Genomic DNA, 144,179 nt, shown 5'->3' with positions numbered 1-144,179 from the left:
TGGTCAGCTCAGGGGAAGAGAAAAAAGAAAGAAAACAAAACCAATATTCAGAATAGGAATAGGGAAGAAGCACAGCCATGCACAAAGCTCTTCTGGAATCACCAGTGGCATACTCCATCCAGTTCTGAGTACACAGGGAGCTCAAGCTGGGACAGGAGTAGGGATGCACTTCAGGCAACCTAATTTACAAGAGGTTTCATCTCGAGCTACAGAGATAAAACCTGCAGATGAGATCATAATCCTTGCCGAGATTTTCTCTTTTCATCCAGAAACATTTACAGTATTGCAATACAAATATAAAATGTTAACATTTTGAAATAACAAACCCATGGATAGTTAATTTTTTAAAAATAAAATATTGTCTGATATTGCATGATAATTCTTATATCTTAGCTAAAATCTCACTTATGGAAGTTCCTGCTCCATTATGAGAACTTAATTACACAGAAAACATGACTGTAGTGAATGTTGTAGCAGAACATTCTCTTCAACTCCTGTTTTGCAGTTGCACATCAAGATATTAAGAATATTGAAAAGATTGAAAGCTTCACATGATGGCAGACGCTTGACCATTAAATGTGTTTTAAAGGCCCTTCCCAACATGTACATTTAAATAAAAATAATGCTATTGAGCAGCATAACCTTTTCTTGAGATGATTTCAAGAAAAAAGCTGGCCCTTAAAATGAATTAAACCAAGTTCATATATGGAATTAAAGAAATTACACTTCACACATAAAAAAAAAAAAAAAAAAAAAAAAAGATAAATGAAAACTTAAGTGCTTTTGAAACCATAAGAAGCTTTTGTGTAACTTCCAGAGTTCAGGTCACAGCTGACCCTATAGTTTTCAGAAATATTGGAGAGCTACTTCTGAGACATGAGGCAGATTTACAGTCAAAAGGAAGGCAGGAATGTTATTCTACAGTGCAATAAATTTTTTCTTACAAATTCCAAAGTGATGTCCTTTTATTGAGGGAAAAATGTCATATTCCAAAGCATAGAAAATATGGACTCTTAGCAGTCAAAACCTGAAAATTAGAAGGGTTAGGAGAACAGGCATTTATTTATGTTGAAGAATGTGGGAACTCAAAATGTCTCTCGGACATTTTTAGAGGTTCCAGGCCTTTGTCAGAAGCATTTTAGACCCTGGCAGACAGCTGAAAAACAGCTGTGATTTTGAGTTTGAGCCATGGAATGAATTACCAACTTTGGACGTGGAACAAGCAGTCACAAAGGGTTAGATAGTATAGTAAAAGTAATTACAAAGTAGAGGGGAAATTTTTTTAGTATTGTACAGGGGGTTTTAACACATGTACAGGGGGGTTTTCACTTTGTACATGGGGGTTAGAAGTTCTAAGATGGAGGAAAGTGGGCTGATCCTGTTCTTCCTCCTTCTTTCTCCTTACCTCCATGTTCTTGGTGATGTTGGCACTCACAGATTGGTTTAGAGTAGAAAAACACTTGGCAACGTAGGTAGTAGGTATTGGGGAATAATTGTAAACATGTTATACGTAATATATCTTATAAAAGATAGCAGCAGCCCTGGGTGGGGGGAGAGATGAAGAAGACAGCAGATAGAGAGGATGTCAGGGTGTGTGTGTGCCTCTACCCAGGCCGCTGATCAAATAGCTGCAGTCCAAGAACATAATCTGTTAGATAACTAGCAATAAACTGCCTTGAGACTGAATAGCTAAAGCCTGCGGAGTTTTTCTTTGGAAGCATGGGTTGGAGGAGGAATTTCACCACCATATGGGACCCCAGAGCAAGGCCAGGGTTCTCACAGAAGAAAACAGCAACAAGAATATATAACGGATCACCAAACATTAAATTACATTTTTTTATGGCACAAAATGCCATGTATTTTAGAAAAGAATTATAGTGATTCATTTAAAAAAATAATTAGCTAATAAAACTGAAAAAGAGCCAAGACATTTCAGCAGAAGTAATCTGCGAGAACTCAATGATACCGAATAGAAAACCAATTGAAAAGACAAAATATAAATAAACCGAGTTTCAACAAGTAAGACAAAGGAATACTTCAGGTGTTTTCTGATCATAAGAGGGAGCTAATGGCATTGTTGCTTTACTTTTATATATGTATTCTCTTTCATCTAAAATTTAGTTAGAATTCACTATATTTTGCAGAACTTGTACTGGAGGTTACAACCTCAATACTCCAGTGGTTCTTGAGGTCTATTACACACATTTGCTCTCATTCCAGAAGTATTCCTCTGCAAAAAACAAGACTCTCAAACATATTTCTCCCCTGTCTACAATTCTTTTTTTTTCAGAACTTGTATATCCTCTCCAGATACTTATGTTGGTACATTCTTTAAGGCAGGAAAGTAATTATGGCTCACTTCTATTAGATTTAATGAATATCTGGAAAACCATGCACAAAATTAGTTGTAGATCAGTATAGAAACATATCTGTATCGCTTAATTTTGTTGCTCAGAAATTATCAGTTCTTCCTTCCCAATGACAAATATGTTCAATCAGACAGGATTTGTGAAAAGAGATAAAAGGAATACAACCACATCAAGCAGAAAAACTCAAATATGATTAGCTAATAGAATCATCCCCCAATAACGCTGACCTTCACTATCCTGTTGTGCATGACTGGAAAAGTAGGCACACAGGGCCCCTTCTCACTACCTAGTTCCTACCCATTTCAAAATTTATTGCCCATATTCTGACAGGCCAGTTGAAGAGAACCTTCTATAATTGGCTTTTCCTTGAAGGCTGTATAATTTTGGGAATTTTACTACCATGCTGAAGGTCAAAAAAAAAGTTCTTTACAGGAACTTTTAGCCCAAATGGCCATTAAGGGTGGTTCACATATATATGTGATTGTGTCATCCACAATCTGCCATTTATGATCTGCCATGTGCTATGATCTCTCTGTTGGCTATTCCTCTGGCTGTTTGCTCTGTCTCAAACATTATATCAGATTATCTTTTTGGTTTTTTTTTCCCCTTCTAAGCATAAAAAAGTCAGTGACATCTAGTAGCTCATGCTGGGTCTCACTGGGATTTTTCTTTTTTTTTTTTTTTTCTCATATCTTAAACAAAGAATCCAGTTGAAGAACCTAGAGGCTTTTATTTTATGGCAAGAATAAACCCCAAATCCAACCAGAATTCAAAACCCTTACCTGTAATACAAACCAAACAAATCCCAACACCAATTTTAGAAATAGTTGGGGGTTTTGTGCTGAGTTTCTTTCTTGTTAATTTGAGAGTTTGGTCCCTGCAAGTTGTTTCTATTTAGTGAAGTCCATTTTTTTTCTTGGGATGGGAAAACTTTCCATATCTTTTAATTGAAGCCTATTTTTTCTATTAAAAAATGAGAAAACTTATTTTTTCCCAAAGTGGAAATTTTATATTATGCAAGGAAAGACATGCATCCAAACATTTAGCTTCCTCTGTCTTGAAACTATTTTCTCTCAGGGACAATCTGGCACACTGTATCTGTACAACAGAAGAGATTTGCAAAATGTGTCCCTTCAAAATCTTGGGCAGCCCTGAGATTGGTATACAGGCAAACAAGTGGCAAATCACATTTACCTGCAGGGAACCTCTTCATTAATAGAATTAATACATTCATCCTGTATTTTCATTACCATCACATCTGTTTGATCAGTACTTTGAGAACTTTAGTTTCTCAGACTCACAGCTCCCTCAGCAGCTCTTAATTCATGCTTTCTAGACCCTTCACCAGCTTTGTTGCCTTTCTCCAGACTCGCTCCAGCACCTCAATGTTCATTTTGAAGTGAGGGGTCCTGAATTTTTCACAGCACTTGAGGTGTGATGTCGCTGCTGCAGAGTACCGGGGCACGATCGGTGCCCTGCTCCTGCTGGCCACCCCATTCCTGATACAGGCCAGGATGCCTTTGGCCTTGCTGGCCAGCTGGGCACACTGCTGGATCACATTCAGTAGGCTGGCAAACAACACCTTCAGGTCCCTTTTCACTGGGCAGTTTTCCAGTCATTCCTGCCCCAGCCTGTAGTGCTGCAGGGGGTGGTTGTGACCCAAGTGCAGGACAGAAACCTTCACCTTACTGAGCCTCATGCTGTGCTGATCCTCAGCCCATCGATCCAGTCTGTCAAGATCTCAAGTATAACTCACTAAAGGCTAATATTCCCTGCCCCCTTTGTCCCAAAAATGCTAAGTACATGAAAAAGAGATATGCTAGAACATCTGCTTTAAGTGGGGAATTACCATCATAATTATAGATTGTCATATAAAGAGAAATTCAGGAGCAGAGATTTATTCAGGAAGACGTTTCTCTCTTCCTTTTTACTTTTTTCTCCCCACAAAGCTAAGCTTTTCCCCACAATGAAAAATAACAGAGACCAAAACTAAGAAAACAGAACTCACCCAGAAGCTATATCTATATTTCCCATTAATTTAATTCAAACTTCAAAATTTTGTAGCCTACAATAAAGTGGTACAGTTTAAACAAAATTAGATTGGTGTCTAAACACTGAATCATTTATGAGCATATTACATAAATATATTTACATTTTGTGCTACATTTTTTGCATTTGGCCTAAAATGCATCTCTGCAGTTTGAAACTTTATATTATCTTTTCTTGAAATCAAGGACTTTGGATAATTACAGTTACTTGTATATAAAGAAAATAAACTCTGCAATCTTTCTAACTTATTTCTAGATGTAATTACAACATTCGTGGTTGTTTTTCATTGCTTTGCTTTGAAATAAATAGCAAAATAGTGGCAAAAAATAACATTTAATATTTAATCTTTATGCCTATTTTTCCTTCTTTTGAGGAATTGCCTTCAGAAATATTTAATTACATAAATTTAAATGAATATTTTTGTTTCAGAACTACCTAAACACATAGAAAGGAGTAATAATTAAAGATGATAGACTCTATCCCCTTGTTACTTGTGACTGAGCTCACGTAAATTCAGGTTTTCGGAAAATTATGCCTAGTTTGCACAATACTGCAGATCTTCAAAGTTTACATTTATTTATTTATTTATAAAGGAATATCTTAATCACAAGGAAGTAAATGCAGTTGTATGCAGAACACCGTCTTCTTGAGTTTTCAGACAAGTCAACAGATAAACACACAAATACTAGTGCACTAGGAATTTTTTTGCAACTTGCCATAAATATCAGTTATTAAGTTTCGAGTGTTACATTAGAAAAAAGTAGATGAAAACATCTCATGGTAATCCATGATATCAACTGGATGTATGCTGACAAAGTAATTGACTGTTGATATGTAACATCATCAGGAACAATTTCATGGCCATTTTAATGAAAAGAAGAAAGTGGATAATGAAAGTTACACAGACAAAACACAGTCAAAGTTCAGATACACAGAGGGAAAGGTCATAACAAATAATTGTCCTTAGACCCTGTGGTGGACCTCTGAGCTGGTGAGACCTCTCAGAAGTTCTTGTGTCCAGATCACCTTTTATAGAGGGCTCCCTATAAGGAACAAGTTTTGAAAGCACAGATTTATTAGACTATGAATCCACATGGCAAATTTTAACTGAAAAAATCTAAGTGACTTGGGCAATCACAGTGTGGATAAAAGGGTTTATACCAAACTCACCCACTGCCTCATGTCTTTGCAAGAGTATCTTGCTTCCAGGCTTGGCTTGAGTCACTCAGTAACCTCTGTGCTGTGGCAAACTGCACAGCTTAGAAAGTGAGTTTTAAGAAGCTCTTCCTTCCTCATCAAAATTGACATCTCCCTTCTCTCAGCAGCCTAGTAATTGTGCTGTTCAAACTGCCTTTCCTCTAGCTCTTCCCAACATTCCTTGCAGTTTCTTTTCTGTATTTGACCAGGATCAGTAGTCACAGATGTCAAGGCTCAATCTTTAAAATTGCTGCACCTGACACAGTATTTAAGGAATGAACATAATTTAAATATGTATAAGGAGGAAAAAAACACATATTACCTCTCCTGATGGCCTCCGAAGTTGTACTATTTCTATTAAAATTGCATCAGAAATAGAAAACAAGATAACAAAAAATGATCAGATTCTGCCATTCCCCAATGTCCATATTTTCCATAAACACCAGAGGAATTTCATTAACACTGGAGGATGGCATGCTTTTCCATGTGTAATCCCACCTACGACTGATGTGGCAATCTCTTGAAATCATTCTGAACTCCTCCATACAACATTTTGAACAGTCTTGTCAGGTCAGAAGTCATGGGTGATACACTTAAAATCACTTTCCATCCCTCAAAAGATCTCCATGAACCCTTACATACCCCACTGACATCAAAGATAATTTTGGAACTTCCCTCAGGTCTCTCATGTGGCCTCCTTGCCTTAAAGCCAAGGCTTTGTGTGATGTGAATGAAACTACACTCAGTGCCTTGGGAATGCGATGCAAAGCCAGACAGCAATTTTCTGTCTGATTCATTCTGTCACATTCCTAGTAGCCTAAACAAATTTACATCATACCAAAGACAATAAAGAACAGTTGAAAATTAATATTTTAATATATAATAGAAACAGAATAAAACTTATATAAAATCAGCCATCATTATAGTTTTAAAATGGGCAGATTCTGAAATCCTGTACCTAGTGAATATAGGTTCAGGACAGTCAAGTGAGTCACTGCTTTTGCAGATGTTGTCTCCTATATCTTTCCTGATAACATTCCCAAGCACATGAACTCCAGATCTGATAGCGACTTAGGAGGAAACGAGGGATGGTTCACATTACAAAGTCTGCTACACAACAACTGCAGCGAAAAACTGACTCCTTGACTTCCTCGCTAATGGGCACTTAGAACACTTTGGAAAGACAGAAGAGTTAACATTTCCCCACATACAGACAATTGTTTTCTAATGTATTTCCTCTGCCTGGTCAGCTCTGAGCAGAGGCATCTGCATGGGGACACCTGACACCTTTTGCAGAGCTGGAGGCAGAGGAGAACGTGGCACAAACACATTAGTTATGGCAAGAGCCTTCCCATCCTCATTTTGACCTAGATTTAGCAGAGGACTGTGCTTTAACTTTAATTCAGTAAGATGTCCTATCACATTTAAATAGGGCAAATTTCATAACTAAAATAGTGATATCTTAGATGGTTCACTGTAGTGAACAACAGGGAACAACATTCCCTGCTATATTTTGATTACTGTCAAAGCTACTCACTAAAAATCCCAGTAGACTTTTCATCCCAAGAATGACTTTCCTACTTATCACAGACACATTTGGCTTCCTGCAGCTCTTAACCTTTCTAAAACTAAATCACTACACAATTAATTGATTTATCATTGTTGTCTAGGAAGAAACTAAATTGCTGGAAAGTGAAGATGTCAATAACATTATCTTGGGTCAGACAGTGGCTTGGCATGGGATGTGAGTGGGCACATAAATTAATTTATGTGCTTTCAGGTAGAACACTAAAGTATCTCATGGTGAAATTATAAAACTAACCAGTATATTTCTGCAAGGATAGGATACCACTGGATGTTGTGAGGTTTTAATTTAAATTAATTTCCACTTGTTCTTGCTTTATCTTCCTCCTATGCTGATTGTGATTTTCTCTTTTGGGAAAAGAATTCCTCAGAGAAAATGAAATAGAAAGTTTGTTTTTCATTATTTTGTCCATAAAGTGTTTTCATTTGTTGGCCAACCCTCCCTCCTTTAGCAAAGTCTTCCAAAGCTCTGGCTACAGCACAACCTGTCTGGTGGCCTACTGGACCAAAGTGCCCTGCCATATTGCCTGCAACTCCCTCTTTCAGCCATGAAGCTTCAACCTCCTGGTTAACTCCATAGCTGCCCCCTTCTTCTTCAGTATTTTCTCCATTTCTCCCTTCATCTTAAGTGCTGTAGTTCATCCCTAAGCACCTTGTACCTGGGTACAGGTGCCCAGGCACTGGCTGGGGAGGGCTGCCAAGGGTACCCTCCCATGAGGAACACAATCTGTTCCAACCCACCCACTTCCAGGACACAGTTGAACACCTCAGCCATAGGTAGGGTGCCTCTGAGAACGTGTGTTTAAGAAAGGGTAAATAATGCTGCAAGCAGTTGAGAGAAACAAGTGAGAAAAATGTGTGAGAAACAGTCCTGCAAATACCAAGGTGAGAGAAGAAGGAGGGAGAAAGGGTGCTCCAGGCACCGGAGCAGAGATTTCTCTGCAACCCCCAGAGAGGATCATGATGAAGTAGATATTTTCACTGGCGAGGATACCACACTGGAGCAGATGTACATGCCCTGAAGAAAAGTGCAGCCTGTGGAAAGATCCCTGTGGAAGCAGGGGAACAGCATGAGGAGGAAGGAGCAGAAAAGAGGATCTGTTATGGATTAACTATAACCCCCATTTCCCATCACCCTGCACCACTGTGGGGGAGGAAGTTTGGAGTAAGGAGTGAAGTTGATGCTGGCAGGGACAAGGGATGTAAGGAATATGTTTTAGTTTTTGTCTTCATTTCTCATTATCCTATTCTGTTCTCAATTGGAAATAAATTAATCTTTCCCAAGGCGAGTAAGTTTTACCAGTAACATTAATCAATAAGCAGTTTACCTGTTCTTTATGGCAGCCCATGAGTTTTCCACCCTCTATTCTACTTGTCTTGTTGAGTAGGTGAAGAGGGAGAGAGAAGCTAGGTGGGTATCTGGCAGCCACCCATAGTCAACCTACCACATTCTGCCCCTCACCCCACCCCGAAAAATAAGGAAAAAAGAAACAAAATAGGACCACCACCCTGTTTTTCACTCTGCTCGAGTATTGCATATTCATTCGGAGTACATCTTGTGTAAACAAAGCAAACAAAGATCCAAATTGCTGGAACACAGGCTGGTTTAATTTTGTAGAACTCTGCTAGCACTTTAAAATGATCATAATTCATAATTGTTATTTCAATATGATTACCCACAATCCTGTCTGACTTTCCATTTCTTACTAGTGGATTCCTTAGGGGCTCAGAGAAGCGCTAAAGCTGTTTATAATGGGAGCATTTGCAGAAGGGAAATGTAGCTGTGGCAGAGAGGGAAGGGCTAGGAAAGATCCTTATCAAGTTCATTGCTCTTTAACAAGGAGGCCTCCTGTGCCACCACAGTCTTACATTTCATCCATGCAGAGGTCAGCGCATACAGAGATGACCAAATTTTCCACATATCCCAGTTTAAATTTCTGCCATGTGTGTTTGCTCCCTGCTCTGCAAATAAACCACTCCTAACACATCCTTGAGTCCTCACACCTTGTTATTCACCTGTTTGCCTGCAGATTTCCTGGCTGTGGAGCAACATATGTTTTAAAATAGCTCTAGCAGGCAGTCATTCAACTCATGCACCTCATCTTGTCTCTGTAATTGCACCCAGAGGCATTTGCCACATTGCCCTGATCACAGAGCTGTGTGCTGCATGCTTGGCTCACATGGCTTTATGCTAATGACAGGGCTCACACGGAGGCTTTTGATGGTCAGTGTAATGCACAAAACAACCATCTGAACACATCCACTCAGTAAATAATGTGGCATTTACCTGACATTTATTCCAGAGGTTACCTGACAAGTTTATTTTCCTGCTTATGGAAGTAATTGGCACCCTCTGGTGGTATGTGGCTCCTACTGCTTGGCAGTTCTCCCCAGATGACAGAAGCAGCACCAAAAGTGTGGTACAGATTTCTGCAATGATGACAAAATCACTTAGAAGCCCTGGGAAAAAACACTGCTCAGTTCTGAACACAGACTCAACTACATTCGGATGCTTAGATTTCAACCCACCATGCTGTACAAAGTAAAAAAAAATTAAGAAGCCATTCCATTTTTCAGTCTCTACACATTTAAAAAACCAGACAACCCCAAACCAACCTGCACTTTTATATTTTCTTTGGTTTTAAGATGCTGAAAGTTTACAAAAACACCATAGACAATTAAAATGGAATCAAGCAGGAAGATACCAGGACTATGAAACTTGCAATTACTTTCCTACAGGAAATGTTATACTAGAATTAAATTCAACTTTTTGTTTAGTTCTGTTTGTTGGAGATTTTTTGGTTGTGGTTGTTCGTTTGGGTTTTCTTCATGTTTTACAATAGCAAAGTGTAATTTCACTGACAGAGCTAATCTAAATCAAATTTCAGATGGGCTTGACTGACAGGTAGGAACAGGGAAGCTGCTTTACTGGTACCTACCCAGTCGTGCAGAAGATTATGTAAGGCTTGCTCAAAGCACTTGTTCATAGAAAGGGCAGCACACAGAACTCTGCGCATCACGTGTCATGTTATGAAGGGCAAAAAGGCAAATATTATCAGACCTAGGGCTGTGTGTGCCCTCATTCTTTTATCTTTTTGTCAATGGAGCATTACTCCTGACAATATTGAGAATGTCACGGCCATTACTCTGACAGCATATGAACTAGTGAGAAAGAGATGACCAATTTTTCAAAATCATATCTTTTGCAGGCACACGTTCATATTTATAAAGTACAGGTGGGAGCTACAATTTATTCAACGCTGCCCCAACAGCTATTTTTGCTGCCAACTAATAATTGGAATGCTCAATGGAAAGAATTATCTTAATAATCTTTTCCTAATTTAAAACACAAGTATTTTCCATAGTGTCAACAGAGTCTTGTAACTGTTTTCATGGTAATTCTTCAGATCATGCCTTTTCTCTTAAGAAAGGGAACAATAAAGAGATCTAGTTGCAGGGGGATCAATCATGTTTTGGACCAAATTTGCTTATTTCAGAAGTTGGCTGGTAGAGAGGGGCAATACTCTTGAGTTTTTCTATCATTGTCCTTGATGATCACCATTATGAGGAGGAGATTACTGCCTCTCTCTACTTCATATATAGTGAAACTGAAATTAAGATCTGCAAGATAACTTGTTTTATTGGTTTGTATGGCCAAGCTTTGGTAGTGGCAGGCTTACAGGGGTGGCTTTTGTGATGATCTGCTAGAAGCTTCCTTCATGTCCAGCAGAGACAATCCCTGGCTGCTCCAAAGGTAGACCTGCTGCTGGTCAAGGCTGGGCCAATCAGAAATTATGGTGATGCCTCTGTTGATAACATATTTAAGAAAGAAAATAAAGTTACTGCACAGTTGTAATCGGAGCCAGAGAAGAGTAGGGTGAGACCACTGACCAAGGTCAGTGGAAAAGGAGAGGGAGGAGGAGCTCCTGGCACTGGAGCTAGAATTCCTGCGGTGCAGGCCATGACAAAGTAGCTGTGTCTCTGCAGCACATGGAAATCCATGGGGAAGCAGAGATCCATCTGCAGCCCATAGAAGTCCATGGAGAAGCAGAGATCCACCTGAAGCCCACGAAGAAGACCCACACCAGAGTAGGCGGATGCCTGAGAGGAGGCTGCGAACCCATGGGAGGTCCATGGAGAAAGGAGCCACTGTAGCACCCTGTCTTTGAAGGACTGCACCCCACAGAAGAGTACCCCATGCTGCAGCAGTTTGAGGGAAGGACTGTGGCACGGACTCACTTTGCAGCAGTTTCTGTAAATATGATGCTCGTGAGATGGACTCACATTGGGAAAGTCCACAGAGAATTGTCTCCATGGGAGGAACAGCCTGGGTGAAGGAGGGGAATGACTCCTTTCCTTGAGCAGCAGGAAAAAAAACATGTGATCACTGATCGTAATCCCCGTTCTCATCTCTCTCCAGCACTGGGAGAGGCGGTAGAGCTTGGGAAGGAGGGAGGAATGCAGGAATGATGTTTTTAAAGTTATATTTTACTTTTCATTGTCCTGTTCTGGTTTTCTTATCAATAAATTAAATTAATATCCCTAATTTGAGCCTGTTTTGCCCATGACAGTATTTCACAAGTAATCTCTCTCATTTTATGTTCTCTCTCCTGTCTAGTTGGAGGGGAGAGTGAGAGAGTGGCTTTGGTGGGTGCCTGGCATACAGCCAGGGTTAACGCACTACATTTGTGCAAGGTGACATAGGCTATCTACATGAAGCTTCTACTGCCAATTGATTGTCCTTCTAAAACAATCATCTTCTACTAAGCTCAGAGTCTATTTTAGTAATTACAATTTTCTAATTAATTTTAATAAATCTCATATCACAGAAAAATGTTATAGGTCAGAAAGTGCCTTTAAAAGTCACATGGAATAGATTCTTATTCCAAAAAAAGATAACTTCAAAGGTATTTAAAGTCTCTTGTTTATCAAGATTCTTCCTATTCAGCAATATATTACAACATATCTATTAAAGAAATGCAAAAATTCCTAGAGAAAATATTTTCCTTCCTCATCAATAAAACTTTTCCATTTGGACAGTATTTTGTGAGATTTATGTCAGAAAATAAGCTATAATTATAGAATTAATCGGAATGGGTTTGGTTTGAAAGGACCTTAAAGATCACACCCTGCTGTGGGCAGGGATGCCAATCACTAGATCAATTTACTCAGGACCTCATCCAACCTGGCCTTGAACACTTCCACTTCCTCTCTTCTTGAGAGGAAGAATCCAGGGATGTGGCATCCACAATTTCTCTGCACAAACCATTTCAGTCCCTCTGATTAAAAATTTCTTCCTAATATCCAGTCTAAATCTACACTTTTTTAAATACCATTGCCCCATTTTTATACCCCAATCTCTTAAACCCAGGGCTAAACCTGGGCAGATGCAAAGAAGGAATACTGACCAGATATCCTCAAAAGGTAAAAATCACACAAAATTTTACTGGCAAATTATGGAAAATCAAAGAACTTTGACAATTGATTTAGTACAACACCACACAGACTTAGCCCATTCAACAAAGAAACCTTTAAACAAAGTTGATGCTCTAATGTTATATAAAAAGAGAGTTAAAAGAAGAAAGAGAGAAAAACAGAAAGACAGGGAAGATAGAGAAAAACAGACATAACTACCAACTCCTGGGTTCCAGCGATATAATGGGTAGAAAACTCCAAGATGAAGCAGGGTGAAAGAACAACACGCTGCCTCATGGTCAGCTTTCTTAAAATCTTGATCCATCCTGGGCCTTCCAGCTACTCAGCCCCTTAGGGGCTGGGTCAGGCAACACTATGGGGCTGCTCCCACTGTGCTATGATTGACAAACTCTGAGGGGCTGGGGGGATATAGAGGTGTGCAGGGCACTAACTCACCAGAACAAGTCTGGACCCACACCCTACCACACATTCCAAGCTGTCTCTAAAACAGATTACCTTTTCCAGTCTCTGACACCCTTATCCTATCACTATCTGCCTGTATAAAAAGTTGCTCTCCCTCCTTTGTGTCAGATGCCTTAAGGTACTGCAAGGAAACAATGTGGTCTCCTCAAAGCCTTCGCTTCTCCAGGCTTAACAACCCTTGCTGTCTAAACTTGTATTCATAGCAGAGGTTCTCCATACCTCTGATCTTTTTCATGGCCTCCTCTGGAACCTCTCTAACAGATCCATATCTTTCATGTCTTTGGCATCCCAGAAACGGACAGAGTGCCCCAGGTAGGGTCTCATAACAGCTAAATAAAGGCGCAGAATCATCTTTTTTGACCTGCTGGCCTGCTGGACTGTGAACATGCAGTTGCCTCATGTCCAGTTTATCTGTACGAGCTCTCAAATCCTTCCCCGCAGGAATTCTGTCAATAAGACTGGCAAGTGTAGCACCTTGAACTTGCTGAATTTCATGAAAGTCTCATGGGCCCACTTAAGCTCACCATCCCTGATGGCACCCCATCCTTCTCTTGTGTCAAATGTTGTTGCCTGCACTGCTCACTCAGCTCCATGTTATTTGCAAACTTTCTGGGTGCACACTTGATTCCACCATCAGTGTCATCAAGTCCCATAGCTTGTGGCTGTTTAACACCATCAAGTGATCCTGAACCTGCTACTTGCTTATAGTGGTAGGGACTTCCCCCCCACCACACCCATGCAGAGGATCAAGGACTTGAGAGAAGTAGGAAGCCTGACACCAGTGAAGATTGAGGAAAAAACTCATCGAGTGCTTCAGCATTCCTATTAATCACTGCCAGTTTACCCTCCTTGTTTCTTAGGGGCGTACTGACCTGTGTACTTTTAGAATCCCGTCCTTTAAATTCTTTATGTCACTTGCCCAGTCCTGCTCTGGCTTTGCCTTGGCTTTCCTGACCAAATCCCTACATATTCAAAACATATACGTCTACTCTATCCATGCCAACTCTTTCTACTTCCACTATCTCTGCATTTCTTACTGCTCAGTTTGAGGAGCAGATCCTTGCCCAACCATGACAGATTCAGGCCTGTTTTGCTCCATTTCCTACACATCAGGACACAGAGCTCTTGTGCTCTAAGAAAAGTGGCCTTAAAAAGCTGGCAGTCTTTTGTCCTTAGGGACAGTTTCACAGAGGATCTCATTCACCAACTCCTTAAAGAGCTGAAAGATTGCTCTTGCAAAGTTCAGGGTTTTGACTTCACTCCTCATTATTGATCACTTTTGAGGGCTAGAGTTTTCTCCTCAGTTTTGTCTTCATTCTCTCTTCCAGTAGTGACACCAATAAGGGAACACTGACAAGGTTGCTCAGAACACTTCCTGACACTACTATATGGATCAGGTATACCTGAAAAAATGCTTTATGAATAATTTCTAATGGTGGAAAACAAAGTATTCTCTTTTTTACCTGATGATAGAATGTGAATGTCCTCATTTATCCTAAACCCTCTCTGCCACCAGGTAAGGTCTCAAAATTTTATTTACAAAGATTATGTTAGCCTTGATGGTGGTTAAAATTACAGAATTTAATGCAAAGATTTTAATCTTTTTGCCTTCCTCCTCAGGACAAAGGGGAAATGGAAAACAACCTATTTATTTAGCAGGGTAATAATTCATCTACTGATTGATCAGTTTAAGGATGATTATATTTCTAAAAATTCCCTAATTCTAATTAAAACTAAATATAAAAAATTAATTACTCTTCGTTTAAATATTTACAATATAATTTAATCTTTCACAGCATTAAATACTATGCAATATTAATTTTGTATTTACATCAATATATATTATTCTGGGAAGTTTTCTCGTGTTCTGCACTGCAGCTTACCACAGCAGTGGTTTGAAATTGCCTCAGAACATTAATTTTAAAGTCTTTTCATACAGTATGTGGTCTTTAGAGTCAATTAAGTTGAGAGGAAGAATTCTGGAACTGCCAGCTAAGACTTTTCAATGTTGGTAATATTCTTTGCTAATGTCTGTTACCTGTCTGTGGGTCTTTCCTCCTTCATTCTCTCTCATGAATATACATGTCTATTCTTTTTCATCAGGTAAGGAAAATGTAATGTTCTGTTTGTAAGTTTTGATTTTACTTTCTATTTCATAATATGCATACTATTTATACTGAATGCAGATCTCAGCTGTAGTTTCAACAGTCATTTAGAAATTATTCTTTTCCATCATGTCAGCAATTATCTACTGAATTTGATTTTGACTGTAGAGAAGACAAGGATCAAAGATAAAAATCCACACATACAAAAGAAGACATGAAATCTTTTTTTAGATGAAACTTGTAATTATTTTTTGCAGACCTATGAATAAAGTAAATTTTAATCCAGCTGATAGATCTAGAACAAAACAGAGTTAATGTAAATATTTGAACATAAGGCATTGTATACCATGCATGACTCTTGCTCAGTCTCTCTCCCCTGTGGGTTTTTGGACATGGGAATTCTTTGTTGTGTTTATGTTTTTGTAGGAATATTCTTCTAAGGAATAGGGAAGTAAGAGTCATTTTCTGGAAGATCCACCAGGTCAATCCAACTATTTTACCTTCCCCTCAAAACCTCTTGTAAAGTTCCATGGCAAGATATAATTAGCCGAGCCTTGTTCAATCTCTTTCCACCATATGTTACATATGAGAAAGAGCTTTCGGTTTTTGATCTCTTTGTTCCAGACATCTGATAATTTAAAGCAATAGCATTTTGTAGGATGGACACTAGAATGTATTTAAGACAAGAATCTGCAGCTTTGTGTTGGTCTAGCAGGGGCTGCATGGCTGTGATTAAAGTTAGCAATGAGATTAGGATTGACTCAATAGACACCTCTGGGTTTAGGTGTGTTTACTTCATACATTTTACTGTGCCTGAAACCAAACTAGTTTTAGGATCTGTCCATGCAAGGTTTCCTGTTCAAGTTTCTATTTGAAGCACTCATTGCCTCTTGACTCAATAAATAAAAATAATTAAAAAAAAAAAAAAAACCAAAACAAATAACCCCCCCAAAAACCCAATAAAAAACAAAACAAAAAAAACAGCAACAACAAAAAAACCCCACCAAAACAAACAAACAAACAAACAAAACAAACAAAACAACAACAACAAAAACAAAAAAAAACCCCACACCATAGGACTTGATGCCATTTTATAAATTGGGTAGGAGATTAATCTTGGCAAACTGAAGATTTGAAGTTCATTGCAAAGAAGAGGCATTGTAAGGCTGCTGAGGAAGCAGCAGCAGCTAACCATGTGTTTTTCTTCTCTTGTGCAACCTAACAACCTAAACACATTGCAGACTTGCTCCTTGCTTTTATAACACAAAAGTTCAGCATATTTTATGCAAGTTTATAACGCCATGGGATTTTTATAAAGATTGTAGACTGTTAGTCTTTTTACTGTACCAGGAAATCACATAATTTCAACATTTCATCTCAGTTGCATTACTGTGATTATGGTGTGCTTGATGCCAGCCAACTAGCAATTCCTTAGCAAGGCAGGTATTCCAACTGTGTCTGTATCTGCTTTATGTGTGAGCATGATGTGCTTGTTTGAATGTGATCTTTGTCTCCTAATGGACATGAGAAACCTGATTTTCATTTGTCAATTTATTTTCATGTGCATGACAGTTTTACAAAGGAGACAGAGGAAATTGGTGGCTCCCTTTCAACCTTTTACTTTTTTTGCAATGCAAACTGTCAGAATATGTTCCTTCACATCTTTTGTCTGTCTTAGCTTGTATCAATCCTACTCAATGAAGTTGAATTTCTGGTAAAGCATTATATTTTCGTTGTGCTATCTTTTTAAATAAATCAAAAACATATTTCTCTTACCACTAACCAATCATTATTGCAGTGATATTTGTACAGAAAACAAGAAAAGGATTTTAAAAATAAAATTGATTGCTTGGAGGTGAGAACTTTGAATGGAATGAGTGATTAGGGAACAACTATCACCAGCTATTTTCCAGTGCATAATTGATTTCCAGTGCATTTGTTGATATTACATCCAGACCAGAATATCAAAAGGAAAATTTGGTTTGGCACAAAACTCAGACTACCTCGAATTTCTCTGAAAGGAGTGTTTTGTCCTTACTTGTGTTTAAACAAGTTCCTTTCCTTTGCCATTAGGTGTCTCTGTAATCCTTTATTAAACACCAAATACCGCAGGACTTTTTCAGTATTCTTTCTAACCCTCTGTCTTATGCTTTTATTTGGGATATTTTAAAAACACAACTAACTGGGGAAAATCCTGCAGTGTTTCATCCCAACACAGAGAAATAAGGAATTTCTTAATGCTGCTTTGTCAGAATACAAATAAAATTAAAAGTATCAATAAAAAGTATTCCCTAGTACACCTCTTGCTCAAATTGAGAAAAACTGAGAGATAAGATCTTACAAAGAAAAAGTATCCATTATCTATTGAACCTCTATGTCCTCACAACTTCTGTACCATCATGTAATTATTGACTGATTTTCTAATCAAAATGTAACAAATTTTATTTTATCTGTATTACAGCTATCCATAATTATAATGATTTTTTAGAATTTAAACCACTCAGCTAAGTTTGTGCAAGATGCATCCATACCACCATGCTATTTGAAAAAAGGAGTTAGGAAAACAGAAAGAACTGTAAGATAGCATCTCTCAGCAACTCCTGTTACTTCACAATAAGAGATGAATCAAAGCTGCTCAATCAAAACAGAAATCTTAGAAAATAATCCTGACATAGAAACAATGAGAAACAAGAGTTTTTCATAATAATCTGTATTTTCTTGGCACAAGGACACCACATCTGCCAGATTAATCAAAGACACATGATTTGTCTAAATATTAGATACCTCTGAAGTAAAGACCAGCAGTCCACAGTGCTTTCAGAGGAATGAAAGACAGTTTGACAGAAATTCCAGCTGTTGGCTGGTGTAGACCCAATTAAGCTGTTAAAAATAATTCTAGAGTTTAGGTGGCTGGTCTAAGAGGAAATCTAGTCATATTCTGGTTTGCATTTTTTTTAGTATGCCTTTTTTTGGTAAAGCTAATATTGGTCTCGGGACTGGGCTAGAATCTGTGCCTGACTGTACAATATGAACAAAATTGATACATGCATCCTCATTGCAAATCCTTTCTCCTTTAAGGATTCTGGTACCATTAAAATCAAGTTTATTCTTACAAACCACCCAAACTTGCAAGCAGTTGCAAAATCCAATGTATAAGTTATAAAAAAAGAATTTATTTCATCCAAGACTCATCAAGAAGTGATAAATGTGTATTCCAAAAAGTGCTTTTTATGAAAGCCACTTTTCAGAGAAAAAACACATTTCCCTGTCAGCTGAGTAGATGCTTTATATTGTAGAAAAACAGTTTAGTGTACCATCTGTTGCTTTTAATAGCAAATGAGCAACATGAATTGTAGTTAATACTGTTGATGTAAAATATAAGAGGAATGTTATCCAAACTGCTTAGTGACAGATATAAACATGTTTTGAAATATGAATGAGCTCAATAAATTCAATATGCAACTTTTACAAGCCAGCTGTTCTCAACAGATAAGTCAGTAAAAGATTTTTAATGAACCCCATGCCAGGCAAATGCAAGATCATTACTCTGGCTCATGTGATGGTGGGAGAAGCATTTCTTATCTAAAGCACAGATAGAGTGACCATTTCATTTAACCCCCTCCACCTTAGGAGAACTAATTATATCTTGTACAGAGCAACGAGAGAAGTAGTATGAAAATATAATCATGCATATGTATATTTATCTCTATCTATCTATCTATCTATCTATCTATCTATCTATCATCTATCTATCTATCTATCTATCTATCTATCTATCGATCTATCTCTATGTCTGCATCTATCTCCTTAGAAGAGATCCTGTGACAAAGATTTTTTACAAAGGTGTCCAGAAAAATCCAAATAGCACTTCTTCATTTTTTTCTCTCCGTATGATGCTAAAATGCTGTGAGTTATAGTGCAGGTCTTGGCTCTGTAAATGCTTCTGTACTCGGACAAGGCACATGAATAACAGCCCAGCCAATGAACATAGCAGCTGCCTTTGAGAAGTTAAATACTGAATCACAAAGGAGTGAATCCTTATAACAGCTTGTTCATTTTAATACTGAACATTTTACACCCTCTATATAATATGCATTTTCAACTCTTTGTATTATCAAGATTATTATTTAGGGATTTTATCTATACTATTATCATTAAGAGTAGCCGTGTTTTGTTTCTCTTCTACTAGACAGTATCTCATTGCTTTTAATATCTGCAAAATGTTCTTTCAGATTCTGAATGGTTCAAGAAAAGAGTCAAAGGTGTTTCTTCACAGAGAGCAAGGGTCTGAAATCCTTTAAATATTATCTTTTAGTATTTGGCCTTTTGGTGAGGAAGTTTTTCTAGTTTTGTTAATTATCTAGAACACCATATAGATTCTTTTTATCTTCACTAATCTGAAATAATATTAAGAGAGCTTAATTAATGCCATTAATTTTTAAAAGAGTTTTGAGATCTCATTGAAAATATACAATTTACAAATCACCACAGGTTTTAATTCAGCGTTCCTGTGAATTACTCTCCCATGATGAATGATATTCTACTTAAATAGAGCTATACTAACTTCTGGCCCAATTACTTTTCTGTACCTTTGCCAAACATCTAGCACAGGTTAATTTAGCAGAAAATTACTATCAAAATTATCAGAAACAAGTGGCAAGATAATCTCATAGAATCTGGAATCTGTATAGTCTGATCTAGCTCCTTTGATTCCCTTTATAATATTTGCTTTTGTTGTTTATTTAAACTTGTTTGAAAGTATGGGTGTAAATTGAAAAATTAGGACAATGGTGCTAGTTGTAGATAGACACGTGGCACTTGAATTTACTCCTCTGGGAGTAGAGTCTTAGGTTTGTGAAAGCCCAGTGCACATACAAATTTATCTAATTTCATCTAATTTACACATACCCTGCATTTTGACTGCTGAATCTAAACCATAAATTTGCACATTTGAAGAGGTTTATATCAAAAGAACTGTTCTTGGAACATCAGGGGTTTTTTTTTGTTGTTGTTGTTTTTTTGTTTTGGTTTTTTTTGGTTTTTTTTTTTTGTTTGTTTTTTTTTTTTTGTGGCAAATGTGCTTTTTCCTGCTTTGCCTTACTTTCATAGAGCCTTCAACTTCCACATTATCGATCAAATTGACATTTCTTTGAAAGAATTCCAGGGAGCCCTGTAATGTTCTTGGCAGTTCCACCACTAATAAAATTGTTTCTTTACAGATGGCAAGGACTAACTTTATATCCTCAATAGGAGGTGTAAAGAGACAAGTCATAAAATGGTTTTCAATAACATAGTTCAATATTGCATGTTATAGCTCCATATCCATGGACAGGCCATCACAGAGACAATTGCTTTTAATAATTAACAACAGGGAGACACATTGATGCTTAAATGTCCCATCTTAAATCCTGTTATCCGCAATGACAGTGACCACACTCTATTATCTCTTTTTAGGATTTTATTACTGGAGATGATCACACTGTATCAAAAGGAAAATGAATAACTAAAGGAAACTGACCTGCTTAGAATTCTATTAACATTACTCCAATTCTGTGTTTAAATTCAGGTATATAGATTCCTTCCAGGAGCTGTTGCTTTATATGACAAAACTTTTGCTCAGGGTTTTTCAGATCCAAACCCATTTCTTTGCCTGATAACTGTGGAAAAGTTTAAATTTCATTATTACACAGATACAATTTACCGAGTGCAAGGGAGTGTTCATTTGTCCAATAAGGTTTTAAAAATCATACTGACAGAACTTTCCATAAATTCAAAGTTATCAGATATGCACAAGGTTTTCTTATCTTCTCTCCTGGCCACAGCGCTGTACCCAAACATGTATCTCACTAAAGCAGTAGTTGCAACAGAGGCAACAAAGAAATTCTGTAACAAACTAGCTTAAATATGTATGCAGACATATGCATATTAAATTCTACTGGGAAGAGATTCCTTACAGCAAATGAAATCATCCTTCAAATTTGAAAGAGGTTTTGGATTTACTGAACAATGCTATAAAGCAAAAAGATTTATTATTTTAATTATATAAGACAGTAGCAATTGTTTCTGATGCAAAACAAGTCCAGAAATCAGTGGTATTTGAATGAATAAATGGATTAGACTGTGGTCTGCTTGTTGGTTAATTTACATACCAGTCATACCCTTTTACACTTTGTATAGAGATATAGTTCTTTTTTCATTAAAGAACTCCACTGGTTAAGAGAAATTCACAAAATTTAGAAAGAATTTACTGATAAGTAAAAAAAACCAAACAAACAAACAAAAAAAAAAAAAGTTAAGAAAAAGTTAATGGCAAAAGCAAGTTCAGATAGGCTGACATGATAAAATTTAAATTAATAGATTCCACTGATAACATTACTTAGTTTGACTTAAAATAGGAAAATTTTGAAATTTTGTAGCTATTTTGTACATAACAATTATGATACTGCTCTCATATTCAGGAGTATTGAGCATACTGCATTTCCTTGATCTTATTTAATATCAACTCCAAGGAGTGCCAAGGATTGTCTTTTCATTGGTTTTGAGCTTTAAGTCAAACAGCTCTCTGCCTAGTTAGTTTCCCAAAATCTGAAGATTGTTACATATTCTGATGTGGATCACAGACAAAAAATTACCACAAACTACATTAGGGATCTATAAATCTGTACAGCCAGAGTCATGTAATTTCAGAAACATATGACACCTCAAAAATATTTCACAAGTATTGGTCCATTTCATAATATCTAGAAATATATTCTGTACATTCTGTAATAGTCTTTTGTGTATATATAGATACAGAAGAATATTACAGAATATACATATATATGTATATATACATATATATATGTATATATACATATATATAAAGGTATCAAAAGCAGATGTTTGTAGACCTTTGTAGTGAGGAAGACATGAGCCTTAGCCCTCATTTTGTCTGTCAATTATAAAGGTTGTTCTCAAAGCTAACAACCATTCTTTTCCATTATTTTTAAATTTCTTTGAAGTTTTAAATACAAATTACTTATTTCTAGGCTTAAGTTAATAATTATTAAGCTAAAAATTCTCTGAAGGTTCTGTTAACATTCAGTGTTGCTGTTCTTGACCGGTTAAATATCAAAACTATGAAAATGTATAGAGTAATGGCTCAGAGACTATGGAATGGACCAGCCATCTGGGAAAATAAACAAATCAAATAAGCAGGAAGAAAAAAAACAAAAACACAGCAAAGCAATCAAAACTCTACAAAATGGGAAATCTCTGTTCTTGTCCATGGAACTCAGATTAAGTAATTCAAGACTCAGTTTTGGTAAAGATTTTTCAGAAGTTTGGGGTTTTTCCCCAGATATCCTTTACAGTTTTCAAAATCTGAAACATTCATGCTGAACTGGCATGTTGTCTTATGACTACATGAAATCATGTTACTTCTAATTGAATTGGTCTCATGTGACTAGTGGTAATAGTCTAGAGGAAACAGATTTAATATGGTCAAAAAGTACAGAGGCAAACGTCCCTTTAAAAATTTACAGAACATTTTATTTAGAAGATTTATATGAGATCTAATTGTTTGACTTGACTATATTAGTAATGTTTTTCATTCCCTTTCATGTGGATGTAAGGAAATAGTTTAAGTGCATCACCTTCCACACACTTCTTCACACTTGACCTTGGACAGAATGCAAATTAAAATGCTCCTCAGTAGAATACAAGCCTAATGTGTGGAAAGGATTGTTTAATTTTGGTTCTCTTTCAGCAGAACACTCCCAGTGAATGTTCTTCTTTGCTGTGAGTACCAAAGAGCTGCTCCACTCCTCTGCATGCCTCTGAGCCCTGAGCCAAGCCCTGCCAAGGCTTCCTGCAGTTGTTGAATTTAAGTTGTTGGACAGAGATTTTTTCCTGATGCAGGACCTTAATCTGGTGTCTACAGTAGCTTTTCTTTTCTCTATTACATCACCACATATTAACTTGCAAAAAAGTCCTCTTCTTTCCTGGGGCAGAATCTTTGCAACAGCACTGGAATCTAGGTGTAGCCTTTAGTCAGGATCAATTACAAATATTTTTTACTACAGCAATGCTGTAGAAATGTATGTCCCTAAAGGCAACCATCACAGCACTGACAAGAAAATTATTTTTTTTATTAGAGCCAGAAAAGTCACACTGACATGTTAAGTAAACCGTGTATATTCTGAGGCCTATTGGCTTCACAGACAGCAGGAGGGATAATGCTTGCATTTATATCCCCCCAGCATTAAAGAGCATATGCTTACCCAGCTTGTCTGGTAGACACCAATGGAGTTTTGCCCTTGACAGCTCCTGTTTATACAGATGGTTTTAAAAATGTTATTGGAAGAGAAAACAGCCTGCACTGTAGGAAGCACCTTACATAGGAGCCAAGACTTAACAAGAAAAACTATTTTCATCATTCTCTCCTGTTCATCTAGAAAATTTGAGGAGAATTTAAAGATCGCCCTTAAAACTAAATTTAAACTTATTTTTGTCTGTTATATTTAGACATGTCAAGATTTTATTAACATGATATTTTGAAGATCCTGTTTAAGTAATTTATTAGAGATCTGGTTATTTGACTTGTCTATATTAGTCAGGTTTTGTGCTCTTCTTCAAGTGGATGGAAGGAAATAGTTTAGGTGAATCACCCTCCACATCTTCACCCTTGCCTTTGGATGGGATGAATCATTCTCTAGGGTCTCTAGAGCTTATACCTTCCTGAAGGCTGCAAGGGAACCAAGCAAAACCAAATATCGATAACTTGTATGTAGGACCAGTATTTCATTCCAGAATCACATTGAAGTTAGAGAAAAAATTCCCATCACTGTCAGCTTCTATAGGGCCTCCATCCTTTGTCATGTGAACTGACAGCTGTGGAACTACTGCCACCAATCCTACAAGAATAATGTGCCTCTGCAAAGTACGCATTTTTTTTAAGGTGCGGGTGGTGGAAGTTCTGGTAGCTGGTTTTCCTGATCCAGAATATGACTCATTCTCATGCACTCATAAAAACAGTTCTGTCCCAGCTGTCTGCATTCATATTTGGCTAATTTCAAACCCCTACCCTCAAAACAAGCACAGCAATACAGAAGACCTTTCACTAACTTTTACCTTGACTTCAGCAAGACTGTGTGTCCCAGAAAAGCTCCCCTTTCTGTGGGCTAAAAGCCTAAACTAAAAAAAAGTATATAGTATAACAATAAAATATATGCAAATAATTCATTACCCATCTTACAATTCCTTTAACATCAGAACATGCTCACCTCCTCTGCAGATTCATGGTATGTCTTGCCATTGCATTTGAGGTGATGATAATACAACACTGCTGTATGCTGACAATAGTTATTTAACAGCAACAATATGTAAGCCAACTATGACAAGATAAAGAGATATAGGGCTAATCAAAGACAGAAATTGAAAGAAAAAGCTTTCAGAAATTGATAAGACGTGCCATTATCTGGGATAATGGAGCTAAAAAGACAATATATTTCTCATCTTTATGAATTCTAATGATAAAATTAAATACTCAAAAAACACTTACAACAGATTTGTAAAGAAATGAAACTGCTATATTTGGAAAAGTTTTAAGAATTGTTTCTGTATCACTATCATAGAGATAAAGTAATGTAAACATACTATCACATTCATTAAATCATAGAAATCAGAAAAAAATTTCCAACCTTAAAATAGTCAAATTCAGAGCATAAACCTTGAAACAATATTCAAATAAAGTTTTCCTATCTCACTGGTCAGCAGTGTACAAGTTTGAGGAGAACACAGTTATCTAATGCTTAGTATATCTTCTTCTTCTACATTACACATAACTTCCAAACCAAATTTTACCTGTACATGTTTCACAGCAACACAAACACCTTTAAAGTGAAATGCAGTTTTGTGCAATCTATTCTATAAAGTCAATCTGCATGGAAAATCTATTTTAAACCACATTTCAGTCAACTTTAGATGCAATAATGCAGTAATGACTGTGTTTTGACAATACTGTGATGAAAGCTTTACTGAAATAAGTGGATATTTTTCTTTGTTTTATGTAGATTTTTAGGCACAGCTCCTGTAGTACTTGGAAGTAATTCATCTCATTAGGGAAGGCTGCATTAGCCCAAGGAAAATTATAGTGAAAGAGACAGAAGAGGTCCTGTTAAAGATAGAGGTTTGTTTATCAAGGGAGGGGCCAAAGCCCCATTTTGGTGAAAGGAGTAAAAGGTAACCAAACATCACTAGAGCCACACTGAGTTCAATTTATGCATGGACAACTGGCCAGTAGCTGCTTCGGTGAAGGTGTTGTATAGAATTGGAGTTGTGTCCCTACTGACAATGTATTGAGAAGTTATTGGGTACATCTGAGAGCCATTTAAATGCAAATATAGTGTGAGATTGTCAGTGACTAAAAACAATCTTCCAGGCAATGGCATTAATAATTAGAAACCATCTGGTACCATGAAAACTTACAATCCTTTCAGTATTTCTACAGGCCAAAAGGATGGAATTTATCTCCTACAAAAACAGAAACACCTATGCTATATGTTAGTGCTCTGACAATTAATATGCAAAACCAGATCATCTTTTTCCAGATGTTTTTCCTCTCAGTCAGTCCTAGAAAGTAAATAAATGAGAAGTCTGGAAGAGATAGTGCCATAAACTTCACAAAGGAAATTTAAAGAGAACATGCAGACAGAGATGAATACCTAAAAAGACGAAGGAGCTGTGTTGAAAACTTTGCCTCTTTTTTACCTGATAAGATTATGAAGACCATAGCGCAAGTTGATAATTCAGCTGTCAGATCTCTTTAAAAAATTATGTTCTGTATTTTTAGTATTTGGTATGCAGAAGTGGATTCAAAATAGATTAATTAATGTAAGCCCTTTCTCTTTTCTAGCCCTTAGAAATTTGAGGGTTGGAATTTTCATGCTATAAAGATCAAAATGAAAATGTTCTAGTCTGTCCATCAAAACCTAAACTGTCTTTCATTATCTTTGTTTTCAAGCTAATATACCCTAAAGAATGTATGGGCAGGTTATTGTCTATTAAAAATAATTCAATAACATCACACTTTCAGTCTTCATCTGAGACATAAAGTAAATACTGAAAAAGATAACTTTAAATTTAAATTAGCAATTGCAGTAATTGTCTTCATCAACATCATGTTCACATGACATTTACAATTGTCATCTTCACTCGGTAGCTTGCATGAGTTGAAAACAATAGAGAAATTAAGCTTCAAAATTAATTAGTGATAACCAGCTATTAAGGATATGGAAGAAAGCAAAAATAAGATATTTCATTTTGAGAATTTCAATACCTAGAGAAATAACAGGAGAGGCCCACTGTAAGCACAAAAAATAGCAGTTTTTATACACAATTAAACTGTTGAAACATCCCAGTGTGTGGCTATCAAAGTAAAGAGGTGGTGGTGTATCCACTGTAGTTCTGATCTGAATAATGCAAGTTTCAAGGCTGAACAGTCAACATCTGCAGACTATCTTAGAGTCTGTGTTTCTCAGACACAGCTGTGTTTCTCAGACAATAGGCTACAGAAACTGAAGCTGTTCCTAAACTTTATTCTTACATGTCTTATATTCTTACAAGGTCATATCTCTATTTGCTTTTCTTATAATTCATGGAATAATTTCTTTCAAAACTTCTCTCTGAAAACAGATCTGCCAGAAATACTGAAACTGAACCACCAAAATAGTGAGTAACAGCTGTATTGACTGCGTGTGAATAGTGTTTAAGTGTCTGCATGCCTGTGTCTGTGTGTAGCAGATTTTCACATCCCAGTTTAGGAGCATTATTTTTCCTTTGTGGAGGTGAGTATGGCAATTGAGACTTTCTTTCAAGTACTCAAGACACAGGATTTCCTTTGTACTACTTGTACTGTGAAATATATAAGCTCTGAGCAATGAAACTGATTTCCTAGGACAAATCAATTTGAGACTCTCAGCCGTGAATCAAAATAATTTTTCTATTTCTGGATTGAAATTTTCAGATTAAGAGGTCTTGATATGCTTCTTCTTCTAACATGCACTGCTCCTATACAAAATCAAAATTCTCTCTGGTATTTATAAAAAAATGTCACAACTCATTATAGATTTTTTTATACCTTTACTTCAACCATTACATGATGTATAAAAGCATCAAAACCATTTGCCAACAGTATTTCGTTCAATATCCCTGTATGTAATATCTGCTTAAGTAACTAATTTTTATATCAGAATCCATTTGTTCTCTTTTTGTACATGAGAGGAATTATTTTCCTATGTGCTTGTGACTTTCAGTAGTAAATAAACCTTAATCAATGAGGCAAGCCTACATAAATATTCACTTCCCTATAAGTTTCAGTTCATTTTCTGTGCCACCTTGTCCATCAGCATGGTTTTCTAATATTCAACCATTCCACCTCTCTTCTCAGCTAATGCATACACATTATTTTGAAAAGATAATCTAGCAATAAGGAATTCCAGATATATTTGAAACAGTGATAATTTTATAGATAACTACAGAGCTAACATAATTTCAAAAATCCTTAAGAGTGCAGGTCATACATGGTCTGTAGATAATACAAATTTCTAGCTATAACATATAAATTTTATGCAGAGCACTGTCTGAACCAGGATAATATGCAATTTACCACACCACAGTGACATACTTGAATGAATTCTTGCATTTAGTGTTTCTGTATTATTTAAAAAAACTCCAAACCAGAAGTAAAGGAACAAAGGGGATTTGTCTTAGTAGACAACTGAAAAGGAAGTTTAGTGACAACCCTGTAATTTGGTCACTTTGAATTTACACTCTGTAAAACACATGCAGATTCTTTTTCAAGCTGTAGATGTAACTCATCATCTATAAAGTCTTTATTTTGTAACATCACTCACAGAACTGATCCTCCAAATCCCCATTCATATTTTTCACATGACTTTTCTTGCCAAAGCTCTTGAGAGGTTTATAGTTTGTGCCCTTCACAGTTTGTTATCTTATTTTTACTGAATTAAAATATATTAACATAAATGACAGAAATAATTTATAGAGCTTAAAGGAAAACAATTCCAAAATATTTTGGCAGTATTATCATAGAATTTTTTCAAGAATATAAAGAAGCATATTATAATCATTCTCTCACAAGTTAGGAAAACAAATTAATTGCAGAGGGAAATTATAAATAGTTTTAATCAGTGTTATTGCTGAAGTCTAAGAACTAGCAAAAAGAAAATAATACAGTGAAGAGACTTTATAAAAGAATGAGCTTAACATTTATTAAAAAATTATCCAGTATAAGAGCAAATTTCAAAAAACAGTCCCCAAAGACAACCTCAGAACTGTACCTATAATTTACATATAGAGATTTACAATTTAATGTCATTATAATCTACAGTCATATCAATCTGACTTATATTCTATAACTTAGGAAAATGTAATGATAAATGTTTCAGTGCTCAAATAGAATTTTTGACCTATAAAACATTTTAAACTGCAAAAATGGGATCAAATAAGATCATAACAATCAAGGGAGATACGAACCATGACAAGAGTCACCTAGTAAGGCATTGAATTTATTATAAGAAAACAAATTATAGGATTAAATAATGATCCAAATTACAATACATACTTTGATCATAATGTTTCCCCAAAATTTGTGTAAACTAACAAGATTAATGCATTTAATTTTTAATGAGAAATGAAATTTGGATTAAATATAAAAGCAAGAATTCTTGAGGAGTTTCACTGTACCATTATATCTCCCAAACAGAGTTTTCAAGCAAGTCCATTTCCACTTAAGTTCTCTTTCAATCAACCAAGGAACTCTGCATTTATGGAATTACCTCAGAAACACCAACAATCTGTCCCATATTATTTATTTATTAGTTTTGACAAAAAGAAAAAAAAGTTAACTAAACATTACAAGTAACTCTTTCAAAGGTGCCACATAAAATAACAATTTTCACTCTGTGCATGTCATTATGCGAAGGAAATGAGGAACAAAAGAGTCTGTAAAAAAATATCTGGTTTTAACAGAATTTTCTACAAGTACAAGACAGCAATCACTTCAGAGTGTTGGCAAGAAATGGAAAATATGAACACTTTCACATAGGAGGAAAGGGAGAAGAATGTATCTAGGGTGTCTGAATGTAAGATGTCCCTGAACATCTGGCAAAAATATTTCAAACTCTTTCTTCTTCCCTTTGCAAATCACTTGCTTCAAAATTGTGAAAATTACAATTGGCAGTGTCTAAGTCCTCTCTACTTCTACAAGAAGTATTTCTGGAAGTCCAAAGGCTGTATCAATCACTTCACTGTTCAGCCTCTGGATTTTTGTTTGTCCTGATTGCAATGTTTTAAGGTTCTTGGTTTGTGTCATGAGGATGGAGGAGAAAGCAAATTATTTGCTCAAATATATACATGTATTTTTTAGTTGTCATATTTGTTTCTTTCATAACAGATATAGAGATAGAGGTAATTTTGTGACATAATCAGATCAATATTGAACAACTGAAGTAGCATGACAAGATTTCTGCTACAAAATTGTTATCTTTAGAGGCATCTCAGACACAGAGACAGTCCTGCAGAGGTCCAAGTCAGACATGTAACTAATAAAGACTATGAAGCCAAAAGCCCTGAAGCCATTGCTTTGCTTCTATTATCAGGAATTCAGGATTTCAGACATTTACATGACTTAATTAGAACTTTTAATTTGGAAAGTACACAGGTTCAAGAGTTAGGGGAGATTTAATTTTTTTTCTAAAAAAGTCAAAACAACCACTACTAAACAAGAACTTTGCAAATCCATTCTATTTGTTATTTTTTAAATGAATCCTTTAGTTGCCTTCAATTTTGTACCACACTGACATTCTTTATAGAAACTTGAAAATCATCACTCTTCATAGACTGATGATTTTTTTTTAATACTATCATTACATTTTTTGTGACAGAAAGTCTCAGTTGAGTTGATATTATTGTTTTTACTTATGAACATCAAGAATTCACATACTAGAGTTCTGGGAGTTTTAAATAATCCTGTTTCCCTTGGAAACGAAGAGATATTCAGAAATGTATCAGCTTTGTTTCTTGTAACAAAACAATTTATTTTGTGAACACAAATCCCTACTTCCCAGACCAAAAATTCTGAATGTGACCAGCAATACTTAGACTTGTAAGGGTTTTCTTTGCTGTTAAGATACACTGGGTGCTCCTCATGACAAGTGAGCCACACATACAGCCATAGTCATGGGTGAAGTATGAGTATGATTGTCTTCAGAATCTTCTAAGATCTCAGGAAAGGATGCCACTTGCTTATAGCAGATTTTGATAGGAGTTTATTCATTTTAGGTAGTAAAGGCCTGATCCAAACCCCGATGAAGTCAATGGAAAAAGTCTCCCATTGACTACAATGGGCTCTGGATCATGCCCTAAGTCCATTCTCTTCATTAATTCAGGATTAATAATAGGATGTATTTCCAGTAGCCTGGAGTGCCTAAGATCCCAGAAATTTCAGCTGAACATGTTCACTTTAGATTGTCATTCCATTTGGAATTTGAAATATGAAGTCACGATCTTTTTCAGTGAGAAGAAAATTTTACATGGAGGCATTTTCAGTTCGTGGTTGTAGTCAATCCCACCAGTTCAGTGAAAATCTTTGGGCATCCTAATCAGAAAATAGGAAGAGCAAATGGAGTCAAAGAAATTTATTTTTTTTAGTGCACACTTCAGAAATACAGTGTAGACTCTGGTTTGATAGATGCATGATGATGCTTTTGGAGAGATCAATGTAGAACCTGACTACAAAGAACAAATTAAAAGATTATAGCACAGTAAAATATATAAGATTTTTGCTGTACTTTTTAAAATTAACTGATAAGGAGAGACATGACATTTTTCATAATGTTTTGTAAGTTTGCACAACAAAGCACCATCAGTTCATAAATAATGAAAAGTGGCAAAAAGACATTACAAATAGCAATAATACCACTAAGTTTTCTGAACTTGCAGATCAGAAATTGTTAATTGTGAATGTTATACAAGTGAAAACTTTGACAGACAGAGTAAGTGGATAGAATAAGAATAATGTTGTTAAATCAGATATAAAATACATCTGGATTAAGATTCGTTTTATATAAAAATAAAAATCTGAAACAAATACAGTTTATTATATTAATGTTTAAAAATTGCATTTCTGATAAGGTAATGGATAGATCAGCCATTCCAAAAGATCTCTAGTGCTATTCACTACTCACATTTCATTAAATTGTCATTAGCATTATTTATTATTTTACCTTGATTATTCATACTGACAAGAATGGCTCAAAAGTTGAAGCATGCTTTTTAACCCAATTATTAATTGTTCTACTAAATAATATCATCCAAGTTGCCATGTACCTTATGATAAGGATATCTCTAAAGTTATATTCTACTTTAAAAATCTTTATTTTAAAATACTTTAAAAATCAATGGAAATATGCCATAATTTCAATAGTATTTACTATTAAAATATCAGCACATTTATTAACCTATAAATTCTTGCAAATATGCCACCATCCTCCCACTAAGCTAGTGAATCACATTAAAATTTTGTGCTTTGAGTTTCACTTCTTTTTTTCAGAGGCATTTCTGCAATACTGTTTGATCACTCACATTTAGTTTTAAGCAATATAAAAGCCTGATGACAATTCTTATACTCATTAATTTTAGGGATAAAGGAAGGAGATCTTAAATCTTCACATCAAAATATGGCAGTTTTCCAGAGGAATAGGTTTATTTTGCATATAAATAAATAAATACTTGCTCAGCCAAGGACTCACCCAAAATACAAAAAAATTCCTTTTAGGATCTATGGTATGAATCATCATGGACTCATGTATTTCTCTCCAAAATACCTGAATAGTATAATTAAATGATGTCATTTTTACCTCTTTCTTTGCCTTGATGAATTTAAAAAATAGTCATCTTATTACTTTGCTGCAAAATAATAATTAATTTTTTCAAATCCTGCCAGTTTCTGTCAAAGGAAAATTTTTTTGTATAACAAGGTAACTTTAATGATATCTGAAACTCACTTAATCATGACCAGCATCAAGGAACACCTGATTTGAGTCTAACATGTTCTCCTAACAAGTCCTTTTTCTCTTTCATCTAAAAATTGTGTCGAGATACACTACTTTGGCTTAGATATAGTATTTAGTAGCAGAGAAACTACCCCAATGGCAACTCTGTTAGACAAATCCAAGGACTGTTCTAAGTTTAACTTATCTTTTTTCAATCCCTTCATTCTTGTTGAAATTCATTTTATTCAACATTGTTTTATCCAAGTCATAGTCTGAAAGAGAAAAAGAAAGCATCCCACCACCTGGATCAACTGAAAAAAGGAGAAAATTAATGAAGTTTAAATGATGTTTTCTGGAGCTAATATAGACAAAATATTTTCCCATCTATTCATTTAAATAAAATGCATTAATTTACTTTCATGTGTTTCTTTAATATGTAAGTTATCACTTTCAGATGAAAGGTATGGCTACAATCAGCAAGATCAACAGACATCGAAGCTCTTTAAGCAAGGTTTAGCAACTGCTTCCTTGACACATATATAGCTTGGCTACTAAAATTATCCTGTGCCATTGGAATATAAATAATATCTTGATCTGTGGTTCCCATTTGATTTAACTAAACAAATATTACATTCCTCTCTTACAGAGACATTGGCAAGATTTCAAGCCCTGGAAGCTGTCCATTAGGAACAGTGCATAGAAAAGACTGCATGTTGATTTTCAGACAAAAGAAAAAATATAAGTCAAGATGAAAGGCTTTACTGAAGAGGTATTCACTGCAAAAGGTTGAATTGAGAAAAATTCTTTCTTTCCCTTACTACATTTAGAGCAAGGAACATAAAGTGTGCAGGAAAACACTCAAGAACCCTCAGAGGGAAAAGTTAATGAATGACATGATAGCATCCAACATATCCTTTAAGCTAGTATTAGAGTCAACAATTAGACAAAGTTATTCAGACATCAAATAGGTTGTTTTCAGCAGTCTTTACAATATACATGAGACAGAGATTTCAGATCAGTCTGTAATATTCCTTAGAGACCTAGATAAATCAATAAACAAGTCAATAATGAATTTCAAAGACAGTTTTGTCATTAGAAAACCTTGTAAGTTGCCAATAGTTTAATTCTTACATGGAGTGGGAATTGCCCCTCATGCATCTAATACCCTACACTCTGTAGTTTAGGTTTTAAAATAAAAAAAGTAGATTTAATTACACAATTAGAAATGTTTTACTGACATGGCACATCAATAGTTTGGATGGGATTTTACTTTCTCCCCTTCTATTCCCCTGCTGTTATTAAACCCAAGTAAAAATTTAAATTTTGCTTAATTTTAGATGCTCTAGAAAAGCATTCAGTTTCCATCTCACGTACACCAATATGCAGTGTGAATGCACCCAGAAAAGTGATAACTAGCATATTTTTGGCATTGCACATAAGGTCCAAATCAATACCTGTAGTGCAAAACCTTTACCTAGAGCAAAGTTAGGATTCTCAAATATTTGCCTGAATGGAGGGTAATATACCTTTGTTCTAGTATTAGCCAGGCAATGCTACTGGTACATACTCTGCCACCCAACAAGTTCATGGTCACCAGAACAAATCTGAAAGAAAATCAAGCCAGAGTCACACAGAATCATAGATTTTGTAAGAGACTTTCAGGATCATGTAATCTAGCCATCAGCCTTACACCACCATAATCACCCTTAAACCATATCCCTGAGTGAGAAACCTGGAGCACTTCCAGAGAGGGTGACTCCACAACCTCCCTGGACACCCTATTTCAATGGTTAATCATCATTCTCATTGATAAACATTTTTCTAACATCTAATTTGAACTCTCCCTGTACAACTTAAGGCCATTTCTTCATGTTCTTTTGATTAAAAAATGACAGAAGTCACTGACTCCCACCTCACCACAATCTCCTTTCAGCTAGTTTTAGAGACCAATGGGATCTCCCCTCAGCTTCCTCATTCCCTTTCTCTTTCCTTTCTTCTCTCCATCACTGAAACAGCTTCCTTCTTTGTATAGGAATAGACCAACATTCAAGAACATTTTAGAGGTGTTGCTTTGCCCACATCTCCTGCTTCAAGTCCTTATCTGAATCTTTACACCCTGGTATCACATTCCTTTTACCTGTATTGTTAGGGATAGCAACCAATGACACAAATTGGATCAAAAGGTCTTATCTTCAGTTGTCCCTGATGTTAGCACTGACCTGATAGATTTAAAAAGAATGAATGGATAAATATAATGAGGCTTCAGAAATTAATCCAACTATCAGAAGTAATAACCTTGTTTTCATAATGAACATTTTGTTAAATATAAAGGAGGTATATTTTTTCTGGAGAGAGTGATGAACAGGGATTCTTAATAACTAATATATTCTTTTCTTTTTTTTCTTTTTTAAATTAAAAGAGGAGAGAGAGAAAGTGTATGTTTGCTCTCATACCCCTTATTCATCATTTCATTTCCCAATTCATCCTCAAGCGAGCACATTTGGTAGCTTAAACCTCCACTGGAAGAAAAGAATATTATTCTTACTTTTTTCTCTTTTTATAAACCATCAAAACTAAAGCATATCCTGAAAAGTTTTAAAATAAAGCAGCTTCCCTTTACCTACACACAAAGGAACCCTTAATTAAAAGTTACAAAAGGACAGAAGAAAAAGCAATAACACAATATCAAAGAAAATGTGGACAAGAAGCAAACGTTCACCCTGAGATATTTAATATTTTAATTGGTTATCTGGAAGAAATAAGAAATTGCATGTTATGAGTCTGAATCTAACTTTATTAAATTCAGTGGCAAAAAGCCCAGTGAGTTCAATGGGGCCAAGATGAAGCTCTAATTGAATTAGAAACTGACTTCAGATAAAATATACTACCTTCTTCCCCTCATCTTCCCATTTTAGCAAAAAGAAATAAGAAAGATTTATTGAAATTCATCCCAGAGGCAGTCAATTGAGTTTGTTTTGAGCTGGATCAAAAGGAATAAGTATTCATGACGCGAGTATGTTTGACTATGAATTCATTTAAACAACAATACTGAACAGTGAACTTTCCAGTAGAACTGACTACCAAAGTGTTTAAAACCTGTCCTGCACTAAAACCTGAGGTGTTTAAAAGCTTGGAGACAAGCTAGATCTAGTTAAACACAAAAAATATGGAACTGTCCTCTGAAAAATAAGTGAAAATGCAAAATCAGTTGATAGGAAAAGACCCCTGTGTTTTTAATCCCCTCTGCCAGTTAGCATTTGCTGTAAGCTCAGATAAGGTGTAAGTTCACATAAGGAAGGGCCAACAAAGGAAAACTTCTCTCCCTTTTACTGTTTGCAAGATGACTTATCAGTGGTTACTGGTGAAGCAGCACCAATAATACACTAGAAAAAGAGCTCAGTTTCCCTTATCCAACACCCCTTCAGGCTCTTTTTCCTCCAAATGCTACTGGTTACTGCCACCCCTGTGACCTTGGACATCTGTCAGAGTGACTGTGCTGAGAGGAGGGGTGGCTGCTGTGTAAGGCATATGTTGTGAAGCATCTCTTCTTCTGTAGGGATTTGCTTCCAGCCCTCAGGAGGAGTACCCAAATTCTACTGGAACTGCAGAATTGAAACACGGAAAGACAGAACCAATATCAGAGACTGCCTTCAGCTGGAAGGTTTCAGATACTGTTACCTGAAGCTGTGAATTCAGCTTAATGGAAACTATTCTAAAACTAATTGCCTGTAAGCACAGCACTGTAGTTGTTCTTGCATAGTTCTCTGTTAAATTACTCATGTAAGAATTATTCCTTCTCTTTTTAAAGACAAACATTCATTAGATTAATAGGGAAAGTGAAAGGAGTAAAGAGGAGTCCCATTCCTTGGCCCACTGGTTAGATGCCATTTTCTTTCATGTGGCAGGCTAAGCTTGAAACTTTCCAGATCAGAGTTTTATGAAAATGAATGCAGATGAACAACTACCTGCTAATAAATTAGAAGAATGTCAGACAGCCTTAATCTGCCTCTCATGTTTTCAGGTTTTGTTTGTTTGGTTGGTTTTTTCTTGGTTTTTGTGGGGTTTTTTTGTTTGGTTGGGTTTTTTTGATGACAGGAAAAGACACCCTTTTACAGCAGTGGGACTTTATTTACAGTACTTTTGTTTCTGATGGGCTGAAGAGTTTAAAAACTTTTAAAGTTTTTCAGATGAGGCTGTTTCCTTCTCAACTCTCCCAGCAGTGGCACAGGCTTGAGTCTGTTGTGCTTAAGCCAGAAAAGGTTAAACTTTACAAGTTTTCAACCAAGATTCAGCTTTAAGACATTAAATACCTTTGACTAATATTCATGAAGAGAGATTTAAAGACACAGAAACCAATAGCAAAATGCAAATAAATTTAGGATGGAGTTTCCTTAGTCATGAGCTGGTTGAACAGATATTTCCTAAACATCGTGACATTTCAGCTGTATCTTTTTTTCCCCCAGAATAGAGCAGCTTCAGAAAGTAAACTGATAAGTCTTTAAATAAATTGAAAGACATTATGTAATGCCAAGTATAAAATATTCTGGAAACAGTTTAAAGCCTTCCTTTGTATTTCTCTGTCCAGCTTTGTGTAATATCAGTCCAAATACTTGAGGCATTAGCATGGGCACATTTGCAGTTTTCAGCAAGTTGATGACTGCTTATTGCTCTCTGGGGATATACAAGCTCCTGTAATAGAGTATCCATGTACCTGGGAGAGATGCATTCTAAGTGATGCCACATCAGAATATTGATAGCATATGTCAGCACAAGCACCACATTTTAGCAAATTAGTCAGTATTAAACTCCACAATATGCATGACTTGGAGTGGGGAGAGATTAATGACTTTTGTTCAAACTTGAGCTTTCTGCAGATTTTTTAATCTAGAATGAATTTCCTGCTGAAACCAACAAAGGTAAAATGATATTCTCATTTCATGTTTATTGGATTTATGAATTTTATGAAACTTCAATAACAATCTTGGAGAAGGCTTGCATAAGCATCATCCTTGCGTGTTATGATTGAAAGGCTATATCAGCACTGAATTCTCCCCAAACAATACATTACCCAAGCAGTAGATGCAGAGATAAGCATTACTATTATTATGAAAGAAAAAAAATCTGCTTTATGCCTTTGCTCTCCCTTTCTCCTTCACAATGTTTGCTATTATTGTAGAAATCAGCATATGAAAAAGAACAAAGGAAAGCTTTTTAGAGGTGATCTGTACTGCCTTCTCTCTAAAATGTTCTTTCCTAGGGTTCTGTGGATTGCATCCTTCAATGTGACATTATAAAACATCATTGTATTTTTCCCATTTTTCAAGCAATGCTCTATGATTACAGTACTGACTTGATGTCATAGCTATGTATATTTTTTCTAGGCTCAAGAGGCATTCCATATTCTAGTTCCTGTGATCTGTATATGATCTATATATGATCTACAAAATAAGTGAAGTAGTGGAAATTGTTGAAACTGTGTTTCTAACACCTTTAAACAGCTTTTAGGAATGTAGAGTCCTTAAATATCAGAAATAGATTAAGACAAATTAATTGTTAGCAGACAATGCCTGATCCAGGTCTAAAAACAATTTCCATAAACTCATTAGAGAATTTGCAAATTATTCCAAAGGAACAGAAGGGGCTCTGCTCCATATTATGCTGTACATTAACTTTAGGCACTAGTCTACTATTATTTATTTACTTACCACTGCTAGGGTTTTGCTTTCTTTTTTTTCCTTATCATTCTCCTTTGATTTCCACTTTCTCCTCAATAAGCTTTGAAATTGAAGACAAGGACTGTTTTCACATAGCAAAAATACAACCCATGAATTGAAATGTTGGGGTTTTTTCCCACCTAGCAGTAGAAGGCACCACGTGGCTCTAGTACTCAGATTGTTCTTCTCATTGAGAAAATGGATTAATAATCTGCTGATGAAAAGTTTTTCTTCTTTCTTCTGACACGGCTGGTATTCAGCACTGACAAAAGTCAGCTTCAAACTGGATAGCAGATCCTGAGAGGCTGGAGAGCTTTGAAATGTTAATAAATGTCAAGGGGTGAGGTAAGATAACAAAATTTAAATCTTCAGAACTTCATTCTCAAATTAAATGTCTGAGCCATGGCATAAAATAAGAAACATTTGATAGGTGTTTATCAGCAAAGAGGTTTCAAGAATGCTAAAGAAAATACAGACAGAGTGATAGAACATATTTTAAATTAAATTAGCTACCCTCTAACTTCTACTTTAATTTGGTAAAATGTAAAGACAAATAAAAGGCAATACAGCTACATAGTTAAAGGTTAATTGAAGCAATTTTTTCATCACCCACTAACTTCTGCTATTACTGTCATATCTGGAGGTGGGTTTTGTAGTCCTAACAAAAACAAGAGGTCTGTCACAAAAAGCCTTCTGAATTATCAGCTCATTTAGTGACACCAGCAGCAGAGGGTGCTGAGTTTCAGAGGCTGGATGACAAGATTCTGATTCAGGAGCTCTGAGAGAGAAATTTCCTATTTAATTAATTTCCAGTTTAATTAATTGGCTATTATGTCCTCGGTATGTCACAGCTTTAAATCATATGCCTTATAGTAAGGAAACCAGAGGGACTAAAATTTTGCAGTATTTCAAGGTGTATTTACTAGGTTCAGAATCACACACCATACTTCTGAATACTTTCACTACCATGATCTACTTCTGTTCCTTCTTAAATATTGCATCTTATACCTCCCATTTAAATGGATTGTTCATTACTATGCAGAGATTGTATAGAAAACAGCTTCTTGAAAATATGTTTGATTAATACTGAGACACAAGAAGCACTCGTTTTCTCAAAGCATTGAAAAAGTTTCTAAATGTTCTCTTACTTTTTACTCCATAAATTCCAAACAGATGTGTGTTTAAAACTTGATGCTGTATAAAGCTTATATCCCTCTTGAGATTTCCATAAAAATTTATGCCTGTTGAGATTTCTCTTTTGATCAAATCCAATTGAATAATAAAATCTTAGAACTCTAAAGCTGTCCAGAACTTCTAGAGTAATCTCCTATTTTAATTTTTATGCATCTGCAATCTAATAATTTTTAGCAGCACATTGTGATCCAGATAAACTCTAATGACATTTGATAGACTTTTTATAAATCTGTATGCTATATGCCAGCACAGGAAATATTTTTTCTTTTTGAGTCCCTGTAAACTCCTGAATTGCAAAAGAGATGCTACTCTGATAGTCACATAAAGGCTACAAAGTTTGTATCACAAAAGGGAGGAGTAAAACTAAGAATTCTAGCTGAATGAAAGGGAAAAAAATCCCAGATCTGAAAATTGTAGCATATTTAATAATAATGTCATAAAATCCTTGCTGCCTTCTGCTATGAACTCTAAGTTTTCTATGTTAACATCACTCTCTTCTTCAATCATCAAAGAAATGGTGATATTAACACATGGAGATGTCATGTTGACATTTTCAAAATGTAGGATTTAAATTATTTCTAGTGAAACAATATTTGCCTAGATTAGTGTAGACTTTTTACCAAGATACTAAAAGCTAACAAGATACTTTATATCACTGAAGTTATTCTCAAATGACAGCAAAGGTCTCTGGGCCTGGATCTTGGCCATGAAACTTAGATAACAGTTCAAGAAATTCTTCCTGCAGGCAGAGCTGTAATGTAGTGTTTCATTACTAAAGTGGTGCCAGATATGCTCAGAATATCAAACAAAATCACCCCATGGGTGTTTTCTGCACCAAAACTAGTCAGTAGAATGTGGGAGTGAAAATGTTGGAAAGAAGTTAAAAATGTCTTCCATTTGGCAAGGAAAACTCAAAATGCAGAGGCTTGTCTCTGAAAAAAAAGAAAAGCAGTAATTCTTTCTGACCAGCAAAATCAGTTGTGCTTAAAGTAAAGGATGTCAGCACCTTACAGATTTTTAAATGTTAGATTTTAATTTTAAAATTGTATAAAAATATAAAATCACTCATATTCCTGAGCTGAACTTTATCTTATGATAATATGAAATTTATTTAAAAAATGAAGTCTAGGATTGAGCTTGTGTAATAACCAAGGGTTCAAATGTAACTTCTGAAAATATTATTGTTGTTTTGATCATTGGGAAAATATGCTTTCTTTAGAATTCTAGTGTTCTCTTTCATTGTTTTACTTCTCTTTTCAAATTTACATGGATCACCTAAGTATAGAGCATTGAATTTTCTTTAAATTTCTGATTTTTAAAACAAAGGGAAAGAGTAGACAACTTGTGTTGAAAACTCCTCTAGCACTGACAAATGAGAATGAAACTCTCCTTCACCAGTACAAATAATATTTTTGGCTTCATTAAAGATGGAAATCACTTACAACAAACTGATTTTTCTTCACTAAAACTTTCACTGAACTCAGAAAAAAAGCAGGACCTAGAAGGAGGATGTGACTAAAGCATGAATCAGACACTGCAGTTTTACAAGTAAAATCTCAGATGAAAGTTGTTTTCATTTAGTGATGCAGTTGATCCAACTGAATGGTTCATTTAACCAGATACATTTATCTAGCATCTCTGCAAAAAAATGCACTTTTTTTCACAATAGCTGCAGCAAGAACCACAAGTATTTTCACATCCAACTAAACTAAAGTGATTTGTTTCTTTTAAAGCCACCATTTTTTAAAGTTGTTAAATCTGTCTGTTATGTACCTTTCTGGAGGACTGACTGAAGAATGAAAACTTAAAAGATCTAAATAACTAGATGTTACAAAGGCTGCATGTAGCAGCACAAGACTACCCTCATATGCCCAGTATGTCATTGTCTGCCTACATTTATGCAAGAAGTTTTTAAGTCCTTCCAGAGGTCTGAATAGAATTGGTACTCACAGTTGTAGCATCCTTCTCCTTGGGACGAGGAAGGTTTCAACTACAGTTTCCTTTAACTAAGAATGGAGATGAAATGCTGCTGCAGAGTGTTGGTCAGGACTGTTACTTTAGTAAAGAAATCTAAGCAGTCTTGTTCTTTCCATTTTTCATCATGGGCTTCTTAATTTGTCTCTCTTCTCCCAACTAGGATTCATTACTTGAAGGAGACAGCAGCTTCCCTTTTTTTCCCATATTGACCTTGTTTGGAGATTGTGGATCAGCACAATTCCTTTTCCTGGGAAAGAAAATGGATGGAAGCAGCAACTCCTGCTTCTTCTGGTAGGTGATGTTCTTACCTTGCTGTTCTTACCTTACCTCTGCCACACCATTGGCAGGTGTTTGCCAGGCTGTGCACTATTTTAATAATTATGTGAAGGAGGATAGGACAAGAATTTATGTTGTATGGAGATACATACTAATATAAATGCAGCACAGAAGAAAACTTAGAGGTGCTGGACATGGTTTGACAATGGTGTAAACTGGGAGAATTAGAATGGTGGATGAACACTGAGGTATGGATATCACAGGAGTGTTCATGCCAACACATGGAGGTAGACAGCCCAGACAACACTGATACACAGTCATTAAAACTCAGACCCAGTATGCCCAGTATTCCCTAATGAGCCCATCCTCCTGTCCATTCCAGTGCACCTCCACAGCTTTTCTTGTTTTACATACATTGAGAATGATTAGGATATGCTGAGATCTCAGGTTTTCATTTTGCCATTTATAGGCAAGGTATGATTAAGACATCTCTAAAATGACAGATGGGAAAGAGGTGGTGGATTCAAGGGTAACACAAAGGCAGGGAGCTGGTAGGAATTCAGTATTTTCAGTGAATTTTGAGGTAAGACAGGAACAGAGCAATACTCAAACTACTCACTGTGGACAGAAATGAAAGGCAGCAAGTGATAAAGATGTAAAGTGATCATCAAAGAGTAAAGAGAGATGATCCTAAGGTAATGATGATGAGCAGTGGAGATGTGAATGTAAGACTTCACATCAAGTGCTGAGCCACAAATAAGGAAATATTTTCAGATCAGATATAGACTTCTATCTTCAAAACAGTTTTGAATGGTGCAGCTTTTGGCCTTTGTATATGCCTTAGTACTTCAGCTCTGCTCCCTCATCTGAAATATCTTTGTAGTATCAGGGAGATTCACACATAAAGTAAAAGACACACACACAAAAAAATTTGTTTGTAGGACATTGTTCTGTGAAGTATCCTGTCTTTCAAGGTTGGACATGAACAGAATGCTTTTATTTGGTGGTTAAAGAAATTATCAGTCATAAAAATGTTTGCAAATATGGGAATAGGTATTAGCAAAAGTCCTTTATAATCTTCTTCTAATTATACTACCTTTCTGTGTTTCTTTTCTTTGTCTAATTTTTTTGAGGGGTGTGGGAGGGTGTGGGGGCTAACAATTTCTCTTTAACAAGAAACCTTCCTACTTTCTCTTATTGCCTCTCGCAGGCTACATTGTTTATAGGTTCAAGAAAATGTCTCCAGCATAAAAATTGAAGGATAAGATGGTAACATTTATCAGAGACTTTTTTTCCCCAACCTGTTTTTAGAATTGTGAAGATAGAAAAAGTTTAAATGAGGATGATTTACAATATTAACTTTCTGAGTTTTTTAAATGATGCTGCAGAGAGTCCTTGGTAAATTGCAAAGGCCATATTTCCCAGAGCAGAGAAAAAAGGTTGGGTGTGGCTGTTCAACTATCATGCAAAAATAAAAGTATATCCATCACACTACATTTATGGAGGGAAAAAAATAAAAAGACCACAAAACTATAAATAATATTTCAATGTACTATGATAAGAAAACCTCATTTTTAAAATATATGTAAGAAACAACCATACTGTCAACATAGTTGTAAATCACCCTCATTACACCAAACAAAAAAATTATCTAGTAAATATAATTCTTAGTTTTAGTTTACGGCAAACATGAGGTAAAATGCATGAAGCTAGGACTAGCAGTTCAGCTAATCAGTAATTTACTGTTTTATACAATATTAACACATACAGATGCCTAAATTTAACCCAAACTTCCTTTCCATAAAATTTAAAGCTTGTTTGAACTTCCTTCTGGTTTTAAACATGTGGATTCATAGTAATTAAAAATACTGATAGAAAAAGAAAACTGCTTTCTTATACTTTGAGTTTCATAGATCACATTAAGATATCCTACTATTGTGTGATAAGAAGCAAATATTATCTTTATTGTTTGTGGTATAGTGGACTTGGCTATTATTCACACTGACTATACAAAGAATTCAATTACTTGAAATTAAATATTTTAATTATAGTATTTTATCTGTGTTTGAATTATTTTTAAAAAATATTTTAATAGATACAATTTGACCTTGTTACTCCACTATACCTGTATTTTGTAATTACAATGTTTTTTGTTTAAGGGTATACCTAGATATTAAACACTATGTTTCTAAAGGAGTTTCCAGGATCAAGCATTTACATTCTCACTTTGCTTGACTTGTTCAGTTTACACAGCATTTTATGTTTCTCCCTCCTTTCTCTGTGACACAATTAGAGATTTTTAAAAGAAAACAAGGATGTGCATGCAGTATAATTATTAATATCCATGTCTTCTCCGGTTCAGTTCTTTCAGTTAGCACTTCATTGGAAAAATCTTAAAATTAGATTTGTTATGTACTTTCTAGGAGGGACTGGTCAAACTCCATGTTACAGTGGGATTTAGGCACTTAGTTATAATTATACAGTGACTTTAATAAACAAGTTCAGCATTTTTCTGTGTGAACAATATAATTCATTCAAAGCTAAATTTAAATTTAGATTTTTCCTTATTTTATCCACTATATCCAATACTAAATATCTATAAATATACATACAAGTGTCTGCATGTATATACATTTCATTTAGCAAATCTTGAATTCTTCCTTCATTTTATAATGGATGCATGGGTGCATCCATTTTAAGCATGGATGTGGCAAATATCTTAACATCTACTTAAAAAAAGGATGATGAGCTAGGACTTGGAAAGGTTAAGGAAAAAAAAGTCATAAATCACATGAACTTGTGAAGAGCTCCTGATCTGGAAATGAACTTTTAGTGCATACTGCAAACCCATGTAACTGAGGGGTGACTCAATGACTCTCAATGACTGCAGAAGATAAGAGGACTGCTTTTGCAGCTAATATGTGAGACAAACAAATTATTCAAGCTAAAAAAAATAGTTGCACAATACATTGTAAATATAAAAGTAGTCAAGTACCTGTAACCCTTCTTCTCAAGTCACTATTATGTCACAGTTGTAGAAATCAGATTTTCTGTATTTTTAATTATGCAAATTATATATTATATATTTAAATAGCTCATATAGATCACCTTATATTTTTATGTCAGTCTTTTAGTTTTTCTTTTTTCTCATGTTCGTATAGTTTAGGAACATAGATGGAATTATTTACACTTTTTCTAATAAATCTAGCAACATTTTTCTGCAGAAAAACCTAACTACCATGAATGACACAAGATGATTCAGAAGGAGCTGAGATTTGTTTTGGGAGAGAACTTGAAAGATACACTTCAAATAGATAATGAAACTGTGATTTTATGCATGGTTATTGAGTTCTTAAATGAGGAGGCTTTCAACTTTACATAATAGTGGCTCTTCAACCTATAGTAATTCCTTGAAAATTTAACCTCTCAAAATTTGATTTTGGTATTGGTTATTAATACTTACAGCTTGAATTACAAACATATTTTTACCTTGCATAAGGAAAAGGTCTATGTCTGTATTTCTAAAGTTGGAACCATAAGATTTGTATAGCAAATAAAAATCTGCTACTCTCCTGGACAGAAGTAAACTTCCTAACTATTGCCATGGAAATAAATTAGTTAAGAATACAGAATGGAATACACAGATTATCACAAACCTTTTAATTGAAATTAGGGGACCAACCCATTATTAATTAATTTAAATCTTAAAAAATTAAGATCTGTTGGGTAATTGAGGGATGAGAGGCAGTTGATTCTCTGCTATATCTGTGTTTCAAATTCCTAGAAACTACATTTTGAGCTTAATCTCCTGAATTACACAAAATTGGTAAATTAGGTAAAAGAAAACATTGCATTAAACTCAAGGTACGAAATTATTATACATTGTTTTATGTATTTTTATATAAAAGTTACAAGTAGCAAGCATATGACACAGAAATGGAACAGTAACAGCAATAACTGTGAATGCATGCTTTTTACAATGTATCTAATAAAGGGATTTTTGCCAACTCAAATATTCAGTAACATTCATGCAGATTAATTTCTCAATGTCAAATTCAGTCATATTGCTAGATGCTTATCCAACAAACGTTTCTATTGAAGTGATTATGAATGGCTAAATACCTGATTTCAATAAATTGTTCCTGAAATTGGGAATTTTACTTGCAACAAAAAGAAGAGAGAAAAACAAAAAGAGAAATGACTGATAAGCATAATAACCAAAGTCTTATTGCCTTCTAGTAATTTTACTCAACACTGCTGAATTATTTCATGATAAGAGAATAGCTGGTCAGAGTCCATAAAACCTCTAGCTGGTGTTTCCAAGGACGATAGTTTCATATTTCATTGTAGCATGTTCAAAATCACCCAGGAGCGCACTATTCTCAAGCAGTCTATATAATGAAAACAACGTACATATAACAAAAGTTCAATGTAAATCTTCTTCTATATATCACACAACATACAAGTAAATAACAGACATAAAACAGGTCAGCTTAAAGAAAACTATGACTTAAAAAAATTAAAATAAATAAAAGGACAGTCTCAGGAACTAATTTCTTCCTCAAGTTTTCAACAAATTTCCAAACACTAAGAAGCACTTTGTGGCCAGATTACAAAAGAAATATATTTTTGTGCAATGGGAATATCTTGACAAGGAAGTAAGATATGTCTATATTCCTTAGGTTTGCATAAAGGCAATTAAATTAAGTTGGATAATTGTCCACTCTCTTTCAGAGAGTTGAGATCGTTCATTATAGATTTTTCCATCCAGAGTTTGCATGTCTGCATGAATAGTTGTCTGAAATTAAAACTAAGTTAAAATATGTTCTTTCTGAGGAAAAAAAAAAAAAAAAAGCAGAAAAATATTTACTTAAACTATCTCCAGGCAATAATACCATTAATGGATTATTTAACTATAAAATTGCTTTATACATATATACACATAAAAACATATATACACATATCTATGCTTATATATACACATATATAAAACTGATAGACTAGCAGCTATCTATAAATCCAATACAAATATCTGAGATTATGTTTATTAATTGCTGATAAAAATTATGCAAAATGAAAAGTCTCGGTTAATACTCCAAAAAGTAAGTTTAATTTGAAAACATTAATCCTAGTGCTACAGAATACTAAATTTATCAATACTAACACACACTCTTTCCCCAAAAATTCACAAGATTGGATGAAAAAAATTAACTGAAAACACATAGTTCCACATCTTACTGATTTGAATTAAATTGCCAAGTTTTACATTCTATTTCACATGCTGAGGCTCTAACTTTTATTTCTGTAAATATAAATAAATAAATAAATAAATGAAATGCAAGAGCCATGCAAAGCACATGACTTCATAATGCAGTTGGAATGAAGATAGTTTTTGCTATGGGCTGACTGTAATTCTGTCAAGAATAAGAAATTGACAGATTTTGCTTAGTTTGCAATGCTAAAGTGATCATCTGGCTTTCAGTTTTTTAACATTCAAACCCGTTTCCATACAAGATGACATACAATTTGAGACCTAATACTCTTTTTAGCAATATAACAAATAAAATGGAAAGCAACAGATGGTTCAATTGCTGTATAGGTATGTTTACTTACCTCAGGTTTTTCTCTTAGACCCTAGTTGTGTTGTACTCAGACTCATGTTTGCTTAGAGACCCAATGAGGCAGAACCTGGAATGTTATGGCTATTTCATTCAAAATAATAGAAAATTTCTTTTTCATAGAAAGAAGAAATATATGCATATAGATACTTTATAAACAGTACACTTTGATAATCTGATTGATATTCATGAAGTAATTTACATAGACATGCAATTGGATTAAAATGACAAAATAACTTTTTTTTTTTAAGAGAAAGAAATGCCTTAATGTGCAAAGAAAATATGGAGGTCATGTAAGCAATAACAAGAAATGCATAAATAATGCATGCAAGAGAAAGCACAAATATATTAAAAAAGGGTTATGTGTTCTTTTTCAAATAAATTGTTCATAAATTTTTTGGTTTTCTTTTTCTTTTACTTGTAAACTTTTGATCATATTTACAGTGATTCAAAGTGCAATATACAGAAGAAATAGCTCTTTTATTAAAAATATTATGCTTGATTTTTTTTAATTGATAAGAAATATTAGCTTTGAATTCATTTTAATATATAAATATATATGTGTTCATTATGTTGTCATATTTGACAAATCAAAACACTGTGATCAATAATGGAAGAGATATAGTAAAGTTTTGGGAATAGTACCATGCATTATATAAAAGGTAATGTTCCATGAGGAAAGTGGTTTCCTAACCCCAGGACTCTGTTCCTCATTTTTGTGTCATGCATCAAAATGGATATATGTATCTTTTATTTATTGATGAATTTGTTTAGAGATGGTTAGACCAATAGTGGATGATATTCAAGGCCACCTCTGTTACAGCGAAACCACATGTATGCAGCTATTGCAAAAATCTAAATTCACACAATCTTCTTTGGTTTTTAAAAATTGCACCTGTTCCCTGTTGACCTATGTGTGTATGCATGTAGGTATATGTAAAGCAGTAAAAGAAAAAGAAAAAAAGAAATTAGAAAAGTAAAACAGAAATACAAGATCCCTCAGGAAAGAAGAGCAGAAACGAGAGAGACAGAAAAAGAGATAATGTAATGGCATGTGCTATCGGGAAACAGAAATTTAAAGAATAAATAAAGAAGAAATAAAATATGTCTTTACTGAACAAAGAGTGAATATGTTTGGGCAATCAAGTCTTTACACAATAGTCTTCATCAAAAATCTATTGATACTGACCGCTGAACAGCTTTATCATGTCTGGACAGCCTGTGACTTGTGGTTGGCACCTCTTCAATTTCATCTATCTCGCACGCATCAGCAGCATCTTGTGAGTAGCTATGCTTCATGACAAGGATATTTCTCCTGTTCATGGGCTGAACAAGTGGTTTTACAGGCTGGGGTTGTATTTCTGTCAAGACAGAAGCATCTCTTGTGCTGAGGTTACTACGGCTGCCCTTAATACTAGACACTTGTGATCCACAGTGATGGTCATGAATGCATTTTGAAGAGGATCTCCGCAGTTTATGATAATTTTCAAAGTCATCTGCAACGTCAGCAAGGTCAGCTGTAGTCCCTGTCCCTCTAAGGGTGCATAATTCATAATGAGGAGGCTCAAACACCTCCTGGAATACTGTTTGATCAAAGTCTGTTTTCCTTTGGACAAATTTTTTACGAGGCTGCTTGATCTGTACTATAATAGAGATAACAATGAGGATGATCACAATGCAAGAAGTCACCCCAATTATAGTCCCACTGGTATTGGTAAGTTGGTCCAATAGGTTTGCTTTTCTTTTTTCTGTGTGATAGGGAATAAAAAAAACAACAAACAAACAAACAAGCACAGCATTAATTGCAGTTCGAAAATAAAAATAGCTATGATGGGTTCACAGATTACTACAAGGCTGAGCCTAGTCTACTTCTAAGTTCACGTAATCAATCTCACCAACAAAAAGAAAAGAGGAAGATATCAGATATTTGTGAAAGACAAAGAAGCAACACACAAATAATTTGTGTGCCTATTCATTTGGAAATTTATTTATTCAGGGTATATTGCAAGTTTAATTAAAAAAAATAATTATTTTAATTTTTTATAAAAAACAATGACCATAACAAACAGATGGCTTCAGTGTCACCTCTGAACTTCATTTGGCTGCTAAAGCCCCTAAGACTTTTACAGATGTTCTCTTCATTATTTTCTCTCTCCCAGTAAATTTATGCAGCTAGGACATTAGGTCCTATGAAAGAACAAGATTTTACAGGATTTAAGATCTAGTATTTGTTAGCTGAGTGGGAATTTCAACAGCATTCAATGAAAAAGCTAAATCAGGAGAAAATAGAAAAGTTATTAACATTTAGATTTCAGAAAGGAAAAAACCATAAATTTGTGCAACATATTTCTGCTTTTTTTCCCCCCTATTAATTACCAAAACCTTTCTAAACAGACATAAAAATCCAAAAGCTGATCATACCTACTACTCTTTACTCAGGAGCCTCTAATAAATTAGTCAGCAAATTCTGTGTAGTGAATAAAGCAGAAAAATGCAATAAAATAATAAAATAAAAACAGTTTCTCCCACATCTTGTGCATCTTTGTCTGTGGTTTTCACAAGGCTGCAGGCACAATATGGTAACTGAGCCTTGTAGAAATTCAAGTTGAAAGTGTTTGCATCAGTCTCTCTCAGGCATAGCAAGACACCTGTGGTTCAGTTTCAACACCCAGTTTAGTGTAATTTTCCCTGGCTACCTAAAACATATAGAAGGAATTAAGAAAAAGCCTTTGAAATTGAAGTTATTGGCACCAAAATGGTAACATTCATCTCTTCAAAATATCCTAGTTACCAAAACTTAACTCTTCAGTAGATCATTGTCTAAGCTTGTAGATTCACTCTATTTCTCTATTTGACTGACACAGACTCTGGAGAAAAAGCAGAGTTAGAAAAAGAAACACTGCAGAAAACATTTTTGCTGGAATCAGCAAACCTCCTTTTTGCAGTCAGAAAAACACGGGAGGATAAATGCACAAAACCTGGTAAAAGATACTTGACAGAGGAAACATGAAAATCATTCCCGAAATTCAAGAGTGATTAAGGTTTTCTGTTTTCCTCTGTTGTGAAGAACAAGAGAATGAATAATCATTTCCCAATTGTCTGTTTAGTTTCCCTGAAGAATATTATGCTATGCCACAGTTTGGCTCTCTTCTTTTGAAGTATATGATTTCATTTTTGTTTTACCATATTGCACTGCTTGTCAGGATTTTACAGGCTTCAGTAGACTAATGGGCTGACTGCTAATCCACTTCATTCTGAATTTTTTTCTTGATTGGTTCCTAAATTTGACATATCCCATGCTTTTAGGAACAAATCTGCAGTAAGGGGGAGACGGGGGTATAAGACAGAAGTGAACTGTCTCCCTAGCCTGCAATGTAAGTTTGTCAAGCTCTTTTCCCTGAAGACTACACAGATACTGTTTTGGGGCTTGTTTGGTTGGTTTTTGTAACAGAGCCACAGAAATATTTAGAAAACATTGTCAGTACATGGGTAGGATACATCACTACCTACCTATGAAATAAATACTACCTCTGATTTCCAGATGTAACATTTATAAGCTTGTTCCTTGCACTTCAATTTCACTTGATTATAGGTAGATTTGGTTGCTTCCTTACAGTGTTAATTCTACCTTCCTTTATAAGACTACCTGGGCTAATATGGGCATATCATGCAGCTAAAAGACATCTGCTACTTATATTTACTCCATTACAAAGGTAACTATGGCAAAGGAACCAAAGTATTACACTTAATTATACTTTAAATTGTATGGAAAGCAGAGACCAAATGATAAGAAAGCCTTCCAGAAGTGCATAAACAGACAGCAGGATACAACCAATGCAACACCAGAGCAAAAAAAATTAAAACACTGAAAGTAAAATCCGCCGTCATTTTTTTACTTTCCTTCATTTTCTCTGTTCTTTAATGTCTTCTCTCCCTGAAAACTCTTCCTGAGTTTTCACCTATTTGGCACATACTTAGCAAGAAAATGAGTATTATATGCTGTATCTCATGCAGTGCAAATGACAACATATTTCAATTCTACATGTTACCTTTGCAGTGGTTTTCATCCCAGGGATACACACAGTTCTGGAGTCCATTGCAGACCAATGTATTATTTATACACATATTACTGTGGCAAAAGAATGTGTTGGCTTCACAAGGGGCTAAAAATGAGAGAAATTATAAATTATATTAAATTAGCAAATCATTCAGCTCTCCTCTACAAACACATCTAGGAGTGGACATGTATTCTATAACAGGACAAAGCTATGCAACGTGTGTTTCTTGTGTATATTAAATATTTGACATGCAGCATGGCGAGCACTCAAGTCACAGACTGTTTATTATTCTGTGGCAAGACGTTCTGAGTTTCATCTAAAATGACTGAACCTTCCCCTAGTATGACTCTCCTGGATGTAGTGGGTTGGATTCCAAACACTGTTGGGAATTACCAATGTGCTATCAACAGTTTAACCACAGATCCAAAACATATCACTTTATAGGCTGCTACAAAAATAATTAACTGTATCCCGGATTGATACAATGAATGACAGATAACGTTTTTTAAAGTTTTTGCTGAAACCTCAATTTTATAAGAAAATTTGCGTGACTCAAAGAAGATGTGTACTTGATGGTACATATCAACGGTGTCTGACCATTTATACACAGAGAAAGTAAAATTATTCTAAAATTCTTTTAGTCATAAAAAAGGCTACATAAAAAAAACATCCTTTTGATCATGAGTATGAAGTTAAAGAAGCACAATAGTCTTCAGTGTTCCTGAAGCTCATAACCTAGAAGAATCATGCAGATTAAAGCTGCAGGAAAATGTTTTTACTGATGGCCATGTACTATTACTGTGAAGAAACTGCATGAAAGCTTTTGGAAGGTACTGAAGATGCTGCTAAGCTGTGGTGTTTACAGAAGTATTGGGAGATCATTATGTGTTGGGGTTGTGAAGCTATTGATCCAAATGTGCATTATATAGTTGAGATAAATTACTCCTCATATCTCTTCTTTAAACAAAAAAGACTTCCATAACTTAGAAGAGCTACAAACTTTGTCAGTGTTAAATTGTCAAAAATGAACTTCTTATGTATAATTAGCTCAAGCAACCCAAAAGTGTTAATATATTTATTTTTAAGGGAGAAATAAATAATAAACTGAGACCCCTAGCTAATCAGAAAGCAGTTATGATGCTCATATTACTGTTACTTCGAGTTTGATTCTTCATGGAAATTGTTCTCCTCTGCAATTTTAGAAGCAGTTCCTATGACAACATAAATGTATAGCAGAAAGAATGGTTTAGTGGTTTGCAAATGAAGGACAAAACAAAGGATTTGTATTGTAGAACTTAATGACTCAATAGATCATGTCAGTAAATCTGCTTACCAATAAGTGTTTAAGTTAAGCTATCCATAACTGGCTTATTTGGAGCAGTTATGGTGTGTTAAGCAAAGAGTAAATGCCATCAAAATCAAAAAGCACACCCCAAATATGCAACCACTCATTCAGATATAAAGCTGTACATATACTGTATCTCTTAGCCAGAAGATATCAACCAGCCTGTCGACTGTTCAATTTTTGTTTTTAAATCTGGTATACCATCTCCTGAGGTGCAGGGAGCCTGGTCACATTTTAAGTTTGTTACAGAAAGGATTCTACTTTATGCTGGACAGACCAGAAGAGCACATGTGTCTATTAGAAAGGGAGAATGTTTCAGGACAGTCCTTATCTATCTGTTGCTGTCATCTGGGGACAATGAAGGCTGAGCCTGGAGGATGCTGTGCTGCATCATGATGTGACACATAACGTAGATAACACATCAGAGACATAATCATCCTTTCACACTCTAGCTGCAATCCCTGTTTCCAGGCAAGGTGAGGATCTTTTGGGATGTTTCCCACATGCAGAAACAGTTTCACTGCCTACTCTGAGCAAAAAGAAGTGAGAAACCTAAGATCTAAAGAGGCACCCATTCAAAATACAAAGTGTACCCAAAAAAAAAGACCCAAATATCAAACAGAGAAACTTCAAGGAGTGACACAGGAACAACAGGTAAATATTAAAACAAAAGCAAACAAACATTTGCAGGATTACAATAGGTTATATGATTAAAGCCACAAAGAAAAAGCAAGCAAACAAACAAACAAAACAAAACAAAAAAACCCTGTTCAAAACACCAAAAAACATTCAGAGTGGCATGATGGATCTTAGAAATGAAGTCAGAAGAACAGAGTGCTGTCTGAATTCAGAAGTATAGCGGCTATACGTAGAAAAGGAGAACTAAAGGAAGGGAGCAAGGAAGTGAAGTCTACAGGAAAAAACAAAGTCAATTGGTTATTTTGTTCTGCACTAAAAGAAATAGCGAGATTTTCTATAAAATAAAAAAAAAAATTAAGAAATGTTCAATAGATAAAAGAAAATAAAGCACAATAAAAAAGACCTTTTTTCAGGTTTAAGAAGAAGGAATAATTATGCAGAAAGGTGACAGGGACATCTGGAAACCAAAAGCAAGAGAAAGGAGGAAAAAAGAATGAAAATTTAAGTTTTCTTAAATTGTGCTATTGAATGGTGGAGGGAAAAAATGGTATGTGAATAAATGTCAAAACAAGATGAATAGTGAAGCAAAGCAATTTCAGAACCAGTACAGCAAACTTAGCATGAGATAAACCCAAATATAAGATTCAGAAAACTAATGACAAACCCCCTCTTGTTTATGTTTGTAAAATTAAAATTTCCAAGTTGTCTCTGTGGTCCCATGAACGTGGAGTGATTAAACTGGACAAGAAGTCGATATGTTTCCCCTACTCTAATTAAGGTATTTTTTTGAATGAATGAAAACATAAAGGGAAGTTGAAAACTTATCAGTCCTGTTCTACATCGGAGGAATTTGCTTTCTTTCCCAAAAAAAGGCACAGCAAAGGAGCACAGCATCTTGGGATGCTACATCAAGGACATTCTAGTAATATAAAAAAGATAAATGAACTGATGGCAAACCAGATTCTTTCACAGCAAGATGGATCTAGTCCTGATGCAGTCCTATAGCTGTTACAGAACCAAGATGACAGTGGAATCAAGCAATATGTGACAGCAAGCTTGTGGATGCTTTCACAAAAGGAAAGTGCTGCTATCATTAACTTCAGCTAGATAAAGCAGCACAAGCCTCTCCACACACCAGAAGCTGTACTCTATCACTCCATGGTCTTCCCCATCACTATAGAAATGCCCTTCATATGAGAGAAGAGCAGGAATGCAGAGAGCTCACCCAGGTGAGGAGCCAAGTGACTTTTCGGTCATGATTAGTGGAAAGCCCAGTGGAAAGGTACCAATATTGTACTTTGTATCTAGACTACTTGATGAGGAACAAGCAGACAATGAAACCTTCTTCAGGAAGTTGGAAGTAACCTCACAATCACAGGCCCTGGTCCTCCTGGGGATTTGATCCACATGATATCTGTGGAGGGCAACACAGCAGGGTACAAGAAAGCCAGGAAGTTTCCAGAGTGTGTTGATAACTTCCTGACACAGGTAATCACAGAGTTGGTGAAGGTAGTTCTACTGTTCCTCATACTTTTGCAAACATGAATCAGTTGGGAAGGTGAATGTCAGGAGCATGAGATGATGGAGTTTGGGATGCTGCAAAGAAGGAATAAACCAAAATGCACAATCATAATTCTGGGCCTCAGAAAAGCAAAAGTTCACTGTTGAGGGGTCTGGGTGGACAAATACCATGGGAGGTGGTCCTGGAAAGATACAAGTTCAAGGAGAGTTGGTTGATTCTGTAAGATCACCTCCTCCAAGCTCAGCAGTTGTCTATCTGGACTGGCCAAAAATCAAGATAGGGTATCAGTTATCCTGCATGGATGGACAATGAGCTCCTGACTACGCTGAAATATAGAAAGGATGTATATGAGTGGTGGCAGTAGGGACCCATGATCCCAGCAGAAATATGACTTCTCTAAGTAGAAGGGACTGAGGTTAGGGAATATTTAATCAACTGGACAGAGATGAACTCCTGGATCCTAATGCGATGGCCCCCTTAGGTGAATCACATCATTGTGAAGCCACTCTTGACTATCCATGAAAAGTCCTGCTGCTTCAGGCCTCAAGGGCTGCTGGGCAAACAGGACCTTCAAGCAGATCAACAAAAGGAAATGCAAAGTCCTGTGCCTTGGGAGGAATTTCATACACTGATATGTGCTGAGGACTGACTGACTAAAAAGCAAGCTTGCAGAAAATGATCTGGTATGCAATAAGGTCACTTTAAAAATCACCTCGAGCCAGCAATGTGCCCTTGTGGCCAAGAGGGCCACCACTGTCCTGGGCTGCATTAAAAGCAGAATTGTCAGCAGGCTGAGATGCATGATGCTTCCCCTGTATTTAGCACTGGAGAGTCCACATCTGCAGTGTTGTACAGGTTCTGGGCCCCTCAGCACACAAGGGACACAGATGTCTGCAGTGAGCCCAGTAAGAGGCCATGAAAGCTTTAAAGGCTTGAGATATTGGAGGTGAGAGGAGAGAATGACAAAGCTGGGATAGTTTTGAGCAGGCTCTTGTCAATGCATCCAAACAATCACTAGGAGGGAGTGAAGAATTTTATATAAAATAATAGTTTTTATAAAATCATATATACAATATTAAAAATACCAAACATTTTCATTCTGCATTATTTTTAATGATAATATTTTATTTTTATGGCTGTGAATGCTATGCGTAAGAACACCTTGTATCGTAATATACAAACAAATTGTATAGCTCTTGAATTCATTATAATGCAACATCTCCTGCTTTGCAACAGCTATTTACACTGAGCACAAGATGGTGCTCTTATCCTAGAAGATATATAAGGAAGAACATTAATAGGAATGGACATGATATACCAGAGTCTTTTTCAGACATAGGAAACCTATGTTTTAAAACTCCAACTATAATAATGACAATAACTCTGTTATCAAGAATGTAAATATATTCTGTTTCTAGTACAAACTAGGAGATTGTTATATTATTCATATTTCCAGAAGATTTCCACCACAGTATGCAAAACAGCTTCTGTTTGGTATTTGAAGGTTACTGCTTTCAAAATTCTTAGAAACTGAACCAATGTAGTTGCCTATGTTTTCTTATTATAAGAATGGTTTATAAATGCATGTGCCCATAATCTACACTTTTTAATTTATTATCAAAAAATTAATATTTTAATTCTGAATATCCCTAAGGCAGAGAAACATAAACTCTGTTAATAGTTCATCCATATGTCATCCTGATAAAAAAAGAAAATAAAAGCATATGTAATTGATATTTTACAAAAGTTATACTGGCTTCACTCAGACAATAAAATAAATAGTCACATGTAAGGGCATTCCAATTTATACTATAAAATTACAGAATTTGTAAAGCAGTATAGAAATAAAATATTCCATGTTATTAATAATTATTGTACCATTGTGATGCTATTTCATAAGTAATAAAATGCTTCTGTCTCTGTAATAAAATCTCTGTGCATTAAGCATCACTTTGTTGGGCATTGCAGGATACTCTGGATATTTATTGCAGTCATAGGCAGGCCAAAATACTTTTACAAGATGGAGCTAAAAGCAGATCTGTTATGGAACTGGTGTGCAGCCTGGCTGTTCCACTTCAGTGCAGTGCTTTCTCCAGTGTATTTCTCACTATTTCTCAGCACCATCCACAGTTAGTGTAACTCCTTTTCTTCCAGGGTGAGAACTGGCTGAGCAAGCCAGCTTGGGTGTCTATGAACTGTGTCATTGAACTGTGCGGATTTACCCTTTGAGACTGTTTCAAGGAAGGGATTTCAGGCCAGGATGGGATAATCTTAGAAAAATGTCCTACCCTACTTGTTATTTTTAGGCATATCTCTCTCCCTCATTTCTCCCCTTCCTCTCTTGTCATACCATTTTTGAAAGGTCTTCCTTCCTCCTAAGGGTGAATGGAAAAACTCTGAAATCTTAACAATGGTTAGATGTGAGAAACATTTTACACTGAAGTTGTTAGAAATTTCACACCTACTCCTCCTCTACTCAAGATAGCTCATTGCATCATGCTCTGCACACACGAATTCTTTGAGTACAGATCACTTGGATTTTCCCATTGCCCTTTAATTAAGAATAAGACTTTCTTTCCTCCACACGAGAAGGAAAATTTAAATTCTTCAGATGTTCCTTGAATCATCATTGGAAGGAAGAAGTTTTCTATCAGTCTCTTCAAGGAAAAATATTTATTGAGAGACAGTTTCACTTGCTTTATTAAAATTGTAAAATTATTAGGATTGTTATAGTACTGTGAGCTACAAGTATATGATTTGCCACTAATAAAAAAAAAAAAGGCTCATTAAAATACAGCTATTAGAAACTTGAAAATGAGATGACTTAATACTTATGCTCTTCAGACAGCTCCACAATCACCTTCAGACAGCTCTGTGCAAGATATATGTAACTTTTATGGATAGTTAATACCACATACAGATCAATAATCTAGTCTTTCAAAAACACCTATATGTGTTTTCATGGTTTTTTGTTCAGGGTTTTTTTTGATATACAGACTGACCAGACAATGGCAGGTCAGGAGCCTGTGCTCAGACCTCCAGCCTGTGTTCTGTTAATACACTCTGGGCACCAAAAACAATTATTTTGTTCAGGATCAGAGAGTCACTGGGGTGCTTAGCCAGTGAGGGTTTTTCACCAGAGATAGCTGCAAATAGCACAGAAGGGAAGAAAATCACAGCTGAGTGCTCACCAGTAAGGAGGCAATCCCAACGGTTTCTTTTTAAAATATTAGTGTGGAAGCAGAGAGCAAAACCAGCAAAGCTGCAATCTGTTTACATGCCTAAGTCCTTGCCAAGAGAAACTACCTCTTCACAGGTTGCACTAAGCAGCTTGCTGTTCCCTTTTTCAGTACTTCCCTTAGCTTTGCCACAAAGATACAGTCCCTAGGACCGCATGCCTGCCGTCCCTCTTCCCCATTAAGGAACTGCTCATGCTGGGTCATCCTGTAAACAAGGATTTGAGTGCCATTGCTTGATCAAACTGCACACTACTCTTCTAAGCATGGCCTTAGACTTCTGTCCAAATATGACTTTTGTTCATAAAAATAAAATAAGATAGAACTTGTTCTCCATTAGGAAAGTTGAGTGTGACAGGGCTCTAAAAACAGACTTCAAGCTCAAAGGGACAATAAGAGAAGGAATGAAGTTTTCCTGGTCTGGGGTTTCTGGTGCAGGGTTATGGGCACAGAAGGAAGCTGTGCTACCAAAGGGCAGTCAGATGTGAGAAAGTGAACATCTTGTTTGTGCTTACAGAGGGTTTTTCTCTTATGCCATATGCCCTGGTTCTACAAATCTGCTTTTAGTCTAAAGCGTAGGTGTGTCTGCTGAGGAGCAGCTCTTTGAAGAAGCTGTAGGTGTAGCATGTCTGTCATTAATCAGGCTGGAGATCACTCTTCAATCATAGAAAATGAAATGAACATTTAGTCAGTGGGTGAGAAAACAAAGACTCATTTTTCAAGTTTTCTTATCAGATGAACATACACCTTCTGATTATACCAGATTTTTGTTTACCTTTTACTGATTCTTATATTATTTTACTGATTCTTAATTTATTGGATATTTAAAATCTAGCATAACAGTTACTCCCATGCACAAAGATATGATCATGCTTAGAAGATATCTTAAAGATAAAAAGGTAAGAATATAAGGAGTAAAACCTCACAATGACAGTTGGAATAGTTAATAATGCTGACAATGAAATATCAGAGCATCACTATAAATTATCACCTATTAAGAATTAATCAGTTATTAAGTATTTGAGCTCAACTAGTATTTTGATGATGATGATCACTCCTGATTTTCTGGTGCAGGAAATTTAACAACCTCATGCATTGTATGCCTTTCCTTAAGACATATTTATAGCACTGCTGCTCTGAAAGCATCACTGTGAGAGGTTTGGAAACTTTTAAGACCACTTTTTAGATGCCAACCAAAAAATACATGCATACTTTAAATGGATTTGGAACACACTGATCGAAACATATGAAAATAATCATAGAAGAAATATCTTTAAGACTTCTCTGTTTTACACAAATGTCAAGTGCCCAGGAAATGGCTCTGTAACTGGAATAAACACTGAATAGACTTAGACTTAAAGAAAACAATGGCTTAGTAGCTTGTTTCCACAAGATAACACTTCCAGTACACAGAACCTTGTGTAAGGGAAAACTCACAGTCTCAACAGCCTAACTCCACACTAAGGAGAGGAGCTTGAGGAGCAACAGATCACAACACCTCCTGCCATGGTAGGAGGTGTGGTTCATTCCCACAGGAACAGAAAATACAGGAATTCTACTTTGTCACTCTTTCCCGCACACAGTACTGCAACATAAATGTAATCTTCTTTTTCCTTTCTCAGTTCTATATGAACAAAATAGCATTTTTTCCTCTCTTTGTCCCTGAATAGACACACAGGTGTTTGTTCCCTGATGTACATCTCCCTGAATGAGGTCTGACATTCCTTCTCTTCCATGCAGATGATCTAATTATTCCCACATGCTGCTGAAAGACGCTGCAGTTTACATGCCATGAGCTGTGTCTCAGAGTGTGTCTCACTGACATCTGTTCTAGCCAGCTCCTGACAGCCAGCACCAGTGTGTGGCATAGGGCAGCACTTAGGGACAACTGACAAGACACAGAAAATACCATCTGCATCACCTTTAAATCTTTAAAGTTAATTCCCAGCATTAAAATCACAGATGCAGTTTCTTCTACTATTTATGAGCAGGCTATGTAGACATATTTCAAAGTATTAAAGCCTAAATGCCTTTAATAAATTTTCAGCCTTTAGTGAGCAATGACTCTTCAGAGCAAATTCACAGAAAGCACATTATGTTTGTATTTTGAATTTCTCAGTCAGAATACTATTCAGTATAAACTATCATCTGCTTACAAGAAAGGAGTAGCTCATAAGATGTAGCGTGTCAGATAAATATATTAGGAATACTGTAAGAGAAAAAAAACACCACATTTTTCCTTATTATCCTTTAAAATATGGGAGTTTTGCAAACATAAGCTATTCAAACCTTAGTTTCAAGTTAGTCATCATAGTGCTTCACTCTTTATATGCTGTGAACCTCCAGTGTCTATGCAGTTGTTTCTAAGGTAACAGATCAAGATGCGTTGTGAAAAAAATGAATCAGATCTTGAATATTCAAGACATCTCCAGTTGCAGAAATGAGAAAAGGGCAGTATCATCTCAACCCAGGGTTCTCAGTGTCTTTTAGACCCCAGCCTGATTTGCAGGCAAGATAAATATAATCCACCCTAAGGCTGCAAGTGTGAGAGTACAGGGGTTCATGCAGTTTCAGGCATGCAAAATGTCAGAAATTTTTTAATCAGAGCCATAATTAAGGAATTATGGAGGCTGTTCTCAACAGAGACTCATTGCTTCATTGCAGGGTACACACACACAGAATATAGATGAAGAATGTATTTGGAGGGTTGAGCCTTCATTCCAACCACTGACAGCTGCAAAGAAATCTTTTTTTCTGTCAGACAGACGATGCACAAACCAAAAACACATTAAAAATTAACACAAACCAGCATGTGAAAATAAATGCTCCTTTCTAAAGAGGCCAAATAGGTATTATTCCTATCAAAGGAAACAAATTGATATGTTTCACAGGACTTTCAAAAGGTTGTCTGGGTCAATAGTTTTCAATTAATGGAACTATTGGGTTTTGTTGAGGGGTTTTTGTGATTTGTTTGATTATTTATTTTCTTAAACTAGCTAGAGCTACATTTTGTTTCTTTAACAGGTTATATTGCCTATTATTTTAATCCACATTTCATATAAAAATATAAACACAAGTAAGGCACATAAAGAGACTATTAATCAAAATATGAAAGGCTTTTAGAAAGTTTTTGTTGCTACAAAAAACCCTAAACTCTTTGCTAAACAATATCTGACACACATGTTCACTGCTATACACACACACTATCTGTGCTAAAATAATCATAAGGTATTCTTCAAATTCATATCATAATGAGATCTAAAAAATCAAATTCAGATAAAATCATTTGACTTAATAAAAACTTTCAGGGCTGTTTTATTTTCCATGTTGTGTAAGGAAAAACTTTCATGTAGCTTGGGGATCAGACAAAAGTCACAGTTATATGACTGGACAGGTCATGACCATTTGTACCTGTTTTGCTGGTTTTGAATCTTGTAGTCTGTCTACTGCATTACAAATTATTGCTCACTACAAATGCTTGGGATAAAAACTGTTTTGAATATTTACATAGCTTGTTTGGCAATATACTTCAGTGACTGCTCTGCATGAAGAAAATATTAACAGGTTTTATGACTTGTATCATTTAACAAACTGAAAGGCAGGTGCATTGATTAGGTCTTACGTTCTTGGAAAGATGTGAAGAGCATCTGGAATCGGCTGTTTCGACTGCCTTCATCTGCCCACATGCGGATTACACCCAAACCTGTCCTCAGCATCACATCGTTAGCAACTGTGCTGCAAAACTTTGCCTTCAAATCCTCCACCGAGCTGCTTCCGTCATAGACTGCTACAAAATTCCTTTTGCATTCATTGGAATTCTGCATCTCGTAGTCCAAAAATCGCAAATAGATCTATAAATCAACCAAACAACAAAGGCAACATGTACAGACATTTGAGAATGACTGAAAAAACATTAAGCAACTTTGCTCTGCATTGCAGAAGAAAGAGTACACAACAATTCCATCAAAATAATTTTTCTGGATCTGATGATCCATAGGGTACTTCCTTGGAAGGCCATTAATATGCAAACTGAGCACTGTTTCTAATTCTTGGTATTTTGTCCTGATTCCAAGTAGAATGTCTCAGAAGATCTAGATATTTCTTTGTTCTTACCCATAATAAAGTCCTAATTTGCAAATACATACTTTTCATTTCAGAAAAATTTGCAATGGTTCTTCAAGCTGGAGAACAGATAAGCTAGAAATTTCTTCTTTTACTGCTTGGCACAATATTGCTCTATTACATGACTGACATGTGAAATAATAAGGCAAATCATTGTTGCTCTCTCCCCAGAGTCAATGTGTCATCTTATATGTTTCTGCTACACTGATTCAGGAAGTGAGAATCTGAGAGCCAGGCAGAACTCCATCATTAATCTTTTTATGTTTCCTCAAGGATCTGGCCACCATCTCAGCTCTTCTAAACAAAGCATTATGGTATACATTTTCATAATTTAACTGGCTTGAAATCAAGCATATTTTGTGTAAACTCCTAGAAACCTATGTCTCTTGCATACAAGCTAAATTGTCTCATAATGTAATAGATATATTTCCCTTTGCAAGGAACTCTTTAAATCTACCTAAAAAGAAGCAGGGGTGAGGATAAAAGACTATTATTTGATATTAAAGTGTAGGGAAAGTGATATTGAAATATTACTTGATATTCAAGTTTAGGGAAAGCCACCAATTTAAAAAGCAATTGACTATAAAAGCAAAATCAAATATTCAATTCACAGAGAAGGCAAGTACTATTTTAAACAGTTTTAAAGTATTTTAAACATAATCAAACTGCCAAGATTTCTCCTGAGATTTCAGGAGAATGATATAGAAAGGTGAATTAGGGCAGAAATTGTATAAAAAGGCAGTAAGCATACAAAACATAGAGTTGTATTCATCTTCACTTGAAAAAAATTACTAAAAATAGAAATCTCACTGTATTAGACATAAAATATACTTATTTCAAAGAAATTTTATGGGCTTAAGGTATTTTTATATGCACAGAACAAATGTTTCTTAAGCTCCTCTTAAGCTTTTGCAAAAAGTACACAACCAGTGCATATCCTAGTAACAACAAGCCTCATAATTTCACCTCATTAATATATTAAAACTCTTATCATTTAAGAATTATGTGCTCTCAAGAAGTCTGCTACAGTTTAATGATAGCTCAGATTTTTTAATGGGCCTTTTCAGAGATTGTATTATTGCATATTTTCATTCCTTGTTATGCTTTGCATGTGTCCCTCTGAAAAGAATATTTGTGAAAAAATTTTACTAGCAAATGAAATTAGGTATAGCAAAGGCATGTTTTCTTTCTAACCCATTATTCTTATGGTGACTTTTACTCATATTCCATCATTTCCATTTTTCAGAAGAGTTGAGAGGAATATATTTCAATTAAAGTGCAGTTAAAGTGTACCTTACTTTCACCATGTATCCTGGAGTTTACATAGTATAAATTAAGGAACCTGCTTGTATTGGTGTCTACAAAATGGAACAACTATCAGAAATATACAAAGACATATTGGGATTGCAATATCTTATATCAAGGTATAATTTTTATAGTTTCTCCCTTCATTTACTGTTTGTTCAGTAAAATGGTGAAACGATACACACTGCTGTGCTGACAGAGAAAGATCTGATGTGGGGAGATCCCAGATGGGGGAGGGAGGTATGGGAAGAGGCAGAGCCATGATACAAACACCCAGCAACTGGTCACATTTGGGACACACACCAGAGAGCTGCTTCTGTGTCCCACACAACTGATCCTCTTTCTCAAGGAAGGATGCAACAGCCACTGTGCAACGCTGGCACCCAGCTTTCCTGGGAAATGCTGAGACAGCCCAGATTATATCTCTGCATAATTTAGGGAATTAAGTGTGTCCCTTGCTTTTCTTTTCTCAGATAACTGAAGAAGTCTGCTTCAGACAGGTGTCCCAGTGCCTGCCAGCCTTGTCACAGGCAATGCAATGAAATTTTCCTGCAGGTGATTATACCCAATATTGCATACATGTGAGTGTTTCCCAGGAAGAGAAATGTGTCAGATAGGTGGTTCACAGAGAACAGAGGGCTTGCAACATGCTTGTTAACATCATTATTTTTACTGTCTGTATATGTTTATCATATGTACACAATTTATATTTATTTGCCATATACATACGTATGCATACATATGCATATATATATATATATATATATATATATATATATATATGTGTGTGTGTGTGTGTGTGATAGACCACAAAGTTATACTGCAATGTACCACATCACATTTTTGTCTATTCTCCTTTTCAGGAAAGCTCATACTTACTCCAGAAAAAAAGATTACATTAATCAGATGGCAGAACAATCATAAAACTAGACCTACTGGTGAAAGGCCTTGCACACTTTTTCACATGTTCTCTATTTCTATCCTGCTGCCTTTTATATATGCATTTATATGTACAATTGCATGTGCATATATATAAGCATATGTATTTCTTTTAAAGGGCATCCCATTTCAGTACAGAGATGTATTTTTAATGAGTTTTCATTCTTACAAGAAATGTGTGCTAATCCTCACTGTGGTTACAAAATATCAGCTCTCCCAGCAATTTCCAGCATTCATCAATTATTCCTGACCTGTTCAGAAACGCTGTTCATTTAGGAGTACAGACAAAATCTTATTTCTATGGGCTTATCATTCGACATTCTTTAGTTTCTGGAGGCACACCAGCCTTATAAAATAGTAAAATATTTCTCAGAGTAGCAGTCATAAATACTGAAAGGGAATCAAGAGAATATTAACTCAGCATTTTGTTTTGAGTCTTCCAGTGAAGAGGCCAAAGTCTTCAGTTTTTCCCAAGACTACATTCTGCTGTCAGTCATACATGTTCATTCCTCTGTGTGAGAAATTCAGCCAACACCATAACATATATAAACCTGATAGGTAGTGGAACCACTAGGAAGAAATATTTGACTTAGAAATTTATGTCTATCCTGTGGAAGAAAGATGCCACTTTCTACAATGCCATGAAGTTTCATAAATTAGAGAGAATAAATTACTGATATTCTGAGGTGAGTTGGAGCTCCTTTCTCATAATTGTCTTTGGAGATGACTACTCCCAAAACTTTATATAAAATATTGAAGACTTGGTACAACACTCGCTGAAATCAATAGGTATATTTCAATCTATTTATTTGAATAAGACCTTTGGCTTAAGACTGCAGTGCATTTTTAAAAATGGGAAACTGATTACACAAACTGACAACCTGATATTGGATTAGATTTTATTTTAAAGAGCTGGAATAATTTAATCGCATCTGCACGTCTCTGCCAACTTGTATGGCTTCACTGCTATATATTTACCATCGTTCCTGTCACTGGCTGTAAGACCCACACTGGCAGAATAAAATGACTAATAATAAATTGAGTTCCCCAGGGAAAGAATAAAACTGATTATCTGACAAACTCTTATTCAATGCAAAATGTTCCCTATACATAGCTTTTTTAAATCAGTGGCAATATTCTCATTACTTTTGCTGGTATGTGGATGTCACTAAAACAAACGCATCAGAAAGTGAGAGAAAAATTATCAGTATTGCTGGGTATTTCATTTACAGAGATCGTAGCCATTACTTCTACCATCAGTGGATAAGAAACTTTGTTCCCCTGAAAGAAAACGAACTAAAGCAGAGGTCACATACTCAAACACCACCATCTACCTTCATTAAGCATTTTTTCATTGATGCCAATAGGAGCTTTTGGAATGTACATTTCCATAGATACTGACTCATTATATTATCATAATCGAGGCATTCTTGCTGAAGAGAACATCTTATTTGAAAGAAGAAGCATAACTGCCATATCTTCTTCTTTCACATTTTTTTGCAAAGTATTAATAAGACACTTTTGTCAAGTCATCAGCTCCACATTACTTAGGAAAGGGGGCTGTTCAAGTATTAGATTAACTAAGTTTTGAGATGTCACTGCAAATGCCAATGTCATTAGCAACAAAACAGATAAAGCCTCCCTGCAGCTGTGGCACATGTAATTTACACTCAGTCACATAATATAAATAATTCTCTTGTCACCTATAGGTTTTGTATGACACATAAATAATAATCAAAAAAGGAAATTATGGGAAAGGTTTACTATTTATTTTCATTTAAATTTGAAAACAAAAAATCTCTGACTGAACATACCAGGAAAAAAACCCCAAAATTATTATAAACTATGAATAATATATCACCCCAGTAAAATAGTCAGATTATAATCTCCTCATAGTGAATCACTGCTGATGAGTTCTGCTTTTTAATCAATCACTGAAGGTTACGGATGACAACATGATTGATCAGGCCAGTCAGGAAAAGCTTCAAACCATATCCCAACATATCAGACTTAATATATCTGCACAGACACTCAGTTGCCTTAAACCAAACCAAACCAAACCAAACAAAAAGCCATTGTTCAGCTGCCAAAAGTAATTTAGACATAAGATAAAAACTTCCTCTTCATCCAAGCATAATGTACAGGTTTTACATATTCTGCTTCTGGTTTCTGTCAATTCACTTGTAAGCACAGGACTGGGTTAAATTGTCCCATTGTTCAGTGATCAGTTGCAGCTCCTGCTTTATATTCTACATCTTTTTCAGCTCTGTGTGATTAACAAAGTACTTTCAAGATGATACCTCCAGTATTTAGGCCTGGGAAACACAATTTTTTTAAAGCAGATTGTGCAGCACTAATTGAACTCCTTCAAGGCAACCAGATACCAAGTACACCAGCCTAAAAAGCATATTACCAATGAGTCTGGAATTTGTCATCTGGAATGGTCTATCCTCTTACTTGGATGCTAGTATTTTGTTTTCAGTCAACATTACTTCAATGCTAAAGTGTTAACAATACATGATCTGTTTGGATTTTTGTTTGTTATTTAGGGAGATTATTCTACATTTTTGGTCCCTCTCTTACTAGTCTGAGACCATGTTGTGCAAACAGAGAGCTCCATACACCATATTTTCATCTGTTCTGGAGCATGGAGAATACTGTCTGTCAAAGATAATAATTTTATGTGGTACTTCTAAAATACTGTGATTCACAGCCAAGGCTCATGTATCAGAACACCATTTTTCTAGACAGGTGAAGCTCTTTGGATTTCCTTGCTTTGTCCTATTTGTTTCTCCAAACTTCTGTGACTATCCAATAGTTGACATTTACTCTGTCAAGTCATCCTTATTTTTTTCTAGTATAGTCCAAAAATGCTCACAAGTGAGCAACATTTACAACTCCTTGGTGCTATTCTGTTTTTAAACACTGGAAACTGGAGATCAAATCCTGATTCTGCTGTTCCCTTTGACAGAAATTTTATTGCTTTCTTTAATAGCTTTTAAAAATTACATTTCTTAATAGCTATTTGGTTTGAGGATTTTGATGTTCATTATATTTCTATATCTGAATGAAATAGATTCATGGTAACTTAAAAGTGGGGTTTTTGAAAGTGTTACTCTGGCATATGCATTGACATGCCTTCATAGCAGAGATTCTATATACATGATTCCAAACATGTCTTGCACCTTCATCTCAGAAAACTATTTCACATAAGGGATTTTAATAGTTTAATATAGGTAAATAATATTTTCTACTTGTTTAAACATAATTTATTCATCTTGTACTGACCATATATATATATGCTGGACTTTTAAAAATTCATAATATTATTTCACTTATCTGTATGTTAGTAAGCTTCAGAGCTTCTTCAGAGAAGGAAATCATCGGGAGCTTGCAAAAGTATCTCTGGCTGGTAAGTTATTCAGCCTTTAAATTTTATTTTTCTCCAACATTTCAAGAATCACCACTCAAAAGGTTCCTATTAAGTTTTAGTGCACTACTTAAAGCTTCTCTTCTACAACTGATTAAGAAGCCTCCAAAAATTAGTGTATCTTAGTCTGCCAGTGCCAACCGCTTATACTGTTTTTCTTAAAGATCTCATCTAAAAGCACGAATTTCCACTTCACATGGGAGAGCAGAAAATGTTTTGGTTTAGTCAGATCAGTTTAAATAGACTCACTCACAGCTCTGCAATTTTCTTCACCTCATGTTTTCACCTCCTGACTATCTAGGAAACGCACGTACAACAGCCCAGTCTCTCTCCAGACTGCACTCCCTATGAAGGCAGGCACCTGGCACCAGAGTCATCCCTGCATTTGATCAGGAGCGTGCCAGGCAGCAGTGCAAGTCCTCAGTAACCATACAAGTGTCTTGATCACACTGAGCCCCACTGCCCCACTCCCAGCCTCCTTCCTCACCACCCCAGACTGGTCCATTGCCAAACTGCTGGCCAGCTTGGGCTTGGGCCAGCCCCACTGCCTGGACAAGTCCAGCCACCAAGGCCAGGTCTGTCCCAGTCTCATTAGTCATATCCTGGCACTGTGGCCTCCGTCATCCCAGCCCCCTCCCATGTGCTGTGTATCCCCTTCCCACTGCTCCCCAGTGGTTCTGCTTGAAACAGATGCCACCACTCCCTGGCAGCTCAGGGTTAAGGATGATCCCATGATGTGTCAAATTTAGGTACTAATTAATTGACACTATATGTTTCTTTAATCTCTTATGTTATAACCTTTATCCAATATCCTGTTCAGGTTGAGCAAGAGAATTAGACATCACTTTGCATAACTACCTTGTAACTTCATTTTATTTCTCATGGTGCAAATAAAGAGGCTACTCCCACTATTCATTCGGTCTAAATATACTTATTGCTTATTCCTCCAGAACAGATTATTTCCACTGGACTACATTCAAATTAATTCCTCTTTTGATTCTGTTTTCTGAGGTGCCTGAGAACGTCTGATAATAAATGGTGTTTTTAACACCACTGCTTACTGATTTTTTCCCAACATAAGAATATCATATTTGTAAATATTTTATTACTCTTACTATCAAGTTCTGCTGTGTTATTTTTTCTACAGAGCCTCTCAAAGAACAAGCATGACAGAATGGTACTTTGCTGGGGAAGTTACCCACCAAAGAGAGCACAAACATGGTTTTGTCTTCCTGGGGGCTTTGTCAAACCATTCTGTCCCATCCAGCATAGAAAAATACTTGTTGAGATTATCTTCCAATATTTCACTGTTAACAGAAAGCAAGAAAACTATAATTCTATTCATTTTCTTACTTTCTATCCACTGCTTGCAACGAATGATGTCCCTGAAATTTTTCAAATCACTGTGCAACAAGCTTATACACGTCCTTCTTTGGGAAGGAAGTTCCCAAAGAAAGAAGTTCTTCTACACTGAAGAATTTTCAGATCAGGAAATTCCTCCAGAACTTTTTTGTTCTGGGTGAGTTGGCACTTTCAGTCAGCAGCTCTCTTCTTAATTTTCCATTCTTGCTCTGAATACTAATTGTGGCCACATGATGTGCAGAACCGCAGTGTTACTCCACTCAAAACTCACAGCTGTCTTACTCAGCAGGAACTGACTTTGAATGATTACAAGAACCACAGACTTTACAACTAGTCACTTTCACTATATAAGACTCTCACTCTGCATATAAGTTGTGTTCAGACTGCTTTCTTCACTTAGAGAATGTTTGGATTTGGCATGCATTTCAGATTTATTTTTCTCTGTGTGCGTGTCTGTGTCAGGGTGTGTGTGTATGTGATATAAGGTAAACAGTGATGGCTATCTTTTAAGTGTGTGCAACAAATTTTCTGCTCTCTGTCCCATTCCAGAACACTGAGCATAGAAGCATTAGACCCAGACTGTCAGTCTGAAGCTCAAGTTTAGAGTCCTTAAGTATACACTTCCTGGCTGATCTCATTGCTCATATATTGAGCTCAGACTTGGCTGGAATCTGGAATTGGAAACCAAGGGAAGGACTTGCATCTTGCTTCTGCAGACAGCTTAGACTGGATGAGCTTACGCCAAATGAAATTGCCAGCAACTCACATTCTGGCACAGTTTAATTAAGAAACTAAAGATTAAAAAATCCAACACAAATTCCCTCTGAGAAACTTGCCTTTTAGGCATAATTCCCAGTAACAAACTGTGCAGCCCAGGGTACAGGAACATGTGGGTTTAAAGATGTCTACTGAGTTCTCACTGTTCTTTGCAGGAGAGCTTGTTTTCATAGGTGCAAACTGACATAAATAAAAATGATGTCATTAAATAACTGCACTGAATATGTCATTAATTCAAGGTTAGATAGAGACAAAGGAATCTGACTATAAAAAATGGACAGTAGATTCTAGTTCAATTGAAGCGAATCCATAAACAATCTTATCATAAACCTTACTTCATACAAAGTTCTTAAAAATTTATCCACTTGTTCCTCCTTCCTTAATATCTGCATATTTTTCAACTTGTCCCAGTATGATGAAACCATGACTGTATGTGTATGTGTGTGTCTATGCATGTATATACTTGTCTGTGTGTACATAAATATATCTGTTTGAAAACCACACTCAAGATCAAATACTAAATTGGGCTTACCCCCCCAAAGATTGATCTAGGCATGAAAAATCTTTTTTTTTTTGCTTGTTGTGAAACCTTTCAACTCCACATTAAGAAACACTGATTTATATACTTTTATATTGCTCAGTCTCTCCACACAGGTAATTCTGTAAGATGGGAACAGCAGTATCCATCAAGAGATGACCCAGTTCAGCCCTCTACCTAAAGGTAGGATTATTAATGTTTTTCTCATTTTTCACAGGTTGTTATCTAACCTGCACTTTCAGACCACTAATAATGCCAGCTGAACCAATCAGCTCTCCCCGATGTTTGAATTTTTTTCCTTTGTATTTAGTCTGAAGCTTTCTTTTAGAGTATAGGACCCTGAGTAATCTTACAGACACAGGTACAACATTCCTTCTTCCTTCTAAGAGCCTGTTATTTTATTTTATTACTATCCTTCACAAAATCTTCTAGATGACATCAAATAACATTCAGTATTACTTCATTTTTCTAAAACTTTTTTGTTGCACTCCATTCCAGGTGCCCTTCAGCTAGGATATACTTTTTGGAATGCAGCACAACTAAATGCAGATATGGAAGTTTATGAAGAATTAATGAACTTTATATTTAGACCTCTACTAAGAGTGGTAGTTTAGCATTTTTCCGATACACAATGTATTTTCAGTTACATAAATACCTAATTTGGAGTTTTACATCAGAACTGAAGGATGGATAAATACTGCAGGTAGGTAAAATTATGATTTTTAGCAGGGCTTTGTATCATGTAGAACTTCAGAGTCAGGCCAAGTAAGAATATCACAATTACATTATATGATCAACCATAAACTTGAATTTAGACTATGAGGAAATGCTATTGTCTTAATTAACTGTGCTGATTCTAATAACAATTCTGTGTTTGTCTGTTTCATTTCTACTAATACCTAAATAGAATAGTTTAAATTTGAAGGAATGTATAAAGGCCAACTGGTCCAACTTCCTTGTTGTAAGCAAGGATGTTTTCAACTAAATCCAGTTGCTCAGAGCCCTCAGGACACAACCGGTTTTCTGGGCTGGATGTGTACATTTCTGGGGCATGTTCAGCCTCTTATCCACCAGAATCCCCAAAACCTTATCAGCTGGGCTGCTCTCCATCTGAAGTTCATATTGATACTGCGATTTGTGCTGAATGAATATAAACTGCCTATAACATATGGAATAATCATTCATCAGTCCAATAATTTCATTTCACTACTTAGTGTAACAAAATGGGAAGCTCATCTACTTAATTGAAAACCTCTATCAATATTAATTTTATCCAAAAGTAAAAAAAAAAAAAGTTATAAGATGAAAGTATATTCTGGAAATCATTTATCTGTAGTCTTTGTGAGCCAGCTCTTTTCCTATACTTTTCCAATAGAAAAATGCTGATACTAATGACTTTTTCTCTTCTGAAAACCTTTCCTGAGGAGAACCCTTCAACATTCATCCATGTGTCATTCTGATGATGAAACAATTACATATTCAGTGCAGTCTTCTCACTGAGGTTATACAAAAAAAAGCCTTGATCAGTTTAAAGACAGCAGAGAGTAGTGCATATATAAATTCTACTTTCTAAAACCTTTCCTGTCCAATAAAGACAACTAGAAAAAGTATACTGTGGGGTGTCTTTTATACAGTGAATGGAAGTAGGTGGGAGGCATAAAGTTGTTTCTATTGCAAAGAGGGGAGAAGTGGTAGTGTAGCCAGCAACAATTAATGCATATCATAACTGATAAGTTATGGATAAGGGAGAAAATTAAGGGGAATCCAAGAAAAGTATTTTTTAATTCATTGCAGCCCTCTCATGTTTCTTACAAAACCCTGGCTTGCTGACTGTGGAGGAAAAGAAATGAGAATACTCTTTTTGTCTCTGTCTCTAAACCAAAGGAATTAAAGGCTTCATATGGAGGAACATTAATTTATTTTATGTCCATTTTCACAGTTCCCAGATGAGAAAAAAAGATGACCTCAGGGAGCCAGCAGCGCTCCCTTAGTTGTCGCTATGTTAGGTATTTAAACATATTGAAAATTTAAATTATAAGATTAATTCCAACTTTAAAGCACACATAGATCCTTTAAAAATATGAACAAAATTAAAGATGAATTTAAGAAAATTACTTATGGCACAAAATATACATTAGTACTGCCCAAATAATCATTTATGAAGAAAGGTGGTTATTTTGGCTGAGATGACAAATTACCCTTCCACAGCAGAAGGAAAAAAAATAGTTTACAGTTCAAGCTGTAAAGTTATTAAACAAGATCTGACTGTACTAAGAAATGCACAATATATTAGAAAAGGCAATTTCTTAAATTAAATGGCAAATCAGCAATTTAATGAAGGACTGACCTTGGATCGGGGTGGTGCTCGGATGTACCATTTACAGTCTACTGCTTCAGTTTCAGAAGCTTTTCCTTCTTTAACAATTTGTACAGATTCCACAATTCCTTCAGGTCCTCCCATCTCAAACTCACAAACTGAATAACAAAACACCAGAAAAAATGAAACCTGAACAGCAAACAAAAATGTTTTCTACAGCAGAGTATAATGGCCTTCAAGTTAGAAAAAAACCCAAAACCAACATACCAACCTGGCAATGGCTTCAAAACACCAAGGTCCTTAAAATCTGGATCTTAAAAATAGAGAAAGACAAAATTAGTTTCATTCAATATCTGAGATGTTATGTTACTATGCTCAAATTTTATAATACACTTGAGTTATATAATTATACATATACTTATTGGAAATGGGAACTATTTCAAAACTATGGCAACACAATAATTATTAATGCAGAAATGATTGATACCATCATACCAAGATTTTTTTTCTGTTATTAAATCCTGCTTTTCTCTGTCTCTCTCTTTCAGAAGGGTATAAAAATATTTCTGCATACATTAGCAGGGGAGAACATCACATAGCTAACCACATGACATTTTAATACCTCAGCATAGTGAAAGAAGATATATTTACAGATCCATTCAGAATCTTTTTGCTTATTTTGCATTTTTAAGAATAACACTCAACTTAACTGAAGAAATCTGAACTTAAATCTGTGTTTATGAATACTATGCCATCCCAACTGACCAAAAGGAGACGCTTTCTTTGTCAGAAGCATCCTTTTGGTCTTACTGGAAAAAAATACCATAGGAATTACTATTAGCAGCCATTGTACAAACATCATAATAACTCTAGTACATTGCTATTTTCCATCTGATAAACATGATTGTATTTACTGTCTGAGAGGGCTTGTATCATGCCTTTATAATCAGGTATAATACAAAGATGAAATAAGTTTGGTCTTAGACCTGTGCCTCAATGGGAAATCATCCATATGCAAATAATAATTTAACAAAATTTGGCTCAGGTTGCAGATACTGCCCAAAACCGGAAATATGGGAGGCTAAAACAATTCAAGAAGTGATTTCTTAGAATAGACTGGTCTTGTCTGGGAAATTATTATCACTTGCACTGTTTTTCTACCTAAAATGAATGTTGTGCGCTGTTTTTCTCATTTATGCATAAAACTGATTTTGTTTCAGAACTGGGTCAGTGTAGAAAGAACTATAAATAAATATTTAAAAAATGAAGAAGAGAAGCTTTGGAAGAAGGACATGCATCAAATGCAAAAAACTATACTCACAAGCAAGCCACAAAAACTGCCCTTTCCCTCTAGCCTTATTCAATTAAGAACAGTAAGAGTCATAACCAAATAATATAACAAAGTAGTCTAATGCTGTATAAGCAAGATCAGCCATTTTAATCTAAACAGTCAAAATGTGACTTCAAAACCTGCAGTTGTAAGATCACTTTTTAAATTACCCCTCTACAACCAGGCTGCTGTTCTTACCAAATGTCTTTTACAGTTGTACAACATAAACCATGAGTAAATACTTATGAACTTACAGGACTGCAAATACAGCTGAGTAGGCAATTAGTATTAATTGTTACACATTTTTATAGGTCAGTAGATAGACATTATTACCAACAACATTAAAGGTAATGAAATATTTCACCTAATGTACTTGGGATGCTGATATCCAGCTCTGAAAGTGAGACACTTAAAGGAAATCTGCTTTTACTTATGTTTCAAATTACCATCCCAATGGTATCTCATGTAACTATTGCATTTCTTCCTTTTACTGGGTTTGCAGGGATTACTCTGATTTACTGAAAACACTCCACCACATTAGTAAAGTACATAGGAGAAAAGAAAGCAAAACTGTCCTGCCAGAAATTTCCCCATATGAGAGTTTCCATATAAAGCAATGTTAGTAGCAAGAATGCAGACTGAAGTACAATCTAAACCATACAATTTGACTCACAAAACAACTCCGAAATTATGTTCTCATTTAACAATACAGTAACACTGGAACAACACATACAGAAATGCACAATTCATTAATATGGTAGACCTGCTCAGTCTTAAAAAATAACTTTTTGCACATTCTCAACATTTCAAGACTGAAAGAGAAATAAAATGTACATCTAAGGTGATAACCCTTCACCAAATATTGCCATTATACCAATACTACTATAATAAAAACAAAATCTCTAAATAAGGTATTATCACGCATGCGTAAAATTCACCCATGTTTGAGCATATTTAACAAGAAAATATTTGTTTTTTAGATAGTGTCCCATCAAATGGATTAGATTTTAGGAGCTCTTCAGTATGTAATTCAATCAAATTTTTATTCTCAGTCCAGCTGGGTCAAAACATTAATGTTATATTAACTGACTAGCTAGATCTTACAATAGACAAGTCAAAATCATGTTCCTGTGTGGAAAACATCCAAGATTGGAAAATTTTCTGTGAAAAATAAGATAGATCACCCATAAGTAAAGGAAAAAAAAAAAAACAGAGGCAAAATAGGAAGCAATATGGAGCTGCTAGTGACAATCCAACAGAGGGTCATGAAATTTTTAAGGGACATATGAGGAAAGGCTGATTGAGTTGGCATGGGTCAGTCTGGATAGGGAAGGGTCAGAGTTGATCCCATCAATGTGTACAAAAACCAAATGGAGGAGTGCAAAGAGAGTGAGGTCAGGCTCTTTTCAGTGGTATCCAGTAACAGAACAAGATGCAATGAGCACACATTGAATCATGGGAAGTTCCATCTGAATATCAGGAAACACTTCTCCAGTATGAGGTAGCTCAGAACTAGCAAGGGAACCAAGAGCTTGTGGAGTCTCTATCCTTGGAGATATTCAATAGCTGTCTAGACACGATCCTAGGAAAACAGCTTTAGGTGACCCTGCTTGAAAGGGGGTTGAACAGAGGTACCTTCTGAGACCAGCCATTTTCTGATCCTCTGATTTTGTAATAACTAAACAATAGAATTGGATAATAGTGAAATAGCCAATCAAAAGTCTAGACCTGTTATCTGAGGTAACAGCAGAAGTTAGACAAATCTCTATCACAATGCAGACTTGGTTTTGTGGAATTTGCTCTGAGTTGCAGGAACATATATATCCACCCTGGAGAAATATGAAGTACTTAGGCCTGGTTTCAAAAACCTCGATTAGGTCTTCATATGAGACACTAAAGATTTTAGATGCTAGCTTTGGAATCTATTTTTTCCATAGAAACCGTATTACATTTCTTTATTTTTCATTTCACCGTTCCTATGTGATAGGTCTGGCTCTTCTAAGTGGCTGGCAAACATGGAATTTAAGTAGAAAAATAGGAGGCCAATGGAAAGGAGTTAGGGCAACTAATTGCTCAAAAATCTTATGAAATTAAGAAAATTGTAAAGTTAGAAGGCATTGTACAACAACTGTACTAAGTCTTCAAAAAGTATGTAAATTACCTTCTTTACAAGTACACTGCAGCATCTTATGGAATTGCCCAACTGAGGTATAACCTCACAGAAACTTTTACCCACACATGTGTGCACGTACGCATGAAATGCCTCACTCTGTGTCACTTACACAGAAAGTGAAATTGTTTAAAATTATATTGCTTGAATAATTTCTGTAAGACACGGGAAAAATATATAAAGTTCAAACTAATTACTAGTAACATGATGTTCTTCTGGTAAGTATTATTGCAAATCAATTTTAAAAGATCATATGTTGAATTAAAAATTCCACACTTATATAAAGGTCATTCAACTTCTCTTCAAAGAGAGATGGCACAAGACTTTTTTTAAAAGTAATGTTGTAATACAGAAAAAGTTGAGTATTTTTACTCTTGAAGGCAAGAGGCAAAATTTGCAAGTAACACCTCTCACATTTGATTCATCTTTCCTTAGCTTTTCATATAAAATTCATCTGGGCACTTTCTTACCCAGCTAACTTCAAACCTGCTGCTTTCACTGATAATAGATATAAAAGATAGATAAAAAAATAATAAATATCTCACTCTGGAAGTCAAAAGTAATAAGTCAAAATTTTAATATCACTTTTAAAAAATGGAATATTGAGTTTGTGTTCCTGATAATATCTGGACTACAGTATACTTAATTACATATTTTTTTTTTTAATATCTGAAGTGCAATACATACAGTAAAGAACACGAGCAATTGCTGTAGAGTTAAAAGTCAAGAGGAAAGAAATGTGTAATACAAAATTCTGGTGCTGAATAACTTTTGAAGTATTTTTCTCTTTTCTTCCATAAATGAGATGTGGATTAATTATTTGAACTATCTGAATAAGCCATACACTACAAAGGGTTGAAGTTTAAAACCTAAGGGGGTTTTTACTGTTTGTGAATACAAAAACCTCTTTTTAATGGATACATACAGAAAGTAGTCACAACAGGTTGAAGCCATATTTCCTAATCAGAAGTAGGCAAGCAGTCCACTTTTATTCACTTATCAGATATAGCTGTAAATATAACTTTTCACTTCTCTGTCTTTGACTAGAAATAGATATTAAAGTCCTATCCATCAATATTTAAGTAATTTTAATGCATGCACATGCTTGTCTGTCAGATAACTTATTTATCTGTAAATTTACTAAGTCAGGTTCTTTTACAATGATTTCTGGGAGCCTAAACCAGCTTTGCCCTTTTGAGGGGTGAGGGATAGGTCTCTATAAAAGAAGAGCTTGCACAGCTCAAAACAGAAAAGCATGATTATTCTAAGGTTATTTTATGTCATTGCCTCATAGTATATTATGATAGAGCAAAAGTATTGGAAGAAGATGTCGAAAAGATTTTAAAAGCATAAAAGTCTTCTCAAAGAATCCCTAATATAATTCTAAAATAGAAGAACATTTCAGTATATAAACATTTTTTGTGTGGTGTTCAAAGGAAACTTTGCTATTCTGCTGGGAGAGTAGAGAAAAAGTAATAAGAAAAACAATATGAAGTGAAATCTCTATGCAAAACCCGATAATTATTTCTTATTAGCCTAAAATAAAATTTGTTTTGATGGCTCTTGTCATATTTGTAGTCTTCTTGAAACTTCCATATGTGTCTATATTTGTAATAATGATATCAAAAGATGTTCAAAGAAACCTATAATTTGCTAGACCCTGTAGTAAGTTCTGTAATAATTATAGTTGGTTATATGTGCTGTATTTGCTCTTTATTTTCTATGTTTTCTTTTTAAGGACAATATTGTGATCAATTGCAGCTCTTTTGAAGATTACATATTTGTAGCCTAAAATAATGCTTCTCAAATTTTTCACTTCTTAACTTCATAGTCATGAAAGAACTCAAACCTGATAAGTACAAATGTAGCAGTGAATATGACTCCTGTTATTTCACCTTGAACACAAGCTATTACCCAAAAGTTTGATTTATACAATACCTTCTTTCTTCTTTAGTTTTTTTTTTTGTTTGTCACTTTATGACTCTCTGTTCATGCTTACAAAGTATCTGTTTAGTGTTATTAGTATATATAGTTATTTGTAAACTAATTATATTGCTATGATGAGCTCAGTAAAATGAGATATACTGCAACTGTTAGCAATAGTTGGACATTTGTATGCCACAATTAGGTCTTTCTTTATTTTGTCAAAATCTTTTTAGAAATTACAAAGACAACATCAGGAAAAAAAAGAACAAAAAATGAAAAACAAAATCCATGTCTTTGCATACCTTCTTGCTAAGACTGGTCAAACTGAGCAAATAAGAAGCACCTGAATAAATTCCACTGCAATAGATCACATGATAACAGAAGTTGCAGTTAAATTTCTATTTTCATGCACACAATGACAGGCTTTGAGATTTTAGCCTGCTTGTCTTTGTTGTCTATTCTGCAAACCCTTTAAAAACTAGGGCCTTTCTCCGATGTAAATTTTGTTATGGATGGGAGCCATGTCAGAAAGCAAAACGTTGCATGAGATTCTGGGTCTGATCCTCAAAGGCTGTTTCAACCCCTTGATATGTGCTCCTAAATCCCAGAGCTGAGAAGTGCTTTTGGAAAAGTGGCCGAGTGGCAAAGGAGAGCAAGAATGGGCAACAATGTGATACTCAAGCTGATGAGTGGAAAGAGGAAGTCCTGGAGCCTTGCTATGTGTGGGATCATTTTTATTATGTCAAATATTTACACTAGCAGCTGAGCACTCCAATTAGGAAATATATTCCCTTTATGCAGCACACTGGGTGGAAATGCAGGGAAAAAATGATCCCATGATGAATATTTCAAGGGCTACATATACCTTCACCTACTGGCTGCCTGAAAATATTGAAACAAGACTGAATGAGCTCAGGAGTCCACTTTATCTGAGTAACACAGCCTTGCTGTGACAGTGCAGCTGACTTGACCACCAGGACTGACTATCAGTCAAGGGCAGCACCTTGTCTGTGTCTCCCCAAGATAATATCCTGGAAGCTTCCTATAATTGACTAATCATCTCTGAACTGGACTATGAAGAAGGATGTGCAACGCTATGGTGCTTTTCCTGAATAATGTTAAATTCTAAGTATTCCTAGTCATGCAATTTCAGCAGGATGTTACTAAAGGCTCAGGATTTGTCTCATCCTTTTTTTTAATAGATGACTCCTAGCCCAGTCCAAGGAAATAACTCTTTAAGTTCATGTCAGAAGACCAGGAGGGGGAAATGAGACCAAAGATTTAGCCACAACTGAGTACCAGGCATTACTTCTGCAGATTGGACCTATTTACGCATTCCTATTTCTTGCTACCACTGAGTGGAGAATCTGCACATCCTTTTCAGGATATTTATCCTGTATCAGTCTGCTGGGCAGATTTTTCAGGACAGAAGGATCTTATGAGAATAACTTTGTGATTTAAAATAACCTTTGTTGTTTTCAAATGTTTTCTCCTAGTTTCACCTCTGAACATTTAACAGAATGAATGCATTCACTGTAGTGTTCTTTTGAATAGCTACATCGTATAGTTAACAGAATTACTACTTCTGCTGCTTAAAGTAGCACTGTATAACCTGTTGCTCACTGCACATTGTGGTACATTTTCAGTTAATAAAGAAATTCAACACAGCATTTACACCTACTAATATTCCCCTGCTGTAGCTGGCCATGACAGTGGTGGCATCCTTTTGAAGATAACTGCCTCTCACATGAGAAACCCAAATATCTCCTGTAGTTTCCACGTGTGAATAACCCACTTGCCACTTTAACAAGCAAATTCTTCCACTGTCTCCAAATTTTTTTCCTGTTACAGACTAGCAAAACACCAGGTGGTCTTTTGCTAAAGCAAAGAATTGTGTCAGAGAGGACCAAAGGGAGGTGAATTTTGTTTGTAAAAGCAATTGCTTGCTTAATTGTGTGGCCATATATCAAGAGGCTGAAGAGACAAAATACTACAGAAAATAAGAATCTTAGAGTAGAAACAAATTAAATAGCCACAGACAGAAAAACATTAGTTTACTGTCTAACTGCTAGGTTTTTGAAAGCTGTTGGGTGAATCATATTCTACTACTCTCCTGTGACAAACTCATTGTATGATTCAAAAAGTCAATGTCACAGGATGTTTTTAAAATGTATTCTGTATCCAGGGTAGAAATCTTTAAGATCAAAGGGGAAAAATCTAGGTTTTCATCCCCACTGGAACCTGAAGGCTCTCTTTCTAAAGGAAAAAAAATAGGAAAAAAAAAATAGCATATATCAAAGAAAAAGTGAAATTCAGTTTTTAAACCCAGTTGTCACCTCTAATTTTAATTATGTATACACACACCACAGACACTTTCAGTGAGCAAGCAGGGGAATTAAAAAAGCCACACAGCTCAGTGAGTTGCCGAGAAAGGCATATTAACACCAAGTCCCAAAAACAACTGTAGGAAAAATAAGTCTTCTGTCCTGTCCTTTCAGAATTCATAGCAGTATAAATTTCAGTGACACCAGATATTTCCTTTTTCTTCTGCTACTTTTAGTAGGTTTTCTGGCTAGAAACTCTCCATTCAGGGAACACTGAGCTGTTGACCTCAGCAGTTTACCCAAAAGTACAGAATAAGAAGATATGTTTTTAAGAACTTTAGCTGCAGAGTATATTGGGGAGTGTCTTTGGAGACATTCTAACACTTTTGCTTCTTCATCTTTTAAATACGTAGGGCAGCAGCTCTGTCTGAGGAAGTGTTTCAGAAAGAAAACAGCTCTGTTTTAAACTGTGAATTCCCTACGTAATTACCCACTTACATTACCCACAAACATCAGTTTTACATTTTATTATACAAGGTAACATTCAGATATTAAAAGGATATAAATAATACATCGGATGTAAGAAATAACAATTCCCCCTTTTTCAGTATTATGCAATTCAGCTTCCCCTGAGATTATGAGAGGAAAAAGTTAAGACAATTTTTGCTTAATCTAGACTTTAGAGCCAGGTTTTTTGCCTTACAGTTAATTTGCTTCCTGTTGGTTCCTGAGAGTGACATTCACTTTAACTTCATGAGAGTGACATTCAATTTTGCTCAAATTGATAATTTTTCTCCAATTTCATGCAATTAAAAGTGCCAGAGGAAGTACAAACCACACTTAATTCCTTATACTGACCTAGAGTAGATATAAACTGTTAGAAACAAGAGAGAGGTCAGCTGTGACTTCTATTATTTTGAAGAGAAAAGTCCTACTGTATGCTTTACTATGTAAACCAAACATAATTCATAGCAACTCTAGGCCCAAACTTTTCCATTGAAATTAATGACTAAAAATTTTTTCTCATAAACAACACTAGCATATGTTTTACTACATGCCTGTATGAAAAAATCAACATGAAAATAAATTCTAAACCAGGATAAACCATTGTCTTCAATCTTTTTTACTTTTTCTTTTAACAACATTCTTCTGGTGGATCTTCAGTCCTCTCTAAATAGCATTTATGCCACATGCTCTGTGTTCGCAAAATAACCTCAAAGTGGTTTGTCAAGAAAATCACAAGCAAGTGAGTCTGTGGGTAAGTGAAGATTTCAAACCAAGAATATGAGTAGTTACATTCACATCTATAAAACTCTTTTGCCTCTGACTTTTCCTTACCCCAGAAACTCCAGATTCTATCACAAAACAGTGATTATATTAAGTATAGATTAGTAAACTTTTAATCTATTATCATAACTTTAGATTTTAGGTTTAAAAATTATAGTTTACATGGAATTTAACTGATTTACATTTTTTGCCCCTCTGATCAATATTTACTGGTCTGAAGAAGTAATTTTCTTTTCACTGGATTTACTCACAATTTTAATACTGATTCTAAAATAAGCCAGTTTAGGCCCACAATCTGAGCTGAATTTAGCAATTGATTGAGTCCTACACTAGCTGACTGGTTCAGCCTAATACAGAGAATAAATAGTGATCTTCTGCATCACATTAATAAAAAAGACATTGTGATTCATTGAATCACAACTTAGAAAGGCAGTGTTCATAAGTCCTTATGTCTGCTTTATACAATACCCAATATTGCTCTGTAAGTGGCTGAAGAGACAGGGAAAAGAACAGCAAAGTGGGTACTGATTAGAGATTGTCTAGTTCTGCCATTGATGTGGTAATATTTAGGAGGAATGAGGTCTCAGGAGAGTTTTGACTTGCAGCAGAAGCCGGCCAAAGCATGATGGCCAGTCAGCTCCCAGGATTGTTATGTAGGGGTCAGCCGCTTACCCAGCAAGTAGACAATAATTAAATTTCATTTAACCAGATCAAGGTTTTGACTGCCAAGCTGCAGGATTTTTTCCTAGCTTGATTTAAAAGAGTCATTTAAAGTTCTAGAGATAAAAAGAAAAAAAAAGAAAGTCAAATATAAATTAAACCTTTCATTTAAAAATACTTGGTAAATAATTGGTCTATACTTGAACTATCACTAATACGCAATATTCTAGAATACAAATAACTGTTTTATTGCTAAAAATTATTTGTGTGGAGGATGCACATAAAATTACAGAGATCCAAACTACCAAATCTGATTTTTAAAAGCCTAGGCCAGTATAAACTATTTTGTACAATTTCAGTATGAGATTCATAGTTAGTAGCAGTTAATAACCAACTGTATAAACCACATAATGAAATCAACTTTTAAGAATAAAATATTTTTAGGAAGTATTTTCTGCATTCTCTTTTAATATTAATTTTCACATAGACTTGAGAAATGAGCTACAGCAAAAGAAAAGGAAAAAAACCCAAAAGACAACAAGAGGAGTATAATACAATCTTTTGTTAACCCACATACTGCAACCAGCAGATTTGATAACATTGTCTCTTGAGCTTCAACTATCAGATAACATCTGGCAAATGATGTATGTAAGTCCTGTTACACAACATCTTCTGGCTTCTCAGTGTCATCTAGGGGACTGATATGTGACTAGAATAACACATTTCACACTGCCTGCTTCTGTCATGCTAGTACAAAATTTTAACCATGGATGTGTCACAAAAAACTACTTTATTAATTTATGAATTCTTAAAAAACATTTTGCAATTCCCTTTTTATCATCTTATTCATGACTCAAGAAAACTTTCTTAACAGAAATTGCTGGATATTACATAGACTTTCGACATCCAAGTATTCAAATGAAGTTTGTGCATCTCTAATTTAATAGCTCCAGTAATGACCTCTGAAGCAATATTTTTGAAATGTTGATCAAAAGTACTTGCTTATTTATTTTCACAAGTTTACAATGAATTTATTACTTTCAATGGCATCTTGAATTGTTTGGTAAATATCATAATTCTATATATTATAAAACAAAAATTAATTGGAAGTACATTTTATAATGTGTATTCCAGAACAATTTTTTCCTCATTGAAGTTAAAACCTCCTTTACAAACCTATTTGAGGAAACCACAATGTCAGGCATTCATCTCCCTAGTGAATTGCAGACTATGCTGTAGTCATGTAAGCAATGTGCATTTGAAATAATCAAGAAGAGTTTTCAGAGAAAGAACAATATAATTATTATTATACAATAATATAATTTTTATCTTTCAAAAAACTATCCACAAGTACTGCTCCATTTTTATTTTAAAAAAGACTCTTTGACAATGGATGCACAAACAAAAGTTGTAGTGGGAATGTGGTAAAAAATTCACTGGAAATTTATGTTTCAAATTTTAAATCCAAGGTGTGGAACCCGTACTCACTGCAAATGATTGCAGAACTTGTATCACTTCATTTTACAATTTGTAAATCTGACTGACCAACTGAATAAAACCAAAAAAGCTTATCTGAATTAATTATGTTCTAAGCAGAAGAAGATTGAAGAAATAATTTCATTTCAGACAATTCCAGGCTAACTTTTATAGGTATAAGGGTATCTAGAGGAAGAATGGCACAGGAAGACAGAAAAATCATTAATAATGTCTTTTTTAATAACAAAAAAAACTTCAGCTTACTGTAACAGAATATTAAAAAAAAATAAAAAGCTGAGAAAGTTGAATCTATTTAAGACTATATTAGTTTGTTACTGATCAAATGCTGAATTGATATAGATCAATCACATAATTTGTGTGAAGGTAAAAAACTAGTTTTAATTCATTAGAAGAGTTGAAGAAACAGTAGTTTTGCTCTCCAAAACTAAGAGATATTTATTTTTTCCTTAGTTCAATATCTAGAAAGGTAGAGCATAGTCTTTAAACATACTTATTTTTAAGTAAGAACCCAAGCCTAGAGATTGCCTGGATTTAGGCACATGCTTAGATGTAGGCTTCCTGAAATTCTTTGCTAAATTGAGACTAGATTTAGTGGCTTGTCAGTGCAGCATTTGAGTATAGTAAGCTTAAGCAACTGTTCTTTGGAATTATCCTTGGGCATATCAGAAAGTAATTTCAGAGATTTTTGATGGATTAGTGTTAAATTAATAGTAGCTTGTATTTTTATTTGGCCTGGGGGCCTTTATGAAATGAACAGGTTTTGTAGAGAAAAAAATCAGGACACCTAGCATTTGGATTTGTCACAATCAAAAAAAAAAAAAAAAGTCCAAATTGAAAATATGTATACATTGAACATAAATTGAACAAAAAAAATTACTTGTTGCTTTTCCCCAACAAAAGATTAAGTATATCTCTAACTAAGGTGAATTAATAGTATAAGGGAAAAAACCCTCATTTAATCTACTCAATATTCACAAATATTAAGCAACACCCACAGTGAGCAGATGACTCTTGTATGAACCCAACTATATTGAAAATGGAACCCTTTTAAAATAGGTTTTAAAAAACATTTAGCCTCTCCCTACCTCAATTTGTCATGATCATTTTTAGGACAGCACACCTTGTTGTACAGGTGTCATCAGTCAATGTTTTGAGAGGAGGTTTGCTTGTATCTCCTCAGTAAGATAAAAGTATAAGATAAAAGTATAAGATATAAATATATGGTGAATGGAAGTTGTCAGAAACTTGAGACAAGCTATCATTGTACAGAGAGAGAGAGACACAAAGTGCAAAAAAGGAAAAAAACAATCGGACTTAGTCAGGGTGTTCATAAGTTTGATTCACAGTCTTGATTTTCCAGGAGTTTTGTGTCTAGCAACAGACATATTGACCAGATGTAAACATAGAGATGACACCTACTTTTCACAGAAATCATTGTACTATCTGTTTCTCACATGAAAAAGACTTTACATGATAGTATTTCCCTACCCCATGACAGCAGTATGATACTAAAGATTGCTGACTCTTCAGTATCTTAGTACATAGTAGGGGAAAAAGAGAAGATGGATCAAAGGCATAGATGCTCTAATGGGCAAGGTAGATTTATTTGCAAAATATTTAAAATATTTTAAACAATAAACAATATTTGTGTCAAAGTTGAATTAAGCATGATCTTATTTTTTAGACCTGACTATCAAAGAAGCTCAAGTGTAATATCTAAAATCAATCTATTACATAGCCTGCATTACTCAACAAGACAGTAAACAAATCAAGACAGGTCTCAGCAATCAATATGGCAAAAGATATATTAAGATGACAACACCTACTAGAACTACAAATATGCAAATAATATTCAGTAGCATTCACCTCAGTACTGATAGGCAAAAGAGTTTTTCTGGATTGTCCTCTTTACAAAACTATGAGTACTGTCCTTGGAAAATGAACCAATGCTAGACAATATTTGAGTGTACATAACAAGTGGTGACAGAGGATTTACATATTATCTGACACATTTAGTCATTTACTAAACATTGTATACTGACAAAATATTCAGTTCTAGAAATAGAAACAGTTTTGCAAAGACTTAAATTTGGAAAGCTACTAATTATTTGTCAAGAAGCCTGTTTATTAGTTACAGGGAACTGAGTGACTTCTAATAACAGTTTTTGTATATTTCTTTAAGAAGAATTAGCTAGAAGCACTGTACATACAGGAAAAAATCTGTTAAGGAAAGGTAAATATCTCAATAAAGATCAATATTTATTGCTGTTAGAATTGAGAAATGCTTCATTAAATAATTGAGAAATGCTTCATTAAATAAATTAGACAAATAACAAGAACAATCTACAATCACAGTTTCTTGATTGTAGAAGTAAACTTTCTCTAGAAGTCTATGCAAAAAGGTGACTGAAATGATATAAACATAGGTTTTACCTAACATATACTAACAGCTAAAGAATCAAACTGAATGGCTACATTAAAAAATAGTTTTTCTGCCTCAACAGATGGGGCACACGCAGACTGATAACTCAAAAGCACTGGGGCAATTGCTGTACCAGGAACACCTTATAAACCTGTAGATACAATGCAAAGAGATGAAAATTTAACAGATTAAGAAAAGTATTAGTGAAGAAAAACAATTGCATCAGTGTCAGAAGAATCTCTCCAGGTCCACATTTCCAAGGTCCCTAAGAAAACTAATACAGACAACAGTGTTGTCAGGAGGAGACAACACAACCACCCAGGAGTGCATCCCAAGATGAGCTTTTAGAAAATCTGCCAGATGAGAAAATCAGATGACCTGGAAAATTCTGAAGAGTAATCAAAAACTCCTTATTCATTACATATGAGAAGTTTCCAGTTTTTCCCCTGAAGTGCTATAATGTTTGAATGAGAGCTAAACAAGTAACACAGCAACTGGCTTTGGAAGTGTTGAATGTGGGCAGTGAAAATTTTCATTGTAAATAAGTTGGTTTTAAACACTTGTGGAAAAAGGACTACCCAGGCTTTCTGTTCCATATTATCCTCCCTGATCTGCTATTTCCAAGTGCTTCACAATGTTACAGAAAAATAAAGAATTAATAGGGAAAAGAAATTTCCAGGGCCCACTGGTTATTTCCTTATTTTATAAGTGTTTAAAGCAAAGGTTTATATCAGACCTAAGGTTAAGCTAACTCAGCATAGTATTTACATAAAGTCAAAAGTTTATCCTTAGGGAAAAGAGGATAAGAAAAAGACCATATTTAAGGAAAATCCTCTGCTTTAGATTTAATTGTTTTGCAACAAGTAATAATATAAACTATTTCTAGAATGACACCAGTATTATACAAAATACAGCTTATTCTAAAAATGTTGGTTTTCTAGGACTAATTTTTAATGTACATCAAAGCTTCCTAAAGATCCCTCACAAGTGCTCCAAAAATATAGACTTTTTGTCAGAGAAAAAGAATATTTAAAAAGAATATTTATCATTGCAGCATAATAATCACCATTATTGGTGAGGTCACTTGTAAATGAAGAAAAGTGTTTCCTGTGGAGGTGGAATATAATTATTTGTACCTGTACAGCTGCAGAATATCCCAGTAAACCTTCTCTAGACGTCTATGCCGGCTTCTTATGGAATGAATATAGGGAAGGGATTTTTGTAGAGAACAGGGTGAACTGATGTCAGGGGAAGCAGTAAGTGTCCCTAGTTAAGTTGTCATTTTGCTTTACTCCAGTGCTAGAAATACTTAAAACTGTATCTTATTTGACTCTTGCTCTTGTTTTTACATCAAAGTTCCACAGAGTAGGGACTTAAATGTTCAACTTCTGTTGGTAATATGATACTCCCAGCATGTAGGGATTTCTAAACTAAGATGTTCTGTATTTGCCTTTTGGGTATTGTTGAAAGAAACATATAGCTATGTGACGGTAACACATAATATGGGATCTGAGAACCCCACAAGACCTTTTAGATACTCATTTGTTCCACATAAGGAATTATTTTACACTTTAAATTTAATAGAAACCTGTGATCATGATTTTCAATGTAATTCATCATCCTACTTGAGAAAAATTCCTTCCCTTTCCCAAGACCAGGATGCCCTAATGCCTTGTAAACAGCAATGAAGTGCCTGACTCTTATGAAGTGCACTTATATGAACACAATAAAAGTTCATAACTCCAGGAAGTTGCTTATAGCAATTTGAAGTGCTGGGAAGTTATATCTCAATAAATAAAACAGATTCACACTTTTGACATCACGTGGTTCTGTCTCAAAATTAAGTTGTAATGAGTAATTTCTCATCTTCCAAACCAAATCTGCTCCCAAAAAGAAACCATTTTGTTCTTTAAAGTTAAATGGCTTTGGCATAGTTTGTTGGTTCTCAAAAAGCTTAACTGGATTTCAAGTTGCTAAAAAGTGATTGTCATGCTAATACCAAATTAAAAGTAATCAGATCAGGTTCAGAAGAGTAAAAAAAAAGTACAAGTGACCCAGCTCACATGGATATTCAGATATTCCAGATGTCTGGGAAATATCCCCTGCTTAAACACATTCAAGGCAGAAGATGGACATTAGATGGCAAAATGATTTGATAATATTTTATCTAAGTTTCTTAGAATTGTGATTGAATTTAATAAATTCTCATTAAATTTTTCATGAGTTATAAAATGTGCAAATTTCTCAACGAAGGGGAATTTGGGTTGTTTTTTATTCTTTTCCCTCAAGATAGATGACATAATTATTCTATTACTCTGACATTCACTGTAATGGGAATTTAAAAGTACTGTTACTTTGGTTAGAAAGTGTTTCATATTCCACTTTTTGGAACACAAGAGAATAAATCTTTGTTTTGTTTTCCATTATCAGGCAGTTGAACAGAAAACATTACTGACTGACGTTTATATTAATGAGGCTAAATAAAAACACAGATGGCTTCTACTAAGTGAAGGAACTGAAAGTAATGATGTGCTATCTTAAGCCACTGTCCTGCAAAATCAGGGACCAGGATAAACAGAAATCTGATTATTCTAGCTGAGCAAGAAAGCCCAGATAAGCACAGCCTCTCTCTGCCTGAATTCTTGTCTGTACTAAAAAAAAAAAAAAAAAAAGAAAAAAAAAAAGATTCTTTTTAAAGAAGAGTTGTCAATAATTTGAAGCAGTACTTGAATTTTTTCAACGCAAAACAGTGATTCAACACCAGTTTGGAAAATAGTCTTGAGATGAAGCTTTTTAGAAAAAATGAGTATAATAAATCGAGTCAAACAACCTAGAGCTGTGAAATGAAATTTCAGGTGTAGGCCTTTCAGTGGCCCAAAGACTGACAAAACAAGAGCAAGGATGAATTATCCTTGTGTCATGGGTTTTTCCCTAGTCAATCAAAATTGTATTCAAAATGAACCAGCAGGACCTAAAAATATTGTAGCCTGATATGTGTTTCTCTCATACATCAGATTTCCTTAAAAAGAAACAACCCAACAAAAATTTTGTATACATTTATGAAGGTTCAATAGTTTCAGGTAGTTCCATTTTGAAATAAACACAGTTAATCAGAATTTTAAAATAAAGAATAAAAATAAAATAGTATATAAAGAGTAAAGAAGTTTTCATTTGTTTATAAACTCTCATGTATGCAAAATGATTGAAAATTTACATCAAAATGCATCTGATTATTACTGATATTAGTTGTAATTAAAAAAAGATTAATAGTTTTTCCCTTAGCTCGGAGTTTGACATTGAAAGCAGTCTAAGACCAAATGTACCATGTCATTCATCCATGTGTCTCTTAAGACTATAATTAAGAAATTACAAAAATGAAAGCCAAAATTATTCTCTTAAAAAGGAATTTTTTTAGCAAAACTTAAGGTAATTTTACCAGCTTCTGGGTGTGTTTGTGTTGGCTATGTATGTAGCTCTGATATTGCTGCTAAAGTTTTTTCTTCTGCAAGATCTCACTTTTTAGAGTACTGAAAAGACCTCCGAAAAAAGGTTCATTTAAAAGGAAAAGAATGTATAGCAAAAGAGTTACATTTGTTTCTGAAACCACAGCCCCTGCTGGACTTTTGCCTTAGTGGATGAATTTCCAACCATTTCAATACCAAGGAGTCAAAGAAATTATTGAACAGAAAAGTTGCCATAAGTGCAAATTATTAGTCTGTCCCTTAGGATTTTTCTATATAATTTCTTTTTATAGGACTTAGTCCAAACTAGATTTAAAATGCCTTAGGTGCAGGATTCTTTCCAATTGCAGATTAATAGAGCTCCATTTCAGCATTTTTCATTATATCCTAACTGATCTTTTTTTTCAACTTCATCCAGTTATCTGTTTTTATACACCCTGGAGACATAGTAAATAATTTTCCCTGCTTCTCTAGGTACCATTCAAATAACAATAAATGGTTGCAGCTTCGATTTAGTTAAATTTACTTTTTATTTTTTAAATCCTGGCACACACACATTTAACAATGCATCTTTTTATTCTCCATTAAGATCTCAAATGCAAAGGAGGCAGATGAGAGACATGTGGGGGTAGGTGGGGACCCTCAAAGATTGCTGTTACTCAATAAATAACTGTGTTGCACTTGTCTCTGGATCAGCAAAGCCTCCTTTGCAGGTTGCAGTTAGGAAGAGTGTCCTGCTTTTGACAAGTGGGATGAGTGGCAACAAAAATCACATATCCCCTGAGCATTCAGCTGCTTGAGACAGCAACAGTTTCCAAATCAGTCTTTGATTTGGATCTTTTTCTTCAAGTTCTTTAAAGAGAGGTCAGCTGAAAAATTTCTTCTCATCTCTTCCTTGTTCATAATTTAATTTTTAAAGTTGTCACTATCGGAGCTGGTTCTAGGTGGTTTAGGTGATAATTTCTGTATTGGAGTCCTCTCTATGTTACTCTGTTATACTCTGGAGTGGAATCCTCTCTGTGTTACTCTCTTATACAATCTCAAAAGCCATCCTTCTGTTTTAAGAGTTGTCAGGAACCACCCCCAGTGCACACATATGGACAATAGATCTCAAAATGTCATGCCTTATCCATGTCTGCATAATAAAAGACTATACAAGTAATAATGTGGAATGTGAAGTTCTTCCTCTTATTGGTGATCAAGAAAGCAACAGTTCTGTTTTGCACTTGTCAGATTAATCATATTCTTATTTTGGCCAATATTCCTATTAACTCTCTACTACTTGCAGAGCTTCTATTGAAATGTATGGAGGGAAAAAAAAAGAAAGAATCAAGGAAGGAAAAAGATATAGCTATTCCATCTGAAGTCTAGAATAATTTATGCTGTTGTACCAATTTACCAGCATTGATCTTTGTGTAGAAATTCTCCTTACATCAGTAGAAAGCGAATGAGGATAAAACATGATCCATGAAATTGTCTTTTGCTTGAGAGTCTTTATACAGACTAAGTTACAGATTTTGCTATTAATATCTTTTCAACCATAATTTGAAAAAAAAAAAGGTAACAAGATCTAAAGCAAAGTACTTATGTCACAGGGCAAGGAAATGGCAAAAGCCCACAAACCAATGGTAAATAAGAGATAAAAATTTAACTCACTTTTCAGAGTGGATATGCATGGTTATAACAAAATTTTGTCTATTGTCTTTGATTTTACAACAGATACATATACCTGGCTATCAGATAAATTGCTACAGAAATTCTCTATTCTGTTCCTGTTTGAACCTTCTATATATGTTTAGCCATTGAAAAATAGTATCATGGACTTGAAAGAAAATTTTACTATGCTGCTTAGTTTTATAAATGTTTTCCTTGAATTAATGAAGGAAAACCAGAAAGAAGAACACACAGAGCATGTAGACCTGCCATCTTCTATGATGCTACTGGAATATTTAAGGAAGAGTTTTGGGTCTGCTAATTTTAGGCAGTATTCTAGAGAATACTGTTCAACCTAATACAACAATTTAGCTGAAAAAAATAGTGACATAATTGGCAAAATTACATAATAATTACAGTGCTTTAGAGTGAGCTATATTAAAGCATGACTCATCACTCAATACATAAGAAGTCACAGAACTACGTCACATCCAGCAGTGCAGTTGCAGTGCAGTATATTAGACCTGAAGCCAAAGAAGAAATTTCAAATCAGCAATCTTTTGTTAATAAGTGGGGGAGCAGGGGAATTAATGGAAAGTATGACTATGAATTTTGTTTTACTTTAATGAATTAAACAGTGACAAGGAATACTTGTAGAATTGCAATTAAGATTTACAACCTTTTAAGAAAAATATTTAATATATGTTACTCTTTCAACCTCACACATCCTTTGGTAATAGTTGTAATAGTTTGTTTTATTGAGGAAGGAGAAGTATGCCATTCCTCAGCTGGGGAAATGATTGGTGAAGTGGAAAAGCAATGATGGAATTTTCTGAGATAATTACATATTTTATTAGAATACTTTATCAATGGTCTTTTTGAAAGAAAAGCTGTACAGTGTAACAGCAAGCATAAAACACTAAACTTCCCATTAAACATTTTGAATGACCTTCTGTAATAGCATTCACTTGAAAATAATACTTTTTAAAACTGCAGAATCTGAAAATCTTTCACTTGAATAAGCCTTACTTGTTATGCAAAAGATACATATGACTTTTATCAATTTTCTATCTATTAATACCTTTCTTGAAAATACACTAAGCCCCAGCTAAAGATATTCTTCAACAGCAAGATTATACATCATTAGAAAAGTTACAATGATAAGTTTTTCTATTAAAAATGTGATGGTTTGTACTTACCAGGTGTAAAATTATACCGAGCAGAAAACCCAATAGATTCCAGTTCAGCATCAGCAAAAAATTTTATCCACAGGAATCTTCCACTGGATTTTATCATAGGTGGATTTTGCTGTCCACAGAAACGTCCAAGGATTGGGGAAAAGCCAAAAGGTCCATCTCGTACTTCTATGTGGTCAAATTTACACTCCCAAGAAGGCTCTATGGAATATTTTTCATCAAAGTGTAGTTCAATGCATTGTCTAGGGGCAGCTAGAGACAAAAAAAGAAAATTATCTTATTATTTTCTAACCCAAGACCTTTCAAAAATAAAGTAAGACTGAAGAAAAATAAATATTTCAATTTTGTATGGATGCTAAATTTTTGTTTAAAAACTTGTTTTAAAATTAGTACATCTGTATTTTTTATAGACTTCACACTGTCAGGCTATTTGTTGTTCTCCTTTAAAAAAGTATTCTTGACAGCAGTGCTTAGTAAAGATAAGAGAGAGATATCCGTGATGAACAGAAAAATATAGCCAGGAACATTTTCTTCAAATATAAAATGTTTCTAAGAAACTTACATACTTAGAAAAATACTTTTTTATTGTATTTAAGGGAGGGGCATTAATCAGAATACTTGTTTTATATCTAGTACTGACAAAGATGATGAAGAAAAGGCTGATCAGAATTGTGCTGCAGTAAGGATAGATTATGTTCCCATATGTACTTCAGTCAATGACAAACTGGAGTGTAATTGCATATACTCAGAATAACATCTCATTGGAAACATAAGAAAAAATGCAGTGAGTTCTCACTAAAGGAAGAACTAGATAAGGATGATAACAGAAGTGTAAATTATATACTGAAAATCTTGAAGGAACTTCATAGTGGCCACTTTATTAGACATTTTAAAGAAAATCCATCTTTAATGATAGGTACTAAGTCTAGAGACTGTCAGAACAATCTCTAAAACAAAGACTTCCTGGCATCTCCTGTATAAAGCAAAAAAATTATCTAGTAGAAATACAGTATTTTCTTAAAAGGAGGGAAAAAATCATGGTTTGATCCATTTTATCAAATGATAAAATGCAACCTCACAGAGGTGCACTGTTTTCTATGCTTAATCCTGGCCATAGCAATAACTGTGCCTTCTGTGTCTAGAGCATGGTGCATTGGAGCCTTTTGCTGACAAAGCCTTCTGCTAAGACAAGGATTTGTTGTGTCATTGCCTTCTGTGCCTCTCATGGGATCATGTCCTACACTTTACACATATCAAGAGAGGTTTATATTGCCATGAGCTTTGCCAGAGTTACCATTCTTTTCACATGAAAATATGGAAGATCAAGCTCCAAGCCAAGTTACTAGCATTGAAACTGCTTAGCATGGAAACTGCTGCCTCTCCAGGAGTCAGTATCTCTACATTTATTTCCTCAAGAGTCATAAGAAAACTCAGTATTACAAGAACAAAGATCTTGTTTAGATTCTGAAATGTTTTAAAATGAAGCTTTTGGTATGAACTCATTACTCACATAAGACAGACTATTTAAAATTAACTGAGTAAGAAGATATCAGGCAAATTTTGAAATCTTTACTTAAAGAGCACAAAGTCAGATCCCTCTTACAACTATTTCATGTAAATAAATACAGCCTCATTTTATAAGAAGCATTTAAGAAGTTAATGAAAAACCTTGTTTGAAAAGAAAGATTATTTTAACAGCTTTACTTACAATGTTAATATAATTGGATGATTGATATTTATTAAAACATTTAATTTCACATAAGAAAGAAACCTTTTCTACTATTCTCAATTTGAAGACATTCACACTCAGGGAAATACTTACTAGTGACTTGTCATTATTCATACTGATTTACAGGAAATTTATGATCTTTATGCCCATATAAATTCAATAAAAAAAGCAAAGGTTTATGTTTTACATATAATTGCACCAAATACACAGTCTATGGAAAAGCAACTACTTTGAAAGTATACAAAAATTTACAAAAGTAAGGTCAGATAATAAAGCTCATAAAGGAGATCATAATGATGTTATCCTTGGTGAGATTTGAAGACTAAAGTAAATCTTTTTAGATTATATTAAAATATTAAATACCTGGAAGACATCATCAATTAATTTTCTTCAGATGTTTTTATTCTTGACTTTACACTTTTATAAAAATTATTGATTTAAACTCAACTAAGCAATGCTAGGACAGAAGAGAGCAACCAGCAACTTTCAATTTGGGATTATATTCTGCATGCTCTTATACCATTTAAGGAAATTTGTTGAGAGCTGTTCATCATCCACCGAAGGACCACAGTCAGGTATCAGAAACTCTATCCTGACAACATTTTAGGTAATTTTAAGAATGCTCATCATAGCTTGAAAATCTTTACACATTCATGACTCCAGTGTTATGCTATTAACCTGTCTAGAGCTTTATTATTATGTTTTAATGTCACAAACTACATATGAGGATTAATTTTCCTAGTACTGTTAGTGACATAGAGCAGTATAGCTGCTGTGCTTCCTGCAGACACAAAGTGATTATTTTAAAAATGGCTTATGCCACTATCAAAACATTTTTATCCTTTAAAAACTTTCTTTTCTGCTTCCTTATTTCATACCAAGAAGAGGGTTACAAGTGCTGGCCCACAGTTAAATCCTTAACAGGTCTTTTTTGTATCCAAGATTCATGTAAGGTTAAAAATGGCCACGAGTCTCCCTCAGAGTTCAGAGTTCATTTGACATGATCTTTGGTGTTGAGAAGGAGCCCTAGAGCCAGCTATAGCCTTGGTATAGGAGGCTCTAAAGTAAAAGGAAAGATTGTGGATAAATAAAAATCAGGTCTACAGAGTTACACATGAGAGCTATTGGCTGGGTGAATGAATGACCTGAGAAAAAAAGAAAATTTCTACAATATCCATGTAGCTTTCTGAATCTTATATCACCAACCAGTTTTATAACCAGAATATTGCTATAGTTCACACTATTCTGTTTTTATTTATTTTTCAACAAACTCAAGGTGAGGCTTTTCCTAGTGAAGCTCAAATCTTGCTAGAGGATTAGAGAGAATAACATCAGCTCAAGGAGAGCTGAAGTTTCCACTTTTTCCTGAAGGTCCTATGAGTAGAGCCTATTTCACTTTAAGAATGAATCACTGAATATTCATTAGTAGCACTTCTCCACTGGGGATAAAAAAAAAGGCTGGGGATTGAGTTTGAGGGCTGGACCACTGCCTGTTCACACTCCTTAAATGTATAGTCATGTTCTGGCATCATTTTGGCCATACCACTAGGAATATTTCATATTTCTGTAACTGTGTGTAACTCCAGGGTGTAACTCACACATCCATGACCTTTTCATCAGATGCTTTTAAATGTTTTTCTTCTTGTGCTTCATATTTAATTAATAGTTAAATGTTTTGTTTGCAATAATCTACATATGACATAAAGTTAATCAAAACTTCCTAGATATGACCATAAGGGATGAAAACACATAATTCAAATCCCCAACTTTAAGTTCCTTTTAGCAAAAATGGTATAATTTCACATGTATGCTCTGGCTTTAATAAGGGGTTTCTTTACTAAACATAAGGTAGAAAAAGCAGCTATTGTTTAAATACACATCTTGTGCAACAGCGTTTGCAACAAAGGGTGTGTAAATGAGGTCACGGGAAAATTTACAGAAAATAAACTGCAAGTCCAGAATAGCCGCTAATAATAGTGTGTGTGTACCTACAGAAAAGAAAGCAAAAAAATCCAGAATATGCAAATCTTTCAGACTGGATTGGCATCTGGACATCTAATCAGAAAGGGAGGGATGGAGTGGTTATTTCTGGTATCCTAATTCACAGGTAAAGCCCATTCACATCTTCAGAGCTTCTGTGGCTACGATGTCAGGAAAAGTTGTGCCCACTCCAAATAAAATATATTGAATAATATACCGTCTCATAAAATTGCTTAATTTCAAATGCCATAACTTCCATATTTAACTTCCAATTGTCTTTCTTCAAAAAATATTTAGAACCATTGTCAGGCCTACTTAATGCTTGCATATCTTGTCATATTTTTCATCTAAGTATCTTATGCAAGTGCTGTCTCAAGATTTTATATCCAATGAGAAAAAAAAGTCATTGGGTTCCAGCTTGCAGTAGAACAGTTTCAGCAAAACTACAGAATTAAGGTTTTAATTCTAATCAGCCTCTAAGTCTATGTAGTGACAGCTGAAGTTAAGTGAAAAAAATCTGTTTCCATTTGCCACACTGCATGGAAATGAGAAACAACTCAACACCTACTGCAATCTCTATGATCTGTTACCCTACTAATATTTTCAATAATCCTCATTCTTTCTGGTTATTCTGCTATTATTGATAAGGAAACCACATTTATCTTCATTTGAAAATAGTGTTCTTTCATTGTTTTGGTAACATATTTTTTTTAACACAAAAATCACTGTGAAATACAAAAGAACTTTGAGCAGAGGCTTTTAATTTGGAGATAACATGACAATTTTCTAATGTCTGTGAAATATGAGGAGTTTAATGGTCTTTTGTGAGATCATGAGAACATCAAGAGTGGTAACTCAATATGTTCACAAACTTGTAAAGTGGAAGATATATTTTATATCTCCATAAAGCAACTCTAGTCCATAACTATATTTATAAATAAGCACTTAATTATTAAAAGCAGAAGAGTGGTTAAAATTTTACAGGTATTTTACTTACAAGATAAACTGATTCTCAATTTATAGTGTGTATAGTATGACTATCCCACTCCCCAAATATTTTAATGCAAATAAAATCCTTTGCTCCTACAAAATCTCCTGTGCAAATTTCCTTTTGCAGCACACATGCCAAATGTTCTGCAGTCTGGCAAAGGCTATTGCTGTCACTGCTGTGATTGTTCTGGGCAGCTGTGAATTTTGTCAGGTTAGAATCATGAATATGCAAAATAAGGGTGAAATTTGGCCAATTTTTCTCAGCTCATTATCTATGTTTTCTATATGCCAACTAAGATTGAAAGAAAAAAAAAAAAGGAAAAAAAGGAAAAACAAAAAAAAAAAGAAAAAATTCTCATTGCATTTTGAAAGGCAGATGGGATTCATCAGAAATTCCTTGGGGAGTTGTATCCCCCTCTTCCAAGCCTTACATGTGACACTCTACTGTAGCATAACAATTTTTGTAACGAGGCCGTGATTTCTAGGTGACTTAGAGGATTTCTTTTAGAAAGGCATTCGACCTGTACTTTAAAATTCCTAGTTGTCCCAAGAGTTCATTATCATTATTAATAAATCAAAATTAAAAAAAAAAAAGAGAGAGAGAGAAAAAGCAGAATAATATAAGAAACTTCAAACTGTTTGATTTGGTTATGCTTTTATGTCTTTGACTGCTAAGATAGAAGGCTCTGCAGTCAGGAATCTCCTTTTCTTTCAGAAATTCAGATTCTATGATCATGGCAACCTTTGCCAGTTCCTTTACTTCACCAAAATAATTTTGACATGATAAAAAGATTGCATACACAAAAGTTGAGCTACAATGGGAAGGAAAAACAATTGAGATGAAACTCAACTGCTTACAACATACTACAAGCTGGAGTCTTCAGTAAAGACTACTCAAGTCATAGGAATTTTGTTTGAATTTGCCCTAAGACTATGTTTCATAGCAAATAAATGAAGGAATGAATGCAAGCAGCTAGGAAAGAACCTAGTGATTCATATATGCATTTATACTCACATCATACAACTTTCAGTATGTTATATACAGTCCTGATTGGCTGAATTCCCTGAGACATACAATGGGGAGATAGTGATTGGGGGATTATATTATAGACCACATCAACACTCCATCTAGTTTGGTGCTTGGCATTCAACAAGATTCAGAAGCTGTTCAAGCATATGGAAATTTCAATACTAAATATAGAAATAAAATGCATAAAGAGAAATTTCTGTCTTACTCTAAAATATTTATTTCCTCCATTAGTCATGATTATCCACAATTTCTGTAGATTGCTATCTAATATCAAAGACATTGCTGTCAGAATTTTTTTTTTAAATCCTTTACTATCATTGCCTTATGACAATGAGTTTCATGGAATATAAAAGATGTGGGGAAAAATTATACTTGGTAGACTTCTTTATCATTTTCTGTCATTTTATATGCTGCAAAAAGAATAAATATGGACAAATAATTAATTCTAATTACACAAAGATTTTGTTGACCTTAGGTAGTTCTTTTGCATTTTTTTAAAAATCTGCCACATTTTGAAATATTATTGCTCAGATATCTTCCTATATCTTTGCTTATTTTTGTGACATTTTCCAGACAGACATGACTATTTCTGATTTTTTTTAGAAGACAGAAATAGACATGGGGAGATCAGAGCTGAAATGTTGTGCAATGCCTATGGTTCATTGTGGGTTTTAAAATGACCAGCTGTAAACCAAACTGTTATTAGTCTGGGTGGGAAGAAGAAAATATCCATGCCATGAAAAACTTGTGTTCTACTGCATTTTATAAGATTGAATTTTCCAAAATAAATTATGACATGATATCTGTTGAGTTTACTCTTTTCTTTATACATTGCTCTAAACTTGTCAATGTGGAATTTCATCTTTGTCATAGAAGTGGGTTGATTAAATCTTTCCTTTGTAAATTGTCCTTTGGCATTTCAATTTTTAGATATTTTAAATCACATTATTTCAACAGTGTATTTTGCAGTCTTTCAGCATATTAGCTATATTTTTGTAAGTACTTAATTACTCCAATAAAGACAAAAGTCTTTACCATATTGGGCTTTCAAGTACCTTCCTACTGTGAGGAAGAACATCTCATGACCTGAGATGTGGGACTAAATTTTACCAAAAAATGGTGAGTTATTTTCTACACCTTTTCACTTTAATGATAAAATATCTTGTGTTTCAGATCTTTGAAGATAAAGCAGGCTTGCTTCTTCCCAGTCTCACATAGTGTTAGATAATTTGATCAATATATGCAAAAAAAACCTGGATCTAGCAACATAAGTGTAACTGGAAAAAAATCATGCAAAGTTGTATATTTTGAACCTATACATTTATCTTCTTGAAAAAAAATTATTATTTTAAACCAACTATTAAACTATGCTGGAATTAAAATATTTACCATATTTCTGCTTAAATTTCAGACATATACAGACTAGCATAAATTTTATTTTAAGAGTTTGTTTGGCTACTTATTTATAATCACCTCTTCCGACTGCATTCAAGTTATCTAGGACCAAAGTGGAATTCAGTCATTTTGCCATGACTTTTGACTTTCTAAAAGTACATAGTGTGTGTGGGCCTAGAACAGTTCATTCAATTTAAATCAGCTATATATTTTGGAAATATATCTTGGTACTACCTGCATCTTTCATAAAATAATTATTTCTGTGATTCCTTCTTCCAGCATTAAATAATTAATAATTCCCTAAATGAAGCATGGATAGAAGACCATCACTGTTTTATTCTACATGTATTCACAACTCATGAAAGAAGTTTTTTTATTCCATGGATTTACTATACAGTACCTGATTCATTTTTTCTGAGCTCTGAGAGGATCTAAACTCTATTACTTTCCAGAGATCCATTATTACAACAATCTCTCCAACATCCATTGTACTAAGACTAATGAAAAGAAACCACATTGTTTGTAATACACCTTTAGCCTTTCCTACATCACTTCCATGCCTGCAATTATATATACACTTTAAAATGTAAGTTTTAGAGATGCTTTGTGCTAATATTTATTCTCTTCTAGTTCTATTTTTGTGGGTTGCATTTATTTCATTTTCATTTCTTATGAACAACAGGATGGAAAATCATTTTAACATTCACTATATGGATATTTTCTGTATGACTTCTTTTCCTGTACTTTGCCTAGCTAAGCTTGTCATCCCTGGTTCAGTTACAGTAAGTTTAAAATGTCTGCATGAAAGTCAAAACCATTGTTTCCTATGTTCACTTTTACTACTAATTTTAAAATATCCTTTCTTCTGTCACATTACATTTTAGGCTCTGTTCATTTTCTAAATATCCTGAAATAAATTGTACTGTTTATTGTTGAGTCTCACACACCACCTTAACTAATTTATGAGTTATATCAAAAAAGAAATCCAGAGGTTCTCTAAATATTTTGCCTTGAAAAGATTAATTACCGTGACTACATACTCTTCACATATAAGAAAACTTATTATTTTTAAAACAGTTGATGATAAAATATAAAGATTCTTCTTTTGGTCACCTTCTATAATGTAGACACACTCTCTGTCCGGAGGATACTTGTTGGGGTAATTTGGAGAAGTGAAGATGCCTCCTTCTGCATATTTTGTCCAAGTTCCACACTGCACTGGTCTCTGTCCTTCGGACACAGTTTGCTTTTCTGTGAAATGATGATATTAAACATTATATAATTAGTCCAAAAATCATTTTGTCCATGTGACACTTAACAACTCTCTAACAGGATAAATACAACAGCCCCTTTTCTGTCAGGAGCCTCAAACATTTACTTGTTCAGACTGAGTATGATAATTGATCTAGGGGAAAAGAAGGCTGTTTTAGGGGTACAAACATGTAATTCTTACTCAAAATATGTTTTTCAAAGCAGAGGAAAGGGGGAAAATAAATTTGCATTGCTTTTAAAGGAAAGCACATTCCTTCTAAGGAATGTGAGCTTTTTGAAATGTATGAGTGGGAAATTCATGCCTTCCAATTCTCAAGCATGTGCTCTATCAGCAAGCTTTGTGCCATAATACAGGAATATATCAGTCACAAAACCAAGGAAATAACACAGAGAATTATGATCATATAAAGAAGCTGTTTTAAATCTTTGTCATATTTCGTCTATATTCACTGGACAGAGGTAGACAGGAGAATTCCTGGAATCTAGTTCGTAGATTATTTTTATCTCACTGTTTGCTGCAAAATTAATAAATAGCTCTGAGGCCAGGAATCACAGCCCAGAACTTTCCTTCTCCTAAGTGAATCCTCAGAGAGAAGAGTCAGACCTTCTTGTCTGCTTTCTTCCTAGCCCTGAGTCTCTTGCATTTCTTTCTGCTCTCTGGCAGAGAGACTGGAGTTAAAGGTTTGGGCCAGCTCAAGCTGAACAATACCAGGAATCCCTTCCTAAGCATCTTGCTTTTGACAAGTAGGCTAAAATGAGGTGGATTATTCAGAAGGAAATATATCTAGGCTGCTATTAAAAGGAAGGATAGTAGGTTCTAGACTGGTGTTTCTCTGAATGAGGTATTTAATAATCAAAGAGTTGTCCCATATAACTTAAGCCCCTGGTGCGTAAGGTGTTTGAAGCTCCCTCTTAGTGTCTATGGATGAAAACAAGCAGTTTCCAAGGATGATATTAACCATCTGAGATCTGACTTATACTCTGCAAGCGTTTCTTTTTCACCCTGGTCAGTATCCAGGCAGAATATGACATGGAGCCAAATTTCCTACAATGAATTCCAGCCTGCAGGGACTGTGCGTTCAGACACAGGTTCAGACACGCACTGTGCTTAGCAGCATTCCTTGCTAGGCTCTCCTCACACTAAGCATCCAAGGCTTTCAAGACCCTCTTTCTCTACTCCCCCTGCACAAATGTACCCATGATACCAAATTTCAGGTTTTTAATTATACTTCAACAAGAAAAGAGGTTTTAATTGTAGGTAGCTGAGTGCCCAAACTGGACTTCCCAATTTGAAAGTGGGAGTATTGTATGATCTTTAGTTAGAGTCAGACTGAGCCTGATGAGCATCCCTTTTTTGTGTGTATACAGGCATATGTATGCTCCAAACAAATGGGCAGACACTGGAAGTAAATGAACTACTAAAAATTTCAAAAACTAAACTAAAAACTCAGGTCCATATTTTGGTCTTTAATAAATTTTCTGACAAAAATGTTTGAAGTTTACATACCTGTTCCTTTTTTGGTTGCCCCAGACAAATGTAGGATGATTAGACTTGCTACAACTGAAAGAGAAATATGCATTAAATATCACAGAGTGATAGTTTCTGCAATCAAATTACTTGTATTCATATATCTCAGAAGAATACAAATGAAATAGCATTGCTGTAAAGAAAAAGTTTCATTTTTACTTGCATCTTTTAATTGCACATATTGTATAAGCAAGTTTCTTCATGGCCTGTTCTTGTAAGTACTTATCTTTGCAAATGTATGCAAATAAAGAGGAAATCTTCTGGGTTTAAAACAAAATCCACAGGCACTGATGTTCTCAACCTTGGGTTTTATTTTTATTTTTATTTTTATTTAATATTAGAGAAACACATTTTTACCAATATCTATTTATATAATAAACGTTCATGTCAGTAATAGAAAAGTGGCTGCTTTTAACAGAGGGAGACTAAATTTCAGTGCCACTGTATGTACTAATGTCTCTCACTGTGGCATAATAAAATTTGAAAATGAGTACTGGGAGTAGGAAAGAAGTGAGAGGTTGGATTCTTTACATCCATCAAAGCACTTGCAAATCTCTAGTGAAGTAAATTATTGTGTGTGCTTAACAATCTCATTAATCTAGTTTGACTTGTTGAGAGGGTGTTGCATTTTTGCTGCAGTGAATCTGCAGCCCACTTTGCAAACAGGTGTCTGCTGTCTCCAACTGTGATAGGACAACTATGCCTCTTGGAAACAAATGCAACCTTTCTGAAATGGACTTTGACCTGGAAAAAATGACTGGGTTTCTGGGAATTTCCAAATATAACAGTTTGACTAGAAAAGGCTAATAGGCAAACCTTTAGTACAGTCATAATGAGGCTATTTTGGAAGATCAAAGTGACTAGCAAGCTACCTGATGAAGAAATCACAAACTAATTTTCTTGTCATCATTCATACCGTCTTTGGCTATCAAGGAAAGTGGAATTGCAAGTGCAGAAGAGAACAAATCCATCAGTTCTTGGAGTGCTTAGGGCTTTGCCCCAGCTAGTTTGGCATTAGGCCCAAACACATTGCCCAGGCTGCACTGACCTTAAGGTGGAAATGAAGTTGCCTGCTTATTCAGAGCATTTTGGATCAGTCAGCTATCATTTTGTTGATGACTGTGATGAGGAACTGATCAATTAATAAAAGTAATTGAATGGCATACTTATTATTTTCCCTAAGAGACACCAAAAGCCACCATGAGCCCACGGTGAGTAACTATGATCCTTTCCAAGATGGTGCTTTCAACATTTTCAACTTTTTAATCGCAATTTATGTGTAATTTTAACCCCAAAGGAAGCCAGTCTCCATATTTCCAGTATTCTGATGGCATTGAGATCCCTATTTCCATGTCTTTGACCTTTCCCATGTGACAGAGCATTTGAGGCGTGGATGATGGCTGCCCTATTAAGCAGGGTAAGATTGAAATTCTGGGAAGATGAAGGCTTGGCTGCATATTCACTATTTCTTGGTCAGGCTCACAGCCCCTAGAGACAGATGTTGGCAGCATTGATAGTTAAAACTCTTGTGTGCCATGGGCATTCAGTGAGAACACTACACCTTTTACTCAGATCTGAATGCTACCTAGCCATTCATGCCCTTACTCTCCTCAGGGATGAATTCTGGAAATTCATGCTAGCTGGGACTCTGCCTGTCAACTCTGTCAAAATCCAAAGGCAAAGCAGGAGTCACCCCTTTACTGAGTTGCTCATTTACTTTAGCTCTGTTTCATGCAGTGATCATAATGCATCTATGCTTGTAATCTTCACCAGCCTACACCTAATTTCTCAATAGTGTAAAGTGGATTGGTATTCAAATATGGAATCAGCTGCTGGTGTTACTTCTGCCAAGAAATTTGTGGAAGCTAGAATAGGATAACTGAACAAACTCCATGTGAGAAGTGTTTCTTTTAGGCAATTAATAACAATGCATACCTGATTCTTACACATTCATTTCAAGCATCTTTATCTATTAGGTCTCCTCTCATTTTCTATACAGAAAAAAGTGAAGTTCAGAGAAGTAAAGAGAGTTGGTCCAAGTCACAGATCTATTATACCAAGATGACAAAAGCCCCACAGGTCTTTCCAGTTCCAGCTGTAACTGCTAGAAAAGAAGTTTCCAAACTACAGAGCTGTTTTCCTAAAGCACAGAGCTTTACTTAAATGTCATATCAGTATTTGCTACTAATAAGCTGTCAAAATAATCTTGGTAGTAAAGTCTAATAGACAAGCAGATACTAAGAAATTAAGTCTTTGGGGGTTTTGGTTTTATTCTAGATGTATAATATCTAACATTTGGATAGATAAAGTGAAACACTTCTTCCATGCTATAAAAAAAAAATAAAAATAAAAAGGCTCTTGTTTTAGTGTTATTAACAGCAGCACCAAAACATGCAAGTTGTCAGAAAGTAATTAAAATTGTGGTCCTCTTGGGAAAAGCCAACACAAACACATATTATTTAAGTAGACAAGGCAGACCATTTTATTCTATGATCCCTCTGCACAAACTCACGCATGATACCCAATTTCAGGTTTGAATTTCTCACGCCTTTTTCTTTCTCAAGCCACGGAAAAATAACAGTGCTTTTCGGCAGGGGGGGAGGGGAGGGGGAGGGAACAAGACCCCAAAGACACCAACCATGGAATCTTCACTCATTGAAAACTGTCACTTGGGAAGTGTTGGCAGCATAGCAACAATATTGACATTATCTCGGTTTGGGTATTATTTTAAAGAAGTTTCCATAAAATTTCTTGTTGCATTCTCACTGTCTTCCTCCTCCCCCTTTCCCTCCTAATCACGGGTGTAATTATAATCGTGCTTTCTAGTGCCGCTCTGATTACGCATCTTTCCATCTTTTTTGGATCTGTGCATTTTTTTCATTACAAGATGTACATTAAGTGATTTATCTCTTGGCCAGGATTTTAGGAGGCTGTGATTTGGCATAGATGTGGCTTAGCCTGGCGAAGAGTTGTTGGACAGGCAATACCTGGTCATAGCGCTATTGTACAGGTGTGGGCGCGCAGAGAAGCGCTGGGAGGAGCTGGGGCCAGTCAAGCCCCTTCAGAACAGCGGACCCTCTGCAAAAGAGAGGCGGGAGAGGGAGTCCCACCTCGCACTTGAGGCCCCTAAGGTCTTGGAAGAGTAGGTGATACATTTCGGTGCCTCCTTGCTAATCCTGGTGGATTTCAGCCGAAAGCGCCGCCCCCGCCCCGCAGCTCTCCGGGATGCGTGCCCGGTGCGGCCGCCCCCGCCGCGGCTCCCGGCCCCCTCGCCCTGCCGGCCGATCCGAGCCGCGGCCGGGGCCCCGCGGCGCCGCGGCCGGCGGGGGCAGCTCCCTCCGCTCTCTCCCGGCGCGGCAAAAGCCACCAGACGCGTGGCGCCCAGGTGCCAGCCTCCAGCCCCCGGCAGCGTGCCCCGCCGCCCGCCCCACGGCGCTGGCAGACACCGGCTCCCCTCCGGTGCACCGCAGCGTGCTGGGGAGAGGATGCGGTGTGTGCGTGGGGGGAGTTCGCCCCCTCGCTGAGGGAGTCTGGGCGTCCCGTTACGCCCGGTGCGGAGGCAGCGGAGGGCAGGAGCCCGTGCGCGGCGGCGGAGCTCGGTCGGGGGTAGGGGGTGGGAAGGGGGAGATTGATACTCACTGTGAAAGAAGCTGCGCCCATGGGTCATGTCTGTTCCTTACACAAGGGGCTTCGGTCTCCACTAATTCCATTTAGATACGGGAGGACTTCCAGTGGCGGGGAGAGGATGGAAGTAGGAAAAGAAGAAGAAGAAAAAAAAAGAAAAAAAAAAAGAAAAAAAAGCCCGAAGCCCCCACACACACAGCAGAGCTGAGCAGCCTTTTCTCTCCCTCGCTCTCCCTCACCGCCTTCAAATGATCACCGCCGGCTCAATCCCATCACACCCGAGCGATCACCAGCACCGCCACGAGCGGTGCATCGCGGCGGCGGCGGGCAAGGCGGCGGCGGCGGCGGCGGCCCGCGCATCCAGGTGCCGGCGGGCGGCGGCGGCGGAGCGAGCCGAGCCCCTAGTCACCAGTTTCATACAGAACCAAAAGCAGATCGAAGCATTTCCTGCAGGACTCCGAGCCCAGCGACTTCCAGCCCTTCGGCTTCTTTTGATGCATTGAAGAAGGGATTAATGGGTCCGTCATCAGCTCCCTGTGCTTGCTCCTCTGAAGGGGTGGGGGCGGGCGGGAGGGAACCCAAAGAGGAGGGGTGGGGTAGAGAAAGATTTACCAAATAGGGGATTTAGTCATATTTGTGTGCAATGAGAACCTTATTAGAGAAGAAATACTTTAAAATAGAATAAATCCATTTCTGCAAAATCCTCTCCCTGCGCATAACATAGTATCAAGTGGTAGCAGCGGCAAGAGGCTGAAAACACATTGCACGGTCTGAAATCCCCTTGAGAATGGATGGAGCGAGAAAGAGATGGATGAGGATAGATGTCCCTTCACTTCTCCAGTCCAGGGCGAGAAGCAGAAGAAAACCGTGGAGACTCTTCCATTCATTCAGTGGAGGGGAAGGGGAAGGGGAATTGGACGGGGAAGGACGGGAGGGCGGCGGTGGTGGGGATGGAATAATTTCAAAACTGGGAAAGGAAGGGAAAGAGGAGAGGGGTCGCTTCCCCTCTCCTAAACAGATCATGGATCAGACAAAATGTTCATGAGTTCCTCCTTGACCTGCACCTGCCAAAGGGAAATGAAAAAGATTTCCCCCCTTGAGAGGCGACTTCTTCCTCTACACACCCACACCCACGCACGCACAAAGACACGCACACACACGCACAAAAGGGAGCAATAAAAGTTTATCTGCTAATCCTCCGGCCAAAGATACAATGATTACCTCTTCCAATCAGCCCAGAGACGACTGCAAAATCTCTCCCTTTCTCTCCCGCCCTCTCCTCGCGTCTAGGACTATCTTCCTCCCCAGCTACAACCCACCCCAAACACCCGTCCCTTTGACGAGATTGCGGAGGGCTAGTGGTCAGAGCGGGAAGGGAGAGGGGGAAGAATACAGTAGAGAAAATCTATTATTTATAAGAATCTTGAGGAAGCCTGGAATGATCTCAATGGAAAACAAGAGGAGAGGAGGAATGGATGAAGAGAAAGGGCTGTGTCCCCTCTTGGCCTCGGGAGCCGGCCCTGCAGAGCCGCGGCAGCTGGCACCTCTGACTCCCGCAGCGCCGCGGCCCCGGTACTCCCGGCCCGGGAGAGGGGAGGGCGGCAAGAAAGGACAGGGAGCGAAGCGCACGGCTGGGGCGGCGGGGAGGGACGAGAGAAGGGAAGATTTGTGTCACAGAAGTGCAGGGGGAACAGGATGGGATCCCCCGGCTCCTCTGCACCGCTGTCGCGGCGTCCAGGCTGGGGAACAGCCGGCGTGGGAAAGCCGCCGACCTCCGTGGGGATGGGGGCAGAGTCAGGCGACCCGGGATACCCGCAGCCCCTGCCTCGGGCTCCCCACGCCGCAGCAGCATCTCGGAGGCGGGAGCGGCGCCGCTCCTCCTTGCCCGCACCTGATGCTCACGCCGTTTGCAACAGGAAAAGTGTGTCTGGAAGCGCAGCTGGGGCAAGGGGAGGAGCTGGGTGCTGGGAAGGAGGCTGTAAGTCAATTAAAAATGAAATGCAGCCCGGCATCCTGCTTTGCGCGGGTGCAGAAAAGCGCGGGCGGGGGCGAGCGCAGGTCGGACGGCAGCGATGGCTGCGCGCCGGCGCTCCGCGGTCGGGCGCGGAGCGGCGGTGCGCGCCGGCGGAGCCGGGCTGCCCCTGGGGCCGGGAGGGTCTGTCCCGCGCCCCGGGGTCTGCCGGCGAGATGGGGGCAGTGTTAGCGTAGGCAGGAGGCCTATTGTCTTCAGGACACCTTTTAATGACCCTTGCTGCCTTTGGGACAGCACTGACTAGCCCAGCAGCTATTCTAGAATGTGAATGATGAGGAAGCCTGGATAGTTACTAATGTATTTATTTATTTATTTATTTATTTATTTATTTATTTATTTATCCCAGTAAAAAAACATGTTTTAATAAAAAGCCTTAGGGTTTTTCTTCAGCCAGTGGATGGTCTGCCCCATACTCTGAAAAGAAGATTGTATCTGCCATCAATGCTTATGATTGCAGGCAGTCAGCATATTAGAGTAAGTCTGAGGTGATCTTGGCTAGCAGGATTCACCGACTCAACCAGCCAGTCATCAGCCCAGGTAGCCTGACTGAGCACTTAAAAATCCTGCAGGGTGAGAAGGGCACAGGGTTTTGTTACAGGGCTGTGAGTAAGCTCCTTATAATAAGGAATATAAGAGATATAGGACTTTGTGAAAGCATTCACGTGTTTTGTGTAATCCATCTTGCCATTAGCAACATCAAGTTTGGAGCTGTTAATCTCAATAAACTGTCCTACTCTTCTTTCTAACCCTCTCAGCACTTTCTCTGACCTTCCTTATTCTCATCTACAATGAATTACAGAACTTTATTTGTAGAGTAATTGAAAGACACCTGATTTTTCCATAGGATAAACTCTATACAGATGTGCAGTCTATCTTCATCAGGGAACAGCAGAGTAACAGAAAAAGGGTAGTGTTGAAAACAGTCATACAAATGTTTATGGACCATCAGATGTTTCTTCTGCAGGATGATGCAGACATCCATATGGCTAAGTTTCAAGTTATAGTTACTTAAAAAAAAGGTAATAGAACAAGTAGGCACAAAACAGCTGATTTTGCTGTTCCGGGAAATGTGCTGTGTCACATCATATAACAGTGAGCTTCACATTTTTCCTTTACCGAAATAGGATGTTTTCAGTTTTAAAATTCCTAGATCTTTTATTGTCACTCATAATTTTAAGGACACCATTGCAATAGTATTGAGAAACAGAAAGTGGTACATACCAAGTGTGTTTATGCCAAAATGTAATCACTAACCATCATTATGGAGGGAGACATCCACAAAATAAATGAGGCATGACCACAATGGCCACTGAGTGTTCTCATTACCAATGAGACCTTAAGGAGCTATCTCAATATCTACATCACTGAATGCTAAAAGCTTATGCAAAAGTGTTTATAAGCAAGTACCCAGGGTTTGCAATTTAGAGACTGTTCAAAATTGCTTTCTGCCTCAATAGGTATCACTTCTGTAAAGAGTTTGAAATTTTGAACTTCATACAACTGCTGAAATATTCATCACCATATTTTTTCGGCTTTATGTCTCCTTCTGTTGAAAAATCTCTTTATGTGAGTTTTGATAAACACTCTTTCTAGTAAATTAGTAGCTCATGCTCTTAAATGGGCTAATCTTCCATTACCCTGGATGAGGGATGAGTAGGCTCCTGTTGCACGGTCGGGGTGTAGGGAGGCAGAGATCTCTGAAGCTTGCTCTTGGGGGAAGAGGTTTATTGGAGAATTCAGGGATGCTCGAGCCTCGTGCTCTCAGGCGTAGCACGTGGCCGGGCTTAGGAGGATGGGGGAGGGGAGAGAGAAACGGAGGGTTTAGGAGAGGGGAAGCCCCAGGGAGGGAGGAAGTCCAAGAGGGGAGGAGAGGGCCAAGAGAGGGAGGAAGTCCAAGAGAGGGATGAAATCCAAGAGGCCGGATGGCCGCTCGGAGCCCCCTTTTCAGGGGTTCCTAGGTGGGCTGGGACAAGGCATGGGCCAATGGGGTTACAGACTCTGTTTTAGGGGCAGGTACAGAGGTGCGGGATGAACCACAATCTCTTGCGGGGTGGGATGGAAGAGTCCATTTCACTCCATGATTCATCCAAGGGTAGAAGTGACATCCGGCTAGCTAAAATAACAATCGTATCTATCTATCCTCTGCAACAATTGCCCCTTTTCGTTAAACTTTTGAAAAGGTAAATACAGACTTAATTACTATTTTTGCACAACTTGGGGTATATAACATATTGGTACTGAAACTATACTTATTACTCTTAAAACAATCAAGCTTACTCTACAGAGTTCCTTCAGCCAAGATGCAGAGCTCAAACCTCCAGATAAACTGTTTAGCTAGATTATTAATTGAAATTGAGGTGGCATTTATTTCTTTACTGATTGAGCATTTTAACCTTTTGACTGCTTTAGTCTAATGGAAGAATTTAACTGAGGTAGTGTTATTAAAATCTTTTGAGGAAGGTTCTATAATTGACTAGGCTGAAAAAGTCTATTAGAGCTTTGTATCAGTTAGAGATATGGTATCAGAGCTTGCAGTCTTGGCCAGAGTTACCCAGGCATTTGTCTTTGGTTAACCTATAGGTGAAACTTCAATACAAAAATTTGAAATAAGAGAACAAATGTAACAAGGGTACAAAATTAACATGTATGTGAAAATAAATGTCCATAGTCTTGAATTGTTTCTGGCAGGTAGTTTTCATCTCGTCTTAGCACAGTTCAAATCTGAGCACTTGCTTCTTGGTTTGCACCTGCAAAGTCACTGCCACTGGTGAGGGCACTGCCAGATTTCGGTGTATGGCCTTACATTCTTTGCCGGGGTCCATCTGAGTCCTTCGCCTGTAGAGACACAAGCAAACCCTCTCTCCCATGTTACGAGGTTGCATGGGCTTTCTATTTGTCCTGTGACTGAGGTCTTGATCAAGACTTTTATTTTTACTTTTTTGTTGTTCAGAAAGTGTCTGTAAATGGGCATGTCAGGCTGTCCTATACAGCAATTTGAAAGATTGTATGCATATGGGGCTTTGTTGAAGCTATTTTGGGGTGTGGCCTTATATATTCCCCTTTTCTGTTTTAATAAGCTGCTTTCTAGGGCTTTAGATGTCTTTTCTATGGTACCCCCCAACAGCTGGTAACCATAGGAGAAAGGTAAGCAACTATCTCCTGCCGCTACTAGGAATTCTCTCTTGTCCAGAGATGGGACAGCCGTCCACTCTCTGGGACCATGAGGCTTGGATATATGCCTGTCCATCAGTTGGAGGCCATCAATGCTCCCCTGAGCATCCTGGGAAACTGAGGCAGCAGGGGTGGTACTGGTAGGGCTAGCACAGTTCTCCGTGGATCCTGTACTCGTCAAAACAGCTGCCAGGTGCTGTTCCTCTTTCCCTGGCTGCATGCTAAGCTGTGAGTCAGCTGCAGCTGCCAACAGCTGGGGCAGAGGGGCAGGAGTGGAGACTGTCAGCAAAGGCTCATGGGAGAAACCTGAGGATGCGGAGGGATCTCTCCAAGCTGAGGCTGCAGCTGTGGAATGTGGATGCAGCCTAGGAGAGGAAGCGGGGGCATCCAGGGGCTGTAGGGGCGGCGGTGGGGTGACGAGAACTACTTGTTGTGCGGCTGGCCAGAGTTCCGGGCGGGCACCCGGCACGGAGGGCTTTAGCGGCAAACCCGGAAGCGACTCGGTGGTCCCCGGCGTCGGCGACGGTGGTGGGGCTCCTTCTGGCGGCTCCGGGGGTCCTGCCGGCGCCGCCGCTGAGCTCGGGGGTTCTGGCTGATCGCAGACCGCGGCACGGGGCGCGTGGGGATCAGCAGGCTCCATTGGCGGCGCGGCAGAGGCGGCAGGAACTGGCCGGACCGGGGGCACCGTGAACCGCGCATGCGGGGAGGGCGTCACGTGGTCCGCCGGCCGAACCAACATGGCGGCCGCGTCTGCCGCCCCGCCGGAGCCGTCTGATGTTGGGCCCGCACCGCGGGGGGGTTGCCGGGAGGCGGGGGGTGGTGGGGTCGCGGCACGGGGCGCGGCGGGAGTGGCAGGCTCTATCGGCAGCGCGGCAGAGGCGACGGGGACCGGCCGGGCCGGGGGCACCGCGAACTGCGCATGCGCGGGGCGCACCACGTGGTCCGCCGGCCGAACAAAGATGGCGGCCGCGTCTGCCGCCCCGCCGGAGCCGTCTGATGTTGGGCCCGCACCGCGGGGGGGTTGCCGGGAGGCGGGGGGTGGTGGGGTCGCGGCACGGGGCGCGGCGGGAGTGGCAGGCTCTATCGGCAGCGCGGCAGAGGCGACGGGGACCGGCCGGGCCGGGGGCACCGCGAACTGCGCATGCGCGGGGCGCACCACGTGGTCCGCCGGCCGAACCAAGATGGCGGCCGCGTCTGCCGCCCCGCCGGAGCCCGCTGACGATGGGGACGTTCCGCGGGGGGGTTGCCGGGGAGTGGGGGGTGACGGGGTCGCGGCGTGGGGACCCGGGGTGTCCCCCCGTGGCCGCGGCACAGGCTGGGGTGGAGGCGCCGGGCTTCCCGGTGTGTCCTGCTGGGCGTCCGGGATTGGGGGTGTGGCCAAGCGCTCTCCCGGCGTGGGCAGCGGCGGCAAGGCGGCGGCTGCGAGAGCCGGGTCGAGCGTGTGTAGAAACGCGGCGAGGGTGCTTTGTAAGGAGCCAACGAAAGTAGCAACTGCCGCTGCTAGGGGGGTTTCGGGGGGGGCCGGGGTGGGCACGAGCCCCGCGGCCAGTGGGGGGGGCGGGGCGGCCGCGGGGGCCGGGACAGGAGCGGCGGCCGCGGGGGGTGGGGCGGGGCCGGGGCTGATCGCGGCGGAGCCGGGAGGGACGGGGGCGGCCGCGGCGGGAGGGACGGGGGCGGCCGCGGCGGGGGCCGCCGAGCCCGGCGGCAGGCGGCGCGGCGCGGCGATCGGGGGGGTGCGGGGGGTGGTCGCGGGGGCCGGAGCAGCCGCGGCGGTTGGGGGTGGGGTCGCGGTCGCGGCGGAAGCGGCAGGGGTGGAAGCGGCCGCGGGGGCCGGCGCCCGGCGGCGCGGCGCGGGGGTTGGGTGGGGGGTCGCAGGGGCCAGGGCGGGGGCGGTGGGAACCGCGTCACTCAGGGGGGCAGCCGCGGCGGTTGCGGCCGGGGCCGCGGCGGGAGGGGGAAGGGCGGGGCGGAAGGGGATCGCGGCGCGGTCGTCAGCAGCCGCGTGGGCCGGCCACATGGCCGGGACCGGCTTTCGCGGAACGAACAATTCGGCCACAGCTCTAAAAGCTGGGAGTAACCTGCAAGCAACGGCGTCTCTCCTGGAAATCTCAATAAAAAGCCTATCACCTACTGAGTCCCAGAAGTCTTTGGTAAAAGCGGCTGATCGATCCGCATGAGGGAAGTGGGGCAGGACCCATTCCAAAAGGGATTTTAACTCTTTCTTGGGCAAAGTACTATTATGACTACGTAACAGATGGTTCAATTGTTTATAGAGATCTCTATCTTGGGTAGAGTGGGATTGTCCCATATTTTAGACCTGTGTAGCTCACCTCAAATTCGCAAAAGCAGAGATCCTCTCCTCAGGACTCTGCACAGGTCCCCTCAGAGCTCCGGGCGTCTCTCCGGACGGCTTTTCCGTGCTCGGGACCTTCAGACCTCCCCCCTCGGGGCTTCCAGCGCAGGCAGTGCTAGGCAGTGCTCGGTGCGCTCTCTTAACGTGGCCACGTGCCACCAGCTCACAGCTCCTTGCTCGGGCAGTCCCAAGAGCTCCAAAAGCCCGCTACTAACGGCCTATGGTTCTCGAGGGTAAATTGCCTCGGCAAATCTTTAAAGAGATAAGGCTTCTACGTTGCTTAGCAACGACAGCCTGTGCTCAGAGCGAAGAGGAGGCTATCACAGGTAATTACCGTGCATGGAGGTGTCGAGATTCCTGGGTTCCTTTTTCTTTCACGTTGGGCGCCAGTTGTGGGAAGAGTAGGCTCCTGTTGCACGGTCGGGGTGTAGGGAGGCAGAGATCTCTGAAGCTTGCTCTTGGGGGAAGAGGTTTATTGGAGAATTCAGGGATGCTCGAGCCTCGTGCTCTCAGGCGTAGCACGTGGCCGGGCTTAGGAGGATGGGGGAGGGGAGAGAGAAACGGAGGGTTTAGGAGAGGGGAAGCCCCAGGGAGGGAGGAAGTCCAAGAGGGGAGGAGAGGGCCAAGAGAGGGAGGAAGTCCAAGAGAGGGATGAAATCCAAGAGGCCGGATGGCCGCTCGGAGCCCCCTTTTCAGGGGTTCCTAGGTGGGCTGGGACAAGGCATGGGCCAATGGGGTTACAGACTCTGTTTTAGGGGCAGGTACAGAGGTGCGGGATGAACCACAATCTCTTGCGGGGTGGGATGGAAGAGTCCATTTCACTCCATGATTCATCCAAGGGTAGAAGTGACATCCGGCTAGCTAAAATAACAATCGTATCTATCTATCCTCTGCAACACCTGGAATTCTACAGCTAAATTTTTATAAACTTAGTGTGTATTTTTATATCCCTAATTAGCCAATTGCCAGAACCTTACATTTCTACTAGGTAGTAAATTAAAAAAGAAAGAAAAGGATTGACATTTAATAAAACATGAAATGTTTTTTAAAAATGGGAAAGCCTAATGCCCATTAAAAATTATGTCAAATGGCATCTTAGTAGCATTGGTAAAAGTCCTTTTGATTTTTAAATGAGTTTAAGGTGTTTCTTTTTCTTAGAGTTACAACATTGGCTTATTTTATTATATAGAATGACAACTACACTTTTAAATTAGAAATGTACTTTTATTAGTTCTATATTGGTTGTCAGCTGAATCTTGTTATTAAAAATAAGCAAGAAAACCCAACAGAATTATCTCCCTTGATTCAGGACATACAATGCTATTCCTTGTAGTTTTAAACCATCCATTACATGGTAATCTCTTTATATAGCACATTTTGTTGGCCTCTCTCTTTCACATTCACAGATGAATTTTTCTATTGATTTTTAGAGCAATATGTTTGAACCCATAATATTTTATTCAGCAAGACATGAAGCACTTCTTGTTGTCTAACATCTTCAGGCCAACCTAAGACAGTGATCAGCCTGAGGGTGGTTGGCTTGGCAGCAAGGAGATCACTCTTTTATAGACCAGTTTAAGCACTGTGAAACATTTCCAAATTGAGATTAAAAGATGAAATAAGACAAATAAGCATGAAAATAGCTAACAGTTTTTTTCCAAAAGAGTAGTGTACAATCTCCTATTGAGATCTATGTGAAGCACTGGACAGTTTTCTTCAACAGATAGAAAAAAAGCTTTTGCCTCTGAATGTGTTACGCTGGTGTTTCAATGACAAGAAAAGAAAATAAAAATTCTGCTTTACTATCCCCTCCTTTCTGTGGTTAGCCCATATGTTTGTATGCCAAAAGCAGAAGTCCTGGGTGCCGCGCTCCCGCCCCAAATCCCTGTTCTCAGCCCCGGCTAGCTCTTGTGGGGCGAGGGCGGGCGATGGAGGCACCCTCCGCCGCTCCCAGCTGGGGTTTGGAGAGTGCCTTTGTGGGTTCCGGGCAGCGCTGGCACGCCTCGCGGTGGTAAATGAAGAGCGGATCCTGCTGGGGGCTAAGTCCGAGTTTATTGTAGCCCAACGGGGCCAAATATCCTAGAACGATGCCAGCCAACAGGAACCCAGACAGGGTTCTGACACCAGCTTATAAACTGTGAGGGAGGGGTAACCGACGACTGATGGGGATAGGGATAGGGGGTGGCTCCGGGATGGGGTGATATAACGTGGTCCAATGGGGGAAGGATATGGGGGGAGCCCCAGGTCCTCACCCAATCACCCGGTGCCCAAGGTGGAAGCTTCTGGATGGATGGGAAGGGGCACCGAGTGACAGACAAGGCACCAGGGAGGGGTAAAATGCCTCTTTCAGGGTGATGGATAGATACTGGGAAGGCGGGAAGGGAGGACAAGGCGGGAAAACTGGGGATAAACCAAGTTGTACATGGGGGTACAAAGGAATAAACTAATACATAATACAGGGATAATAAAACATACAAGTAACGCAACCTGGGCAACTGGCTGTAAGGGGTCCTGTATAGGCAGGGGGTTGGACAAGACAATCTCCATAAGTCTCTTCCCACATCAAACACTCTGTGATGCTTTGAGTCTGTAAACAGTGGGTGACAGTGGATCGTAAATTGGGGGAACAGTTTCGGAGAGAAAAAGAAACTCCTTAATATTCAGGACTGATTTGGCTTGCTTTCAGTTGTAGTGTGTAAGAAGATAAGACAATATATCTCGATTATTTTCTCCTTGAACCACAGAAGATTATTCAGTCTCTGTTAAAATGGTAAATTATTCACAGTTAAAAATTCCTCAGCATGGGGGAACCTTAGGTAAATTACCTCCATACCTTTCTCAATTAAATTCTTTCTTGTGAAAACAAAACCTACCTAGAATTTGTCCATCCTTTCCTGGCTACTTTGGATAGCCTTGTCTTATCCCAACTCTGCCATTGACAACTGTTCTAACTATACCCCATAAAACCTAAATAAATTAATTCTTCTTTGTGTAGATAAAAGACTGAAAGTATTCAAAATAGCCACGAGTTTCTCCCACATTTTCAACAAAACATTCCTCAACTGGAAGAAACGGCACAGTTAGAAAATGGAGAAGGCACTGGCTTCCTTATTTGTGGAAAGCAATCTATGCTTCTGAGGGTGGGAAGGAAGAAATACGAGAGTGGTGTTTCTCTTCTTTATGCCTTCTTTAAAAACATTTTGGATTCTGTGTCATGTGTAATCACAGATGCACTTTTTGCTACAATCTCTTTGTGAATTTATTTTTTTTTTTGCTAGAATGTAGCAAATCCAAACTACAGTCTCAGTATAACAGTTATACACAGTATGACATTTGGAAACACTGAAATGAATCATCAAGCTGATCAGCACATCTACATTCATCATCTACATTAATGGTTTAGTTCAGATAAAAAGTGTAGTGCTAAAATGAATCCCCCAATTGCCCTCACTTACCGCATTTTGGATTGCAACTTGGAGCAGATTTTGAGTGTGTGAGCTGTTTTTCTTATAGATGAAACTAAGCTGAGAGATATGTTGCTAGAGCAGTCTGTTTTCTAAGTTCTAAAGGGCATGCAGTCCCACAAGAGCAGAGTAAAACTAGTGCTAAATAAATATAGGTACAGAGCAGGCATGGAGAACTCAGTACCAACCATTTCACCTTCCAGATAGGCTTTTTTTTGCCCTAAGTTGTATATTAATACAGACTTATTCAGTATGTCTTTCAACAGTTCTAGTAGCTGAAACATGAAAAACTGAAATATATTCCATTCTTTGGTGATGAAACACTTACAGAGAGGCATGACATATATCTTCCTGTGTGGTATCAGTATAATGGAACCTTTTAGTCCCTTAAAATAACATCCTGCCTCTTATCCTTTTTCTGGTCATTCACAGACTGTCTCTTGTAAGTGCAAAAGGACCTTGAGCCTGTGCTCTTCCAACAAATGTGCTCCTGAATACGACACATTTAGAACATCTCTTCTGACACAGTTTTCTTGAAAACTGAAGAATATTTCCATTTTGCAAACCAGTCTCGGGAATAACCCTTAAATATGAGAAGAAAGCAGTTTAAACAAAGAATGAGAAAAAATCTGACACTTTTCACCTGCAGTTTTTCATAATTAGTCTTGTATTTAATAAGGGAAACTTGGATTTACATGACACCACACAATTTCAAAGGATAAAAGTCTTCTACAGTACACTTTTTATTTCTTCTTCTCTTTTTTTTTTCTTTTATCCTGTTTGATTAGTGTTGCTCTGAAATGGAATGAATTAAAAAGTAATTTTTTTGGGTGATACAGGAATTGTCAAGGTTGCCTACTGTACTCACTTTTCTTTCTTTATTTAGAACAGTGGTCTCCAATAATGGGGGGAAACTGTGGACTAATAGAGTGTATAATACAACCTGTTGGGGTGCAGAAAGAATTTTTTTATATACAATTAATAAAACAAAACAAAACCATTTAAAAAAAGTTTGTTAGTTCATCCTTATGTCATCCTTCTTAATTTCTATTTTGTATGTGGTTTATAAATACAGTGCATTAGTTCAGTAGCCTGTGTATGTGTTTTATAAATAAATACATGAATAAATACATATATTGGGTCACATGATTAAAAATCTCTTACTAATAGGGGTTAGCTACCAAAAAAAGTTTGAAGAACACTAAAGTTCTGCCATCTATCCCCTCTGAAGCAAATGAAGCAAATGGCATTTGCAAAAGTGCTAGCTCAGATTCCACATTTAAGACAGAGATAAATTTGTCACTTAAATTAAGGCTTTCAAGAACCTTTAATTCTACCATTTCAAGAACAAGGGCTATTCAGAAGGAAAGGGGTGTTTGGTTTTGTTTGATTAGTTGTTGTAGTTTTTTTCACTCAAATGCTGATGATTTGATTAATGAATTAAACACAGAGAGGTTGCTATCTTAAAGAGCTCAAGAAATTCCATACCTGTTATTGGCAAAGTTTGGAAGAAAGCCAAGGAAAGCCAAGGAGAAAGCCAAGAAAGGAAGAGTCAAAAAATTTTTCAATTTTCCAAGTCACCTAGTAAGAATTTTGTGATTATTACTCTCTAACTAAAACCCCAAAAATATAAAAAAAAGAACAAGAAAAAACTATAAATCAGTCAGTTTTCAAAGAAACAACTCTAAGAGCACATAAAACTCATGGCAATTCTTCCCACGATTGTATTCTGAATCATCTATCACAGGTTAATAATTTGAAGAAAACAGTGGAAAATAAACCATGACAATCTGCATAATTTAAAACTAAAACCTGAAATGGCAGAAGTTAAAATTAATTTTAAAATATATAACTAGTTTTTTACAAAACTACCATGATTACTATATAATAAAAAAATTATCCAAAAATTACTAGTTTATTATTAGCTGATTCATCTGCACTTATTCTGAGCCATTCCATTGCAGCTTTTACTGCACTCTTTTTCTTATAACTCTATTAAGAGTAAATAAACCCAAATATTCAATGGGGCTCCCACCTGAAAAATGTATTTAGAAACAATGTGACATATATAGGGACTGTATGAACCTGTTCTTCATTGTAAGAATGAAGAAGAGTACTTAAGAGAAAGTATAATTCAGTTATATAGAAACTTGGATGTTTTCCTGAAATAGTCTTCTTAATACTGACAAAAGAAATTACCTCCTTAATAAGACAAAGCAGTACCATTTCTCCTACACAGTAGTGTGGAATCTTAGAAGGGTTAATTGGAAAGTTCAACTAATTCTTATTTCATTAATGTTCCAGTGGAATGCTGTAATTAAATACATTTCCAGGGAATTGTTAATAGGGTTCAATTTACCATTTAAGATAAATACTCTTTTTCAAACTAGGGAGGCAGGGTGAGACATATTTATTATTTAAGTGGAATATTTATAATATTATGCCATGGAAAGAAGTGCATGAATCTTGCTGTCTTGCCAAACATTTCATCTTTGTGGGAGAGTAGCAGAGATGGTGGCAAATCATATATTTCAGAGTTAAATTAGTTATTGCAAGATACTATGAAATTACTAATTACTGTAGACCTGGTTAAAAAAAAGCATTTATGTATAATCTCTTATGGAAAAGGAATTTGAAAGCTTCATGCAATTTTCTAACTTCTAAGTCAGCATCTTTGCTATATCTAGCACATGAGTTATACACATAGTGCATGCAGCAAAGCTACAAGTTAATAAATGATGGACTGAGAACTAGACTGAGATGAAGGCAGAATGGGAAGAGTTATTTGGGAGCACTGAATTAGAAGGAGCAGCCTGGCTTCATCGGTAGTTGTAAATCAAAAAAAATTCACTGAAGATGCTGGATACACATTTGTCAGTCCTAGTGAAGTCTTATTTTAAAAGACCATTTTCTAGACTAACACATAATTCAGACTTTCATTGTATTGTCCTTTTCTTAATCTTGAGATGGGGACAAGGGGGAAGGTTGGTAGAAGATGGAAAGAGTACATATATAATGCAAGTAGTCACAGTCCTAATGGAGATACTTGGATATTAATGGATAACACTGAAGATTTAAAATGTATTAATTACAAATACTAACAGGTCTAGGAATCTGTATACATGGGCTTTTGCTTTCAGGGAACTGGCATCAAAATATTCTAAGTAAGGCAAAATGATTGCATTATGCTTTGGGGCAATATATCAGTATGCATTCAAGTTGCAAGTTCTTTTTCCAAGAAGGCAACTAAAAATAGAGTCCTTCTTTGACTGTTATTTATATGAATAAGTTGTTACACTTGAAAACTTTTCTGTTTCTAGTTTAAAATGCCTGTCCTGTTATTCAAGTCCTGTAACACTTTTTCATAATTAACAAAAATATGTTGAACCCAGCATTTTTAACACACATCTCCTGTAAAAGTTAACTATTTCTTTCCAAGGCCTGATGTAATGTAAAAATAATAATCTGTTTTTAAAGTCATAGCTAGGACAAAATTTAGTATCATTAAGTCAATAACATTAAAATTACTTTCAGTTTCCATCTTCTGAATGGCCTTTCATTCACAGTGTGCATATGCAAATTTTGACAGAGGTCTTCATCATTAAATTAATAGTATGCTCTTGCACATGACAGTTTTTTAAATTACAGTTAATCTTTCTCACTGTATTCTTCATCACTCTACTAAACTGAATAGCCTCAAGTTTAGCTATTCTATTTTAAAACTGTCAAATATTATTAGCAGAGCAGAGAAGCAGTTAAAAAAGTAATTAATTCCAGGGCTTAGAGTAAACTGCTACTTTAATTAAAAGAACACTAAATACTAATGTCCTGATTCTTTGTACTTAGAGCATGAAATAAAAAGCCTAAATCACTTACATTTAATACATTTTAAATACAAGTTGAAATACATGAAATGCACATCTACTATTCCTGCTCCTTATATGCTGACTCAAGAAAAGGAAAATATTATATGCCATATTTATTGGTTATGTTGTGCCATTTTTCTTATTGATTCTCTTCCACTCTCTGCTGAGTAGGAATATCAACAGTTACACCATAATTGCACTGTGTAGGATGCCAGACCTCAGCTGTGCAGTTGTGACTATTACCACTTGTAAACCCACAGAAGATGTGAATTCCAAAATTAAGATGTGAGGTTCTCTTTTGAAGCCATGAAGTGCTTTCTATGCTTTGCAAATTTACAATTTCCATCTTGTGCAGACTTTAAATTATACACAAGGAAGACTCTTTACATGTGAGGAAGCACTGCTCAGGGCACTAGAACAGAGGTGTCCTCCTCTGGAGATATTCAAATCCCTCCTGGATGTGATCCTGTGCAATGTGCTGCAGGTGAGCCTGCTTTAGCACTGGGGTTAGATGACCTCCAGAGGTCCCTTCCAAGCCTCATCACTGTGATTCTGTGAAACAAGACTTTTAGGCAGTTTGGTTTTTACTACAACTTTACAGTCTCACATTTTTCTTTGGCCTCTCTCCTCATGGAGCAGTTGAGGTCAGCAGATATGACTGCAGTGCGCCACTGAGCACAGCATGGCTGGTCCTGAACTAGCACTGATTCCCTCCCTGCCTGATAAAAATCTCCATCAGGATCATCACAGTGGCCTGAAGAAGCTTGAGCTACAAGGCACGCATGAGATCAGGAGCAGGAGGCTGTGTGTACCACACGGTGGTGTCAGCACTGCCTGGGGCTAGCTCAGGTATCTGTGTACAGATGTGTGCACAGCACAGTTCTGCCTCACTGCTTGTGTCTGTGATGCTCATCCCACCCCACAGCTGAACTGCAGCACCGCAATACATGTCGTCACAAGGACTTGTGGAGAAAATTCCAGCTTGGGCAAGATGATTGACAAGGACACAGACTGTTTGTCCTTCCGTCTCCACAATACTTGAATTTCTCTATAATTTCTAATTCAGTTGCTACTTTATGGCCAGGACCCAGGGAAACTAAAAGATCAATTCCAACTTTACTAAGGAAGACAGACAACAAACTTAATCATCTATTTAAAAACAAAATAAAACAAACAAACAAAAAAACAAACCCCACAAAACAAAACAGAAAAAACCCACCTAAAACAAAACCTTAAAATTTTATCACAGTTTATATGTCTAGTCTGCAAGAGCATCTGATAACATTTAAGTAACTGATCCTTCACTGTGAAGGAAATGACAGAAAAATACTCCCTTTTTATCCCAGCTGCAAGGTTCAGCACTTTGACCATACCTTCTCTAAAAATTTTAAAGATTTGGACAGAAAAGCTGCATCTGAAATCCTTGAAATTCTGATTAGAGGGTTTTTTACTTTTCTTTTTCTGGTTTAGACTACAGATTTAAGTTAGAGGTTCTGTATCCTAAATAATTGTAAAGAGGCTGACCATAAGGTTTTGTTTTATATATTTAAATTTCCTGGAAAAATCCAGTGCTGGACATAATAATCTTTTGATGTTCTGGGCACTTGAGTCACTGTTCTTTGCTTCTGGATAAAATTTGATGTCAGTATTGATTTTTTTTTTTTTTTTTTTTTTTTTGTGGCAGAAAATTTAATCTGAAATATCATGATATTATATAAGACATTTTTTTTTTCCGTCTGCACTATGGCCACATGGCACGTTAATATTGGTCCAGTATTAACAATATGAGAAAAAAAATCCTAGGAGTATCAAGTATTAAGGCTTATCCCAAATATTTTAGTATTTTTGATTTTAGGGTCCATTCTCAGTTTCTTATACTTTTATAAGCTTTATCTACCTTTGTAAGCTTTCTTCTGTCAAGTACTTGATTCTCTCTTTATACTTTGTAAAAATGTCAAGAATGAGAATATTTTCTCAGTCTAATATAAAGAAATAAAATTCTGCTAATTAATTCTTTATCTGGAATGATTTTAGAGACCTTTCTTTACATAGGAGAATATTATTTTAATTTAAATTTTTGATACTTCATGCAAATAATTTCAGTATTTCAAATGTATACAAATTTGAGCAAATTGGAAACACAGAAGGTCTATCTTCTATCCAGTGAGAAAAAGAAGGAGGAAAAAAGTTAGATATGAAAGGACTAAATGAAATATAACTAAATATAACTAAAAGTAGACTTCTTCTAGATGGTGCTATTGCTTTGCTCTTGTGTGAAAAAATATTTTTAGAAGAAAATAGATTGTGATAAATTAATTAAGATCTATATTATTGTTACACAAATGAGAGACATTATCAGGATATAAAATAATCTCACACATAGCATACCTAACTTCTAAGTGTATGTTATATTTATATTTTCAAGTACTTTTCAAGGTAATTTTCAATTTCATATATATTATCATATCTAAATTACATTGCATCAATTAACACTATCACTTGATTTTATCTTTAACATTTATACAAAATGAGGTTTTGACCACAGAAAACTACCATATTTTCTGCTATTAAAAGGCTTGAAAGAGTCATAAAACCCCCTTGGATTGGCATGTACATACTATTAATCAAATGACCTGCCCATCAGTCTAAATTGAGAGAGGTCAAATAGGAAAATATCTATATTACAGAAATGTTCTTTATAGAGCTATTTTTATTTATTAATATTTGTAGCAAACTGCTCAATTCCTAAGGATCAGAATGTGTTTCCCCTCTGTTCAGATGCCTAATTTCTTTAGATGGATTTAAGAATTAAGGATTCAATGAAAAAAAATTGAGGGATTCAGTAGTATAAGTGTTCAGAAAAGCTGTTGTTCAAAATCACTTACCTGGCAAAAGTCCCAGGAAGATAGCATTGGTGTCATCTATTCAAAACATTATATTGCTCCTTTACTGCATCTCAAAGCTTTTATTGTATTTATTTTCAAATCTTCATGGAATCATAGGGAAATAAAAATGAAAGAGACTTTAAGAGGTCAGTAAATTCTCTGGCACAAGGTTTGATGCGCTATATATTTGTCATTCCTGATACACGTTTATGTAGCCAGTCCTTAAATTCTCTGTTGAAGGAGATAACAAAGTCTCAATGGGAAGTTTCTTTCCATGTTTCAGTAACCACATTATTGCTAATATTTGACCTGAATCTTTCTGGATGCAAATCTACCATATATGGAGAGAAAGACATGGGTCAGCTGAGTGTGTTTAAGCAACAAGAGACTCCGGGCTTACGTTGCTCAAGGTGTAGTGATGCTGGTCAGTGGAAGCTTACTTCTCCATTAATGGAACTAGATTTTGCACTTTAACATTATGATCAGTCTACTACTTGGCTCTGAGATCACATAAGAAAAGTACAAAAACGGAGATATCCCAAAACACCAACTGCAGGTTTAACAATCAGAGCTCTTCCCTCTAAATTACCTGCAGAGGAACAGTTTGCCAAACTACTGCCTCTGCAAGCTTCTGTGTGGGACACTTTAAGTGATTTCTTAGTGGTCTATGAAAAGTATTATAGTTTTAGCTAAGATACACCACTTATGCTGTTTGTGGATGGTATATTACAGGTGATACAATTTCTGGTTAAAAATTTAATTCAAGAATGCTCTAAGTCATAGAATGATGATGTTTTTTTTCTTTTTTTTTCTTTTTTTTTTTCCCACATTTTATCTGCTCTTAATGTATAATGCCCTCAAATGATCTTGGAAATGCATTTTAAAAGTGATCTTAAATTCATCACTAAGTTGTCTTTACCTTTGAAAAATAAATTATTTCATTTTTAAAAGTCCTACAGAAGAGGTTTAATTTCCACAGTAGGTCTGAATGAAATCATAATATCACTCATTTCATTGAATGAAATTCTTCATTTCCCAAAATAAGCCACCACAAGTCACATTCACATTCTGAGTTACAAGATGAAAATTTTAATAGGATTAATATTGCATTTCATACTGCTTTCAAAATCTGAAATACATGATGTAGAGGAAAAGGGAATATGTTCATTCAGTTATCATTGCTTCATAGTTTAATGAAAATCTGACAAATCAGACATATAAGGCAGATACAGACAATAAATAGAATATGTGAGAACACTAAAGTTTTATCACAAAGAGAAGATGATGAATCCCATTTATTGGTTTTGCTTAAAAAGAGGTGAAGATTTTCTCTCTCTGGAACTATTCTTTATGTGTGAGTTCAAAGTACTGCTTAAACTGGAGTTGGTGTTAGGAGAATAAATTGTGACTGTAGCAATTCCAACATGTGAAAGAAAGCTGGATAATGATCTGGATAACTATACATCAGTACTATTATCCACAGAGGACAAATGGTAGAATACTGGATAAATACTGGTGCTACAAAGACTCAACACAGCTTTTGTACAGAAAAATCATGTCTGACACATCCTCAAGAGTTCTCCAAGACAGCAATAAATGAGAAAATAAAAGGCAATTTGGTTAATAAAGTATTCTTGGCTTTTCAGTACATTCTGAACAAAAGTTTTTAAATAAACTGTCAGAAATACAAGGGAAGATTCAGTCATGGTAATAGGAAAAACATAGGAATTAATAGTCAGTTTTCACAACTACAGGGACTTGTCAGAAGGACTTTTTGATCTTTCTCTGTTGTCAAATATGTTTACAAATAAATCTGAAAGCTATTGGAGCAATGATGTGATACAGCTCTCTAGGAATACAAAATCAGGCAGAAGGGTCAAAGCTGAATGTGAAGTATAACAAAGGAATTTATAATGTTTGAATTAAGCATCAAAAAAAAGGAAGATAAAGAGGCAAATTAACTCAAATAAAATAATACAAGGTAATTAATTTTTAAAAATCAACCAGTGACATACAATAAAATATTCTCTTTATTATGATGTGAAAGTGCTGCTGATATTTCTGCAGGTAGCTCTTTAAAATATCATACAGAATTTTCAGCAGTCAAAAAGACAAAATAAATGTTAGCCATTCAGGAATATTAAAAAAGAACAAATAAGAACTTGGTTAGAATCCATATTCTTCCATGTTGTCTGCATTCATGTTCATCCCATTAAAAAAAAAAAATAGCATCAAAAATTAAGAAAAATATGAATCAAAATACAGAAGTAATTTTTAGAGAAATTTAGTAACTTCTATGGGTTTGGAGAGTGGCTACTGACAGAAGATGGAAGGCCCATAGAATTATTAGTGAAATGAAGTGGCTGAATTGGGAAATCTAGAGGTATCCCAATTCAGAAAAGAATTTTCTGAATTGGGAAATTTCTAGATTTCTAGAAAAAATAAATTTGTATTTCTTTTTTTTAAGAAAGTGCTCTTGATATTTATGAGGGACAAGACATTGAACGAGATCTTGGTTTTATACAATGTATAATAGTTGAAAAGTTTCTTATTAGCATGCTTCTCATGTTCCGTTTCAAAGAAAAAAAAAAAAAACAACCAAAAAAGCCCAAAAAATATTATTTGCAATCTATAAAAAGCCTGAAAAGATGAAAAATTTTACCTCAACCTGGTCATATCATGTAGCACTGGCCAAGTACTGGACTTCCATTGGGTGATCCTGGCTCTTTCATGGCTGTCTGTTTCTCTGTCTGTTGGTTAAATGAACTCATACGAAAGACTTGAAAGATTCTTTTTTTCCCCTGTGCTGCCTCAAGCAGGTCAAAAGAGTTTGAAGATACTCAGATTCTTAAGCTCCAAGGGAGCCTTGAGAAACAATCTCCTACCTTGGTGACCACAGAGCTCTTGCAATATTCAAGGCTCCCTAAGATGTTTGGGAGTCTCAAGGGCTCTTCGCCTCTTTAAATCTCAAGGGCTTCTTGTCTTCCTGGAGTGAGCTTAAGAGTCTGGAGTTTTCAGGTTTTTCCTAATTCAGAGTTAGCAGGAAGGTTTTCTCTTGGCCAAACACCCTTCCTGGGAATTCTGAAGTCCGTGTTTTGACACTGACCATCTACAGAGTCTGGAAATCCTGGCTTCTAGAGTAACTGTCAGTACACCAATAACATTTAACAGCCTGGGCTTATTCTACAATTTGAGTAAAAGCTTGTAGTGGTATATACAGCTTTAGTCCTTTAAATATACACTCTTATTTGTTCTGATTAATTTACATTCCCTGAGGCAAAATATCAGTTTGAACTTAATCAATATAGAGCTAAAACAGTTAATTCAACAACTCAGGTGTGCTGCATATTTTTGTGAAGAGCAAAGAAACCTTAGCCAACCAAACAAAATCCACAAAAACTAACAGATCAGCATGATTTAATGAACTTTACAGAAATGTTAGCAGCTTGACTATAAAAAGTTGTGTCTTGAGTAAAATCTTTTCTGTGTTCATAACTCTAAGTAAAATAGAACTTGCTTATTTTTTGTCTTTTTTTTTTTTCATAATGCCACATTTAATAGCAATATTTAAAAGAGAAAGACTGAAATTCACTTTCTTGGTATGACTCAATGTGTGAAAGCAAAGAAATGCAAATCGTTCATATGTTGTGCTGTTCCTTAGTCCTCAATGTACTTTGCATTTACATGTATTTTGAGTGCATTGAATGAATGCTATTCCCAAAAATCTTGCTATAGCTACAACATACAATCCAATACTCTAAACTATACGTTAGGAAAAAAAAAACAACAACCCAAACCCTTTTTAAATTCTTAATTTCAAAGTCAGTCTCTCATCCTCAAGCACACTCAGATTCTCCTTTATTTTCTTGATTTAACATGGACCGATAACTGATGCTCATATTTTCCCATGTTTAATTACAGATTAACTGGATTCATCTTTTAAACAGCTTTAGGTTTGGAAACTGCTGATCAGATGGGAGCAAGTGTTCTGATTTTAATGACTGACTAAATGAAGAGAGATAATAATGAAAATAAAAATAAAAGCATGATGAGAACATCAGCTCATAAGTTTATTCTATTATGAGCCTTATAGATGTCACAGATGAAAGAGAGTGTCTGCTCCGTGGTGAACCTGACATTTTTAAGAACTGCATTAATGAGGTTTGGCCATATTTCAGAATAAGCAGAGCATCTGTCACAACTTTGCTTTCATTCTCCTACAATACAAAAGAAAACTCCTCTCTTGAAAAATCTATCATACCCATCCCATATGCCCTTCTCAAAGTATAATATGGATGGGAATGATCTGACTTGAATGGCCAGGCTTGAAGAATTGTGTTAATTTCCCAGGTAAAATAAATTTAGAAAATAATTTATTGCAGTTGTGTGTTACCAAATGCAAAGGTAGAGTGAGATTTTTTTAAAGTTTATTAAATTGATGATTTTTTACTTGAGTAATAGCAGTGGCTATATAAAGAATGAATGGTTAAAAAATGTGATAGGATACTTTATAAAAGATAATTTTGAGATAATTTTGACTGGCTTACACTCAGTGAAATTCCAAACAGCTATTAATGAACAACCAATTCACTGTGTTAGAAACTATGAAGAATTTGTCCTCTGCATTCATGTAGCATTAAGTTATTTCAAAGACATCATAACATGAAAGTTTGAACAAGGATGGAAAATAATTTTCAACACATGTACATTAAACACGAGATGGTTTTAAGCTTTAAAATTTCAGAATCCTGACATGCATTAAAAAGATGCAAAATACACATCTATACATATGAGGTTAGCAGACTTAAATAGCAGGCTACACACTTACCAAAATACAGCCAAGATCAATTGACCCCATGATGAAAAAAATGTATTACACAAAGATTTGATGATGACCATAGCACTTTGCAAAAATAAGTTCTCAGTATCATAGTCTTCTCCCCATGGGTTCCCTTAAAAATATTAATTGATGGGGAATTGATGGGGAGAGGGATAGTCTGCCATAAGAAAGTGATCACTAAAATGATCACATTTTGCAAGCTACAAAACCTGTTCTTCTGGCCCTGAAGGACTGAAAGGTGACTAATTAGTCTTCTCTGCCTTGTCACCTACCGTTGACTGTCCTTGGGGCAATGTGTGACAATTTATCTCTGCAATCTTTAGTAGCTTGAAAAAATGAGATAATCAGATATATTTAGGGTTTTGACTAGTGTTCATGTGGTCACAAGAGTATCTTACATTGTCAAATAAATTAACATAACATTAGTGTTTCCAAATCAGCAGGGTATTCCATAATGTAAAAGTACTCTATGCAGAAAATGCCTTTCTCTCTGCAAAATACCCTTGAACAGATACTCTACTATTTCCAGAGCATAGTCATAGCAAAAAGAGAATATAGTTCCTTTGGAAGGTAATGAAAAGTCAAAGAAGATTTCATTTAGCATTTACACCTGCATACACTCATTTAGGGGTTTTTCAAATGGTGTCAAATGCTGGTGGTAGAGAATAATAAGACAGTTCTGAATATATCAAAAAATGCCATGCAGGAAAACAGATATTCCTAATGGTATGGTCACATGTCTGGGAATATGAAAGCTTTGATAGTGATTTATTTTTGAGAGATTCACTATACAAGCTGTTCAAGTACCAGTTCATGGGTAAATGGCACTTAGAACGTTGATAAAGTCAGCCTAGTAATAGTGACATGAATGATAAAGTGATATTAATAGCAGGTCCTTGTCCCTTTTCTTGTTGCAAGTTGAAAATAAGCAACCACTTGAGTTTCTGGTGTCTTATGAACTCCCAAGTGACTGCTGTAATCCTCTGTAAATCTGATATAGATCATTACCTTAAGCTAGAAGATCTGTAAATAGAACAGTAAAAGATAATCTAATTCCTATTACAATTGATTTTAAATTTTTGATTCAAAATAAAATAGAAACCTTTGTTCACTTTATGTGTGTGCTTTTAAATGTAAGGTTTAGGATATTCCCTTGGATGTTCAGATTCAAAACTGGTTTTTGTTGCACTGAAAAACCTCACTCAAAATATCTTATAACTTCAGGTCATGACCTTGAGCAATCAGCCTGTGATAATGTTTTCACCAACATAGGGAAACAATGCAATACAACAAAAATGTTCTGACATAAGATGAGGTCACAGTTACTTCTTTCTGAGCACATTTTTGTCTCCGTCTCCACTCTAATCTATTTTTACCACAACACTTTCAGAAGACCTCTAAAAGTTACAGCCAGACCTTTTTTCTTTCAAATGCATTAAAGCAAGAGTTCTTTGTCATATGGTTTAATAGTCTATAGAGAAACAAGTCTGATCATATTTACTGTCAGCAGGGTGTTATACTTCCATTCATTTCAAGTTTAGACAATCAGTACACTGAATTGTATAAGTACATAAATTAAATTTGTTAGGAACCAAGAAACAGCTACATAATCTACTTTACTCATATTCTCAAAATATTTTCTGAAATATTTATCATCATATGTGGTTATGACTAGGAAAGTGTCTGACATGTGCAAATGATAGCACAGCAAATCTGAACTCAAAAATTCCCTGCAGGAGATCAAGCTACCAAGCAGTATCCACACACCCACCTTGCATTGCTCTATACACCATTTTCACTCATATAAGAGATATTACCCATGCATGTAGTTCTCTTTTGAAACACTTTGAAAGCTAACAGGTGGATACATTAGGAGTTATGTTCTCTCTGATCTTCCAAAACAGCTCCTCTGTTTTCTCAGACCTGTGAAGAACCACAGACCTGTTGGAGGAATCTCTATACATTTAAGTTGAGGAATAACTAAGGAGAACATTCTGTGTTTGCCAGCTGGATAACTGAATTCTCAAGATAAAATCAGTATTAATTCAAGGCAGATGTCGACAATTATCCTGCTAAAGAAATACATCCATAGAAGTTGTTTAACATTTTATGGCAGTTTTTCTAGCTTCAGAAAGATACAAAGTTTTGCAAATATTCATGTTAATGCCCTAAAAGAAATAATTGAGCTATCTTACTATCTCTCTTCCATGACAGACTGGAAGGATGAATAGAAATTATGTCCAAGACAATGTCCAGTAAATATTCAGTGACAAAGTGGGTTTCTCAACTTATCAACAGGTCTCGACATCACAGGTTCAGAGATGTGAATGAATAAAGCTCTTAGTGAACAAAAACATACAAAAGAAACACTAAAATAAAGCCTTTCTTCACCTCATCATCCTGATTTTTACATCTTATATGTTTTAGGGCACAACGACTCTTTTCTTTAAAATTCCAAGTACATTTATGACCTTACTATCTCCCAGTTAGGGATGTCCAAATTATCCCTATATAATTTTAGAAAAACAGAACTAGTATCTTCCCAACAATTGCTTGCAGATTGGACATATGAAAAATTACTCATAAGCCATTAAATATATAGAAAGAATAAACCTTACATTAAGATTTTCCAGAGAGCATACTTAAATAGACAAGGCAGACAAGTCAATTCCTTAAATTGTAGGCAGTCGGAATTTCTTGATTGCAAAGGGGAATGAGAAAAATTGTGTCAGTGCATGCAGCACAGGTTTCTAATATCCAGACAAATCATCTGCCATGAACATTCAAAGTTCAATTACCCAAATATATATTCGATTTATTGCTTAGTTTCACTGCAATTGCAATGCATTTTGTTTTTGCAGATTTTCAGTATGTAAGAATTCAGTATCCTATTGCCAGCTGCATTGCAGTAATTGCAAAAATTATTTCATCATATTGTGCAAGGTGAGCTGAAACACAAGAGGACTCCTTTAACAGCTGCTGTTCATGAGCTATTGTGTGGTAATTTTGCCATCTAAAAATACTCCTCTTTCCATGACTGATGCCGTGATTCAGTTCTTACCATCAGTAAGTGAGGAGATTGTCTCAAGGAATCTGAATCTTCTCTGGTTTAGATTGTTAGGCTTATTTCAGTGTGAAATGGTAGCCTTTGGCTGCAAAGATCTCACCACATCTTTTCACAACCTGATTTCAGGAAAGGGTTTTATCAAACCAATAAAAACTAAATTTAACAAAGAGATACTGTGGAAAACAGTGTTTCAGTCGCTGATCTTAATTCTCTTCAGGCCCTTGACAAGGAGTGTAAACTTACAGTGGCCTTTACCATATTACAGGCAAATCAAACTAAAATTTAAACATCTCTGGTCTGCATTTACAAAAATAATATTTCTTTTTTTTTTTTCTCACAACAATACTTTGATAATTTTTTTATCAGATGCTCACACATGACAACAAAACATTTTTGGTAGAATAATTACATGATACACACTGTAAATTCGCCACAAGATCAGACAGCAAAGTGCTCTTCTTTTTAATACATACTTTTCTTCTTTAATATTTTTCTGTTACTTGATGAGCTGCAATAAAACTTTGTTAGAGCTACAGTGGGTATATGAGATGTGAGACATTTGCCTTTATTTTTCAACCACATGCAAAAGAAAGCTGGAAACTAGGTAAAAGTGAGTAGAAAAGTATGCTTCAAAATATGGTCAATACATTTTTTAATATTACTGAGATATTAACAACTAATGGGATCTTCTTGATTTATTGCCTCAGGTTGCTGTTACCATTCTCTAGAACACTTAAAGGATTCAGTCTTAGTAATATTTCTTGGTAATTTGAACACGAGATTTCTTAACCCCAGACAATCACTGTTAGACAGTAGATCACTGGTAACTGCCTACTGAAAAGACTGCAGTAGACATATATTATGAAAAATAAATTATAAAAATGCATATCTTGATTAAAACCTTGATTACACTGAAACTATAAGAAAACAATTTTTTTACTTACCTTTCTTTCCAATCAACTATTATACAATATATTTTAAAGAAAATCCTCTAACTTGCCATATAAATAAGTCTTTCATAGTTGATGATAAATTTGTAATTATTCCTTAGTGTAAGATTTCTCTTTACTATCTATTTATATAAATATAAATGTATATAATATTTATATAAATATTTATATAAATATACATGATTCCATATTTATATAAATATAAAAAATACACACACAAATGAAGTTTGCTATGCACACCAGCAAGTCTGATTTCCTTTTGCACAGGGAAACTGGTTTTAGACACAGGTAGACACAGACCAATGCCAAGAGCAAAAATTACTTAACTGACTTAAAGTCAAGTGATTTTCTTTGTCTAACATTGTCTCTCCGAATGCAAACACTAGGCCAACTTCTTCTAAATTTCTGTACTTGCAACTGTGGAATAGCAAGGAAAAAAAACACATGGAATAGAGAAAGATGTTCTGAAATGAAATGGGAACTCTTCATTCAGTAAGAGCTGAAAAGAATATGACAAGTTGGCTTTAAGGATACTCTTTTTTCCTGTTAACTACATGTTTCAGATAAAACTGAAATCATGCAGAAGATAAAAAGAGATGTTAGTCATTTACACTTCAAAAGATTTTCACAATGACTAAATTGTCTGTTCCAAGTGTTAGTGTCACACAAAAGGATTGTGCATGATTCAAAATGTTTTTTGCAAAATATGTATAAAAGCTAGTTATGCTTCATTTTCAGGAGCACCCTGGTAGTTCCAGGGTATAAGTCAGTGAAGACAGAGAAGCAGATTGGACTCCTTATGTATTAGACAAAATATTTAGTGGTTTTGAGGCTTTAAATAATGTATTTGCACCATGAATGTCATTACCTCTCATTCAGATATCTTGGAATACTGGTTAAAATGAAAAGTTATAATTCAACAAGGGCATATAAAAAGATAGTTATCTGCAAGAAGTGTTCTTGCTCTTCAAGTGCAACAATCGATATCAGTGAAAATAACAAGATTTAAATTTTTTCACTATATAGTCAGTTAAATATGAGCAATGATTCTATTCCTTAAAATACCTAATGGCCATTCAAACTAAATGAAAACAAGAAGAAGATCTGCCGTTCATTCCGTATCACTTATTATCCTAAATGCAATGTCTCATTACATATATAGTAGATTTCATCAAAGCTATAAGGTTTTCAGCTCTCTCTATGATCATTAGTTTGAACCTGCAAAGCCCTTAATGAGATAAAATGTACTAGCATCAAGACATGGTCTAATTTTTTCAGACAGAAATAGGATACATTTCAGAAATACTGGCTTGTAGAGATCCTTTTGGCATTAACAGTTGGTACTTTAGTAATTCTGGAACATCTGTAACCATGAGAAGATTTTAAAGATCTAAATTTTGGATTTTGACATCTGAAATGGCATTTATCACTCACAAAGCTTTGTGTCAGTAATCTTATCTCTGTCTTATTTTAAGATCAAAAACTGTTCAAGATAAATAAATTCTAGCACTCTTATTTAGGGTGCTGTGATCTTTGAAAATATGTTTACATACTCATTTGAATAGATTTCACCATCTGTTCAGATATGAGTGGCTCCTAAATGATGATCTGTATAACGGTACTTGAAGTTTCCTTCACATGTGGGAAGCCTTCATTGCCAACCCATCTTTACTAATTTACAAAGCAACAGTCACTCACTGAGAAGGGCAAGAAGGGTTTTTATTTTAAAACTGCCTTTGCAAATGCATTTAGTGCAGTTATTCTAGCTCTTATTAAATTGAATTCATTTACATGCAGTGAAATTAAAAAAAAAGCATAAATGAAGTATATATATTCCATAATTTGAAAAAAAATATTCATTATTAAAGAGCTATATGAACTATAAAAAGATAAAAAATATGTTTACATAGATTATATAAGTGTAGAAAGAATATTAAGAGACCCTGGAATTGTTTCTCTTCATAAAGATAGTGATCTAGGACATCCTGCATGGTTTTTATCAATAAATAGCCACATTCTAATTAATGATGTGTCATATTTTAGGTTTGTCTAGTAGTGACATGCAAAGACTGAGGCAAGATGCCTTGAAATTTTCCTCAGGTAATCTGTTACTAGTGGGTCAAAATTTAATTTCTCCCAAATTTAATTTTAATAATCCTACACCTTTTAATATGAAAATGCCAGCTTCAGGTGATTTAATTTAAGAATGAGTTTTAAGCCAATTCTGGATCTGATTTCCACTTCTGACATTTTGAACTATGCTGAAACCCACTGAGTTTCATTCCTCCCAGTGCATCTTTTCTGTCCTACTTTACTTATAACTTGCTTTCATTTCTTGATCAGATATTGTTACCACTGTTATAGTTTTCAACTTTTAAACCCTTGAGAAAATAATTCTGATCTTTGGTAATGATTAGACAGGGCAGGCATACATTTGACACCAAAAATGTTGAGCTAAATAGTGCCTAATGTAGTAAGAATGGTTTTGTAGAGTCTGCAGTTTGAAATGGTTGTTGGGAGTGCAACAAAAAAGCCAAAGAGAAAAATTTTCCAGAGGGAAGCAACAAGAATTAATGCAAAATTAATTCTTTAAAACATCTTACAGAATGAGACATCACAGTCTATAAGAAGTCTTGTCTTTTCTTCAGCCTAGAAACTCACATCTGCCTTTGTGTGACACTGAACTAGATGTAGGAACTGATCTGGCTTTATTTTTATAATTTTTATTCTTGATTCATTTCACCAGTTAACTACCAACTCATGGTGAAAATTGGTTTCATTTAGAGAGGGTCTGCAAAGGTCTAAGTGAAACTCAAAATTAAAAAAAAATCAAGGTGACTTAAAATTTATTTAACTGAAAGTTGAATTGATTTCTGAATTGAAATGAATGAATGTCTCACTCTTAATAGGTCAGATTTCCCCAGCAGTTATCACTTTTTCTAGTAAATATCTCAAACATGTAGAGGCCTTTATGATTTGTTTCTGAGATATTTCTGTGTTACTTTGGAAACGTGTCAGCATGCTAGCACCCAGAGGTTTTCCTGGATGAAGGCTGAAATGAAATGGTCAATGGCTTAATTAAACTGGTTGATGAGAGAAGTAGAATAGCCTCAGGCATACATGGGTGGAAAAGAATAACTAGAATCTTTTTTTTACAGAGTACACATTTTGGCTCTCTGAAGATCTTTAAGAGGAAAAAACCTTCATAAGTTATTATCTGAGTCTAACCAAAAAAGAATTTTAGGAGCCCATTATTGTATTGGACATATCCATCAGGATTTTTTAAGGAACATTTTAAAATAATAAATAAATCTAATTGTGAGGCTTTTTTCCTCCCTAAAATTTCTGACAAAACCATCTCCATCTTAGCCATCCCTTTGAATGCATCTGTTTGTCTGATGTAACTAATGAAATTTCTTTCTTCATTATATTTGATCAAATCCCTTTAAAACCACTGGCTTAAAAAATCTGACAAGCAGCTAAGCCACCCTCTTGTGTGTGTGAATACATACATATGTGCTGCAGTCCCCAAAACTTTACTGAATCAGTGGAAATGATACAGTGGTAGTGGTTATTTAGATCAGCCATTATAACTTGACAGAGAGAGGTGAGCCACACTTCTTTGTTTTGTTCTCCTCTAATTGCAGTTTAGTTTGCTCAAAAGGTCCTGAGTTGAACTATGGAAATCAAGGTCATATGTCTGCAGTTATATTTGTCATATAGAATACAACTGTCAATACTGAGATTCCTGCATGAACAAACATCAACTGATTAATTTGTGCTTGTGTTCAAAGCACAAGTTAAATACTTTGTAATTCTCTGATCTTATCTCAGAGAAAATTTGTCTTAATGATCAAATGCAGTCTTTTATGAAGATTTCAGGTGTGAAAATATAGCATGACACATTAGGTTTTCTCTTGCTCCCTTAGCAACAAGCACTGTGTATTGTTCCTTTATTAAGGTATAGCTTTGCTATTCCTGAATCATGTGAGAGGTAAGACACATTTATTCCTAAGGAAGTCACTGAAGATTGGTAGTGAGTATCACACCACAAAGGAGATTACATGCTCATAACATTATGAATAATTTTATCATATTTTATCATATTTCTTCCAGTTTTTGATGTAAGATTTAATGTAAGATTTCATTATACATTATATTACATATAATTATATTACTATTTGATGTAGGCTTCTGGTCTGGAGCCTGATAATTCCTTATCTAAAAGTTTAAACTGTACAAAACTCTATCAAAAACAGGTACAAGGTTTTCGTTTTCTATACTTTGTTCTGTTTCCCCTGTGAGAGATGGAGGGAAAAGAGAGGAAATGGGAAGAAAATTCAAGTGAGAAACAAGTTTAATGTTTCTACTAGTTCACAAATTCCAATACTGTAGAAATCCGCACGAGTTCCATCCACACCCAGAGCTGAAATTCGCAAAGAATTGATTATAGATTTCTACTGTGGTGCATTGTAAATATAAAGTTGCTGTATCTGTGTTCAGCTATATTTTAGACTTTAAAAACAAAACAAAACAAAACAAAAAACAAACCCCAAAATACTATCCAAAACCCACAACCCAAACCAAAACAACCCAAAACCCACAAAATACCTACCAAAACCAAAATGAATACTCCCTCAAAATCCCATTTACTGTAAATTATAGATAGGATGTTGTAACCATGATTTCTTATACTTTTAGTTCTAAAATTTAATATAAATAATCAGGGAGCACAGAGACAAAGTTTACATCAAGCTGTTGGTGAGCATGAATCTTTGAATTAACTTTTGCACATTCAGGAACTAGAATACTCCTTAAAATCTTCATCAACATAGATTTTCACTTTCAGCTCTGTACTATTTTGTCAGTGATTTCTATTGTTAACATAAACCTGGAGGCAGATGTGTGGTCTCAAAATTTAGCAATGTGCACCCTGTGTATTTCATACATAAATATTTTCACAAAATCAGTTCATTGTAACATTAAGAACAGATGCAAGGTGCTACAAGACTAATATTGTGGAATGTTAGTGTTCAGAGGACATAAAAAAATTTACAAGAATGAGGCTTTATTCCTAGGGACTGAAAGAGAAAAAAAATCTACTGATAGTCCATTTAATAACACTGTAAATGAACTAGGAATTTGGAGTCAAAGGACTTTTGGAATTCTTGAAACATCTAAAGTAAGTGTTTTGTCCTATTCACTTTGTTTAGGTTTTCTTGGAATTATCAGACCTGAATAAAAATTAGGATGACATTTTAAACAAAAATCTTATGCATAATAGGAGTGCAAGAAAGCACACCATACATGGTATTAAATAAAAAGAACAGTCACTCTGATTCCATAACACTTTTCATTCATCATTAGGAATACCTTTATTTTTTGGTGACCTCTATCTGCTCACCTTGCTGTCTCTAGCTGACTTTCTAGCACTGGAAGCTCTTTTCATATTTATGAAGACTTTGAGAATTTTATCCGTGTCTAGTAGTATGAACAGGCTGGAAAGAATGAGGTATATCAAGTTATGGCCAACATGTCCTTCATGTAAGCCAGCAAGGAAACTGTTTTGTAAAATCTCTTCAAATATGAGTGCATTACTATATCTGGGAACAGAGAATTTTCTTTCAGTACTCCCTTTAAAACCTTTATAAAAATTCAGAAACATTGATCTACAGTTAAGGATTCTATAGAGACCATTTGAGAGAAATAGGTACCTGTTCAGCCACAAAGTGATTCCAATTTTAGCAGCAAATTAATCTCATGACAGACCGCTGTGTTTAAAAGATTTAAGGAAGGACACCTTTCTTTGGGTTATTTTTCTTGGTTTTGTTTTGTTGTTTTTTTGTTTGTTTTTTTTTTTTTTTTTGTTTTTTTTTTTGTTGTTTGTTTGTTTTTGTTTTTTTTTTTTTTCTTTTATGTTAAATAAAGGAGTTTGGAATTTGTACCAAACAATGTTTTCAGAGAAAAGTCTTGGGACATTTTTACAGCAAGACATCAAGTCTCCAATGTCCCTTTAGGGTATACTCCTGTCTAAAGGATTCACTCTATGTTACTACTGCTACAGGTAACTGAGCCTTTTGGTCACTGAAAATTTAAAAGTTATTAAATTTTATACAGTATTGACTAGGAAAGGTATAAGAAATTGGTGCCCAAAACCCTGACTTCTAGTTGGCATTTTTAAATTAAAACAGAAGCAAAAGTGAGAATCGTTAGTTCGTTCTGCCTATCCCATATGCACAATGCTATATATATATTTTGCAGTGCTTTGAATAGGATTATGTTCCTTTTGACTTGAATATGGGAGGGACTTATACACTACACATAAATACTTTGTTAATTTTTAATTTTATTTCTGATTGAGAAGATGGGAAAGTGAAGGAATCAGAAAAAATATTAGGAATACTCACACTACAGAATATATATATTGTCACAAAATCTCAAAGAATAAGATGTTTTCTACCATCACTGATCCTGCTTTATACTTTGAAAGGACTTGGGCACATGACCAAATTTCTCCAGGAATAACAATGTGCATCAGCTGATCTCTGCTAAAATTAACATCCTCCACCCTGTCACACTCAACAAAGCTAGCAAAGCTGAACAAAACACATCTGAATGTTTCCACAATTCATGTAATTTTGGTAAAGATATTATTTGGGAAAAAAAACAAGATATATGCACATATTGTAGAAAATCAGTTTTAGGAAGGAATACCCATTTTCACTGGTAGAAGATTTTTTTTTAAATGCCACAAATGGGAGCTCTTTTCACTTTGACAGCTGCTGTCTTTTATCTTGGAAAAAACATACTTCTTCACAGAGATTATTGCAGTATTATCACAGTCATGAGTAGGATGGCTATGAGAAGGTAAATACTAAGAAAAAAACAAATCTGAGAGACTGACAAAAGAAATATTTCAAGAAATACAGTTGCTACCCATTGCAAATACACAGTGATACACTCTCACACTTATTCTCATTCCTCGAACTCTAGCACGCACTAGTTACTCATTTTGGGTGGGAAGGAAATCAGTCAATTATTTGTACAACTCGTTGAAAACATACACTCCTACAAACTTATGTCTCTGGTTTCACATTTAAGTAAACTAAATCAGTGCCAGCCTGTCAATAAATGGAGTTCTAACTTGGAGGTACCTCACCCCAAAGTCAAGGAAGAATATCCATATTCATATCCACCTGCAAAGTGTTTCCTCTAATAAGGAAATTTTCAGAGGACAAACTACGATGAGGGATTACACAGCCCAAATGTCAGCTCCCTTTTTTTAATCTGTAGTTAATATTTGACAAGAAATGTGATAAATACAACAGAGAAAGGATCTGATTTTTGGTTTTGCCTCTGACCCAAAACTGTTCTATAGCCAGGACACCAAGCTGTGAGTTAAATGTGTAAAAAACATCTGAGAAGATGACAGGTTCCTCATAGATTCACAAGCCCCAGAAACAGAAATTGCTGAAGTATGGTTGCTCTGGACTTGTGCTTTCAAATATCTTCCCAAGGGAGCTGGCAAGCAGGGGCTGACAAAACACTGTTTATTGTGCCTGAGAGCTGCTGCAGTGTCTGGACTAGAAGTCTGGACTCCTAAGGTCAGTCATGTCTCAGAGCCTTAGAAAAGAGGTCCCCATTTTATACGAAATGAATTCCGGGCATATAGTGAAAGTTTGATGAGAGGAGAATTTTATGTCATCATTGCTACATCCTAAATATAATAAAGCATTTAATTTGCTGCTGATAAAAATACACAAAATTGAAACACACACAATATATAGACAAAACTAATTTAACTTAAATTATGTAGATCCCTGCAATAGGTACTTGTCCAGTCTCCTTACCTTCTGCTGTGGTCCTTGTGGTGCGGCTGTGTTATTCACTCAGTAATGATGTGATGACACATTAATTCAGCTTGTTAAAAAGCCTGGAAATGAAATATATTTAGAGAAAGCAAGGCAAAAGCTAAAACTCAACAGGAGTTGGCAAGTCTGACAGGAAATTATAAAGGTCCAGTTGCACACTGGAAATACTCAAAGAATAAGATGCACAGGCTATTTTTCTGAAAGAACTGTTTAATTGAATATTTCAGCTGTGTTTCTCTAATCAAAGCCAGCCTGATGGGTCCAGAAAAACAATTGCTTTTCCTATGCAGTATTAATACTCCTAAGTGGCTTCTGCATCCCAGATTGCATCATATCTGTCATTACTTGAAGGTTGTGGTTTAGCAATGAAGCACCTGCAGCATACTAAATGCATCTCAGACATTGACTCTTTTACAGTATAGTCAAATAGTGTAGAAGTAAATTGTGTCAAATAGTTGGAATTATCTAGTCTTCTCTCTGTAGCTGGTCTTACATAACCTGCATTAGGCTTGTGAGTTCAGAAAGTCACATTGGCAGTTTGCCAATCCTCAAGAATTCATTGGGATTTTAAAGCTCCTAATAATCTTACTTGATATCACTGCCAAATATTTGTACAAGTGACTTTGGTTTGTTGCTCTTCAAATGAAAAGATAATCAGATGAGAGATCCTCCTAGGCTTTTTAGAGTGTGGTGGGTTTTTTTTTTTTCCTTTAAATTAACCAGCAAATACAATGATCATACTCATTTAAACCATTATTCCTCGAGGAGAACATACTGAAGTCATAAAAAAAAAAAAATCTGATTCAGAATTTGTGGAAATTGAGGCAATTCTTATCCTTGTGAAACCTATATATCTTCAGGACTTCATTGGAGAACAGTGGTTCTCCAGACATTTACATGCAGTGCTAGAGGCAACATGCTTCATATCAGCATATATGGCATGTCATCCTAAACATTCTGTTCTACCCCCAGCACTGCTGTGGCATGTACTGGAAAAAATCAAAAGGCAAATGAAAGACTTCAGTCTGCAACTACCTAATCTCAAGATTAGATTCCAAGATAATTACACATTTCAAATAGAAATTAGATTAAAACTAGACTGATATTCTAATCAAGTTAGACTTCAGTTTGGTAACTCTTATTGCAACATATTAAAAGAGTCTAGTACATGTAAACAAAGGCTGTAATAGTATAGCTGAAATAATTCAGACTCCTGCATATTTGTAGACACTGGTTTATTTCACTTCAAGGAGATGGCTCATCCTTAAAGAGGTTAAACTACTGGGGAAGTCTCGAAGAACTTGCAAAGATTTTCTCTAAACTGGCTCATCCACCTATGTGTGAGCATGTTTTACATATTGAAATACTCCCATTTAAATATTTCTATGCTTTTTCAGTCCAGTTTGAGCAGCTAAATATAAAAAGAGATATTCAAACCTTTCTGTACTCCACTCACATAAAAAATTGTTCTTTGACATTCACTGCGCAGGGTGGAGTTAAGTACAAAGAATGTTGGCCTGGGCTGGGATTTATGCACTAGGTTCTCAAAGAAACAGAGTGAGATGAGGGGCTAAGGAAAGTATGATCTTATTTGGTTAACTAGCTAATTTGTACTCACAGCGAAGCTTGGCAAACTAGCTCAGCTGCAGAGTACACAGTATTCTGACAGTAACCTCACAACTTGGTATCTTAATGTTCATTAAGAAGACTTGACTTCTCCTGCTCTTATTAAAGTCAGGTTGTGATTTCCTGGAGTGAATTTGATTGAGTATTCACACACTGGAATTATACCTCTCCTTCTAGCATCTTTTTCCACAGGTAACCTAAAGGGAATAGCTTGATTCCTAAGCAGCTCTTTCACACTCATGGTACTCAGATGTGCTTTACCAAGTGTGGGTTAAATACTGAAGGGGCAACAACCATATGGAAAAACAAAGGAGTCACTATGCGTTCAGCAAAGCCTGGACAGCATCCAAAGATAGGCTTGTTTTAGCAAGAGGAGATCTTGGCTGGAATTCCGGTGGCCCGATAAGGAAGAGGAACAAATGCAGAAATCAAATCAGATTCTCTCAGGCAGAAAGTAAAGAGTATTACTCATAGCACTTTATTAGCATTGACTTTCTAAACTTTTGCCATTTATAATATTTCAGGTCCTCAGTTCACTGGAATGTTAGGGATTTTCTATCAGTCCTTCAGCCCTTTCACTGATACAAGTGAATTAATTCTTATTTACCAATATAAGAACTTTATATACTTCTTATTTTGCTTCAAAGCATAGAATCAGAATTATAGACTAACTTGGGTTGGAGGGGCTTTTTAAAGGTCAACTAGTCCAATCTTTCCTGCCATGACCAGCAGCATCTCCAACTGGATCAGGTTGCCTCAGGGATGCCTCAAGCCTGACCTTCAATATTTCCAGAGATGAGGCATATACCACTTCTGGGCAAATTGTTCCAGTGTTTCACCACCCTCATTGTAAAAAACTTCTTAAAATCAGATCTAATCCTATCTAATCTAATCAAAGATACCCTCCTTCAGTTTGAAAACATTATCGCTTCTCATATTGCAACAAGTGTTGCTAAATATTTTGTCCCCATCATTCTTATAAGACCCCTTTATGTATTTCAACACCTCAGTAAGGTCTCCCTGGAGACTTTTGCTCTCCAGGATAAACAACCTCAACTTTCTCAGCCTTTCCTGACAGGAGGTGTGTTCTATTACTCTAATTATTATTATGGCCCTTCTCTGGACTCTTGTCAATACATTGACAGCCACAGATCTGTATGCAATACTCCAAGTGGAGCCCCATGAGAGCAGAGCAGAGGAGCAGAAGGTCTCCCTGCTGCCATACTTGTTTTGATGCAGCCCTTCTGGGCTGTAAGTGCTCGTTGCCAGCTCATGTTCAGCCTCTCATCTACCAGCACCCCCAAATCTTTTTCAGCAGGGTTGCTTTTGGTCCCTTCTCCTCCAGCCTGTGTTGATACTGGCTGTTGCACAGACCAAGGTGGAGCATTTGCACTTGGCCTTGTTGAATGAACCTCATGAGGTTCACATGGGACTGCTTCTTGAACTTATCCTCAGGATGGCATCGTATTTCTCAGGTGTGTCAACACTGACTCAACTCACCACTCAACTCACTCAGTGTCATCTGCAAACTTGCTGAGGATGCACTTGATCCCTCTGTTTATGACATTGATGAAGACATTGAACAGTACTGGTCTCCATACAAAACCATGTGCCATATCCCTCAGCACTGACCTTCATCTGGACATTGAGATATCAACCACTCCCTCTGGATTTGACCATCCAAAAAACCCTCATCCTTATGGTTGCTCCCTCTACAAAACTTCCTTTTCATTTTCAAAATTTGTTACTTTTAACTCTGAATGGTCAGTCCTTCATTTACAAACTCATGTTTTCAGTGTTCTTTAACTTTTCAATCTGATACAATTTTCAAGGATTGTGTTAATTTGAAATAATGGGTGGTTTATGCACTTGAGTAGAATTAGATAAATTTGTTTAACAGTCTGTATGCCACAAAAGCATAACATGCTATCAGTTAAGAACAATGCAATGATTGT

The 144,179-nt window shown here is 36.3% G+C and overlaps 1 protein-coding gene across 2 annotated transcripts; it reads right to left on the bottom strand.

Annotated features, from left to right (window-relative positions):
• Positions 1 to 45,282: 45,282 nt before the first annotated feature.
• NETO1 (neuropilin and tolloid like 1) lies at positions 45,283 to 108,005 on the bottom strand. Of its 2 annotated transcripts, none has more exons than XM_021530866.4 (11): positions 106,115 to 108,005; positions 102,455 to 102,508; positions 100,789 to 100,926; positions 92,555 to 92,803; positions 72,897 to 72,938; positions 72,656 to 72,783; positions 61,458 to 61,686; positions 51,085 to 51,198; positions 48,225 to 48,783; positions 47,031 to 47,105; positions 45,283 to 45,808 (listed from the first exon to the last, which is right to left on the bottom strand). In XM_021530866.4, exons 1-10 carry the CDS (start codon positions 106,140 to 106,142, stop codon positions 47,045 to 47,047), a joined length of 1,602 nt encoding a protein of 533 aa, XP_021386541.1. In that variant the 5' UTR covers positions 106,143 to 108,005; the 3' UTR covers positions 45,283 to 45,808; positions 47,031 to 47,044. The 2 variants fall into 2 exon arrangements, with proteins under 2 accessions (XP_021386541.1, XP_021386542.1); XM_021530867.4 differs by having other exon boundaries at positions 47,031 to 47,081.
• Between the last annotated feature and the right edge of the window lie 36,174 nt (positions 108,006 to 144,179).

This window comes from Lonchura striata, chromosome 2 (genome assembly GCF_050655825.1).
Source record: "Lonchura striata isolate lonStrDom1 chromosome 2, ASM5065582v1, whole genome shotgun sequence".
NCBI lineage: Eukaryota > Metazoa > Chordata > Aves > Passeriformes > Estrildidae > Lonchura > Lonchura striata.
Note: the sequence above shows the minus strand (reverse complement) of the source record. Positions and strands in the feature narration are given on the sequence as shown.

What these genes read in the sequence shown, in the direction of transcription:
- NETO1 (XM_021530866.4), bottom strand. Translation starts at nt 106,142, where the DNA reads ATGACCCATGGGCGCAGCTTCTTTCACA. An exon ending in GAGCACCACCCCGATCCAAG is followed by an intron (nt 61,687 to 72,655) that starts GTCAGTCCTTCA and finishes GTTGATTTATAG; the next exon opens with ATCTATTTGCGATTTTTGGA. An exon ending in GGATGAAAACCACTGCAAAG is followed by an intron (nt 48,784 to 51,084) that starts GTAACATGTAGA and finishes CCTATCACACAG; the next exon opens with AAAAAAGAAAAGCAAACCTA.